At 43.9% G+C, this 144,179-nt stretch overlaps 1 protein-coding gene across 2 annotated transcripts; it reads right to left on the bottom strand.

Moving 5' to 3' along the window:
- Positions 1-15,667: 15,667 nt before the first annotated feature.
- Positions 15,668-119,639, bottom strand: LOC147443965 (uncharacterized). Of its 2 annotated transcripts, XM_086526750.1 has the most exons (23): positions 119,244-119,637; positions 77,667-77,774; positions 77,273-77,421; positions 77,115-77,196; positions 56,251-56,648; positions 55,714-56,149; positions 55,388-55,611; positions 30,705-30,900; positions 30,452-30,624; positions 30,202-30,376; positions 30,046-30,099; positions 29,741-29,920; positions 29,212-29,324; positions 28,684-28,866; positions 28,435-28,492; positions 28,128-28,187; positions 28,014-28,055; positions 27,776-27,918; positions 18,126-18,261; positions 17,948-18,025; positions 17,085-17,201; positions 16,183-16,245; positions 15,668-16,092 (listed from the first exon to the last, which is right to left on the bottom strand). In XM_086526750.1, exons 1-23 carry the CDS (start codon positions 119,373-119,375, stop codon positions 16,021-16,023), a joined length of 3,372 nt encoding a protein of 1,123 aa, XP_086382876.1. In that variant the 5' UTR covers positions 119,376-119,637; the 3' UTR covers positions 15,668-16,020. The 2 variants fall into 2 exon arrangements, with proteins under 2 accessions (XP_086382876.1, XP_086382877.1); XM_086526751.1 differs by lacking the exon at positions 29,212-29,324 and having other exon boundaries at positions 29,741-29,916; positions 119,244-119,639.
- Between the last annotated feature and the right edge of the window lie 24,540 nt (positions 119,640-144,179).

Consider the following 144,179-nt stretch of genomic DNA (forward strand, 5'->3'; position numbering starts at 1 on the left):
GCCCCCATTGTGTAATCATTAATTCATTGCCATGTTGGTTGGTTCAATACTCTCTCTCTCTCTCTCTCTCTCTCTCTCTCACACACACACACACACACACACACACACACACACACACATTCATTATCTCCCTTGGTTGTACGCTTTGGCATCATCAACTTTGACAATCTTCACTCCTAGCTTTTTTCAAGCATCAAAATTGAGTTTTGCTACACTATCGTAAGTGTGAATGCAAATGGTATGTTTGCTAGTTTAGCGGGTCTCTAAGCTAAAAATAGTCCACTCAACCAACTTAGAGTCCATCCTCCGCAACAACACCAAAGTTAGTAGGTTACTGCGAGGACGATGCAACATAACTATGTGCGCGCTATCATCCCAATGTCAATACAAAATAGGTTGACCCAATTAGGGCACAAAGATTACTTATATTTTCTAGGCATAATGGAATTTCCTATCCACACTAACTAATAAGTTAAAAAATAAGAACAACATATCAAGGCCAATAGACAGTCAATCTTAATTACACAACAACTAACCAGACTAGGTAGTTTGATGAGCAGGCAAGTTCAAAATTGAACAAACCAAAAGGGGAGTGATAGAGTACTCTAATACAATGTGATGGAGTTGAAAAGGATAATTTAAAGTGTGGAAAAAATCATGAACTATCTTTTTTTCAGGTGGTCAAAATTGATGCAATATGCTTGCATTAGTTTAGGAGTACCACTCTTAACCTTCTTCCAACCAAAAAATTACAAAAGTATGCACTTTATACTACTTTAATAACAGATTTGACCCATCGATAGTTGTCCCTAACCAACCCAAAGCATCCAATGAAATTGATTAAATTGAAGATCATGAATTGGAGATTAGCACTTCGTACTTGGATTTGCAAACCTTGCGAGAGTTGCTCATCAAAGAGATCCCTGTAACACGTACATTTAATAAATTGATTGTTATTAGGATCCCAATATTCTATATTTACATTGTATGCCTATTAAAGACAATCCCACCCTCCTTAATATATACACGAAAGTATACATTTTGGATTATTAATAATTATCTCAAGTTAACTTACCTGATATGATACACATTTTGAAAGGTGATGGCCCTGGGTTTGCAAATGGACACATTAAATGCAAAAACTTGTGAATTGAATCCTTGATGGAATCTCTTTTGTACAATGTGTTTTTCACACAATGATCTCTAAAGACACGTTGAATTCTTGATGGAAGCTCTTTTGTACAATGTGTTTCTCACACAACGACCTTTAAAAACGCATTAGAAGTGACTTTTATATTTAGGAATTTTAAAAATATTAAATTCTAGGGTTATGTAGGTTGAACAATGACTCACTCAAATCCAATCTACTCATTTAGGCTCATCATCTATAAATTCATTACAATCTCAAAGTCTTATTGAACCCTCATAGTTTTATACAATATTGCTTTGCAAAAATTTTAAAATTGAATGAGAATTTCAATGTTCAACTTGGCCAATAATTCCAATTATTCCAACCTTCTAGCCATCTTTGTATCCTTGCTCCAATCTGCTTCTATTCATGTAAAAAAGTGGTACTATGTTTACAGAGTTAACATCGTAACATGTAACATACTTTCCATTGGTCTTACAAACCTATGAAGATGTGCACAAAGGTATTAACACTACAAATTGGGATTTAAAATAATCTACCCTACCTAATGACTATCTATAAACCACACAAAATAAAAGTTCATGGATTAATTTGGATGTAAATGCTATTGCTTAGAAATTTTACTCCTCTTAGCATGCATTCCAATATAAATAGTCCTTAATAGAAAGATCAAGGAAAGTAAACAAAGGTGCTCTCCTTTTCCATAACATTAAACTTCAATCGTGGTGGATTGTGGAGTCTCTTTATGATACTACTTTGAACTTACCTTCCCAAGATACCTCATTGTTCTTCAATAACCTCCTCACATAAATCCAAAAAATATATTTGGCAAGGACACATACCCCTATATCCATCATTATCTTGGAGGTTATAGCTAAAAAATGAAGGGCCTGCCATGTAGTTATAAGCTTATAGCCATGGAGATGGAGAAATTGAGAGAATTTTATATCAAGGTGTTGTCCACCAAGACTATGAATGTGGACACATTATTTGAGCAACTCATTAGCATGCACCATACTTGGGACAACCAATCTACTACTGATTTTTTTAGTGATGGCCTATATGGTTGACATGGGTAACAATTATGCCTAGATAATGATACTTGTCTACCACTTATAACTAATTATGTGTTTTGTTGTGATGGTGGTGGCATGTATTGATACTTTCACCTATTTCCCATACATGCAACCTCTACCACTTGCATTAGCTTTCACAAATCAGTACTATCTTACATTCTCCACTTGCATTACCTTTCACAAATCAATACTAATATGGCTCAATACTATGCCTGATGAGAGCGAAATACTGCTAAAAGTTGACAAAAAAGAAAAAATGTAAGCATGAGCCTCTGCTTTACATACTCCACTTGTATTACCTTGTGCAAAATTGGAATTAGTGAATAAACTTGCATTGATTACTTGCTTTGAGTGAATCTTAGTATCATCAAATTCTATCTCATTTTCTCATTTCTTGCCACACACACATACATGGAGAATTTGTTAGCATTGTAGAGACAATCACAAGAGATCTCATCGATCTATATAACGAGTCTTAAATTCAAGACATGTTTTTCAAGAAGGAAATCACACACAACACAGACACACACAATAGAAGAGGATGGAGAAAGAGAGAAGTGTAACATCTACAAAAGCTTCAGAAGACCTATAAGATAGAGAGAATAATGAAAGGGAAAAAATAATTAAGACTCGGGTTAGACAAGTCAAACTAGAATACTTCTAAGTGAATAAGTAGAACGAATAAGGTAGCCTATCTCCCAAAGTATGGCCACTTCAGTGAAGTGTGTGAGTGGGAGCGTGTATGAGTGTGTGCAGCAATGGAGAAGAGAGGAGACCTTGTGTTTCCCAGGGCTAAAACTCACTCTCAATATGTGAACCCCCTTCTTCTATTATGTACATAATGAATAAGTATAGTGGGCGGGCGCCTGGCCTAACCAGCCACATAGGGCTTTACCCCAACAAACTCCCACGTAAAGGCCAATGTGGCCGTGAGAGAAAAGAAAACCATACAAAACCTGTACAAGGCCATCACAAGTATTACCTCAGCCAACGCCCACTGACTCACTGAATCTATGTGCATCCATCTCTAATCGTAGACAAAGCATAGAGCGATCAACCACGTACTCCTCACCAAAGCCGCACACATCCCGCAAGTATCTCACCATACGCTACAAAATATCCCTATGCTCAAGGCCAACGTCATTCACTGCACTACTAACTACTCCCACTGCAAATACACCTATCACAAATGCAATTTTGGGTCTTGAGATTAGTATCTCGTACATGAGACTCCAAATGTTGATGCAATCCTGGCAATCTCTATGAATCTAACCATCTCAGTCAAATATGGCTCAGAACTCCACTCATGGCAATCACCCTAACACCCAAACTCCGATCCTTGGAATCCATTCTCGTGTCCATCACATGTCACATGCGCACCAAGAGCATCTGTTTGTTCTAAACTATGTGTGGAAAGAGAAATGCCTAGCTCCAACTCACACACATCAGCCTCTGGCCCAAGTATATCCATGAATGACTGAATCACGGCTCAATCCCAGCACTCAAGCCATCCATATCCGTCATCGTATCCATGAATGGCATGCCCTGCTGCACAACTGGCTCAACATGCTCACAAATTGGAGCATCATGCAACCTATCTGCAAAGGAGATATGCCTTGTCTCTCTACATGGTTGCGTACTCACGAAGACTATGATGTCTCGCACGTGACGTACTAGCATCGCATGGATTGTGCCAATAGTAGCATCTCTTGCTATGACTAACTGTCTACGATGCAATCTGAAACTATGCTCGCCCAGCACTACCTGACATCCGTTGTCTTGTAACTGACTCGGAGAGATCAAGCTCTGCGTCAAACCTCGCATATGCCCTACATCTCGCAGCACGTATGATATACCACTCAACAACAATAGCCTGACATCTCCTGCATCAACTATGTCATGTATTGAACCATCAGCTAGACACACACGTCCAAGCATACCAGTAGCATATGTGCTAAACCACTCACAACTCGGCGTGAAATGAAATCTAGCACTCACATCTAATATCCAATGCCAAGGTAATGTGTTGTCAAAAACCAACATAATAAATTCAAGAGTCGCCATCTCCGTCATATGTAGCCACATACTCTACGTCTCCTCCCATATAATCCAAAGTGATAGCATCCCTCTTGTGTTGTCTCTTGTGTTGTCTCTTGCATTGTCTCATCCGTCGAAAACACCTATGTACATGCCTTGTATGACCACAATGCCAATACACAACAGTTATGTGTTTGCAAGATCACCCTTTAACTATAGGCATCTCTCTAGAATCATTTGTGCCAAAAGTATTGCACAATCTTTGCCATCAATCTCTAGTTGTATATGCATTCAAACCAATGTGATAGACAGACTCATCAAAGTGTAACATGATTGTTGAACGTGCAAGCTCGTCCAAGTCCTCTCACTCATCGTCAGTCATAGACTCTGGCCTAGTATCCATGCCCTATAGTGGCAACAACTGAGTCAATGCTTCATGCATACCTTCTTTCCAATGCTCAAAGTTTAAACCATCACACTTTGTATGGAAAACCATAAACCGTGACAATGATATACATGCTAAATCCATGGCGATAACCTGTGACAAGATCAAGCACAAATCGATCAACTGACAATAGCCAAAGCCCTGTTAACTCACACACCAAGTACTGTCAAAATACAACATAAGTTGGCATAAGCTGTCTAAGAGAACTGCCAGCAAATATGACGATCAATGTAACAAAACAAGTGAGCAAAACCACTCAAATGATGCCAAAAAACCCGCTCTAATCCAAGACCACTATGTGGTAACCGATGAAACTGTCATCAACGATCTCCCTCCTGAAGAGATTACCACATATATGTCAAATGACATAATCCGGTGAGCAAAAATTCTCACAATGCGATACCAAAACACTGTGACAAAGCAACCACTGAGATGCAATCAAAACACGACTGCAAACCATGCGTATAAACAAATAAATTCACAAGAAAAATTCAGTAGAGTTTCGGTAGTATTTGGCTATCTAGCCATAATGACCATGCATGCCATAAATATACTCAAAACCATGAGCAAATCATGCGCAAAATTGGCACTCAAACATACATGAGCTATCCCAAAGTCTCAATTTCCTAAACTTGGAAAACAATCTTGTAATCCGAAACACAAAGTGCATCAATCGCACTCTACAAGCGAGGCATATATTAGCATAAGCTTGGATGCAAACCAACCAAAATATGACACAAATTGATGCTCAAAACAACTCAAAATCAATCCACATATGCCATTGCAAGACGAAGAATATCATCCGCCGAAAAGCGCATATCATGTGCATCCACATGACAATATAAATGAGCATGAAGCATGCACTAAATGTGTATTAGATAAGTATCCGAATCAATTGAAAATTCAACTCACAATCATGCCAGAAATGTTTACACCCTTTGCAAATCCGTACACCATTCTCTCCAAAATTAGCTCAATCGCATAAGTCAGTGCACATAACCTTTGATAAATCCACTCTTGAATCCTGAGAGCCCACAAGAATGCATACATCCACAAAGTGTTCTCAACGTATGCGTATAAATTTGTTGAAAATCTCAACCGACACTCTTCACTGAGAGAAGAGAAAAACATCAATGTGCAAAACAAGAGAATGACAAAGCTCAATCTGTGCTCTCCGAATGTAGCAAATCACCACAATAGGCATAAATAATTGTCAACTTTCTGAACACCCTGCAGTTAATAAGTGAATATCTTCCAAACCGTTCAAAATTTGCAAAAACTTCTTTCTACAAAGTTCTAGATCTCAACAAAACGGTTGAGATTGAAGGGAATGGACCTGAAATGAGTTATTTTTATAGGTCAAAACAGATTTGTAAACATCTGCAATTGTGTACCCTAGACGTGTAGATAGTCTGCCAAACGTACAACAAAATCAATATTGAATTTGGAAAAACTTTCAACTAGAAAGTTGTAGAGCACAATGTTTCCAATAAGGATGATAGTAATCAAGCTGAAAATCGATCTTTTCCTCAGCCACAATTCTGTTGTAGAACATTGCTGAAAATTTCATAGCTTCACCGTAATCTCCTCCACAATGTCGTCGTGCTCTCCGCAATCGCCATGAGCTCTGATACCAGTTGAAGTGCGCGAGCAAGAGCATATGTGAGTATAGTGGGTGGGCGCTTGGCCTAACCGACCACATGGGACTTTACCCCCAACATTTGATAGGCCATGTATCACTATAATTTGCCTCTCATAAACAAGTCCATCATAAGTTGCTGCATCATCCTACGAACCTTCTCTTTTTGTGAAGAACCTACTCTTTGCCAAGTGAATGATGGTCTAGATGCAATAATCGATCATTAATGGTTGAAAGCATGTTAACCTGTCATGCTTTTTCATGCCCAGACAATGCTAACTAGCACAATTTTGACATATGCTAACTAGTACAATAACTTCAGCTACATCTCCAAAATCTATGACATATGATTTATCAATAGAAAGCACTTGAAACAAGCAATCCAAATGTACAACCTCCGACAAATTTTGATATTATTTGTGAACAATTTACCGAACGCCCAACTGTTTGAAGATGTGCTAACTTGAAACTGCTAACTAGCACAAAAAGCGTGACAAGTTAACATGCTTTCACCCTAATATGGCATGTAAAAGGGACAAGGAATCAAGATATACTAACTTTTGTAGCTCATAGAAGAGTCCCATGTACTTACAATTGAACTTTATATGATAATTCTCTTTAAGGGAATCTCTCTAAAAGAATAATCCCCACAACAACTAGAGAGAGAGAGAGAGAGAGAGAGAGAGAGAGAGAGAGAGAGAGAGAGAGCACCATGTACTTACAAAGAGAGATATACTAACCTTTGTAGCTCATAGGAGACATGTACTTACAATTGAAATTTTAGAGTAGTTCTCTTTAGAAGAATCGCCCTAAAAGAATAATCTCACTACACCGAGAGAGAGAGAGAGAGAGAGAGAGAGAGAGAGAGAGAGAGAGAGAGAGAGAGAGATCTACTAACCTTTGTAGCTCATAGATTTTGGGAATGGTGTTTTGGCAAAAACGTGAGTGAGTTGCTCATGATATGATTAATAAGTTAATTACAAGGAGAGGTTAGAGAGAGAAGTTGACACTAACACAAGTAGCAAATCATGATTATAATAACATGAAAATGGTGGATACAAATTAGGCTGGAGTGATGGGTAGAGCATGGATGTGAGTTGGATACAAAGTGTAGCTTAGGCTTCTTTTATAGACTTGGGAGAGGGCATCTAATGACCTAATCAGTGATGTTGAATGTGTAGGCTTCCAAAATAGAGAAGTTTCTCATTTGTGGTGGTGGAGATGTGTCACACACCCCAACAAGCCTCCCTGTGTGTGTCATAGTAGCACCCAAAAGTACAAAGGTGTCCCCATAGAGAATTGTCAACTCGATATAGGACCAAATATCAAACATCCTCCCAAGAGAATTGTCAATTGGGCATAGGATGAAAGATGAGTACCTCCCCTAGAGAATCATAAGCAAGTAGGTAGTAGGTCAAATCAAAATACAAATGGGGATTTTTATCAAAGGTGAAGTCCTAATACAAATTGTCAAAGCATTTGAATTGTGTTGTTGATGTTGGCTGAATTTTTTTTTGTCGTTGATGCTTTTTCTTTCCTCCAAAAGTTTCTTCATGATCATCGAAGTAGGCGATGGTGGTCTTACCTGATGTCTAGTAGTGTCTAATCCTTTTACAATTTTTTTCTCATCTTTTCGAAGACGAGTGTTGTCGCTCTAGTGCTCGGTCAATGAGACTGCCAATAGTGGTCGAATGAGTGTGAGCAAAGCTCTACAGTGATGGCTACTCCTCTGGCTGTCTCAAATCTAGTGAAAAGAAATCTATAATCTGTCACTGGGACTCTCTCTCTCTCTAGCTCTCCCACAAAAGTGTCTCTTTATCTGTGTAGCTCAAGTAGATATAGCCCAAGACATCTTTGATCCTCATAACTCATAACCCTGGAGAAAGGACCAAAACCCTCTCAGAATAAGCAGTGGAAACGGCCCCGTATCTCATAATACACTGTGCAATGACATGTTATGTAGCTCTGGCTCTAGCTGGCATAAGCGACATATCCTGTTGTCTGTTGGTATCCCTCTGAATCTACCAGTCTCAATCTCCAGCTGATGTGAGGATATGCGTATTTGACCAATGGCACACTGCAAACCATGAGACATATGTGTGTCCATGTAGCTGGGTCGAATCACAAACCCATCTCCTGTGAGGTGGAGAAGATGCTCTCTATAGAAAGCCATCTTCGTGTCCAACTCCTGTGGCAGCTCTATCCATGTCCTCCTGGTATCCAACTAGATCAGGTCCTGACGAATGAGTCTAGTAATCTCCACCCGTGTAAGAGACATTGAGGGTGCCTGGAGAGAGTATTGGAAAGGGGCAACCTATCCATGGTGAAGCCATCCATCTGAAACCATGATGTCATATGTGGATACCAACATGAAGTGTCCCCCTGAAGAGCTAACTGCCTGGAAGACTCAAGGGCCAGTCTAGCATATCTGTCTCTAGTCGTATCCCACAAGTTGTGCACAAAGGAGACCGATCTAGTAAGTGCCTCAATCTCCATAGGAGAGGTAGCTAGCTCTACTCGAATGATAGCGTGGGGTACGGAGGACTTGGCTCTGATCAGTCGAGAGATCATAGATACCAAGGGCCTCTCCATACGTCCCCATCCATCTTGGCGTACCGAAGGTCCCCATATCTACACCCCATACAACATTGTTGAGGCTATTGAAGTATCAAAGAGCCATAACTTTGTCTGAGGTTCCTGGTATTGAACCTGCTAACACATCCTCTCCAAACTTCCCAAGGCCGCATAAGCTCTAGTCAGTCTAGTCTCTGCTGCTCTCCCCAAAGAAAGAGAGAGAGAGAGAGAGAGAGAGAGAGAGAGAGAGAGAGAGAGAGAGAGAGAGAAATGAAATGTTATATTAACGTCTTCAAAAGGCCATAGTGACCTATGAGACCAGAAAGTTACAAAATGGTGGATCTGATACAAAGTCAGAGTAACACAATAACCTAACAACAGTACAAAACAAAGATATATACTATGGGATCCTAGATTGGTCGATGTGAGCCAAGCAAAAAACTAAGCAAAAATGGGCAGCTTGTTGGGATAGCTGAATCGCAAGAGATCTAGCATCGGTCGTTGGCGAATCTCATCAATTTCCTCCATGGTTAGTAGTCTGACCGGGCATCGTGCATGCCTGGCCAGCGTGCTCCGAATTTTCTGTCGTAGCCTCCGTCGATGCTCTGTAGTCCTTCGCAGTCATGGGCGCCTGGATTTCCCCAATTCAATCGCTCGGTCAATCAATGTGCCTCTGGTGTGGGACGAGGGGGAGCTCTGCTGTGGGAGTGGCTCTTGCGGCTGTCCCGTGTCTGCTCTGAAGAAGTCTGTGATCCGTCTTTGATACTGGCTAGCCTTGCCATTCATCAGGCTATCTCTGTGTCTATGCAGCTCGAGCAAGAACAAACCCAGGCATCTCTGATCTTCGTATCCCATGACTCTTGATAGTGGTCAAAAACCCTCTTTGAACAAGCAATGGAAGCGGCCTCATATCTCGTAGTAGACGGGGCAGCGGCACGTATAATGTAGCTCTGTCTCAGGTTCCATGTCACACAAGGGGCATGTCCTGTCCTCTGCTGGTACTCCGTTGTATCTCCCAGTCTCAATCCGCAGCTGGTGAGAAGATGTGCGTAATTGGCCAATAGCACATCGTATCCCATGAGACAAGTGGGTATCCATGTATCTGGGTCTCGTCACAAAACCATCTTCCGTAAGCTGGAGAAAGTGGTCTCTGTAGAAAGCCATCTTCGTGCCCAATTCCTGTGTTGGTTGTATCCATGTCCTCCTGATGTCTAGCTGGGTCAGGTCTTGGCGGATGAGCTTGGTGATCTCTGACTGTGTAAGAGTGAGAGATGGTGCATCCAATGAGTAATGGAATGGTGGCAGCCTGTCTATGCTGAACCCATGCGCCTGAAACCATGATGTCATCTCCCCATACCAGCATGTTGTATCTCCTTGTATGGCTAACTGTCGAGAGGACTCAAGTGCTATGAGAGCATATCTGTCTCTAGGAAGTTCCCATGTGCGGTTTATGAAGGAGACTGATCTGGTGAGCGCCTCCACCACTAGTGGGGGGGCCGCTAGCTCTGCTTGGATAATGGCCCGTGGTACTGATGCCTTGGCTCTAATGAGCCGCGAGATCATAGAGACGAGAAGTTTCTCCATGTTCCCCCATCCATCTGTGCGACCCGGCCTCCCGTGGTGATCCAATGAAGGTCCCCATATCTCAGCTCCATAGAGCAATGCTGAAGCCACCAAGGTGTCAAAGAGCTAGAGCTTCGTCCTAGGCTCCTGAAACTGAACCTACGAACACATCCTCTCCAATCTACCCAATGCTGCGTGGGCTCTAGTTAGTCCGGTCTCTGTTGCTCTTCTAAGTGAGAATGCAGGTCCGCTAAAAACCACTCCAAAGTAAGTGTAAGCGTCTGTGTACTCCACAGTCTCCTGGCCGTATGTGAATGTAGGTGCTGACCTCCTGATCCACTGTGGGGTGGTATTAAACACCATAACCTTGGTTTTACCAAGGTTGACAGACAAACCACTTTCGTGGGCAAACGTATGCAAAGCATCCAACTGACGTTGCATTCCCTCTAGGGATTCGGAGATCAACACTATGTCATCAGCATATAACAAAAGTGGAATCCATGTCCTTGCCAACTGTGCACCTTTATCCCCATCGCTGTCAATGTAGTCAGAAACCTCATCCACATACATACCAAAAAGAGTAGGAGAGAGCGGGCAGCCCTGCTTCACCCCAATAGTGGAGTGAACCGATGTAGAAAGTCCCTCCGTGGTGCGTAGATGCCCTACTACTGATCTGTACAATGCCATGATCCCCCAAATGAGCTCTGTGGGTACTCCCATTTCCTGTAGTCTACGCATCAATCCAGCTCTGAGTACTGTGTCAAAAGCTTTGCGGAAGTCCACAAAGCTACAATAGATCCGTCTCCCATGAGATCTGCCTTCCTCGATGATGGCCCCGAGTGTCAGGATATGGTCAAGAGTAGAGAAGCCTCTCCTAAACCCTGCCTGCCCAGTTGCACGTATTCCTTCCCTCTCTGCCCATCTACTTAGCTGTTGCTCAAGAATGGATGCATACAACCGTGCCAGTGTGTGCCCAATCATAATAGTGCGATAATTCCCAGGCTCCATGGGGTCTCCTGACTTGAAGATAGGCACGATCGTAGATAGGCTCCAAGTGTCCGGTAGGCCCTCACACATGGCACGGTTAAACATAACTGCTAGAAGCTCTGCTAGTAGGTCTTTGGCATGCATGAAATGCTTAGCGACTAAGCCATCATGATCATATGCTCTCCCAATCCTCATCCTGTCAATAGCTTTCTTCACCATCTCAATGGTGAAAAAAACACATGCGTGTGGGCATGGATCGGGGGGGTTGGGGAGGAGCGGCTGTCCAGGTACTGTGTACAAAGATGATGCGTACTGACCCCAGGTCTCTGTGGAGGAAATAGGGGGGGGGGGGGGGGGGGGGGGGGGGGGGGGGGGGGGGGGGGGGGGGGGGGGACTGCTCATGAAAGAGCCGCCACGCCTCACGCGAGTCCTAACTCAAGAATAGCTGATATAGATCCTGCTCAAGTCGAGCCAAAAAAGCCCTCTTCTTCCGCCGCACCAGGCGTCGGAAGTCAATCTGTGACTGTCTGTGAGTGACGTCCCCCAAAAGCACATCCCTCTGAAGTCTGGCTCTAGTCTAGCGGCACTCCTCATCGTACCAGCTATTCTGAGGCATGCTCCCTGATCGGTGGCTCTGCTCAGGCTGGGTGTGTGGGCATGCTTCTGCTGCTGCCTCATATAATGTCTGTGTTAGTATAGTAGTTAGCCCCTCCAGAGGTCGCCCCGGGCCCTCAGTGCATAGGCGTCTGTAGATCCCGTCCATGTATACAGAATCTGTCTCCCGTGTGAATGTGTAGCAAGTAGGGGCTGCTACCCGTGGCCTGTGTGCTACATTGAACTGGAAGGAGATGGTTATCGACACCAGAGCATGATCCACTGCCACCCCGACCGGTCTGGGCCCAACTGTGAGATCCTAGATACTAGAGATGAGATTCGGCTGTGCCATGACATAGTCCACTGTGCTGGCTCCATGACTGTGTGGGAAGCATGTAAAACCTCCCGCAGTAGGAAATCTTTGTAGGCCGTTCAAGATGGCCAATCCATGTGCAGTGCCCATGTCTATCAGGTGTCGCCCATACTCAGTATATTCCACATTGTGTGATAGTCTGGTAAGGCCCGTCTCTACAACATCTAGCTCTCTTAGCATCTCCTCTGAAGTATCATAAAACACTGCCTGGTGATGGGCAGTCCTAGCATTGAAGTCCCCTAGGATGATAATGTCATCATCCAAAATAGAGAAAGAGGACTGTTCTCTCGGTGATGCATAAACTGATGTACTCGGGGGAAAGTAGCAAATAGCTAGATAGAGGTATCTGCCTGTCTCTGCTTTCAATCTCACCCACATGTACCTAGCCTGCTCGTCCCTGCGGGCTATATGTATCAATGGCTGCAGATCCTCTCTAAATAACACTGCCACTCCCCCCGAGCCCCACCCTCTGTGCTCTGAGCGTGGCTCCTGTCTGTAGGCTGTCTCCCACCTGTATCCACAGATGTGAGGCATGGATTGCCCAGGGGCCTGATGTGTCTCAGAGTAAAAGATGATGTCTCTTCCAGTAAAGCTATCCTCAAAAGCACCCACATCAAGACACATAGATCCATTACAGTTCCAGGCAGCCACTTTGAGTGTGGTCCCATAAGTCTCGCACCGTCATGTGGAGCGTCGCTCTAGTATTACCACTTTTCCATCTCGGTAAAAAGAAATCTTGCCTTTTCCCCTTGCCGCTCTAATCTCCAACATTACTTCCTGCATATGAGCGATCTGCGAGAGGGTGAGATCATCCCCGAGAAAGATGACAGTCTCTTTAAGAGTTGGTCTTTTCTTCAAGAAGGACTTCTTCGCTTCCATGGAGGGAAAACGGAGGATGAGTGCTCTTTCTTTTGAGGTTTCTCCACTGCTTCCATTTTTCTTTATGTTGCCCACTCTCCGTGCCCTTGTGTGCGTCGGCTCATGAATCCCCATCAAGGCTGTGAGTTCTTTTACTTCTTCGTCCACATTGCCTTTGTCTTTAAGACCGCAAATTCTCACATGTAAAGCGCGCATCCGTCTCCTTTGCTCCTCCTCTAGTGTCTGATTAATGATGTTGGGTGTAGACGTGGGCGTTATCTCCTTGCCTTTTCCTTTCTTGGCCACCTTGATCCATTTCTCGGCTTCATCCGCCTTCTGTTGAGTTTTGGTGAGAACATCCACCCAAGAAGTCATCATTTCTTTGTGCTGCTCTTCTCCCACTTTGATGGCCCGTACTTGCTCCTTGATCGTGCTGATTTCTTCGATTACTGAGGGTTGCAGTTCGCCCTCTTCCAATGTGTTTCTTGATCGTGCTTCGACGAGATCTTTCTTGAGTGACGCAATCTCTTCCTCTTGAGTCGTCGCTCGGTCTTCCAGCGTACTTATCTTGCTCTCTTGGATCAGCACGCGTCCTTCGAGCATGTTTATTGTGCCCAAGAGATTGCGGTTCATCTTGGTAATGATCTCCGTCATTTCCTCTTTGCACTTTTGTATGGCATCCTCTAGGGGGTCGGCTTTATCGTTCAGCTTCCTCATGCTTGATCGCCGTCCGCAAGGGAGTCACTAAATGTATGTGTGCACCTACACTAGCAGCGGGCGCGGCAGTTGGGCGAGTGGGGGAGCGTGAGGCGGTATGGCCAGGGAGGGGGAGCGATAGAGTACAGGCGGGGAGAGGGAGAGAGAGGGGGGGGGGGGGGGCGGCCGGGGGGGGGGGGGGGGGGGGGGGGGGGGGGGACAGTATGGCAGAGAGAATGGTCCGGAAAAAAAAAAAAAAAAACTTCCTACGCGTAGAAGAAGGGGGGGGGGGGGGGGGGGGGGGGGTGCCGGCTGCTGGACATCCTACACGTAGAAGAGCAAAGGGCAACGCATCGGGGAGCGGCGCGTGGGTGCGGGGGGGGGGGAGAGAGCGGGAGCGGGAACAGAGCAGAGCAAGCGCGGGGGTGCAGCGCACGAGCAGGCGCGGGGGGGCAGGGCAAGAGAGAGAGAGAGAGAGAGAGAGAGAGAGATGAAATGAAATGTTATGTTAACGACTTCAAAAGGCCAAAATGACCTATGAGGTCAATTTGTTACAAAATAGTGAATCTTAAACCATGTCTGTATACAAAAGAACTAGAACATAGATACTACTACTAGAATCAATCCTCACATGCACTCTGGATGTCGAGAGAGTATGGCTCGAATCCTCTGCTATAGTCTCCGTCGATGCTCTGTAGCCCCTCTCCTCAATCGTGGTCGTCTGGATCTCCGTAGCTACAGTGCTCGGTCGATGAGAGTGCCGGTAGTGGTCGAATGAGTGTGGGCCGAGCTCTGCAATGATGGCTGCTCCTCTAGCTGTCCCATATCTAGTGAAAAGAAATCTGTAATATGTCTTTGGGACTGTCTCTCTCTATCTCTCCCCAATAAAGTGTCTCTATATCTGTGTAACTCAAGTAGATATAGCCCAAGACATCTCTGCGAGAGAGAGAGAGAGAGAGAGAGAGAGAGAGAGAGAGAGAGAGAGAAATGAAATGAAATGAAATGTTATATTAACGTCTTCAAAAGGCCAAAATGACCTATGAGACCAATCAGTTACAAAATAGTGAATCTAATACCATGTCTGGGTACAAAAGAACTAGAAAAGAACTAGAAGTGGAACAAAATACTACTACTACTACTACAATCTAAAACTACGTGGGTGTAGCAGCTGATACAATAGGTACCCGGTAAACTGGATGTAACAGTGTGTGAAACAAAGATGGAAGAAATGGTGAGGATCCATCCTCATCTGCACTCTGGATGTCGAGAGAGTACGGCTCGAATCTTCTGTTGTAGTCTCCGTCAAAGCTGTGTAGCTCCTCTCCTCAGTCGCGGTTGTCTGCATCTCTGTAGCTCCAATGCTCGGTCGATGAGAGTGCCAGTAGTGGTCGAATGAGTGTGGGACGAGCTCTGCAGTGGTGGCTGCTCCTCTGGCTGTCCCATATCTAGTGAAAAGAAATCTGTAATGTGTCTCTGGGACTGCCTCTCTCTAGCTCTCCCTAGTAAAGTTTATCACTGTAGAGAGAGAGAGAGAGAGAGAGGTTTTTATCACTGTAGGAACAATCCCAAGGGACCACAAAGATTGATCCAACAAGTTTTGAACTCAAGAAAGGGAAAAGAATTCATGAGACAAAAAAGGGAAAAGAAAGGGGGGGGGGGGGGGGGCACCGTTCCATACTATATCCTCTTTATATGACTTACCAATCGAGGATTACAATTGACTCATCACACCCAAATGTAAAAGAAAAGTGTAACTTCATGTTGCCCCCTTTTGCACTTAAGCAAACTGCAACAAACTCTTAACTGTTTGAGATATGCAAAAGAATTGTGTACCTTCATTACATCATAAGCCCTTCTCCTATAAACCCCCTCAAAGAGGGAAGTTGGAAGTTAGTGAAATTGTTTACTTGATGAGCAACAAGTCGCATCAAGTTGGTTTAGGGCAAGCGCACTCATGACCCGCCTTGGTAGATCAAATTTAAAGTTCCAGCATGGAAAACATCTGAAACTAATTTGATCTCTCTGATCTCACACGACAGCCTCAAGAGCTTCTTCAAGTGAGCACAGCAGATCCTCAAACTCAGAGAAATGGGACTGCAACTGTTTAAAGTGTAAAACAAACGATAAGAATGAGCTCATGTTAGTAGATACAAAAGAATCAGAACATGGAAAAATGCTATTAAACTTTACCCTAAGAGTTTGACTGTATGCATTCCATAAACGAGGGTCCCCTCTAAAAAGATCCAACAAGACCTGTGCACAACGAATTTCAGGGTGAAGAGTGATATGTATCCAAACAAACTAATAAATACACTGAAACGGGTGTTATCGATGGCCTACAAAGGCGAAATAAGTTCTGGCTTGCCAAAAGGCAAGTCATGGAGTAGAATAACTGGTTCGTGTGTGCAGATGTGAGCCGTGAGATGCAGAGATCAATACCCACCTCGATCCCAGTAGGCTTGCAGCACCTAATGTGAATCACAAAAGTTCTGCCATTTATAGACTCGAAGCCTCATAAGCCCTGGTCCTATGCGGTGGTCATTTTTCTAAATTTGGCTGCATAGGATGAGAGATGTGGCCCTCTGATGCCTCAACATTGTTAAGGTCCTCAGCTCGTAGCATCTGACTAACCAAAGCCCACTTCATGGTTCCCTAACCTCAAGTCTCCTACAGAACTGATAGTGCTAGCTAGTAATTACTCTAGGCCCTCTCAGAACAAAAACAATTACCCCTTCTATTCTTTTAGTACAGTCGTGTACATGATTTGCATGACACAGCTGGCATGAATGCTCCTTAGCTTTTTCGAATCCTGAGCCATAAGAAAATGTTTTGGAAAGGCACCTTACGCCATATAGATAAATTGCACTTATTCATGATCCGGACGGTAGGCAACCTTTGTCATCAAAGAACTCAACATGCCTATTTGTGAGCATGTCCCCTATACATGCTGCATAACAACATGTCAATCTAGGCTTCATGGCAGCTCACCAGCCAAAAAAAACTCCCAGATTGAGTAGATCTAATCACTCCACTTGCCTCGTTCATAAATTGTGAGTTTTTAATCATTTTATCTCATGAAGTCTAAGTCTCACCTCCATGCGCCTCAATAAGGTAGCAAGCACAACGATCCACTCTTTAAACCCAACTGTGCACATATGGGCTAAAAGAAACTCTGCATCCAAACGACTCTGAAGCACACTCATGTCAAGCTGCACAGGAAAAAAGTTGTGAGTTGCTTGGTTCACTTATCAGGAATTCAATATAGAGGATAGCAACAAATTGCTGTTTGTAACTCATGAACACAATAATGCCCATAAAATTAATCCACATAATGAAAGAGGCTGAGCAGCCTACTATGATCACATACATGTTTTGTTTGAGAGTTTTGAAATGGTTCAACAACTTGAGAAAGCCTCACATATCACTCCAAGTAGGACAGCAGTACTCAAATAAATTGTTAAAAATGTGTGTTAATTTTCTCCCAAAAGAAAAAAGCTTCAAACACATGCGCAAAAAATTCACATTTGAACAATATGTTGTATGCAGAACGCTGCTATCAGCAACCTGTAAAATCAACTCGTGATTCAATCATTTTCAACAAAAAACATCCATCTAAAATTTTGATATTACACTGAACATGAAGCTAAGTTTTAGCAAATGCCTTGCGTACCAAAAATGTTAAAGACATCTATAAACAAAGACGAGTATTTTGAGATTGCACTGCACATGCAGCAAAGTAATAGCAAATGCATTGTGCTATAGACCATAGGGATATTTAACCCAAGCCTTAGCATCAGATTTAAACCAGCTACTTGGCTGCAGTCTGAAGATTATTGCAATAAATGACAAATGGAAAATTGGGTAGTGCTGAGCTGTTTGTCCACAGTATGACATGTAGAACAGTATGCAAGCCACTTCTTCCTAAAATTGCTAGGGTTGATAAAGAAACACCTACCTTTTGCCCTATGATATGTAGAGCAGATGCAAAATCCTGCAAACGAGCAGAACTTCCACTTGAAGACTGGAGAAACTCCTGCCAATTCAAACCGTAGTGATGAGAAAAACAGGATTAAAGTCCACAGAAGGAGGAGGTATTCTAAAGTACTAGGCCAAGCAAAAACCTATTAGTTTACCGTGAGATCAAACTGAGTGCCCTTCACAAATGCCACAAGTTCCCTGAGCATTTTATGAGACATTAGATACCCAGCATGTGTCTCCAGTATTCGTTTTACAGTGGCTATGTGAGCGCTGGTCTCCTTTACTGTTGAGCTGCATCCATATACTGTGTTAGTCTGTCTATTCAGAAGTAGCAAGTGAATGAACAATAGCATTCATCCATAGAGAATGAATAATTCTTTTTGAAAAGCTATGAGTTCTTGTGCACCTTTCATAAATCAGATAATCCTAAAAGCTAAAACAGTTTATGCCATCCTCTAAAATAAACAGCTTGCTGAAAAACTTTGACTCTTGAGAAACACAGAAGGCTCCGTTTCTGATTGATCCAAATCAGGTTTGCAATTCGTATGATCTGGAGAGCACAGACCCATGATAAGGAGAGACTTTTAAGAAAGATTAGCCTTGTTTCAGTACATACATTCTCTTTAGAATGTGCAAGTCACCTTCAATTAAATCCTCTCCAGTAACACACACAATAATGCATGTTGGGGTGTGTGACACATCCGCACCACCAACGAGTGGTAACCTCCTCTACTTTGGTAGCCTACATCTCTGACATCATCACTTATGCCATTAGATGCTCTCTCCCTACTCTAAAAAAAAACTCTATAAAAGAAGCTCAAGCTACACGCTTTGTATCCATTCATTACCCCACCATTTGAACCCACTTTGTACCTCACGTTCTCCCCTCGCCCTGCCCCCGTCGTGCTCCCCCACTTTGCTGCCCCCCCTCCCCCCCCCCCCCCCTCTCTCGCGCGCTCTCACTCTCTACTTCTGCAGCCCCGCCCCCCCCCCCCCCCCCCCCCCCCCCCCCCCCCCCCCCCCCCCCCCCCCCCCCCCCCCCCCCCCCGCGCTCTCCCCTTGCTGCCCGTGCGTAGAGAGAGAAAGTGGAGGGAAAGAGGGTGTAGAGAGAGAGACGTAAAAAGCGTAGAGAGAGAGAAAGTGGAGAGAGAGAAAAAAAAGTGTAGGAAGAGGAAACGTAGAGAGAGAAAACCTGCATGCATAGAGAGAAAAAAAAAACTGCATATTTTTTGCTCAAATTGCAGGGGTACGCAAAATGCATACTTGATGCAGGAGAAAATGTATGCATAATGTGGAAACATATGTGCACATAGGCTCTCGTTTTGGCGGCGATTAAGCATGAGGAAGCAGAATAATACCCTTAGAGGATGCCATCCAAAAGTGCAAAGAAGAAATGACGGAAACCATCAGCAAAATGAACCACAACCTATTGGGCACATTAAAAATGCTCGAAGGACGCGTGTTGATCCAAGAAAGCAAGATAAATGCACTGGAAGATCGTGTGACGGCTTAGGATGAAGAGATTGCGTCACTCAAGAAGGATCTCGCTGAAGCACGATCAAGAAACACTTGAAGAGGGAGAATTGCAACCCTCAGTAGTAGAAGAACTCAACAAGATCAAGGAGCAAGTACCGGCCATCAAAGAAGGAGAAAGAGCAGCACAAAGAAATGACGACTTCTTGGGTGGATGTTATTACGAAGACTCAACAGAAGGCGGATGAAGCCGAGAAATGGATCGAGGCTGCCAAGAAAGGAAAAGGCAAGGAAATAACGTCCACGTCCACACCCACTATTATTAATCTGACACTAGAGGAAGAGCAAAGAAGACGTGTACGCGTTTTACATGTGAGAATTTGTGGCCTTAAAGACAAAGATAATGTGGACGAGGAGGTAAAAGAACTCATGGCTTTAATGGGGGTTCATGAGCCGATGCACACAAGAGCTTGGAGAGTGGGCAACAAGAAAAATGGAAGCAATAGGGAAACCTCGAAAGAAAGGACACTCATCCTTCGTTTTCCCTCCATGGAAGCGAAGGACGTTTTGAAGAAAAGGCCAACGCTTAAGAAGACGGGCATCTTTCTCGGAGATGATCTTACCCTCTCGCAAATCGCTCATATGGAGGAAGTAATGCCGGAGATTAGAGTAGAACAGCAAGGGAAAAAGGCAAGATTGCCTTTTACCGAGATGGCAGAGTGGTAATACTGGAGCGACGCTCCACATGACGGTGCGAGACCTATGGGACCACGCTCAAAGTTTCCACCTAGAACTGTAATCGATCTATGCACCTTGATGTGGGTGCTTTTGAGGATAGTTTTATTGGAAGGGACATCATCTTCTACTCTGAGACACATCAGGCCTCCGGGCAATCTATGCCTCACATCAATGGATACAGATGGGAGACAGCCTGCGGATAGGAGACACGATCAAAGCACAGAGGGCAGGGATCAAGGGGAGTGGCAGTGTTATTCAGAGAGGAGTTGCAGCCAATGATACATATAGTCCGCAGGGATGAGCAGGCTAGGCACATGTGGGTGAGATTGAGAGCAGAGACAGACAAATATCTTTACATCGCTATTTGCTACTTCCCCTCGAGTACATCGGTCTATGCATCACCCAGAGGCCAGTCCCCCTTTTCTATTTTGGATGATGATGTATGAGAGTTCTCTAGAGATGGTGACATTATCATTCTAGGGGACTTCAATGCTAGGACGGCACATCACTAGACAGTCTTCTATGATACTTCAGAGGAGATGCTGAGAGAGCTGGATGTTGTAGAGACGAGCTTGTCCAAACTATCAGAGGATGTGGAACATACTGAGTATGGACGACACTTGATAGACATGGGAATTGCACATGGACTGGCCATCTTGAATGGCCTACAGAGATTTCCCGCTGCGAGAGGTTTTACATGCTTTCCACACAGACATGGAGCCAGCATAGTGGATTATGTCATGGCACAGCCGAGCGTCATCTCTAGTATCCAGGATCTCACGGTTGGACCCAGACTGTTGGGGTGGCGGTGGATCATGCCCTTCTGTCGATGACCATCTCTATTCAATTTAATGTAGCACAGAGTCCACGGGCAACAGCACCTACTCGCTACACCTTCACGCGGGAGACAGACTCTGGATATATAGATGGGATCTACAAACGGATGTGCATTGAGGAGCCAGGGCGACCTCTGGAGGAGCTTACTACTATACTGACACATACATTACATGAGGCAGCAACAGAGGCATACCCACAGACTCAGCCTGAGCATAGACGCTGTTCAGGGAGCATGTTGTAGAACAGTTGGTATGATGTGGAATGCCGTGAGACTAGAGCCAGACTTCAGAGGGAGGTGCTTTGGGGGGACATCACTCACAAACAGTCACAGATTGACTTCCGACGCCTAGTGCGGCGGAAGAAGAGGGCATTTTTGGCTCGACTAGAGCAAGATCTATACCAACTATTCTCGAGTCAAGACTCACGAGAGGCATGGCGGCTCTTTCATGAGCACTCCCTCCCCCTGCCATTACCTCTACAGAGGCCTGGGGCAGTAAGCTTCATCTTTGTACACAGTTCCTGGACAGCTGCCCCTTCCCGACCCCCCTGATCCATGCTCACAAGCATGTGCTTTTTTCACCGCTAAGATGGTGAAGAAGGCCATTGACGGGATGAGGACTGGAAGAGCATATGATCATGATGGCTTAGTGGCTGAGCATTTCATGCATGCCAGAGATATACTAGCAGAGCTTCTAGCAGTTATGTTTAACCGTGCCATGTGTGAAGGCTTGCCTGATACTTGGAGCCTATCTACTATTGTACCTATCTTCAAGTCAGGAGACCCTATGGAGCCTGGGAATTATCGCACTATCATGATTGGACACACATTGGCACGGTTGTACACATCCATTCTTGAGTAGCAGCTCAGTAGATGGGCAGAGAGGGAGAGGATACATGCAGCCGGGCAGGGTTCAGGAGAGGCTTTTCTACTCTTGACCATATCTTGACACTCAAAGCCATCATTGAGGAGGGCAGATCACATGGGAGACGGATCTATTGTAGCTTTGTGAACTTCCGCAAAGCATTTGACACAGTACCCAGAGCTAGATTGATACACAGACTACAGGCGATGGGAGTACCCACAAAGCTCATTTGGGGGATTATGGCATTATGCAGGTCAATAGTGGGGCATGTACGCACCTCAGAGGGTCTATCTACACCGGTTCACTCCACTATTGGGGTGAAGCAGGGCTGCCCGCTCTCTCGTACTCTATTCGATATGTATGTGCCGACTACATTGAGAGCGGTGGTGATAGAGGTGCATAGCTGGCAGGGACATGGATTCCACTATTGTTATATGCTGATGATATTGTGTTAATCTCCGACTCCCCGGAGGGGATGCAACGTCACTTGGATGCTTTGCATAGGTTTGCCCACGAAAGTGGTTTGTCTGTCAACCTTGGTAAAACCAAGGTTATGGTGTTTAACACCACCCCACAGTGGATCAGGAGGTCAGCACCTACATTCACATACGGCCAGGAGAACAATGGAGTATACAGATGCTTACACTTACCTTGGAGTGGTTTTTAGCAGACCAGCATTTTCATTAAGGAGGGCAGCAGAGACCAGATTGACTAGAGCCCATGCAGCATTGGGTAGATTGGAGAGGATGTGTTCGCAGGTTCAGTTTCAGGAGCCTCGGATGAAGCTCTGGCTCTTTGACACTTCGGTGGCTTTTGCATTGCTCTATGGAGCTGAGTATGGGGACCTTCATTGGATCATCACGGGAGGTCGGGTCGCACTTATGGATGGGAAACCTCTGGTCTCTATGATCCCGCGGCTCATTAGAGCCAAGGCTCCATTATCCGAGCACAGCTAGCGGGCCCCCAACTAGTGGTTACCTGAATGTGATGCATTCATGTGTGCCAAGTCGATGAGTGTGGTACACTAACTATGCCACATGAATGTCGTGGTTGAAGCATTGGAGCCTTCCAAAATCAAGGACAACACACAAACTCCAAGAAAACATTCTGTGGCAACACTTTTTTTAGGACAGTAGCAATTCTATTCTTTAAAGGGATAGGCGCTCCAACACTTGAGGGGATAAAAGTGATGGGAGATGGGCACTTTCCCTATGGTATTATTAAAAATGGAGGATGGTGCCAACTCCATACCATACTTATGTATGGTCTTTTCTTTTTTTAATCGACACAAGCATCTCCGTGCACGAAACGCATTTTTCGGCATCTTTAAAGGTTACATTTTTTTCTCCTTTACACTTTGGCTAACGCCAAATTCCAATTGTGTGGTGACTTCAAAGAGCTTTGGGAAAAGGCTTCAAGGATAAATGTTACGAAGCATCGAGAAGTTCCGACATAGGTAAAAGGTTCACTACCACTACGCTTTTTCAATTTACACCATCTGCACAGTAAAGCAATCAAGGTGTAAAGATACACTAATACTCCATATTTCAATTTTCCCTATGTGATCTTAAAAGTACTCGGATCAGATTCCATCATGTACGCATTAAAGCAATGAATTTACATCATCTTTATTGAAAATATTGTAGATGAAGATGACAAGGATTGAAGAACTTTTGCAATGTTAAACAAAGGGACACATTGAGAGTACACCATGGAATGTCAATTTAGAATATCAAAAGCCTACATAAAATCAATGGTAATGAATTCTTCCTGCAATATTTTTATAATAAGAAAGTCCCTCTCCCACAAATTGTTGACGTGTCAAGCCACTAAACACCTAAACCGACTTGATGATCCTGGCCGAGGGGCCTAAATCCTAGAAGCAGTAGAAGAAGCAGAAGTTCTCACCAACTTACAGATCCTTGCCGAGTGGAGGGAAATTTATTAAAAGAGTTCCTACCAACTTATGGGACCCCGTTCGATGGGGCCCACATGACACAAAGGACTAGCCTAAAAGATGATGACGTGACAGCTGTACAAAGGCCTGCAAATCGCACTATAGGCTATTGACGTGGCAGGTGTATGAGCTATAAAGATTTTCGTGAAATACGCTGGCAGCTTTTGGGAGTCAGCTTTTTGAACCAGATGCTTTTAGAGCTTCAAGCTTTTCACGTAACTGCTTTTAGAGGCCAAGGGCCTTCAAATATGACTCATGGCCTCTCTCTCTGGCAGTCTACCCGTGGGAGATGCACAACAGAGCCATGGGAGTTGTACCTTGTTGAAGCAATATAAAGAAATACCGCAAGGGGCGCCAAGGTTTGGGGCCAGTGCTCTATTGGGGTGGAACTCCACCACTCCCCATCTCGTGTGCATGCATATACTCTCTGGGGTGGAATTTCGCCACTCCGTGTCGCGTGTCGTCTCTCTCTCTCAGTTCAGTTGTTATTGAAGTGCTAAAAGTCTGTTCAGACTGTTCTTTTCTATTGGCACGTGGTGCCTGTCTTGTGACGGTGGTATCAGAGCATCAGGCGTGTGCTTTTCTGAAAGCATACCGGTTCCACCAAAGAGCAGACAGAGCAAGATCGCACTTCCAAAGGTCACTGGAAATTTTAGCTTCGTGCTTTGACCCTGGACTTATTAGCGACTCACACCCTTACTTCATCACGCATCAGGCGCGCTCTTGTCTTCACCGCTCATGTCTTACAGGGCATAAGCCATAAAGATCACTTGCAAGATAAGGATCCAAGATTTGTTTCGAGTCACTATTTTTCTCAAAAGCATTGCCATGCAGATGTTGATGTCTATAGCTACCAAGCAGCATACTCCAAGGACTTGGCAAGCTTTCAAGAAAATTTTTGCCGGAAGTTATATGGTTTCTGACATCTTCCTTCGGAGTGCAACTGCTGGCAGAGTGGGGTATCCTGAAATGCTTGCCATGGAAACCCTAGCAGATTATAACTTGAAATTTCTCAACATCTCTCAGTAGGTGTCTCTTCACAAGCAGATGACCTTGGAGGTCCAGTGCGATTGCTATCTTGGGACTACCGTCGCCGCCAAAGAAACAATGTCTGTCCAAGAGCTGATGGACCATGTTGTGCTCAGCTACGATCTTATGGAATGAACCTAACCCTAATTTTTGGTGCAGGTTTCAGGATGAAAAGTCAGTCGAATTTTCGAGCTCGGCTAATGTCGAGATTGCTTTTTAAGTTTGAATTTTGTTTGAGTTCTGTTTGAACTTGTTTGGTGATCTTGTTTGACATTTGTTTGACATGGATGGTATCTGTTTTGAACCTGTCTTGGTGCCGATCTGAATTGTTTGACTCTGGTTTTTAATATTGGTTTCATTGATTGGCGATTTTACTCCCGGGTGGAGAAGTGAGAAATACTGTTTTGGTATTGTTTGAACCTCGGAACGACGCAGGCCGATGCCTGGGAGCGTTTCGTTGTATGTTTGAAAACCTCGGAACGACGCATGCTGATGCCTGGGGAGCGTTCCGTTGTATGCTAGAAAACCTTTGAACGACACAGAGCGTTTGGTTGTATGCTTGAACCTCCAAGCGACGTAGACTGCGGTCTGGGGAGCGTTTGGTTGTACAGTCTTCTGAGCTCATGGCCCGGGCCTTATTAGGTTATTTGCGAGGGAAGTGACGAGGTAGTCGTTGAGTAGCTTCATACCACAGACCGTTTGTCTCGGGGGAGTGCTCAGCGACGCTGTTTGTTGTGTCTTGTAACATGCATATGTGAGCATTTGTGTTGCATTGTGATGTGCCAACCATTGAATATTCCTAATTGGATGAGATTGCCTGGGTATGTAATTTTAGTGCATCAAGACACCCATGGAAGATCAGTGCGGTCTAGGTGTGATGGCTAATTTTACTACGCCGGAATATCAAGAGTTCAGATCTGGACGAAAGGAGAAGCCAACTCCTTGATCAAAAGAGCCCAAAGGAGAAGCCAACTCCTTAACAAAAAAAAGCAAACAGATTGTCCCTCGGAATGTCCCTCGAAAAAATTTTGAGCTAACTTGAGTTATTTTGTAGATATGCTGTAATCGCAGACGATTACTTTCTTTCAAGAAGGGGGGATGTCACAAATTGCCGACGTGTCAAAGCCTTGAAGAATGGAGCCAACTTGCAGATCCTGGCCGAGGGTCCTAAACCCTAAGAAAAACAAGTAACAGAAGAAGAAGTCCTACCAACTTATGGGGACCCCGTCCGATGGGGCCCCAGTGACATAAAGGAATTAAAATAAAGCAGGAAAACTGATGGCGTGGCAGTTGTACGGACGCTCCGGATTTCTGCTCGCTGATGACATGGCAAGCCGTACGGGATTCCGCGTTTTGCGCTGACATGATGACGTGGCAGGCTTTACGGATTTTTGTAAATTACGCTAGCAGCTTTTGGGCATTGCTTTTGGACCAGATGCTTTTGATTTTGAAGGCTTTTCAAAATTTCATGTAAATTGCTTTAGGGACCCAAGGCCTTTAAATATGAGGCTAGGGCTCATTCTCTTGCATGCTTCCTGGAGAAGGTGCAGAGCGTGGAGTACCGGCTTATACTGTGTTGATGCAATATTGGGGCCAATACTCTCTGGGGTGGGATTCTACCACTCCGTGTCGCGTGTCGTCTCTCTCTCTTAGTTCAGTTGTTATTGAAGTGCTAAAAGTCTGTTCAGTCTGTTCTTTTCTATTGGCACGTGGTGCCCGTCTTGTGACATATGATCTTTTCTTTTTTTGATGGGCACAAGCATCCCAATTCACGAAATACATCTCCCTCTATATTTAAACATAATGTGCAAATTTCCTCCTCCATGCATCCATTAATGTCAAATGTCCTCTGTGTTACCACGTCCTAGAGCTTTTGGTAAAGTATTTGAGGAGAGATATTACAAAGCCTTCAGCTCAAGCTATGACATGAGGTAAAAGCCACACTACTTTTTTGAATTCTTACCAGCAGCATAGTCAAGCAATCAAGGCAAACTAGTTTAATTTACAAGAGCCCTTTTCCCATCAAGTGCAACACTGCCATTATTGACAAAAGGCAATTCACCTAAGGCATTTTGCAAGCATCGCACCTAAAAGCCTTGGCTTCAAGAAATCAAATTTTTGTGAAGATGTTTAGAAAGGCTTGTGGAACTCGAAGTCAAAGACATCTTATTTCTTTCTCACACAAGTCTGAAAGAGGAGCTGAAGGCATTTTTGTGAAAAACCTTTTATGTACAACACCGTACATTATATTTTGTGCACACAAATTAAAACTAGGAATGCCTATTGTGACTTAAGTGTATGTATTGTAAGAGGACATCAAATTTAGTACCCTGTACAAATTTTGTGTTGAATTTGTTAAAGAGAATTGAGGTGGATAACAAAACATAAGAGTAAAAATTTAGCATTTCTAGGTTAGCCTAAGCTTGAGAATTGATTGTCTGTACTAGAGTGGAGTAGAGGTTGTGGTCACATACATGCCATTAGGTTGAAGTCTTCCTGCAAACTTGCAATGGGAGACGCTCATTATTATGATGATGCAACAGAGATGTGATCAGAGGTCACTATGAAAGTTCCCTTTATGATGTGTGTGTAATTGTATCTGCGTTTTCAATAATCTGTGTTTGTGTATGTAGTGGCCTTACTCAATCATGCACCGCGTGCCTTTGGTACAACTCCCCCTAGACCCTAGTGCTCAAACAATGCAAACAAAGAAAAGATAAGCATAAGGTATCCAAGAAATTTGCACATTTCCCTATAAAGAAAACAAGTGGTACAACACAAAACAAGTATTCCTTTAACTAAATGCTAGCAAAACATTGTGATCAGCAAGTAATACACAAAAAAGTTTTGAACACACTAAAGTTTTATAATGCTGAGCTCTCAACTGCTTTCATCGCACACGAGATACCTTTTTGCAGTCTGCAAATTTGCAGAAGGATCTCTTCCTTGGCTTGGTCTGAACCAAAAGGATCCCAAAAAGCTGTTCGTCTTTTGCTCTGGTTCACCATTCACAACATCAATTTCTCTCCCAGATCGTAACAAGAAACGAACCTTGTCAGCACCCAGTTAATCAACACGAGGTCAGTTCTAGCTCAACACACAAGCGCAATCTCTGTAAAAACTCTACAATGGTAGTTAGCACTTACAAGCTCTCCAGCAAGCTCGTACATGGATTCTTCCAGTGTTGCCTGCAAAAGAAACCTTGAATTCGTTAATATCATCCCTTAGCACATAACCTATGTCACCATCTAACAAGATACCTGAAGTAATCTCAAGGCATTGTACTGACTGACTGGTGTTCCTTCCAGTTTCTCTATTACCTGCCATTTGAAGCCATGAGATTTTAGCTGATTTCACACCCTCATTTCAATCCTCACAATAGCCAAACATGAGTTCAAACTGTAGTTATATTCTTCTTGCCTTTTTTTTTTTTTGGGTTTAAAAAGCAAACAAAGGAGGAAGAAGGGAAAAAAATGTTTGCGTGTGTCTGTGTGTGTGTGTGTGTGTGGGGGGGGGGGGGGGGGGGGGGTGGGTGGGTTGGGTGGGTTTGTTGTTATGTTCGCTTACCAGAATGTAACAAGCCGCAGTTCGATAGTAACGCCGCTTAAAGCATTCATCAAACAACCTAAATATCAGGAAAATTAGGCTTTACATGGGAACAATGTACAAGATCAAGTAAATGGTGATCATCATTACATGATTAATCCAGCATTTATGTTTACTCTATAAATTTTTCTGTGAATATAGAAATGCATCAGTTATGTTTGATGAAGCTGGAAATAGAGATCACGATGTGGACAGGATTAAGGATCATACTCTGTGGACTTCCCAGCAGCCGCAAAAAGATCATTCCAATGCCGTCCATCAGTCTTTCTTGCAACACTCACCACCACATCCAGATACTCAGAGAAGTTTCTAATCAGGTCACATGCTTGTTGCAACAACAAAGAAGGATTCCACCTGATAGGACTTAGCCAATCTGCTTTACCTGAGCTTTGGCTGAAAAAACACGGTCATTTAATTTGCTGAGGTAGCATGACTTAATGCTACTTATAACAAGGTATATACAAGGTACCCCAACAGGACACATGCACCTCTTGTACAGCCATAGAAATAAAATAAAAGAAGGGTTTTCACTTGAATTCAAAACCTACAAATCCTGCATGAGCAATGCAATCTTGAAACAGGCTCTCATGGTTATTGAAAGCATGCAAGTCCCGCATGAGCTAGCAAAGACAAAAGCCTATGTACATAATAATATCATTATTAGTAGATTGGTCGCAACACCAGCGCCTCAGAAGTGTTGAGTCAAAATTGAATATTGTGCTGCATAATTACTCTTACCTTGAGACTACAGCATCAAACACTGTAAATAGCAGCCATTCCAAGCAATGTGAAAAATGTGGCCTTCCTGCGGACAGCTTTGCAAGTTGCAAAGCATCATCCATTTTCCCTCTCTGATCATTGAAAAAAGAAGACATTAACTTTATAAGTTTTGTACTGTTTGATTAGACAGGAACGTCCACACTGACCATCCCTGATGTGAGATGATCTAAAATCTAAACAGGAACACGCCACCGTTCCTACTGTCCCCTGGTTAATGTCAATCTATTCTACTAGAGAGCTTCTCAACGTCGTAAAAATTTTCACACACACTCCCTGTATGAGTTATGCAGCCTGCATTGTCTCTAGATGAATATCCGTAATCCATTCCGCAGCTCATTGCATTGATAAAGAAAAGGGTCTCCATGCTATTTGCATCTAGTACTTATATACATATTAAAATCCTAGAGATATCTGTACGTGATCCATGGATCAAGTTTTCCTTCTCCTGACCCCAACTAAGATAATGCTTTTTTGGAAGTTTACAAACCTGAAGAAGATGGCGAAGCAGGCAATGTAGGATAGTCTGAGCTTGTGGCAATGGCTCAAAGCAAGGCATATCCACCCCTGGTGAGAAAGATAGGCGTTGGGACACCCCCACCACGACGCCAGAATAAGGTAAGAGCCCCAAAGGATAAACTTCCCTATCAAACTCCAGCTCCGGATCTAGCTGGAACAAAAAACACTTTTACAAACTTTTGAAGGCCATGTCGCGTCAGACATCAACTACGCATGAAAATGTGCGAGGTCGAGAACGGCTAAAAGGACCTGCAGTTAAAATTGTAAGTGTAGTACCTGTAAGAAATCTTGAAGTTGGTAGGGATCTTCTCCAGTTGAGGGATACCAAGCCTGTTAAAGGGTTAATCATTTCAAGGTAAAAAAGTGCAAAGACAACAATCACAAAGGCAAATAACATCGAGAACTTAAATGCAAAGTTATACAAGATCTTGCCTGCATTCCATGATGTCCATAAGCCAACCAGGATACCTCTTCGATCAAATTGGCTTCCCCATCCGGTTGTTTATAGGTCACCCAAAAATGTTCAACATCTCCAGTTAACTTCCGTTCACTGCCCTCATCCAGGTCCAGTAAGGACAGCTCCCCATTGATTCTCAAGATGAGACATCTGCAATTTCAAAGTCCTTACAAACATGTTCACAGCACTGTCTTTAACGACAAAAAACCGCCATACATCATTCACCTGGAGGGCTGCTTTGGAAGCAAGTCAACATAATGTTCAGGGACTTCATCCGGAAGAGAGATATCAATTTCAGATGAAAGCTTTCCATCTTGCACAATGCGATGGGGCAAAAACCTCATAGCTACAGGCTGCTTCTTTGCAGTCATTATTGAAAGCTCTCTTGCTGTCACAAACTGTTACTTGTCTCATCACTGGGCTATTTGCCACATAAAGTGAGAAGTTCTTGTGTACGAGATTTTTTGTACATATATACCTGTAGAATTGGAGTTTTTGTTGGACTGAGTTTGCCAGACAGCTTAGCTCGAAATACTTGGACATCAAAGGGAGGGTATGTGACCAGAATGTAGTCTTGCCAAATATCCATGACGATAGGTTTATCAAGTAGAATCTTTCGACACAGCAAAGAGCTTTCATCCAGGTGATATCGTGGATAGAAACAAAGTTCATATCTGCCAAGAGGAGGTATCCATCCAAGCATCTTAAATATTTGTATGAGTTAAATATAAACATTCAGTTTCAAATAACTTCAGCATCTATAACACTTTTGTCTCCTAAAGCAGTATTTACAGCAGTTCACTAAATCCTTTTAGCTTTTATTTATAAGGCGTTCACAAACAAAGTGGACTTGCAAGTCAATGAAGGGCTGTGCTCAACACTTTGTCAAACCACAAAACAAACCATATGGATTTTCAACTGTTGAACATCGCAGTAAGCTTTGTTTCTCCTCATGCCAAGTATTCTCAGCTTTTTGACCCGCACAACAAAACTGATAAGCACGACAAAAAGCAGAAGAAACGAACTGATTTCCTGGGTTATTTGGGTCGTCAATCTACTTTTGCCTCGGCAAGAAAGCAAAAGAAGCGTGTGCGGTTTGAAGGATTACCTAGTTCTTCTTCTTCTTCTTCTTCGAGTTCTTCTAGCTCTTCCGTTTCGAGCAAAGAAGATAGAAAAGGCAAAAAGCGAAGCAAAAAGAAACTCTTCGGAAAGGGCAAGAAAAAGGCAAAGAAATACAAATCTCGCCCAGTTTTGAACAGTTCTACAGAGGACTCGTCTTCGGATAGTTCAGACTCCCATGACCGCAGATTTTATGCAAGGAAGAAGAATTTCTACAGAGCCAACCAGTATGACTTTCTAGAAGATAAAAGCAAGAAAGTACGAGAGTTCAAAGAAGGTGAACAATCAATTAAATTTGACCCGTTTTCTGGATTTCGAGATGCTTCGAAAGCTTTGGCCTTCATACAACAGTTTGACATAGCTTTCTTTGGAGGGCGTTACTCAGAGCACTCCAAGATTCGAAGGGCTACTTCTTACTTCAGGGGAAATGCTGAAACTTGGTGGTCCACGCTTCTATTGAACAAGAAAGCGCCAGTTAAATGGCTGAAATTTAAAAGGCTTTTTATTTCTTCCTGGTTGACTCGAGAGTGGGGAGTACAAACGTGACATACGAGCTGAGACACATCTGGAAAAGAGGCACATAGCGACAAAGATCAACAGAAATCAGCCCCAATTCAGCGGTTTGATTTGCAGCAGATTTCAGTCTTAAGCGTTTTTGGACAGCAGATTAAGAGTAGCAGATTTCAGCCCTTAGATCGGTCTCGTCATCCCGTCGTCGTCATCGATCTAGCCTAGACTTTCATCAGTCACATGCATTCAGTTTCTACCAGTTTGTGCAATCAATAGTAAACCACTCTCGCCGACGAGAGTGGGGCCTTCGGAGGAGGGTTTTACAACGTCTCTAGTGTCGTATTCTCTTCTCTCTCTATCTCTCAATCTCACACACTTGCACGCACAGTGTCCATTCACTTTGTTTGTATCCATTGCACTCTCTCATTAAGAACGGAAGGCTCTACCTTCCATAAGAACAAAAGGAACCTTGAGCACAGTTCGGAGTACTCATCTTGAGCAAAGTTCAAACATTCATTCCGCTGCACCTAACATTGGTATCAAAGCTTTGGCAGTGTTCTATATCACTCAAAAAAAAGAACCACAAGAATCACAAGAATTTTTTTGCTTGTTGCGGTCGCACAAACCCAAGTTCGCTTGGGCGTATCGATTCCTAATCGTGTTTTTGAAGAGTGACGGAAGTCCCATGAAAGAAGGGCTTGTCCAGCCTCCCCTTGTGCCTCTTTTCACTCATTGAGAGCGGACCGTGCACTTAGCGGCCAGCCAATCAACGTGAGGTGGGAAAAAGCTACCTTGGTGTGAGCGCAAGGCCACCAAGGGGTGCGCCCGCGGAAAAGAGCAGAACTTGGGTGAAGAGAAGATCCTTCTCAAACACAGATTGCAAGCGAAAGAAAACCTCAAGAACCTCAAGACCCCAAGACCCTCAAGAACCTAAGTTCCTCGTGAACTTAAGAACCAAAGATCATAGTGCATGGTCATCACCCGAAGCAGAATGGATACTTCGCATACAAGTGATGAGCATGAGAGAGGCGACGAAGAATTTTCCCCACCAAAAGATTTTTCCGACCCTCCCCCTTCCCCATCGACGCCACGAGTTGTACCAAATTCTATGGAGTGTGATGATCAAGTCGATGATGGAGATGATGGAACAACTAGAAAGAAAATCAGAACGACAGGAAGCCAAGGACCGCGAGCGCGAAGAACGACACGAAAGAAATGCAATACAACAAGAAGCGACTCGCATTGCCTTGGAACGTGAGCGTGAAGAACGCAACGAAATAATTGCCATACAACAAGAAGCGACTCGCATTGCTTGGGAACGCGAGCGCGATGAACGAAAAGAAAGGAAAGCACAAAGACGAGGAATCTGAAGCAAGTCGAGCGGCCTTGGAAGCCGATCGAGAGGCACAAAGAGAACTCCCCCATTCAAGAATTGGTTTGACAAGTTCTTGCCTCGAAATCCGAACCTGCCAAAATCGTGGGAGTTCCTCAAGTGGCGCAAGCCACGATGCAAATTCCAACAACCCAGTCACAGAAAAGTTGACTTTCAGTAAGTATGATGGTAAGATGGATGCTACGGTTATTCATTCTTGGTTGCATCAATTTAATGCTTATTTTGCGACAACTAAGAAGACAAGAAATAGCAACGTTTTGACGGCAGTCATGTACCTTGCCGGTGATGCCATCAACTGGACCACGCATGGCAAGAGGCACAGTTAGCCGCGCACCTAGAGGAAGCCGACGAATTCACGCCCCTTTCTTTCAATTGGGCTACGGTTATTCATTCTTGGTTGCATCAATTTAATGCTTATTTTGCGACAACTAAGAAGACAGGAAATAGCAACGTTTTGACGGCAGCCATGTACCTTGCCGGTGATGCCATCAACTGGACCACGCATGGCAAGAGGCACAGTTAGCCGCGCACCTAGAGGAAGCCGACGAATTCACGCCCCTTTCTTTCAATTGGGCTACGGTTATTCATTCTTGGTTGCATCAATTTAATGCTTATTTTGCGACAACTAAGAAGACAGGAAATAGCAACGTTTTGACGGCAGCCATGTACCTTGCCGGTGATGCCATCAATTGGACCACGCATGGCAAGAGGCACAGTTAGCCGCGCACCTAGAGGAAGCCGACGAATTCACGCCCCTTTCTTTCAATTGGGCTGATTTCCAAGACAAGCTTAAGGCGCGGTTTATGCCACCTCAGTACCTCGCACGAATGAAGGACGATTGGCGCGCTCTCAAGCAAAATGGTATGCCGGTTATGTCTTTTTCTAATCGTGTTTTGCAGCTAGGTACCCAGTTACGCAAGTCAGATGATGAACGCAAAGAGGCATTCCTTTTTGGGTTAGACGACTATATCAAGTTTGATGTAGAAGTCTTGGATCCAATCGATCTCAACAAGGCGGTAGCGATTGCTCTCGCCCAGGAGATGAAGTACAACAAGGGAAAGCCTAAGGAGAACAAGACTTCCACAAGTACCTCACAGACTTCTCAGAACCCTCAGAACGCTAAGAACGGTAACTCTTCTAACCAATCTTCCAATAGTCTCTTAGAAAAGAATTCTTCCAATGAACCTAAGGGTAAGGCTAACACAATTGCTAAACCTAAGCTCACTCCAGATGAAAAGGTGGCTCACAAGGAATATTAGGAGGATACATCATGTCAAAAGAGCAAAGCACTTATTCTAAGGAAGGTTGTTGTTTTCATTGTCACATTAAGGGTCACATAAAAAGAACATGTCCTAAGCTTGAATCGAATGAATCTAAAGACTCCACAGAACCCACTTCCTTTGTCAATGCAATTACTGATAACACGAGTGTGCCCCAAGTTTCTCTTGACCCTCCCATTGATGATTCTCTCATCAAATGTTATGGTCATATGACGGGGTAGCGTTTTGTCATATTGTTTGACCTAGGTAGTATGCATGACGTGATCAGTCCCTCTCTTGTTGAGAAAGCCCGCCTAGAGGTTAGTCAAAAATCTCCTCTCGAGGTCTCTGGCTTTGTTCCCGGTATGGACTCTCTCATCACGCAAGAGTGTCTTGGTGTGTTGTTTACAGTTCAGCAAGCTGCTTTCCGTAGAAAATTTTTTCTCTCCTCTCTCAAGATGTGATATGAATTTGGGCATTCGATGGTTTCGTGAGCTTAACCCTCTCATTGATTGGGAGCCTAACACTTCCATTCTCCCTCTCTCATTGCTAATGTGCAGGCGAAGATTGAACGGATTCAGGAGAAGGAGACTCTCTTAGTCTCTTCTTCTCCAAAGCATGACACACAGGATTTGCATGATTATGAGAAGCATGATGAATTGCATGATAATGATGAGCATGATGATTTGAATGCCAATTGCATGAGGATTTGGTTGACAATGACAAGCATGATGATTTCCATGATGATCAAGAAGTGATTGCTCACAAGCATGAGGATTTTCATGAAGATGATGTGATTGTTCACAAGGATGATGTGTTAGTGGATGCTTTTTCTAGCAAAGCTAACCTCGTTGCAGATTCAATCAATCACGAAGGATCGATCTTGGCTCTCGAGCCTAGGTCCAAAGAACCCTCACAGGAAGTATTATGTGTTCGCATGATTAGTACGCACGCATTGTACGAGTGTTTCATTCATGATCGTTTCCTGTATTTTCGTCAGCGTCTTTATGTGATCCCTTTTCCTAGGCATGACATATTGTATGTTGAAACTTGAGCACGTTTCACTCATGGATGAGCACGAATGTATGCAGATTGTTCATGAAAAGCTGAAAGGTATGTATGTAAGGAAGTCACATTCTATGTCTCTTCCTTGGCATGACACAGTCGTAGACAGAGCACAAGAAAGTATGAGCACCAAGCATGGGCATTTCCGTTGTGAATTGCCACAGTTGATCGCTCTAGATCATAAGAGAAAGATTCAATCTATTGTTTGCGTGTGTGTGGTGAACGGTTTGGCACTCCGTCTAATGGTTCATCTACATTGCATGCACAGTCTTTTAGGAAGACAAGATTTTTTCCAGTCACTTTACATGGAATGGGTATGTTCATGTTTTTGTGTTGGAAATGGTTTTAGAAATTTTCAGCCACGGAGATTCTTGAAGAAGAAGGAAGCATGACTCTCGACGAAGTTGAAGCATGGAAGGAGCCTCAGAAGACTCTGTGTCGCTTTTGGCGCGGCCCAAAGAAGCAAGCGTTGCAGACCTTTATGAAGTTCAAGTACCGCACGACCCACACATCAGAGTGGGCCGGCGAAGAGTCCCTTCCAGGATTCCGGATGCTATTGGCGATCTCCCTCGACGCCATACAGTTTGGTACCAATACCTCACTTTGAAAAGGAGGGGATGTCATGTGACACATCCAAACCTATGAGTCCGTGGACAAGCTACAGCATGATCAGGTTTCAGTCAGTCCAGTCAGGCTAGATTTATTTATGGCACTTTTGTGAGTCTGTTCGCAAACCGTGCATGCCCAGTCACTTAGTGTAGATGCATATCCTGTGGTTGCACACAGCATGATCATAAGCATTCCCATCCGAATCCTTTAGGGAAATTTTCCAGTGCATTTAGCCTATTTTACCTATTTTTGACATTTTTCACTTATTATCTTTAAGTGACTTTTGTTGGAAAGTAGGTAGGGTAAATTGAGAAAGTTTGTATATAAGCAAACCTAGACTAGCTCTAATTGGCAGAAGAGGCAGCAAGAGCACCAGTGCTCAACAGGTAACTTCTCAAGCAAGAACCTCTTGGTGGCGAATCCCTCCAAGCAAGACTTCCCCTAGCCTAGCGTTTTCCATCAACCCCAACTTCTGGCGTTTTTGATCCAAACCAACATCGCCAAAAGATCCCAGAACTAGCGTTTTTGAAGCAAGCACTCATCGCCAAGAAGTCCTCAGCCCTGGCGTTTTTCAGGAGCCTAGCGTTTCCAGATTTGCAGCCTTTGTGCATGGCAATTTTCAGTATATGAAGACCTGCAGTTTTTAGCCCTAAGCCATCAATTTTCAGCCCTAAAGACCTGCAATTTTCAGCCCTCATAGCAGCAGATTTTCAGCGACAAAGATCGGCAGAAATCAGCCCCAATTCAGAGTTTTGATTTGCAGCAAATTTCAGCCTTGAGCATTTTTGGACAGCAGATAAAGAGTAGCAGATTTCAGCCCTTAGATCGGTCTCGTCATCCCCGTCGTCATCGTCGATCTAGCCTAGACTTGCATCATTCAGTTTCTACCAGTTTGTGCAATCAATAGTAGACCACTCTCGCCGACGAGAGTGGGGCCTTCGGAGGAGGGTTTTACAACGTCTCTGGTGTCGTATTCTTTTCTCTCTCTCTCTCTCTCTCTCTCTCTCTCTCTCTCTCTCTCTCTCTCTCTCTCTCTCTCTCTCTCTCATACACTTGCACGCACAGTGTCCATTCACTTTGTTTGTATCCATTGCACTCTCTCATTCAGAACGGAAGGCTCTACCTTCCATAAGAACAAAAGGAACCTTGAGCACAGTTCGGAGCACTCATCTTGAGCAAAGTTCAAACATTCATTCCGTTGCACCTAACAGCGGTTTACCTTGGGACTTCCTACAAAGATCCGAGATCACTGCTTAGAGCAAAAGTCAGATTCCATTCAGGAATTGATGAGTCATGCAAAACAGGGTTTTGCCATTCACTCAGGCAGTTTGACCTACCCCACAGATGAAATCATGACACAAAGGACCAAGCAGACTTCGAACAATGAAAGTAGAAAGAAGAAGAGCAACCCAGAAAAGAAAGAAAAGGATGCACAACCCAAGCTTACTCTTCGAGAGAGAGCTCTCTACATCAAAGAGAGGAAGTGCTTTGGATGCGGGGAAACTTGGCATATCTCCATGAAGTGCCCTAAAAAGGCACCGAAAGAATAGAACAACAAGGATGAAGACAGGCCTCGGGGTTCGAAAGCAACTGAGGAATGTGGACAAAAAGGCAAGATGAAAGCACGACTGGTTCCGGACTGCATGGGTACTGACCCAAGCACGATTGACGAAAGTACAAAACTTTGCCGAGCTTGGGGCAAAGTGAAAGACCAAGAAGCCCTGATTTTCTTCGATGGAGGAGCCAAGGCCAACTTCATTTCACCTGAATTGGTGGCGCGGCTCGAGATCACACCCGATTGGATAGGACCACTAGCAGAGGCAATTCTAGCAGCACCCGACAGGGACGTAGCCATTACACCCGTCATTGGCAAACTTCGATTGCATTGTCAGGGGGTATTTGGGGCATGAGGACTTCTACATAATGCCCTTGGAAGGTTGTGATGTCCTCGTGGGAATTCCCTGGTACAATAAGAACAACGCCGTGGTCGACTATCGGGCAAGAAAAACGACTTTGACTACAAAGAAGGGCCGAACCATTGTACTTGATGTGAAATTTAAGGGCGAGTCTGTCCCGATTGTATCGGCTTCAGCCATTTCAAAATTAATGAAATCTAGTCTGTTTGTTTACTCGATCTCTTTGAGAGAGTTGAGTAATGAGAATAGGACAAATATGTCACAACTTGATAAAGAACACGAGGATTTTCTCCACACTCATGCCGATTGCTTTTCAAGGGGCCTGCCAGGCGAGTTACCACCCGCTCATCCTGAGGATCATACCATTGATCTGATACCTGGAAGCACACCACCGAACCGGTCACCTTACTGTGGGAGTCAAGCCCAAAACGAAGAAATTATGAACCAAGTGAAAGACCTCTTGGAAAAGGGTCTTGTCCAGCCTAGTACTTCACCGTACTGCTCTCCAATGTTGTTGCTTTTGAAGAAAGACGGATCTTGGAGAATGTGCATTGATTATAGAGCTCTCAACAAAATCACCATCAAGAACAGATTTCCGATTCCTAGGGTCGATGATGTTCTTGACCGACTACAGGGATCCTCATGCTTTAGCAAGATCGATTTGAAGAGCGGATATCATCAGATCCGAATCGCGCCGGGAAATGTCTACAAAACAGTTTTTCGAACGACTTTTGGGTTATTTGAGTTTTTGGTGATGCCTTTTGGCCTAACCAATGCTCTTGCGACATTTAACCGGATGATAGACAGGATTTTTCAAGAGTACAGACTATTTGTTGGCACTTTCTTTGACGACATCATTGTTTTCTCCACTAATGAGGCAGAACATAAAGAACATCTGCTACAAGTCTTTCAGGCATTACAAGATCACAAGTTGGTGATTAATGCGAAGAAAAGTGAATTTTTCCTACCAGAGATACACTTTTTGGCACACATTGTGTCAGCAACAGAAGTGCAGATTGACCCGGCCAAGATAGAGACTATCCGTGATTGGCCCGATTTGAAGAATGTCCATGAAGTTAGAAGCTTCATCGCCTTGTGTTCGTACTATAGGCGGTTCATTAGAAAGTTTGCAAAGGTTGCTTCCCCTTTGCATATCTTGATTCTTGACGCATAAAGGAGTCCCTTTCTCGTGGAGACCCACAGAGGTGACTGCCTTTCAAACATTGAAAGAGAAATTGACTACAGAACCAGTTTTGACTTTGCCGGACTTACAGAAGTCATTTGAAGTATATTGTGATGCTTGTGGTCGTACTCTAGGTGCGGTCTTAATGCAAGAAGGCCATGTCATTGCCTATGAGAGCTGATTCTTCTCAAGGCCGGGATTGACAGCACAGATTTATGAGAAAGAGCTTTTGGCGGTTATCCATGCTCTTACTCAGTGGCGACATTACCTACTCGAAGCGGATTTTACTGTCTTCACAGACCATCAGAGTTTACGCTACTTCTTGTCACAGAAGCAGCTATCAGAAAAGCAGATGCGGTTGGCGAACATCTTGTCACAATTTCACTTCCAGATTGTCCATGTGCAGGGACAGAAGAATTTAGTGGCAGATGCTTTGTCCCGGAAGCCGTTGGTTCTGGGTATTTTCAGGATACATCATAGGAGCTTCGAGGATATGGTCGATCAGTATGCCACAAATACAGATTTTGCAGATATTTTCACTTGGATACGGAACGGGGAGATAGTAGCGGGATATTCCATTCGGGATGACTACTTGATGAGGAAAACCATGTTGTGCGTTACGCAGCCCTTGAGGGAAAAGGTTATGACTGAATGCCACTATCCACCTTTTACGGGTCACTGCGGCATTGCTACCACCTTGAAAGGTGTGGAGAGAGACTTCTTTTAGCCGAGACTCAAGAAGGACGTGGACAATTTTGTACGCAGTTGCTTGGTATGCCAGAAGGTCAAGTTTGACAGGCATAAAGCACAGGGATTAATACAGCCTTTACCCATACCCACTTTCCCCTGGGAAAGTATTGCAATGGATTTCATTTTTAATCTCCCGAGAACACAGAGTGGCCACGATGGTATCTGAACTGTTATTAACAGATTTAGCAAGCAAGCTCATTTCATTCCAGTGAAGAAGACAGTCAAGCTCGATCACTTAGCGAGACTGTTTGTGGCCCAGATCTCAAATTACATGGCATGCCCGAGACGATTGTCTCCGACAAGGACCCCAGATTTACGAGTTTGTTTTGGAAGGCTATTTGGGAGAACATTGGCACGCAGTTGCAGTTCTCGTCATCTTTCCACCCGCAGACTCACGGGCAATCTGAGATTGCCAATTAAGCGGTACTAGATTTATTGAAGTCTCACATCTCGGATCGGAAGACTCAATGGGAAAAGTATTTACCTTTGGTGGAATTTTCCTACAATAACACGATACACTCTTCGACGGGAAAGGCGCCATTGAAGGTGCTACGAAGGTTCCACCCTTCCTAAGCACGAAAGATAAGATTTTTACAGATTCCCCCTAACTTTGGGACTTTCATGCATAGGAAGCTTCTCAAGCACCTTCCTCATTAAGTTTGTAGGGTCTCTTTTTTACTCAAGCACCTTACCCCCCATGTATGGGAAGCTTCTCAAGCATCTTCCTCATTAAGTTTGAAGGGTCTCTTTTTGACTCAAGCACCTTACCTCCCATGTATGGCAAGCTTCTCAAGCACCTTCCTCAGTAAGTTTGTAGGGTCTCTTTTTGACTCAAGCACCTTACCCCCCATGCTTTGACTTAACTTTCCACTCACCCAAAGGGCACCCCTTTTTCAAAGGGTACATGGGACACATGTCAGAGTCTCCCTATGCTTAACCACATCGTGAAGGCGATTACACGCGTGACTTGGACACAGCTTTTGCCAAGGTCCGCGAGGCTTTGTAGAAATCTCAAGAAAAAGAGCGCCATCGTCGCAATTTGAAATTGAAGGAGAACGATTGGATGCTCTTACGTTTTGAGAAGGCACGCCTGAGAGAGAAAAAGGGAAAGGAGAGGCTTTTTTCAAAGCTTAGTATACGATACTACGGACTTTTCCAGATTTCCGAAAAGATAAATGGTGCCTCCTTTAAACTGAAGCTGCCCGATACTTGGAGGATTCACAATGCTTTTCATGTGAGTCTCCTGAAGCCTTTTAAAGGCGATGTGCCCGAAGATGGGGAGCCTGATGAGCAACCCGAAGTGGAAGAAAACGAGGAGATCCTTGTTCCAGAACAGATATTGACACATAAAGACAGAAAGATTAAGGGTAAAGCGATAAGGTGGTTCTTGGTTAAATTCAAGAACTATCCTGCATTGGATGCGAAGTGGATGGAGGAGGAGGACCTAGCAGATACTCATCAGATTGTGAATCTTTACCTTGAAGCATTTAGATTAGCATAGTCTAATCTAAATGGCCCGAATTCAGCTTGGGCGGAATCTGGTGCAGCAGGTATGCACAAGAGGGGGGTCGCTCCACTCCTTTGTCAACGGATTGCCTCGATTTTTGATACTAAAGTCACTGATGTCTCTTTGAGTTTCAGGGATATTGTGAGCTGACAGTATTCTGCTGTAATGACTTTATGAACTGGAATTCCCGATAATATGATACCTATTTGTTCTTGACTTGTTTAAGTGCAGGAATTGATAGATGAAATGACTGCACCATTTTGGTCTGAATGATCTTGATAGACATGGTTGCAATAAGGATTAGTCAATCGGGCATCTGTGAGGTCGTGAGTGGATCTAGATGCGATTGCTAATTGCGTTGCCGATAAATCATGGTCTAAGATCCGAATGAATTTTTGAATGTGATGTCAAGTGATGTCCTGTGATGTGATTGTCAATTGGTACATGTGCTAGATGTGTGTTCCTAGTGCGTGGATACTAACAGTCAGTGTCTGCTAAGACAGTTTATGGCTTTTGTCTGTCTTGCAGGCGTAATCGAGAGCGATTACAATGCTTTCAAGAGGGGGGTATGTCACAAACTGGTGACGTGGCTGCCCAGTATACACACACACCCTCCCTTTGTAGGGGACCCCTGGAAAATGCGGGCTGAATGCTGATGTGGCACTACCGTACGGCCCTCCAGCTTTTGCGGCGGAAAACGCGGTGCGTTTTGCGGGCAAATAGCCACGTGGCAGCAACATACAGACGGCAAATTTTTGACTTGCTTTATTTTACGCAAGTTGCAAGAGAGAGAGAGAGAGAGAGAGAGCTTTTGAAGCTTTGCTTTTATTTTTGAAAGCTTTTGATTTGGGGACAACTTTTGGGACTCTGCTTTTAGCATCCCTTGTAAACCTTTGTGATAGTGACCTGGGCTCCCACTTCTCAGAGCATCTGGACGCAGAGTCTGAGAGGGAGACCCAGCCACTCCGTGTACTTTGTGCAACAGATTAAAACAAAAAGAAATACCGAAAGGGGCGCCAGTCTTTGGGGCCAATATCTCTAGGCACGGAACTCCGTCGGGGCGTGTCGAATCAATCGTGAACTGTGAACTATTTTGAAGTGAATTTTTGTGGTGTCGCGGTAGAATCTCGACTTGGAGTGTCCAAGTCTGTTACAGCCTCACCCCCCTCCTCCTCCACCCCCACCTCCCGCGGGCCCTCTGCCTCATCACCTGATCCATCCCACACTCCTCCTACGACGCAAGGGACTGGACACTCATCCGCCGCTCGACGCTCTCTTGGTAGTGCTTTCGCTACGAGCCGAATGGCTCAGGAGGGACAGCCCTGCTTGAGAACGCCATTGCTGGTACAAGTCCCCCGGGGACTGACTAGTTTGGACATTGGCCAATGGTGGCATTTCTTTGACTACAGCTTCACCCGATTCCTCGAGGACCCATCTCCTTACCTTGAAGCAGCTTGCTTTCGAGTTCACGTCCTCTTTCTAGCAACCAGAGGCACAGAGGCTTTGGATACAGCGGTAAGCTTCTCCTTTCCGTTGTGTGGCAAGGATCACACTTGGGTGGACCAAACACAGAGTTCTTGACTGTCTCCAGGAACAAGCTCTAGAGTTCTCACATCATACAGGGGACCGGGGGGTGACAGATTTGATACAGACACTTTGGCCTCTCGCCAAGTTCAGTGTAACACCACCAGATGCAGCAGGATGTTGGCACATTGTGGTTCACTTTTTTACTGACACTCAGAGCCCTCCTTGGTATGTATTTGCACATGAGGATTCTTGGACAGAATATGTAGCACTACAGACTGCGCACTCTGCTTGGGCCTAGGTGGGACATTCACTTCAGAGCCGGCCTCAAAGATAGCGAGGTTGGTTGTTGTTGCAGCATCGGTCTTTTCTTATTGATCCCATGAGGATTGTCTCATGGAATGTGGAGGGTTTAGGTGGACCCCAGTTTCGACGTCAGAGGGGCCGCTTGCGTCAGGAGCTTCAGAGATGCCTTATGGGTGGTATGATTGATATTCTTATGCTTCAGGAGCACCATCTTTGTGAGAGCCACATTCGGCATTGTGGTCAGATTTTGCGTGGTCGCTATGAGACCTTCTGGTCAGCTACTTTTGGGGTTGGAGGCATCCAGGGAGGTGTATGTATGACTATTGCGGACTCATGGCAGCAGGCCAATGTGGGCAGAGGTATTATTGTGCCAAGCAAGGCCCAATGGATTACTGTTCATAGTTGCCTCATGAGCTTCTTGAACATCTATGCTTCCATTGTAGCAAGTGCACGAGCTGAGTTTTGGTCACATATTGTAGATTCTTTGCCGCATGCAGAGCAACATCAAGGGAGACTTCAACATGCTAGAGGACCCCTCATATAGGATTGGAGGTAGCCAGGCTACTGTACACGGGGCTGAGTTGGCAGCTTGGGAGCGCCTATGTATGACCTTGAGAATCTCACATGTTTGGCAGCATGCAAGCATTGTGCGGCCTCTCTCTCTTTCTCTCTGTGATTGCAAAGTAGGAGGATTGAATCTATCTCCAATAGATCGCTTCTACACGAGTGACCACAATCGTGACATGGGAGGATCTGTTTGTATTCTGGCAAGAACTACTTTTTCAGATCATGCACCAATGACACAGACAACAGAGAGGAGTGGGTGTGCAATGTTGCGTATCCATGAGAGGATTTTGCTAAATACAGAGCTCAGAGAGCAGGTACATGCACTTTGGACAGAGAGTTTGGGCACCCAGACACCCCTGCTAGTAGAGTGGCCACTAGACTTGCTGAGCTTAGTAGCTTCTTCCTCCACGTGTCTGCAGCATAGTTACCCGGAACGAGAAATCGAAACTGGGAACGGGGAACGGAGACTTGAAAATGGCCATTCCCTGTAACTATGGTCTGCAACTCACTTGACTGCAGCCAAGGAGGAGGAGGAGAGTCTCAGACAGGGCCTTGTTTCCTTACATCGGATGCAGGAGCGCCACCCTGACAGTCCTTGGTTGGAGGAGCAAATGCAGCAGACTCGATAGGAGCTGACTACCATTGACGAGCGGCGACATGACTTTGCCTTTCATCGGTAGGCACCTTAGTGGGACCAGATGGGCGACAAAGTTACTGGGAAGTTTTTTGGAACAGTGGGGCCTCGCCATGTGAGCACTAGTGTCAGCCAGTTAAGGAGACCTGATGGGTCAATTGCTTCAGAGCCTGAGGATATGCGTGCAGTTGCTATTGAATTTTACCATGAGTTGCTTTCAACTGAGCCACAGTCAGAGCGTCAGGGTGCATGCAGAGAGCAGGTTCGGGCATAGATGCCTTGCAAGGAGATGCGTCAGAGGCTAGAGATGCCTCTCCAGCTAAAGGAGCTCCATGAGGCCCTGAGGGCACTCCCTCGAGGTAGCTGCCCAGGGGAGGATGGTTTGACTCCCATCTTTTTCTTGGAAGACTGGGAGTTGCTTGGGTCGGATTTATGTAGTGCCTACTAGCGCATTTTGCACACTAGTGAGATGCCTGACAGTATGAGTGAGGCCCTGATTTACCTTATTCCCAAGGAGGGAGGCTCCTTGGATGAGATTTGGCAGTGGCTCTGAGTTTGAGGATCCACTTGAGAGTGATACATGAGAATCAAGCAGGCTTTGTCAAGGAGCACAGTATCCTTGACAACATCTTTACCTTTTGGGAGGCGTATGTCCTCACACGTCTCCGAGGAGAGGATCTTGTGATACTCCTCGATTTTGAGAAGGCCCACGACAAAGTTGACTAGGATTTCCTAAAGGGCACTCTGCGTAGGATGGGATTTTTAGATACGTGGATCAGAGGAGTGTCAGCTCTTTACAGATGTGCGCACTGCCAAGTGATCTTGGCAGGGGGGAGAGGGCAACGCTTCATGCTCACGTGTTCGGTTAGACAGGGTTGCCCTCTTGCCCCCTTCCTCTTTCTCTACTATGCTCAGGCGATGAGCAGATTTTTACTTCACAAGAGGTTGGTTTGCATGGTTTAGAGCTCCCTATTAGGGATACGAGCTCCTTGATGTTGAGTTTGCTGACGACTTAGACATGTACTTGGAGGGACATGAGGCCAATTGTAAGGTGCAGCGACTGAGAGATAGAGAGAGAAGAATACAACACCGGAAAAGTCCTCCAACCCTCCTCAAGGGCCCCTCTCTCAATGGCGAGAGAAGTCTATGCTATTGATTGCACAATCTGATACAAGGTGCTGATGCAAGTTCTTGACGCTATGATGCAATGAGGATCTAAGTCGGGGACGACGACGGCGGCAACGAGGGTGGCGACGACGAGGACGATGGCTGGCTGAAAACGCTGGTTTTAGGGCTGAAAAACGCTGTTCTTTATAGGCTGAAAACGCTGATTTCACCTGTTGAAAAACGCTGGTTTTGCTGAGGCTGAAAATGCTGCTGTCGCAGGCTGAGAAACGCTGTGATTGGCTGATGCAAAACGCTGGCTTTGCTGATGTAAACGCTGACTGGCTGATCAGAAAACGCTGGTTTTGTTGAGGGTTCTTGCTTGAGAAGGAATGCTAGAGGGCCTGCTGCAAGAGGTTGCGTTCTTGCTTGAGAAGGAATGCTAGAGGGCCTACTGCAAGAGGTTGCCTGTGCTCTCTTTGCTTCTTCTGCTCTACTAAGTGATTGCCAGTTTTCTTATATATTAACTTAGCAAATTTTCCCTACCCAGCTTTTGTCACGAGGACGTGGCAACTGCTAACTTTAGTTGTTGGTTTCTTTCTAATGATTTTTGTTTTATTTTTGAGACCCTCTTTTTGAAGTTGCAAACGGTCGGACATCGTATGGCCAATGTGAACGGTAGTTTCACCCGGAGACGGGAAGTTGGTCGGCATTGGAACTCATATAGTAAAGGGATGTCTAGGCTCAGTTCAAGATCATGTAGGTCCCCCCGTCGCACTTAGCAAGTTGGTGAATACTAGGAAGAGAACTCAATAAAGGCATAATGCCAAGGTGGGGTCACCAAAGGAAAGTACCCGACAATTGGGCCACATTGCATTTTTGGATGCGGTTTTAGTGGGGATAGATGGTCAGATGACCAGTGGGAGTCCAACGGAAGCATCCCCTAAAATTTAGGGAACTCCTATTTTGGACCATGAAATTTGTTCGCGTCATTACCTCCGGAATGACAAGAGGAACATTTTATTACTCTGCTGCAAAGTCAACTAATGCACTAGTTGAGAGATTTTTAAGCAGGAAGCCCAATGCGGGGAAACTGCATGCATGAGTGCCAAGTGACACTTTTTGGCCAATTTACCAAGTCTCGGAGAACAGAACTCGTGACTTTCTATTTGGAGCAGTTTTGGAGGCTGATAACTCTGATTTTCAGCCATTTCTTTGCATTTTTGAGCTTCCCATGACTTCACCTAGGACCAAGGAGCTCATTTTCAGCATTGGAAGGCATCATGTGTGTGTTTACAAGGCTGTTTGCGTTTTCAGCGATACGCAAGTTTTGGCAGCCATGGAACTCTTCCCCTTTTGCATCTATTTGTTCACAGATGCATTATAGGTCAAGGGCAGAAGAGGGGACGCTCGATTCATGCTAGGGGGATGCTTCATTGAGAACTTGTCACAGGTTAAGAGCTATTGACTGCAAGCTTTCCCTCTCATGTACAATGTGGTGCAACAAGTCATGTCCTGCACACCTCACACTGCTCTCTCTCTCTTCCCTACGTGCACTAATGTGATGCCCCACAAGAGGGCTCTTCATTTGACTCATGTACAGTTGTGTGGTCATATGCGTTTTTGTTGAGGCAAGAGCCTCTCTGAGCAGGAACAGGAGTAGCTAATTGCTACTCCAAAAGCAAGCATCGGTGAGGGTGATAACCTCACCGTACAGGTGTAATTTCAGCCATACGAACTGTTTTTCAGCCATACAGACACCAGAACCCTTGGGAATAGTGCCCCACCGCTCGAGGGTAGTTCAGGGACTGTTTAGGGCTGAAAACGGGGAAAAAAGCAGTAAATACAACGTGCTGAATTTACTGTTTTTGGGCAGGAATCAAAGGGTTTATGTCAGTGAAGCGAGTTCCAACAAGGGAATTGATTTCGGGCAAGTTTTGGGGCTGTTATGCTGCCGAAATCTTGCCAGAACGGGTGGTATCTACTTGGATACAATTAAAGGAGTCCAGGACTCTTCTCTGTAATTTACCCTCTTAAAGAATAAAGAAATACCGAAAGGGGCGCCAATTTTGGGACCTACAGGTTGTCGGCGGAGCATTCTAGCTTCCGAGCCGTGTGTGTGCTTTAAGTGATAATTCCTGTTACAGGTTCCTCCTGCAAAGGTTTCTCTATGTGTGAAAGTCTAAAGTAAAGTAAAGAATTCGGGTGAAAGCCATAGCCTACCGCCCTACGGACCGGTTTCAGTTTCCCAACAAAGTCACTTATTAATAATAAGTGAAAAATGGCTAAAATAGGGAAAATGGGTTCTGTACCCTGTAAAATGCTCATGATGGCTACTAACTGTAATGTTGATGATCATGTTGTGTGCAACCAAAGGATATGCAACTACTCTAAGTGCTTGGACATGCACGGCCTGCGCACAGGCTCACAAAGGTGCCAGAACACTTCCTAAGCTGACCTGAAACCTGGACTTGAAGTAGCTTGTCCACATGCACATAGGGTTAGATGTGCACGTGACACCAATCTACACAGGTGTGAGCCACTGAGCAGGCTCTTGAGGTATTTTGTTGTGCATCACGAGCATTGATCAATTGGAGGAAGACTGTGGCTTTCTGGATTGGCAGTGCTCCTTGTCGAAGGTGCAGCGGAAAAAGGGTGAATCAGATGAGAAACTCGTCTGCAACCGCCATCAAGACACCTCTCCGTGATGGGCAGCCAATAGATCTCGTATCTATCGCGATGGATCTCCTTGTCGTCGAGGTACTAGCACGTACCACCCACCGAACGGACACCGTATCTCACCGAGTGCAAAGCAATACCCTGAGGGTGTGTAGGCTTCGTCAGTAGTGGGAGACCCCCCGAGGTCGTGGGTGTCTGGATTTGCCAAGCTCAGTGGCTCGGTCAAGCAGCATACCTCTAGTATGAGTAGGCTCTGATATCTATTGTAATGGCTCCATTGGCTCTTCTCTAGCTGGTGTAAAGAAATCTGTGATTCGTCTCTGAGACTGTCTTTCCTCTGATGTCCTCAGCAAGCTCTCCCTAAGTTTGCGCAGCTCTAGCAAGAACAATCCGAGACATCTCTAATGCTTGTATCTCATGGCTCTAGAAAAAGGTCCGAAACCTTCTCTGAACAGGCAGTGGAAGCGGTGGAAGTAGTCCAAGTGAGCTGGCATGACAGGATAATGTCGCATGTGGAAGAGGTTTGGTGAAGATGTCAACAAGGTTATCCGAAGTCGGGATCTACTCTAGTCAGATAAAGCCATCCTTGATCTTCTCACAAACGAAATGGTATTGAATCTCTATATGCTTGGTCTTGGCATAAAACATCAGGTTCCTTGCAATGGCAATACAACTTTGATTGTCTGAGTAAATAATGGTCGTCTATTGTGGAAAGTCCATCTCCAAAAGTAGTCTCCAAATCCACACTGACTCACATGTAGCACTACAAACAGCACGGTACTCTGCCTCTGTGGAAGACAAGGCAACTATTGGTTGTTTCTTGCTGCTCCATGAAACTGATCCTGAGCCAAAAGAAAAGGTAAAACCGATGGTCGACCGTCGTCCATCTGGATCACCTCCCCAATTTGAATCACTCCATCCTCATAGAATGATCTGGGAGTTTGTACCTCCAGCCGCACAGTGTACGCCTAATGACTTGGTCCCCTTCAAATACCGCATGGTCCAAAGCGCCTACTCCAAATGTGACTTGGCGCGTTTCTGCATGAAGGAACTGAGAAGACCCATCGGGAAATTGACATCAAATTGGATGTTGAGTACCCAAATGAGAGAACCAACCAGTTTTCAGTACTGTGTAGCATCTGCTACAGTGGGGATATCAAACTGTGACAACTTCAGATTGGGATCCATGGGAGTTGAGATAGATTTGCATTCGGTCATACCAAATGCTTCCAACAATTCTTGGATATAGCACTCCTGAGAGAGGAAGATGCCCCCTCTGTCTGCCAAACCTCCAATCCAAGAAAATGATGAAGCAAGCCAAGATCTGTCATCTCAAACTCCTTTGCCAAGGTTTTCATAATACTGCTGATGTGCACAACATGGCTGCTTGTAATCACAAGATCATCTACATAGAAAATAACAAGTGTCACCAATCCTCCCTCACATTAAATGTATAAGTCTCGATCAACAGAAGATCGTCAAAATGAGTGTCGTAGGAAGGAATCAATCTTCTGGTACCACGCTGGAGGGGATTGCTTTAGGCCATAGAGGGCCTTGAGCAACCTACAAACCATGTCTACGAAGTATGGATCCTCGAACCCTGGAGGTTTTTCCACATAAACCTCCTCCTCTAGATCACCATTGAGAAATGCTGAAACAACATCCATCTGAAAAACCGGCCACCCGAAAAAGGTAACAAGGGCAAAAACAATCTGTACGGTGCTATTCATTCAATCGGTGCAAAGGTCTCCTTGTAGTCTACACCGGGTTTCTGGGAAAAGCCTTTGGCAACTAGTCTCGCCTTGTGCTTGTCCAGAGAACCATCAACTTTGTACTTCTTCATGTAGACCCATTTGACCCCAATCACTTTCCGCTTGGCAGGCCACAGAACCAACACCCTTGTGTTCTTCTTGATGGAATCAAGCTCTTTTTGCATGGCCAACTTCCACTTTGGTTGTGAAAGTACCTCCTCAACTGTAAGAGGAACTCTGTCCTTGATCACTGTAGACATCAATGCATAGTTCACCTATAGTAACCGTTTATCCACCTCGGCAAGTCGAAGTCGTTGAGAGCATCGTGTGGTACCGGCTTCACGCCAATCGCGCGAAAAAACTGAGATTGTTGAATCTCGCATAGTCTCCAATAGCCACTTCGGCAACTTGTCGAGCTTGCTCCCTGTGGGAGGAGCTACTGGCATATTTGTTTCTACCTCGGCACTGTGATGAGATCCACTGTCAACTCCCTCTGGATCATAGAGTCAATATCCCATTGAAAGAGAGTTATACATGACAAAAAATATTATGCAAGTCTTGCGGTCAAACTTCCCCCTCTGCTCTTTCGATACATGGACACAAGCATCGCTCCCAAAAATCCGGAAATGGGAGACGTCGGGCTTCTTACCAAAGTAGGTTTCAAATAGTGTCATCTTTGGAACTGAAGAGGTTGGAGATCGGTTTATGGTGTGGACAGTCGTCGCAACTGCCTCAACCCATAAGGACTTAGGTAGGTTGAGATAATTATCAGAGCTTTCCTTCAATGAGTTTAAGCTCTCATAGTAATGTCAAAATAAACTCCATAATTTTACTAATTATAAATAGCAAAAGAGGACCCTATTTTAAGTATTATAAAGAGGAAAACAGCTCAAAACTACCAAAATAATTTGCATCATCCAAAAGGGAATCCCGAAAGTAGAGAATCAAAAAAAGAAACAGTAGCTTTCCAGAAGTATTGCTCTTGTTAAGGACGATTGAGAAAATTATGGTCTAGTCTAAAGGGGCAGTGCAGCTTGTAGTAGCAGGTGCATGTTGTATGATATTACTGCACCGAATGGTGCATTTTTGGATTCCAATTGTAGCTATGCTAATGAAAATATGATTCTCTTTGATACGAAACCCTTGAACATGCTAATAATAATTCTATCTATAGATGGCATTTGTTGCGATGATTTCTAATGACTGCATTACTGCAATATGCCTAGCTCAATGATTATACAATTGATTTAGTGCGTTCAACAAACTTTTTTTTTTTTGGGAGAAAAAGATCCTTCCATCAGTTAATAAAACTGCCCAAAGGGCTACAAACCGCCTCTACTAAAGTGGGCTACATCAGAAACATGGGGAGACACTCTGAGTGATGAAACCAAGTATGTACAATAAGTGCTGCCAGCAGGACGAGCCTCGCTCCATGCTGCTGTATGTGACGCCCCAAGCGAGCTGTGTATTGGAAAAAGGGAGTCCCTAGGTGATCGGCTCAAGAGAAAGGATCCCGCCAGAACCACTTTTCATGGTTCCACTACACTCGTGCCAGAGGGCGGCTCTCCTAAGCCCAAAGCTGTCAGTGTCTTGTCTCAAGATCTGCAGAGTCAAGATCTATGACACAAGTCCTCCCACAGATGCCCACAACTCGGATCCTGTGGAAACAACACTCTGCAACCTGTGGTGCCTCTACTGAGACTCTGTGGAGACGACCCTCTCCCTGAACCTCGAAAAGCATGTGGGGTATTGACTCCGAGCAAGCCCTAAGTGCAATGAGGACCTCCACACACGTGAAGGCCCCCATCCATCTGGGAGTTGTTACCTCAAGAGGGGTATGCCACTTAGCTGGCAATCAAGATACCTACACTCCCTACCTTTCCCTCGGATCGGCAATTGGATGGGGACAACTATGCCAATTGGAGAGAAACCATGATGGCGGTCTTTGACTCTTACGAGCTTTGAGGATTTGTCTCGAGCAACTTTCAAAAGCCAAAGGACCCAAAGGGAGCGAAGTTGTGGGAGCATGTCAATGCACGGATCCGGTCCTTCATTATTCTCAACAGTACACCAGCGGTGATTGGCCATATACGTCTAATGAAAAATGCAAAGTTGATGTGGGATCGGCTTTCTTCTCTTTATGATCGAGTTTCTCCAATGAAGAGGATAGCCCTCGAGGTGCAATTGAGAACCTTGGATGCGAAGCACACTTCCATTCTGGATCACATCAACAAGATGCAGGAGCTTCAAGAGGAGATACTTCATATGGGAAAGCTTATCAGTTTAGAGGACATGGCCATTCAGCTTTTGGTCCAATTGCCTCCTCGGTACACCAACTTCTACTCTTCCTTAATTACCAGTGGTCGGTTGAATACTATCACTTGGGACAAGCTTGTTCCAATGGTTTTGGACTAGGAGGAGCGATTGAGAACGGGGAAGAAGTCAGACTCCGAAGCCTTGACGGGTCCTTTCAACAACAAGAAGAAGCAGAAGGATAAGAAGAAAAGCAATAACACCAAAGATAAGAAGAGTGATGCCAAGCGTGACGCCTTGAAGGAGGAGCGGCATTGCAACAACTGTGGTGAGAAAGGACATTATTGGAGGAAGTAACCAAAGCGAGTTGGAGAGGCTTTGACTTCCTTGGCGGCAGTAGTATAGTCACCGGCCTTTGTTCATTTGGAGATTCTCTCCTCGATGGACTCTCCGAGGACATCGGAGGCCATGGTGACACATGTGGGTCGAGACAGTCGTGATTGGATTCTTGACAGTGGTGCCTCACGGCACATGACACTCTTGAAGGATCTTTTGTCCAATATGCGACGACACTGTGGTACTATCTTTATCGGCGACAAATCTGAAATTCCCATTCACAATGAGGGTTTCATGGACCTCATACCCAACGGAAGAGGGGGTGTGCATACCTCCAAGGTACTATATGCTCCAAAGCTGAGATCTCATCTTATGACAATGCAGGAGGTGTGCAAGCTTGGCATGGAGGTGATCTTCACAGAGGACTCATTATCTATATGGGATCGGCAAACTGGTATAGAAGTCAGAGGGGGCTTGGTAGAGAACGGCCTCTATCGGCTTCATGCTCTTTCTTCATCGACTCGGATACCCACAAGTGATTTATAGCATTACAGGTTCAGCCATGTGAACAATGATACCCTTCGACTTGCTTTTCATTAACAGATGCTCCAAGGCTTACCAAATGATGGGAGTAAGCATGGGAAATACATTACTTGCATTCGTGGGAAACAACATCGTGAATCCATCCCGAGGCTTTCTACACGCCAAGTCACTGCCGTATTGGAGTTGGTTCACACCGACCTTTGTGGACCTATGCAGACCCCTTCCCTCAGAAAGGCTCTTTACTTCATGTTATTGGTGGATGATTTTAGCCACTTCATTTGGACATATTTTCTACAGCATAAGCACGATGCATTTGGCCTCTTCAAGAATGGGCGAACTCTTGTGGAGAAGGAAAGCAATCATGTGTTGAAGACCATTCGATCGGGCAAAGGTGGGGAGTTTACTTCCAATGCTTTTATTCAGTTTTGTGAGAATCATGGTATCAAGCAAGAGCTTGCAAATACCAATACACCTTCAGAGAATGGAGTTGTGGAGCGAAGAATAGGACAGTGGTAGAGATGGCACGGACCATGCTTGAGCATACTGAATTTATTCTCACAAAACTAAGAGAGCTTAAAAGCATGGCTAAAACAGGGCAGGCACGAGTGACTTATTTCAGCCAATTTACAGCATAGGCACCGGACAAGGTTTTCAGGGGAGATCAAGGTTTATTTTGAGTAGAATTTCCTCAAGCTGGTCTTGCTTATCATAGGCGAGAAAGCATTGCAGGCAGAGAAAATGGTTGTACATGGCATAATAGAGGGCAGATGTTATTGCATGGTGGAGGTTGACTACGGAGAATCTGCCAGAGGACATGTTGGAGCGGGCCCGCTGGAGCTATCGAGTTGTTGCGTTAAGAGGTGAGAGGGTACGCACGTCGCAAAGGGAGTCGCTGCCTGCATAGCAAGAGGCGAGGAGTTGATCATGCAGGCAACTTAAAATAGGAGAGACTGTAACATAAAGAACCAGTGCCTGAGGGTAAACAAGCTGACATGGGAGAATAAGTAGAGGTTGTCATAAACAGCAAAAGATGACCTTTGCCAAAACCATGTAAGAGGAGGAGGGGTCCTTGCAGGACACACTAGTCCTAGAAGAAGGCGCGCCCAGAGATGGACCCACTAGATTTTGTCTCTTCTACCCTTGACCATTTCTCAACATGTCCACTACGCCTAATCCTATTCCAACTGCAGGTCATGATCTCCTCCTGATGGGCACCATTGCTAAAGTCAATCTAAAGGCAGCTTTAAGTCAACAAAAGTGGCACTTCGGTATGTGTACACTCACACTACCAGAGAGGCGCATCAATAAAGCTTTCAGCTGATCAAACTGGGAAATCTGCTCTGGGAAGATAGCATCCTGAATCTCCGCTCAGCAAGGACACGCGAATGGCATCTGCATGTGTCTCCTCCTGATGAGCACCATTGCTAGAATCAATCTAAAGGCAGCTTTAAGTCAACGAAAGTGGCACTTCGGTATGTGTACACTCACACTACCAGAGGCATATCAACAAGCTTTCAGCTGATCAAACTGGGAAATCTACTCTGGGAAGATCGCATCCTGAATCTCCGCTCAGCAAGAACACGCGAATGGCATCTGCATGTGTCTCAGTCAGATACATGAACCATGTTTCTCCTAACGGCCAGGAATCCTCTTCCAATATATGACCACACGAATCCCTACCAGAGAAATTCCTTAGCAAGGTCTGCCTATCAACCTCCTCTGACAAAAATGGCCTCTAAATCAAACAGCCATTAAAAAAGGAATCCACACACACATCAAACATCTCAACAACTAAGAGTTTGAGGTATGAATCTCCCATTCAGATCTCTCTAAATAATTACTTTCTACTCTACACATCTCAGAAAAATTTGATATCACAAAGATCTGCATCTTAACTACTCTCTAAAAGCTCAAAGACTAGATACTTGGACCCAATATGCACAAAGCAAATGATGCAAAGGTACTCCATTGACTACGGCTGAGTACTATCACAAACTGCAAACAGCCCTCTTGGTTTTTTTCTGCATTTATTAAACCATTTAACGTTTAAAAATAAAATGACATATAACAAGCCTTCACTATGTTTTGCTAAGCACTACTGGGCCTCTTTTGCTTGCTTGTCTTTAGAAAGTAAAAGAGAGAAGGATTCATACGATTTAGTTGTGTTGTTATAATTGCAGATAACAACAATCTTTCCAAGCCAAAGCAAGCCTTTGCAGCTCATCCGCTGCTCTTGCATCACATCCCCAAAAACCCGCCATTTCTTTGACCGCAAATCATAAAGTATTAAGCCTCGTCGACCTGCCATAGCCAAATGTGTCCCATCTTTACTGGCAGATACATGCAAAAGTGGCCAATTTTGGCTAATGTATGATTGCTGTCAGTTTGAAAAAAAAAAAAGTTGATTAGAAAGGAAAACAGCTGTGTGTACAATGAACGATCAATTTGTACTACTCAAACCCCCTTGAGGCCCACTTACTGGAACAATGAGATGCTGAATTTTGAGCTCATCTTCATCTTCTGTTTGCAACAAAAGCACCCTGTCTTCTCCACATATGATCTGGCGAAGGTGAGACACACCTGAGACACCTCGGTTTAAACAGCATTTTCCAAAGGAAAATAAAAGCATTCTGGTTGCAGTTCGAGATTCTATGGCATACAACTGGTATGCATTCTCGTCCCAATCCAAACATGCAACACCCCCGCTGAGAGGTTCACACCTAAGAAAGTCCTGCCCTGGCTTCACAACAGGTGAGAACGCTGTATTTAACCCACTTTGTCGAATTGTACACATTAACCGGCACCCTGAAGATGACCAAACTGCCAATCCCCGCAGCTGCCACCCGACTGCAAATGCAGTATTATCAGGAGTCCATCTAATGCAGCTTACTGCACCAGTATCCTCCATTGAATATCTACAAAGTTAGAAACAAGATCTATCACAGGAAAGGTGAATCGTATAAACAATATATCTTGTTAATGTCAAGCCTAGACAAGAGTTAAAAAAATTTCTTACCCCCAGTCATACAAAGAGATTGTTCGTATAAGAGTTGCATTCTCTGCCAAATCAAAAAGACTGACAGCTCCACTTTTTGAGCCCACGGCAAGTAAGTTCTGTTCACTAGCTATTGACACACAGATTGCATCATTAACGCCTATCCATCTGTCTGGCATGATATCAGAACCCTTTTTCACACCATTCTTGCTGGTAGTGCAAATCAGAACACGCCCATCTTCAAGCAATGCTATAAGCAGATTCAACTGAACTGAGAGTTCCAGTTTTGAAAAATTAAAGCATGCCCTTCCCAAAAACTCCTTATGAGGCGACCTGCTCAAATCACCATTGCTGTCCTTTGTAGATAATCTGTCTGGTAAAACCTTTCCATCTTCAGACAAATCCACAGAATCTACAAACTGTACCAGGAGAGATCGACCAAATAAGACCAACATCAAATAAAATTGCAGTAAAAATATATGCACAGCTGTGGTTCTCCAACTGGTGAAATTGAGTGAAGGTATAGGAAATCAGTTAAAAAAATCCTGTAAGAGCCAGTAAATGTTTCGTCAAAGATATAGACTAAAAAAGCTATTCATGAAGTAAAAGAACAAATATCAAAGGGTTGGTGTTCATGACCCTGCTATGCTGAAAATTGCATACTGGGTAGCTACATTCCCCAGCCATATAAGGTTTAAAGCAATATGATGCACATAGCTTCGTTGTGCAATAGTTTTCTTCAATTGTGGTTTATGTACTTTTGTTAAATTTCATGAAAAAGATTATAGAAAGCATGTGAGTATGACAAGTTACAACAAAACACGTATGCATCTAGAATTGTGGTAGCTCAATGTCGGGCAAATGCTGTGCCAACTGGGAAACAGGAGGGAGGGAGCAGTCAATGAAGACGATGATCAACCCAGCTTCCAACATCCCAAAACAAACAAAACCAAAACAGAAAGAAAATCAAGAAATAGAAAAAGAGGACGAAAGAAAACAGCAAAAACAAAAACAAAACCAAGAGAGCAAAACGAAATAACGTACTCGAAAGCATGTGAGTATGACAAGTTACAACAAAACACGTATGCATCTAGAATTGTGGTAGCTCAATGTCGGGCAAATGCTGTGCCAACTGGGAAACAGGAGGGAGGGAAAGAGGACGAAAGAAAACAGCAAAAACAAAAACAAAACCAAGAGAGCAAAACGAAATAACGTACTCAAAAGACAAACTTCACCCACACACACACGCAGACACACTTTTTTTCCAGAGTAATGTCACACACACACACACAGAAGCAATCCTTAAGAGTACAGAGAAAACAAGAGATACAAAACCTGGCTCCACACACAAACACTACACTACAGAGACACACCCATCAAAGCAAGGAAATACATGCAAAAACAAAAACAAAAAACAAACAAGGCAACACAACAAAAAAACAAAAGGGACTGCAAAGATAAAAGTGGGGAAGGGAGCTCCAAGAAGACGGTGAACATAGTTTTGGTGACAACCATGTTATATCGTGCTGTAGAATCCTGGTAGAGAGCAGAGCAACAACCCTCTCAAAACAAACAAAACCAAAGCAGAAAGGAAACCGAGAAGTAGAAAGAGAAGGACGAAAGAAAACAGCAAAAAACAAAAACAAAATCAAGACAGCAAAATGTAGGGCTCCTTCCAAGGGTCTCTACAGCCTTGACAAAGGCTGGGAAGGCCTTCCAAGAGGTGGCATCTACAGGGAAGGAAGCTGATTGGGCCCTCTGTGGCAATAGTACCAGGGGTTGTGGCAAAAGAACCAAAACACCAACGGGTTTTCCTCCTCCTTTTTCTTATTCTTCTTCTTTTTCTTCTTCTTCAAAGAGTTATCTTAGTGTTGTCTCTTCTTGCCTTCGCCGCCACCGCCCTTAGCAAGAAGGGCACCATCCACTCCAACAGCCCCTTTAGCCCGATCTTGGAGTGGCCCTTGATCTGCTTGAGCTAGAGAACAAGCAAACTCTGAAAGTAAAAATCACACCACCAAGGAAGTTTGAAGGGTAGAAGTCTTGTTGAAGAGTGGCCCGATGTTGAACATCGTTGAGCAAAACCCCTAACTTGAGGAAGAATAAGATGGTTTTTGATGTGTTGTACTTGACCTCATCCAATTTCCCGGAAGTCGAAAAAGTAAGCAAACCCCTGCTGATGAGGACGTCATGTCAAAGTGCTAATGTCGTGGTGGCAAGTATCTTCAAAGCAATTCACAAGTCGTACCCATCTAGAGTCAACGATCATCACTGTTGGTACGGAATGAATGGGTCTAAGGATCACACACCTGTACGAGACACCAAGCCAAGGTTGAGGCTACCCCATGAGACATGAAGTGGGAGTTGAGGCTACCATATGCTGCAGCAGTCACCGATAGACCGCACAAACCACCACCGGATAGTATCCTCTCAATAGGTAGTCGAATCCACTGCACAAAGGGTAGCTTTCAGCCCGCTATGCGCTCTGAGCCCACCTACGACGGGCTGAAAACCCTGCTGTACAGCGAATTTCAGCGTATAGGCAAGATGTCGGTATAGGACTGCACAAGAAGGGAGTTACTCCGCTCCTCTGTCACAAGTTACCTCGATGGAATAAAGACATTGATTTTTTGTGAGATTTCAAAGATATTGATGGGCTGACAGTATTCTGCTAATCGACTTTATGTAAAGAAGTACTTTGAAATGGGAATTCCTAAAATAAAACAGTTATATGTGCTCTCTCATGTGTGTATTGTTTGAGTGCATGTTTGAAAAGCGAAATGACTGCAGGATTTTGTCTTGTTCACCAGAGTGGTGATGTGGATATGATAGTAACGAGATTCAGTAGAACAAGACATCCGTGAAAAGATCAGCGCGGTCTGGATGTGATTGCTAAATAAGTTACAATGATCATGATACTCATCTAAGATCTTGACAAGGATAGTGATGTGAATGTTCAATGGCTATCGTCTTCGTGCAAGTGCTGGATATATGTGGTCTAGTACGTCGGTAATAAAGAGTCAGGGTTTGTTGAACTAGTTTTTGTCCTATGTCTATTTTGTGGGCGTAATCGAGGGCGATTACAATTCTTTCGAGAGGGGGGTATGTCACAAAGTAATGACGAGACATGGCCTAAAGGGCACAAGGGGGCCTAAACCCTAACGAAAGAGGCGGTAGAAGTTTTACCAACTTACAAAACCCAACTGAATGATCCAGAAGGGGGTTAGACATAAAAATCTAACCCAGAAAGTTGTCCAACTTATGGATCCCGACCGAGGGTCCTAAAATTATTCAAAATAAAGCAAGAACCCAAAATTTGCGTAAAGGGCTAATGATGTGGTAAGCTATACGGATCTCCGTAAATTGCGCTGACAGTGCTTACATGGCATGCCGTACGGCTAGCCCATGGCACACTAGCTTTAGGGGTACCACATGCTTTTAGACTTATGCTTTTCTTGTTTGAGCAAGGCCAGGGGCCTTTAAAAGTGTGCAAGGGCCTCTTCTCCGTGTAGATTAGCTTGGGAGCTTGCTAGAGAGACTGCTGAGGGGGGTAACTACCGAGAAGTTGCCTGTTGAGCGGGAAGCTCCTGCTACCTCTTCTGCCAAAAAGTGCTAACTTGGGTTTGCTTATATATTAAAATTGCCCTACCTACTTTTGTTGGAAAGTCACTTAAAAATAATAAGTGAAAATAACCAAAAATAGGAAAATAGGCTAAATGCACTAGAAAATTCCCCTAACTGATGCTAATGGATTCTTATGGGAATTCCGATGATCATGCTGTGTGCAACCGGAGGATATACATCTATGCTAAGTGACTGGGCATGCACGGTCTACGAATAGACTCACAAAAGTGCCAAATCACTACTAATCTAAACTTGACTTGACTGACGGGAACCCTACTATGGTGTAGCTTGTCCACGGACACATAGAGTTGGGATGTGTCACGTGACATCCCCTCCTTTTCAAAGTGAGGTACTGGTACCGAACTGTATGGCATCGAGGGAGATCGCCAACAGCATCCGGAATCCTGGAAGGGACTCTTCGCCGGCCCACTCTGTCGTGTGGGTCGAGCGGTACTTGAACTTCATAAAGGTCTGCAACGCTTGCTTCTTTGGGCCGCGCCGAAAGCGACACAAAGTCTTCTGTGGCTCCTTCGATGCTTCAACTTCGTCTAGAGTCCTGCTTGTTTCGTCTTCAAGAATCTCCATTTCTGAAAATTCTTGAAACCATCTCCAACACAAAACCATGAACATACCCATTCCATGTAAAGTAAAGGAAAAAAATACAGTCTTCTCTAAAGACTGTGTATGCAATGTAGATGAACATAGAGACGGAGTGACAACCCGTTCATCAAACACATGCAAACAATGAGGTCGAATCTTTTCTGTTTGATCGAAATCAATGAACTATGGCAAATCACAATGGAAAAGCCCATGTGTGGTGCTCATACTTTTTTTTTCCGAGAAAAAGGTTCTTCTATTAGTTAATGAAAGCTGCCCGTAGGGCTACAACCACCTCTGCAAGAGAGGGCTACAACAAACATGATGGGGAGACTCTCCCAATGAAAGAACAACATATGTACAATGAGGCTAAATCAAGGGATGGGAGGAGGGAAGAGCCACACAGGTGGTCGGTAGTGCCATTTGAGCACACCCTGGACAATGGTATAGAAAGGCCTAGGGCGCCAGAGTCGAAGGAAAGCCTCGCGACGCTCCCGCATGCGGTCGGAGCTGCCCTGAAGTCCCTCAAGCTGTCCTCTGAGAGTATGGATCAGCTCTAGCCAAAAGTCACGAACAGTCTTTGCTGGTGGCACAGAGCGGGCCTCAAAAATGCGGAAACAGCGGGCCCGCCAGATGAACCACAGTGTCAGGCCACTGATGAGCTCCCAACACTCCTCTCTCTCACTACACCACTCCTGTGGAGTAAGCTCTGTAGCAGGCTGGAGTGTAGGACGCCCCCCTTGTATCACTATCATCCTGCTGGTGGAAGATAGCTCAAACTGAAGTGTCGGGCCCGTGAGAGTGGACCAAGCCGCTGCCCCCCAAGTGTACTGTCTAGCCGTGGAGAGAGTAGGCATCAACCGAAGAACTCGTAGCCACACCTGCTGGGCAGAGGGACAATCCCAAAGACAATGACGTTGACTCTCCACCAACTGGTCACAGGCTGCACATGCGGTCGAGAGACCACTATACACAAGCCAGCTCCCTATTGCTGTTGCTCTATGTGCAACCAGCCACTAAAACAAAGTGACGCGTCTCGGCTGTCTGGAGTCCCACAGCCTCTGCCAAAAGGCTGCCAAGAACTCGACTGTGAGGCCCTCCTCCTGCCAATGACGTGCTGCAGCGGGGCGGGCCTCTCTCTGTGCTGCAAGGATGATGTGTTAGTGGATGCTTTTCCTAGTGTGGTGCTCATACTATCATGTGCTCTTTCGGAAACTGTGTCATGCCACGGAAGAGACATGGAATGTGACTTTCTGACATACAAACTTTTCAACTTTTCATGAACAATCCACATACATTCGTGTCATCCATGAGAGAAACGTGCTCAACATGCAATATGTCATGCCTAGGAAAAGGGACCACATAACGATGCTGACTAAAATATAGGAAACCTTCACGAATGAAACACTCGAACAATGCGTGCGTATCAATCATGCGAACACATAATACTTCCTGTGATGGTTCTTTGGACCAAGGCTCGAGAGCCAAGATCGGTTCGTCCTGAATGATCAAATCGTCATGTGGGGGTTCTTTGGACCTCGACTCGAAAGCCAAGATCGGATCTTCGTGATTGATCGAATATACAACGAGGTTAGCTTCGCTAGGAAAAGCATCCACTAACACATCATCCTTGTGAACAATCACATCATCTTCATGCAATTCATCATGTTTGTCTTTTTCATCCAAATCATCATGCAAATCATTATCAGTCAAATCATCATGCTTCTCATAATCATGCAAGTTCTGTGTGTCACGCTGTGGAGAAAAAAAGACTGAGAGAGTCTCCTTATCTCGAATCCTTTCAACCTTGTCTTGCATATTAGCAATGAGAGATGGAGAAGGAGCAGTGTCCACTCCATGAAAGACAGTAGGAGAATCACTTTTGGCATTGAGAGTTAAAGTGCTAGCCTCCCAATCAACGAGAGGGTTTATTTCACGAAACCCTTTCATGCCTAAAATCATATCACATTCTGAGAGAGGAGAAACAACAAATCTTCTAGTGAAGGCAGTTTGTTGAATTGCAAACAACACATCAAGGCACTCCTTCGTGATGAGAGCGTCCATACCAGGACGAAAGCCACAGACCTCGATAGGAGATCTCGGACTAACTTCAAGGCGGGCTCTCTCAACAAGAGAGGGACTGATCACATCATGTATACTACCTGGGTCAAACAATATGACAAAACGGTGCCCCGACGTACGACCATAACATTTAATAAGAGAATCATCAATGGGAGGATCCTGAGAAACTTTGGGCACAATCGTGTTATCATTCATTGCATTGACAGATGTAGTGGGTGTTGTGGGTTCTTTAGATTCATTCAATTCAAGCTTTAGGACATGTTCGTTTTATGTGACCCTTAATGTGACAATGAAAACAACGACCTTCCTTAGAATAAGTGCTTTATTCTTCCGACGTGATGTATCCTCCTACAATTCCTTGTGCTACCTTTTCATCTGGAGTAAGCTTAGGTTTAGCAGTTGTGTTAGCCTTACCCTTGAATTCAGTGGAAGAATTCTTTGATGAGAGACTGTTGGAAGATTGGTTAGAAGAGTTATCATTGTTATCATTCTTACCGTTCTGCGGGTTCTGAGAAGTCTGCGAGGTACTTGTAGAAGTCTTGTTCTCCTTAGGCTTTTCCTTGTTGTGCTTCATCTCCTGTGCGAGAGCAATCGTTACCGCCTTGTTGAGATCGATTGGATCGAATACCTCGACATCGTACTTGGTATACTCGTCCAATCCAAAGAGAAAAGCCACTTTGCGCTCATCATCCGACATGCGTAATTGGGTACCCAGCTGCAAAACACGATTAGAAAAAGACATAACCGGCATACCGTTTTGCTTGAGAGCGGGCAAATCGTCCTTCAATCGTGCGAGGTACTGAGGTGGCATAAACCGCGCCTTGAGCTTGTCTTGGAAATCAGCCCAACTAAAAGAGAGGAACTCCCACGATCTTTGGGTGGTTCGGTCTTCAAGGCTAAGACTTGGACAAGCAATTCTTGACTACGTAGCTCTCGTCAAGCTTCACGCTCGGCCTCCAAAGTTGCGGCTCATACTGTCGCTTCCTCCTTCCTTATTTCTTTTCTTTCTTTTCTTGCGTCGCGGTCGCGTTCTAAAGCAATGCGATTTTCTTCTTGTTGTGCGGCATATCTTGCGTTTCTTTTGTCGCGCTCGCGGTCCTTGGCTTCTTGGTCTGCGGCCATTCTTGCAATTCTGTCGTCGCGTTCACGATCTCTTTTGTCACGCTCACGGGCCTGAGCAAGGCGACTTGCTTCTTGTCTATCCATAATGGCCATCATTTGCTTAACCATTTCCTCCATAGGGTTTGGTGGACTTGGTGGAGTAGATGGCGAAGGGAGAGGGTTGAAGAAATCATCTCCGGGTGGGGACGAGTCTTCGTCGCCTCTCTCATGCTCATCACCTGTATGCGAAGTATCCATTCCGCTTCGGGTGACGACCATGCACTATGATCTTGGGTTCTTAAGCTCGCGAGGAACTTGGGTTCTTGAGGGTCTTGGTTCTTGGGTTCTTGGGTTCTTGAGTTCTTGGGTTCTTGAGGATCTTGAGGTTCTTGAGGTTTTCTTTCGCTTGCAAATCGCGTTGGAGAAGGATCTTCTCTTCACCCGAGTTCTACCCTTTTCTGCGGGCGCACCCATTGGCGGCCTTGCGCTCACACCGAGGTTGCTTTTTCCCACCTCACGTCGATTGGCCAGCCACTAAGTGCACGGTCCGCTCTCAATGAGTGAAAAGAGACGAGGGGAGGCTGGACAAGCCCTTCTTTCTTGGGATTCCTGTAACTCTTCAACAAAACACGATTAGGAATCGCCACGCCCAAGTAAACTTGGGTTCGTGCGATTGCAACAAGCAAAAAAAATTCTTGTGGTTCTTGTGGTTCTTTCCTTGAGTAATGCAGAACACTTCCAAAGCTTTGATACCAATGTTAGGTGCAGCAGAATGAATGTTGTATTTTCTCAAGATTAGTGATCTTTATTGCTCAAGGTTCCTTTTAGTTCTTAGGGAAGCAGAGAGCCTTCCGTCTTTATGGAGAGTGATATGATCACGAACAAAGTGAGTGGATATTGTGCGTGCAAGTGAATGAGACTGAGAGGAGGAGAGAGAAGAGATACGACACCCGAGAGGTTGTAAAACCCTCCTCCGAAGGCCCCACTCTCGTCAACGAGAGTGGTCTACTTTGATTGCACAAAGGTGTACAATGCGAATGCAATGGACAGATGCAAGTTGGACTATGCCGATGACGACGACGGTGGTGACGACGGCGACATGATGGCTGAAATCTGAGATATTCTAATTGTTGAAATTCGGGACTGTTTCGGTGGCTGAAAATGACTGTTTTGGCTGCGTTTTTATGGCTGAAAATGGGGGAACATCTGCAACCAATCTGGGGGCTGATCTGCTACTGTGTCATAGGCTGAAAACTGCGAGAATCCAATTGCTGAATTCTGTGTTTTTGCTACTGCTGAGCTGGCGTTTTTGACAAGGCTGAAAAAACGATGAATCTGCAAGTGATGCTGGCGTTTTTGTCCAAGGCTGAAAAACGATGGCTGGGATGTGTCTGCTGAGGTTGGAAAACACCAGGCAAGGGGACTTGTAGGCGATGGCTTGCTAGGCGGAAACGCCAAAGGGAAGGAGTGGATAGCGAGGGTCTACTGCTGAGGGGGGGTACTGCTGAGAAGTTTCTTGTTGAGCGGGAAGCTCCTGCTGCCTCTTCTGCCAGAAAGTACCTACTTTTGTTGGAAAGTCACTTAAAAATAATAAGTGAAAATAACCAAAAATAGGAAAATAGGCTAAATGCACTGGAAAATTCCCCTAACTGATGCTAATGGATTCTTATGGGAATTCCGATGATCATGCTGTGTGCAACCGGAGGATATGCATCTATGCTAAGTGACTGGGCATGCTTGGTCTACGAATAGACTCACAAAAGTGCCAAATCACTGCTAATCTAAACTTGACTTGACTGACGGGAACCCTGCTATGGTGTAGCTTGTCCACGGACACATAGGGTTGGGATGTGTCACGTGACATGTAACTACCTAGATAGTGATCAAGCCAACATGAATCTACCCAAAGCTCTGTCCACCTAGAGCGATGTAGCAAAAAACCACCAAGTCTAGTGTTCTTTATCTGACTATTATAAAGCATCCACTATAAAAACCTCCTGTAGCAACTCACAAAAGCCAAGGGACTAAACCCCTCAACTACCTCCGAAATCATCCGCATCCATTCTAACATTTCTTGATGATAAACTCCAAAAAATGATACCGATCTTCTGCACAATTGTAAGGGACCCACTCATTGTCCACCTCAAAAGCCAAGGGAAGGTACCAAGATGCACCTCTCTCTGACAAAACCAACTTCCCTAAGGCTTCTCCAAACTGACTCTCAAACAAATGTGAAAACTGTCTGATATCCATAAAGTAACTGGCCTCAACCATTGTCTGCTCCTGTAAGATATCACAGACAGTCTCCCTCATGTGAAAGGAGTCTACGTGTAAAGCCTGTACTCTAAATCTGATCATGGGACTCTCTCTAGGCCGAGGAAAATGTGACATGTTCTTGATAACTACAGGAAAAGAATGTCTACACATAGTGGCCCACTCCTCAAAGACACATCTGGAGATCTCCATGGACCAACAGCAAAGAACTGAGATGGAAAGATCTTAGAGAGTGGGACATCTGTTGGAGATGCAAAGCTTGCTGAATAGTCAAAATCCTAGCAAAATGTGAAGACTTGCCCTCCTGCTCCCCTAGAACAAGGCCTATAGTGAGACACACCTATGACTACATCTCCAAGAGATCAAAAGCCTGTTGAACTAGTCTATCTTGGGGCAACTCAGGCTGCTCCTAAACTGTCGTCGATTGTTGATCTTCCTCTATCCCTTTGTCCAACTTCTCTAGAACCTCCTCTCAATTCTAGTCTCGGAGTCTCTCCTCCGAAGGTCTATCCCTCTGTCCAATTGCTGTAGAACCTCCTCTTGATTCTGGTCTAGGAGTCTCTCCTCCGGAGGTCTGTCTGTGGGTTGGTCTGCCTCCGCCAACCTGTATCTCACAACCCTTCTGTAAACAAGGATAGGTTGTGCTTGTCCCTGTCTACCTGCCTGTCTCTGTCTTGGTATCTGCTCGGCACTCTGCTGCTGCTAACTCTGCGCGAGGTCCTACTGCTGTACAGAACTTTGCTACGGTTGTGAGCGTTGTCTCCTCCTCCGACCAATCTGTCTTTCTTGTCACCGTCTACGACAAACTTTCACCAAGTGCCCCATGTCCTGACACTAAGGCACTTGTTCAATCTGTCTGTAACCACAATCCTTTGCGAGTGCAGCAACCCTTTCCGCTCGAAAGTGATGGTATCTGGAAAGACTGTGGAAAGGATAGTAGCCACCTTTATAGAAGGCACAGATGTCTATGTCTGCACTAAGCGCATGAATGGTGTGCCAAAGATAGAACCCATCTGCCTCAACATGTCTGGCAACCAAAATTGCACTCGCAGCTCTGAAAAAGCTATTTTAACTAGATACTTTGGAACCTGGCATCTGTCCTCAAAAGCATCTAATGAAACATCCTCGTACCACGGATACAAAAAAAACAATATGTCCCCGAAGTCGAGAGGAGTGCGGCTGATAACATCGAGGCAAGTTCCTTTGATGAAAAATAGCAATGAAAGTACCTCTGTTGAGCAGGATAATTTCCTCTACTTTGCCTTCATCCAAACCAGAGTGCACGAGAGCCACTCCCAAATGTTGACACGAGCATAGGAACATCCCACCAAGCAACCAACAGCTCCTCTTTGAGAGAGAACCTCAACAAAATCACCAATCTTGTGTTCAGATTTTTTGAGATAACCATTGAAGGTTCCATAGTACTTGAGAGAGAGCCTCAAAGAAGATAAACAAACCTTGAGCTACCCCTCCTCACCTCTCAAGCCCGAGAGCCTCTCAAAATGTGAGGCTAGACTAGACTATCAGGCGAGCTATAGGTGCACAAGAGCGGCAAGAATACAGGCAAGGCGGCAGGTGGGCAAACAAAGGTAAGCAAGGCAGTAGCATGGACTGCCCGACAGCACGGCAGCAGCGCGGGTAGGCTGGGAAGTGGGCACAAGAAGCAGCAACGAAGTGGAGGCAAAGCGTCAATTGCAGCAGGGCTTCGCGAAGCACGCAGCAGCACTCAACGAAGCGAGGACAGCAGTGTGACAGGTTCCAGTAGCAGCGTGAGGACAAACGACAAGGAGGGGTGAGCTTGCTAGGGTTTTGAATGATAGGGTTAGGGTTCGACAGGCCTAATGTTAGATTTTCGACAAGACGAGCTCTCTCTCTCTCTCTCTCTCTCTCTCTCTCTCTCTCTCTCTCTCTCTCTCTCTCTCTCTCTCTCTCTCTCTCTCGCGTGCTCTCTCTTGCGTGCTATTACACATATATAAAAGTAGCTTTGTGGAGTGGAACCACTGGACTTACATGTAGAAAACATAATGGGAATAGTGTGATTGACTATATGCTACTCTCCGAAGCCATCATGTATTGCATAAAGAGTTTTATGTTTGGCCAATGGACCCCGGAATCAGACCATCGGACCTTATGTATTGACCTTGCATGTGGAAAAGCAACTAACCTTGATAATCTCAGCCAAAGGGAAGAGAAGTTATCACTATGTACAGATTTCAAACGGGCATCAATGTACATTGAAATGGTTGAGCAAAAGTTATGGATGACAAAGCTTCAATATGACGCACCATTGGAAACTAAATGGGACGCTTTCAAGAAAGTTATTTGTTCTTGTGCCGAAGAATGCTTTGCCATAAAGCATCTCCATGTTATCAACAAAGACAGATCACGCAAAAGGTGGTTTGATAAAGAATGTCAAGATGCTTCAAAGTCCTTGATAAAGCTTGATACAACTATGGACAAAGATAACTATCCATGTCATTTGCATACATACAAGGCATTGATTCAAAAGAAGAGAAGAAGATGGGAAGTAAAGCAACAACTTTCTCAAGTTCAAGGAAAGGCACGTGCATGTGGAAGATTTTGGAGAAACTTAAGAAGCAAGCGGGTTGAGAATTTTGGTAACTTAAGTCTTGTTGATATGTACACACATTGTAGGCAATCATATCAGCAACCAAATACTGAAAAAATGCCATTTTATGGTTCACTCCCATGTATGTCCTCTTTTTTTACTATTGAGGATGTATACGATGGGCTTGAAAAATGTCACTCGCAAAGCGGGAGATCTTCAAGGTATCAAGTCGGAGATGATCAAATGGACGGGAGATTTTACTCATGCGTAGATGTGTGATATGTTCAATGTTGCACTTCAACATGGCATGCCTTATGATTGGAGTACTAATTGGGTTAAGCCTTTGCATAAAGGAGGGGATGTAAAGAATGTAAACAACTACCGGACTACTATGATTGGGTCTCTTATAGCAAATTTGTTTGGGTCCATAACGGAGATGAAATTGAGTGATTGGGCTGAAGAGAAAGACAAGCGTGCAAAAGGACAATCGGGTTTTCGTCTATGCCATAGCACGGTCATCTTGTCACTCTTCATGTTCTCATGGAGGAAAGCCGGTTGAAAGGCAAGCGATTGTGTTGTTGTTTTGTGGACTTTAAGAAAGCCATTGATATGATTCCATGTAACAATTTGTGAGAAGGATGCAAGAACTCAAAGTGCCAAGTGAGTTTATGCTTGCGGTTTTTCAAATCTATTAAAAGGTGATGTGTCAATTGCGCATGGGAGAGGAATTTCAAAAAAAATTGTACTATTGGGGTTAAACAAGGATGTTCGTTGTCACCAACTCTCTTTGGTTTATGCATTGATCAATTGGAACAAATGGTACTTGACTTTATGTAAGAAGAAGGCATTGAAGAGGTCACTATTTGCAATGCGTTAATCATGCTTTTGTTGTATGCGGATGCTGTAGTGCTTCTAGCACACACTTCAGAAAATGTACAAAAGCTTATGGTTGTCCTTGAGAACTTTTGCTTGCATGGTGGGCTGATTGTGAATGAATCCAAAACAAATGTTATGCTTGTGGAAACCAACCATAAGGAGAAGCCATGCATTGTGTACAACAATGAGACACTTGAAGTTGTTGAGAGCTTTAAGTACCTTGGCCTTGAAATTCCATCCAATCACAAGTGGCATGAATGTGCTATGCGTCGTTTGGAAGCGGGAAAGAGAGCATATTATGCATTTGAGAACATGTGTAATGCGGGAAACATCAAGTGTTGGGTTCTCAAGAAGTACCTTTTTGATGCATTGGTGACACCGGTTCTTCTTTATGGAGTTGAAGTGTGGGGCGGGAACTCTCAAAGTCTACTTGGAAAGAGTTTGAGAATGTCAAAAAGAGTTTTCTTACAAACTTTCTCCAAGTTAAGACACAAACACCATATATGCTCCTACTTCTTGAGTCGGGATCTCTTCCAACTGAGGTTAAGGGCATGGAAAGGGTTGTGGAGTACATGATAAAGATGCGTCAAAACCCCTCACATCGACTTCCTACAATTGCATGGGAAGCAAGTAAAAAAGTTCATACGACGCATAAAAGCAAGATCTTGAGCACGGGATGGATGCAAGACATAATGAAGTGGTTTGGGAGATGGGATGCATTACACTTGCTACATGATGCTTCAATTGACTCCCAAGTGAATGAAGCTTTTCTACAACGCCAATGTAATACGGATTGGGAGAAATCCGGTGGGTCACGCTTCATACATTAGACCACCCATATTGCCCCCAACTACAAAACCGTGTTCTGGCGGAATCTCCTCCTACCAAGAGAACTGATTTGGAGAGAAGAGGGAAACATGTCTCGTGTAGAGAGCATGGAACCTCCTCTCAGGTGCATGCACCTCTGCTGTGGTGCTCAACATCGTGGTGATCACATCGTCTCCGTATAGATCTCTAAGAGGAAAAACGCTAGGGGAATACCCTTGCTGCCCATGATCTCCCTGGCGGTGTTGCCTCTCACCTGAGGATGCAAAATGCTAGGGATGGGAGCAGCCAGCAAAAATGCTAGGCATGCCGCCCCTACCCCGTGCCCTTCATGTACCCTCCTAGGCTGCCGAATGGGGGCGCCCTACTATAGAGGACTCTGTGCACACTCCACCTCTTGTGCCCCTGCCCACACATATATACCCTCTAGTGTCCAAGTCGGCCAGCTATCCACCAGCCCCCACAACAAAGGAAGAGGGAAAATAGGGAAAAGAGAGCACCAGGGGCTAGCAAGGAAATGGAGAAAAATACTGGCAAGGCTAGGAAACATAACCCTAGCTTGCAGGAGCTTACTGGCCATGGAACTGAGCCAAAACCCAAGGCTAAACATGGCTAGACACAACCCCACATGAGAAACTTACCTCACACTGGCCGAGCACAGCCACAAAACAACCCTCACACCCTAACACTTGTCCCTAGGAGAAAATGGGACCGACTGGACCAGGAAGCTGAAGTGAGCAATCTGCAACTGTAAAGAGAAGGTTTCGTGGACAAGGATATCTGCTACTAAAATCTGAGATCAAACAATACACGGTCGTTGTATCATCCAACCACTATCCCTGAAAGACGTCCAAGCAATACTATGCTGTCTGCTGAAAATAAATCCAGCTCTATCAAGAATCTCCAATCGGCATCTACAGAAGGTACTATTGTTGACCGCTCCAAGAGAATGTATCAACACTAAGGGTAAAGACATAAAATACTGGTATCCACATCATTTCCCAACTCTAAAGTGCTCCACCCTCGAGGAAAGAGTTCAAAACATACACCTCCGTCATATACCACATGCCAGAATCTCCAAGCTGCTACAGGAAGTCCAAGGAATGGGACAACCGAGGCTACTGAGGAATTATATGTCCGATGACAAGGAACCAAAGAACTGCACCAACCATCATATACGATGATGAATTGTAAACTGTATCTAAAGGAACTTCATCGGAACTGAGAGTGAAACTGTAATTGATCTTCAACTATTTGGAACACATCCCGAGAGAGTATCACTCTACTCTCAAAGTGAATCAGGAACAAACATCCAGCAGAAGGGAACATACATCAATACTGAGACTGCAGCTAACATGGCAAGATCAAGAGAAGATCCTGCTCCCAAGCTCTGCAAGAGAAGAACAAGGTATTGTAAAAAGCCACCAAATCGATTGTCAATCCTGTCCGCTACACATGGAGCCACAAGAACTGTGAGGAAGTAGTCCGCGAAAACTGACTCCCAAGCTGGCACCACATCCCCCTCTAAAAGGAGAACACCAGAACCATGGAAAACTGTCATCACTCTCCAACAGTCTCTGCTTGTGTAACTGAATCACCCAAGATAGGGTGAATCCGGAAGGAAATATAAACTCTAACCTATCATTCGGACAAGCCAGTATCCACCACAATTGGACAAGATTCTTCATATGGAAACAAAAAGAAGACCAAGCACCAAAAGAAGAAACCCACAAGCCCAGAGTTATCAATAGTGTAGCGTGCAAAATACTATAAAGAGGGCAAGTGCACATTTTTGCAAAGTGCCCTAACAAAGCACCAAAGGAGAAGGATCAGGACGAGTCAGAGAGTTCCAAAACGGCAAATGAGCATGCAAAGAAGGGAAGACAAAGGCAAAACTCGTTCCAGATTTTGTGGGGGTGAGCCGAGAACACATAGATGAGAGTACGAAGCTCTACAAAGCGTGGGGTAAAGCACGAGGTCAAGAAGTCTGTACCTTCTTTGATGGCAGAGCCAAGGCCAATTTCATCTCCGCTGAATTGGCCGCTCCACTTGGACAAATGCTTCAAGGAATGGGGCCACCGATGGAGGCGGTTTTGGCGGTAGCAAGGAGGGATATCACCATTACACTTGTCATAGGTAAACTTCAGAAGGTAATGCTTCCAAACTAAGAGAGCATGAAGTCATAGGCAAAATTCAAAAGGTAATGCTTCCAAACTAAGAGAGCATGAATATCTGCCACGACTTCCTTCTCATAGATAGAAGCATCACGAAATCATCTACTTTCATAAGCTATTGTGTAGCCTTCTTGATTAAGAACTGAGCCAATGCAATAGCCTAAAGCATGAGACTATACTTCAAATGGTTTTCGGAGATCAGGTACAATGAGGATTGGTCCATGGGTGAGAAGGTACTTAAGCTTTTCAAAAGCTTCCTTCTGTTTAAAACCCCAAACAAAGGATATGTTTTTCTTTGTGATATCATGGAGAGGTGCAGTGACATGTGCGAAATGGCGAATAAATCGTTTGTAGTAGGAACAAAGTCCAAGAAAGCTTCGAACATCATGAACCGAAATAGGTTGTGGCAGTTTTGAAATAGCTTGAACCTTTGTGGAGTCTATGTGTACTTGATTATGGGAGACTATGTGTCCTAGATAGTGAATTTCCGTCAAGAAGAATTCACTCTTCTTAGCATTAGCTGGCAGTTTATGTTGCTGCAATTCTTCAAACACAGTCTACAAGTGTCATTTATTATGCTCTTTCTTTGTGTGAGAGAAGACCAAGATGTCGTCAAAGAAAATTCTTGTGACTTGTCAATGAGGACGAAATATTCGATCCATCATTCGATTGAAAGTTACTAGAGCATTAGTAAGACCAAAAGGCATTACTAAAAACCCGTACAATCCGAAGGTTGTACCGAGCGCAATCTTATGTATATCTTCTAAAGCAATACGAATTTGATGGTAGTCGCTCTTGAGATCTATACAACTAAAAATTCATGCCCCTTGTAGCCTATCTAAGATATCATCAATTCAAGGAATCAGAAATCTATTCTTGATCGTAATCTTGTTTAGAGAATGATAATCGATGCACATTCGAAAAGCAATCCTAATACTGATTAAGAAAAGTTAGGCGATCTTTATCCAAATTTGACGACATTTTCACCACTTGTCTCTCTCTCTTTGACAAAAAACAAGTAGAAAGACACTTCTTTATTTCTCTTTTAACAGTGATGTGATTGACCATGGGTATAGGTCAATCACTAGCACTTGTATCTACACCATACTGCTACCCTTTAAAAGAAAAGAACAGTTTCCTATCCCATATTATTTACATAATCTGGGATAGAATGAATTTTGTAATGCCAAGGCATTCCCAAAATAACATCATATCCTTGTATTGAAGCAATTAGGAAAGACACTTGATCAGAGTACTCACTTTCCAATCTTTAAATTCAAATGTCCCTACACTCGAGTAGAGTTCGTGGTCAATCCCTCAAAGGCTGAGCCGGAGCTCATTGGAGTTATCAACCTCTCGTTAGTGAGATCAAGAGATTCTGAGGTGTCCAGCGAAATGAAATTGTCTGTCGAGCCTAGATCAAACAAGATCAAAGACTCTCTGCCCATTCAAACTGCCCCACCCTTTGAGTAGCTTCCTTTTTCCTTTCTCCAACCTGGTGTTGGCTAGTACGTCAGGGACTGAATTTGATGCAAGAGACGGAGTATCTTTCTTTAGACGTGGGCAATCTGGTTTCCTGTGGCCTTTTTCACCACAAAAGAAACATTTGTCCTCTTTCATGTAGGTCTCCAACTGGCGTCAGGTACTTGCTTCGCTTAGCCCCCTCTAGCTTCTTTTCTTGGCCTTTGGACTGATCCGTGGGCCGCTTTCGAGACGGAGTATCTGTCTCACCAAAGAGCCTTTTGCTTTGCATGAAAGGTACTAAACTTTTGCTTACGAGGAGTTCCTTTCAAATGAAAATTTCCAGCAACCAGGGAAAATTGTATTATAATTTGGAGGATGTTTTGTGGATACAGCTTCATAATTTTCTGAAGTGTTGTCTGGAGTCCAGCTTCAAAATTCCGCATCTTGTCTTCATCAAAAACTTTCATAAAGGAAGTAACCTTGAGAAGGATCTCCCAAAACTTGTTGACGTATTCGAAAACTGCTTCATGCTCTTTTTCGGAGAGCCAATCCCATTCTTCCTTTACATCTATTTCGGAGTCAAGAGGAATGAACTGAGCATGGAAGTGCTTCTTGAACTCTTTCAAGTCTTTGGGTTTGCGCCCTTCCAGGATTTTCGTGAGCCACCAATTGCTAGCTGTATCCTTAAGATACACGCTAACATGGCATAGTTTGGATCGTTCTGAGAAGTTGCCTTCTGCAAAGGTCACTTCAAATGACGAATGAAAGCTAAAGCCTTATTGACAATCCTTCTTCCGTTGTAGTTTTGTCTCAAGTATTTATTGTCGCGGCCAAAGTTGTCAAAGAAAGAGATGAGATGGCTGAGTATCTTGTCTCAATTTCACTTTCGTATTGTGTACTCGAAGGGCAAGAAGAATGTGGTTGCAGATGCGCTATCTCGCAAGTCACAATATTTGCAGTCAAGAAGTACCTCATCATGACTTTGATGATATGAGGGAGCGATATATTTGCGATCCAAACTTTGATGAGATATTCGACAAAGTAAAACGTGAAGAGACAGTTATAGGGTATTCTCCCAAGGATGGTCATTTGATGCGTAAAGGTAAGTTGAGTGTGACAAGGGCTTTGAGGCTAAAAGTGTTGACGAAGTGTCACAATCCTCCATTTGTTGGGGATGGAGTGATAGATGCAACACTCAAATAAATTGAGGGTTACTTCTACTGGCCTCAGCTCAAGAAGAATGTGGATGAGTGTGCATACTTGTATGGTATGTCGGAAAGTAAAGTATGCAGGCACCTAGTTTCATTAGACTCGCCCTCCAAGTAAATCTCTATGTAGGTGTCTAAAAGTATATCTAGATGAATCCAAGATAAGCTCAGATTTATCCTTAAAGGAAAGTGCAAGTATAGACCCATGGTAGTCATCCACAAGACAATATAACCATCAACTCCATCTTACATAGTGCCTACTTTGGACCCTTATACACGTTCTCCTCTCACGAAGCTTAGAAGCAATTTCCTAAAACCTTTGGGCTTTTTAGCCCTCCCAACACATACATATCCTTAAAGCAAAAACAAACTCTTTTTAATAAAAATACAAAGGCAAGTGTTTTTTTATGAAAAGCGAAAAGCGCTGGCTTTTGGGAGAAAAATGAAAAACATGGGCTTTTCAGGAAACACAAAAAGCAATCCTTCTCAAGAAAAAGCAAAAGCAAGTGCTTTTCAAGGAAGGAAAGCAAGAGAGAAATAAAAGACGGTTTCTCAAGTCTAGAGAGAAAATCAGCTCTGTTTTAAAGAGAGAATCTACCGAAGTTCTAGAAAGAGAAAAACAATCAATTCTAAAGAGAAAATTCTGCCAGGAAAGAAAAACAGTCCCTGAATAAACTGCACTTTCCTAGAGAGAACAAACTGTTCTAGGAAAAGGAAACTATGAAATTAGAGAAAATAAGCACTCTCTAGAGGGGGTGTTGTTCCCTTTTGGAGTTTGGTTATGGTTACTTGGTGTCTTGTAAGTTGTTACAGCCTCTTCACACTCATCCTCGTCCTTTGTTACTCTTTCCTCCCTGGTCAGCCTTTGACCGTCCTGTGGCAGCTAATGCTGGTTGGAGGCTTTTTAGCCCAGATTGTGTAATGGTGTCTCTACAGGGCAGCAGCTACTACCTTCACCAACTGCCAGCTTCTTGTTGTCATTCATGCCTTCGGAGACCAGTGAGTGTGGTGTGTTGTTCACTTGAGGTGCCTATCTTTCGGATGCTACTGGGAGTCCTCTTCTCCTTGTAGGTGGCCAGGCCCAGGGCACTTTTCTTACTCTATTTTGGAGAGGTTTTTTCCCCTAGCCGTTTTCAATTTTCACAATTTTTGAGATTTTCCTTTGTGGCTAAATTGTATTAGCTTTTACGGTTTTGGCCTCCGGGCTTGCTTTGTACTTACAATTTTGTACTTGCCCTCTAGGATTTTGGGTACCCTGAGGGGAATTTCAGGTAATACATAATAGGCTCCTTCTTTAAAAGGAAATTTGAAATGGATGGAGAGAGAGAGAGAGAGAGAGAGAGAGAGAGAGAGAGAGAGAGAGAGAGAGAGAGAGAGAGAGAGATGAAATGAAATGTTATATTAAACGTCTTCAAAAGGCCAAAATGACCTATGAGACCAAACTGATACAATTTTGGTGGATCTAATACAATGTCTGGGTACAAAATAAAAATGAAGTAAAGTTGAGCAAAGTAAAAAACTAAAATCATCATCATCCTCATCAATGTTCAAGGATGCCCGGAATCGGGCGTTGTCCGAAAATGTATTGCATCGGTTGCTGAAGAGCATCGTCAATGTCCGCCTTTGTAGATAGTCGTATTGAATGTCTCCCATGTCGTGCTAGAATAGTCCTAATCGATGGAGCCTCCATCGATGTCGTGGTCGCCCTCGTAGACATGGGCATCTAGCTTTCCCGAGCTCAATGACTCTCTCAACTAATATACCTCGAGTATAGGTGGACTTTGAAGTTTGCTGTGAAGCTTGCTCATCTGACTGCCGAGTCTCTGCTCTAAAGAAGTCAGGGGACTCCCTCTGTGAATCTCTCCCACCGCCTGATCTCCTCAAGAGACTCTCCCTGTCTCTGTGCAGCTCTAGCAAAAACAGCCCGAGGCATCTCTGATCCTGATATCTCATGACTCTAGCCAGTGGTCCAAAGCCCTCTTTGAATAGATAATGAAAGCGGCCTCATATCTCATAGCAGACGGGACAATGACAGAGAGAGAGAGAGAGAGAGAGAGAGAAAGAGAGAGAGAGAGAGAGAGAGAGAGAGAGTACCTCACCAGACCATGTAATAAGGTGCAGAGCTCCTTTCGCTAGGCCAAGTAAAGCAACATCATTGTTGCCTACAAAATTACTCCTGAACATCAACAGCCATAACTCTAGTTAATAAAACACTACAAATGTAAATCACAAACACTGCATTGTAGCCTTACGTCAATGTGATGCCGCCAAGAAAGGGTGCTTTTAAGCTTGATGTCAAATCTATAATGCCAAGAAAAACACCACTGGACTCCTTTCCACCAAATCTGATTTCTTTACTAGAGAAGCTTAACTTGAAGCAAAGCAAAAAGTGAGCTGATGTCTGTTTACAGAAAAATTGAAAAGGCTTTGAGCATACTTTCAACAAAGACAAACTGCAGTGACTTGAAGACCAGAAAGAGTCTCAGAATCTAGACCGTTTACAAGATAATAGAATACATATGTTTCATTTGTATCAGAATCATAAGCATGTTGTGTTTGTTATCTCAAAGTCAGAATCATAAACGTGTTGTGTTTGTTGTCTCAAAAGCTACATGACAAGGAAACAGAATTACAAACAAAACTTACGAGAACCAGTATGGTCTTTGTGTCACCACTCCAAATAGCCTGTGTATAGTGCCCTTCAAGATCATTTGCACCATCACCTCTGAAGTATTGTGCCAAGCGGACTTTATGCTGAGGAAAGCAAACCAGCACAGCACCATAAAAAATTAGAGCACTATAGTTGATTCAATATGTAAATTGATAGCTTTAGAGACATCTAGATGGCTTCCATAACGCTACTATAGATCAAAAATGAGCATAGATCTAAAAGACGGTGTGGAATGTGAGATCCCTTGAGGTGATAGACAAACATGCTTATGACCAAGGGTGCCATAGCATAATAAAACAAAAAGACTACACAAGACTCCTGTTTGCCTCCCCTGTTATCATTTTAACTGTTGGGTGCCGAAAGACAAAAGACAAAAACGCACAAAGAACAATGAACTATAGAACTAAAGAAAAGAAAGAGAAGGTCAGAAAGAGGTGTGTCTGTGTAACAATTAAAAAGGTTGGAAATAAAAATTCGCCCTAGGAAATCCAGATACATTTGACATAAACAACGTAAGTCATTGAAGTTATTAATGAGCACATTAAGCTAGGTAGCCAAACATTCTAACTAACGAGACTTAAAAACTCCTATGTGTATGCTGAGTCTGAGACTGTCCTCTTCTACCTCCTCCTCGGCTTACTCCTCCTAGTTCTAATGGTTGGGATTTGGAGGTGGTGTTGCTTTCACGATGAATCTCTACAGTAGCTGGGTCGACTTATGCTCAAAATAACAATCAATTGGCACTCTGATACCACTGAAACTGGCTGGCCACTTGAACTGGTGGTGAAAACACTGCAGCAATACCAAAACTAAATAGGAACAGCAAAACAGAACTTGAAAGAACACCATATGAAACCGGCCCGTAGGGCGGTAGACTTTAGCTTTCACCCGATTTGTGATTGGAATTCAACACTTCAAAACAAAACACAGCTCGGTAGCTAGAGCTCTCCCAAGCAGACAACGACACCCTATTGGCCCCAAAGACTGGCGCCCCTTTCGGTATTTCTTTATTCTTATTACACTTGAGAAAAACCTGTAAACTTCTACAAGTTGTCCCACTTTTATCGGGCTGAAATTCCCCTACACCAACCCGATTTCGGGAGCATAATCACAGTAGAAGCCTCCACGGACAAAACCCCAAGTAAACAGTGACTTTCCACGCACTTTAGAGCACTTTAAAAAACCTGGCAAGAAATTACAGCATGCTGAGTTCTCTATTTTTGGCCTCCAATTTGCACCAAATCACCTGTTCAGTGATTCCTTAGCTTCCCCAAAGCTCCTGGGACCTATAGGCATCAAAACTGGCCAAAACCCTAAACCTGCAAAAAAATACAGCAAGCTGTAATTCTCTGTTTTGCGCTCCGATTCGCGTGCCGATCACTTTTATGGGCAGCCCTTGAGCTCCCGCACCTATAGGGTCATTTGCCCTTTGAATTAGACGAGATTCCTCGCGGGAAATCTCTCTAAATTGTCCTCTATAAGCACCCAAGACTTCCTTGAGGCTCCCTGGCATTACCTTGTAGTCTGGGTGCGAAACCCTGAATCTGCACAAAAACACAGCAGGCTGATATTTTCTGTTTCGCATCATTTTTGAGCGGAGCAAACATGTCCATGCATGTCTCAGAAGCTCCCGCATGCAATGGGACAGTTCCCTTGTAAATCGGACCAGTTTTCACGCCAGAAAACTCTTCGTTTTCGCAATCCTGTGCGATGGAACTATGCGTACCTGAAGAGGATTAGCAATTAGCTAATCCGATTCCTCTATAGAAGGCTCTTGCCTTGGCAAACTCGCATAAAACCCCAGAACTGTACATAGTCATTTGAGAAGCCCAACTAGAGGGGTATTATCATATGTGCAAAGGGGAGGCACGAGAGCTAATCATCGCGCTGCATGAGACAAGGGAGAAGGCAAGCTTTCCATTAAAGCTGTGATCACCTGCACCCACTACTCACACACACTGTGTAGCACAGTAACTCAAAAATCAGCCTCAGCCCCAATTTTGGGCGCCCCCTGTTGTGGGATAAGCTTCTGCAGAATGTGAGTTGACCTGCACATGTGTGTGGACTATCGAGCGCTACACCATATCACTATCAAAAACAGATTTTCCGTACCGCAGGTAGAAGATTTGTTTGATAAGCTACAAGGTTCGACCTACTTCATAGGATTGACCTTAAAAGTGGCTATCGTCAAATAAGGATAGTGAATGAAGATATCCTGAAGATCGTGTTCCGTACAACGTTTTCTCTTTATAAATATTTAGTCGTGCCTTTTGGCTTGACTAATGCACCGGCCACATTCAATCATTTGATGGAGAAAACATTTAGACCCTACCGCAAGTTCACTGGAGTGTTCTTTGATGATAACATTATCTACTCCAATCCTTGGAGGAGCACAAGCAACATCTCCAGGTGATTTTTCAAGCTTTAGGGAGAACAAGTTTTTTATCAATCAAAGAAGAGCGAATTTTTCCTTCAAGAGATTCAATACTTAGGTCATATTATCTCTCAAGATGGTATCCGTATGGATCCATCAAAGCTGGAGGTAATAAAAGCATGGCCTAATCCAAGGAATCTACAAGAGCTAAGAGGATTTATTGGTATGCGTGCATACTATAGACGCTTCATAGCCAAATTCTCTCAAATAGCAGGACCATTACATGACTTAACAAAGAAGCTCCTACTGCCAAGTGTCCAGTTTGCTCCTTTTGGTTTAATTCCTAGTGCCCACCAACTTATAAAGTCTTGCCAAGGGGCCTGAATGACTTAAACCGAGCCTAGCCACTTCTTTACTAGTCGAATTCCAGTGTCGATTGGCCCAACCATCTCGTGGCTGCCTAGCCTTGACTCCTGCGGGTGAAACTCTCAGCCATGGCCATTTCACACTAGCCATGCAATGTCTGAGCATTAGTGATTTCAACAAGAGGGTCCCAAAAATTAAATAATAATCAAGGGAAAGAAACCGACAAATATATATAGTGGTTGTCACACTCTCATGACACCATACTAAAGCCACCAGAACAGCAGAGTTCCCCACAAACGTTGGCCCCTAAACAGGTGCCCTGGCAGTTTTTCTTTATGATATTGATAAGTAACGGTGGGCACAATTCCTCTATAGCCCACTCACTGAATTTGGTCCAATTCACACAATGGCCGCATATTTCATACTTAGAGCTGTTGGTTACAAAAAGCCACTGCTACAAAGATTTAAAAAGTAACTTGTACACAAATAACTCACGTAGGGCTACCAATAAAGCAACAACGTGTGGCTATCACATTAGCACCCAAACACTTTGCCACATCAGCAGGTCCGCAATTTCTCTCTCTTTCATATGGCAGGGCTATCACATCATTCTCTCTATATCTCAATTTCGGAGTGAGAGAATTGCTTTCATGCAGAATAGGGTGATATTACACACTTTAGCCGACAATCCCATCTTCCTTGATGATGACCTTACTCGGATGGAGATAGAGCATAGAAAGTCATGCATGCCAAGAGTCCTACAAAGCCCGCAAAGATGGCAAAGGAGCTAGATACCGCGATGGTTGAGTCATCATTGATGGCAAGTTTGTCGAATAGGGACTCGCGATGGTGGAGTCATCATTGATGGCATGTGCTCAAATAGAGACTCACGGTCTCTAAGACACCTCACACAAAGCCATATGGCGGTATGAAACTACAACGGATCCCTATGGATGCACCAAGGGCAACTCTAGGAGGATCGAAAGTCGAGACGACATACTTCTCACTGAGACTATGACGAGTTTTAGGGTTAGGGTTTCTGCCAATCTCTTGGTCAAAGCCAAAATCCTCTATGCCATGACCAGTTCTCTCTACATGGTATTTTCCTAAAGGCTCACTCTCCCTTAGAGGGTGGTGTATGCCAATCTCTTGGTCAAAGCCCGAATCCTCTGTGCCATATCAATTCTCTCTATTTGGTATTTGCATATAAATGTCATCAACATGGTGCTAGGACATCTGAGTGACCTTCGGATCTTACACTAACTTGACTGAGAGTTTTGCAAGAATTGGCCAAGAGGCCTACAGACACAAAGAGCAAAAGAAACAGAAGAAAACCCCAACGTTCTACCGAGTGGCCCAAGCGGTTAGAAATTAATAATCCTAAACCTACCAACTGTCAAAGGTGCAGTGGAAAAGGGTGTATCGGGTGATGAACTTGTCTACAACAGCGAGCAACAACCTCTCTGTGTCGGGCGGCCAATAGATCTCGTATCTATCGTGATGCATCTTCTCGCCATCGAGGTCCTAGCGCATACCGCCCACCGAGCAGGCAAGAGAAGTCGCCGCACACAATGCAACACCAAGAGGGTGTGTACACCGCAAAAGAGAGGGAGCCCTAGGTAGAGAGAGAGAGAGAGAGAGAGAGAGAGAGAGAGAGAGAGAGAGAGAGAGAGAGAGAGAAGAAGAAGAAGAAGAAGAAGAAGAGAGTTTTAACGTCGTAGGAAACAATCCCAAGAGACCTTAAAAATCTAGCCGACGAGGAGAGTTGAACTCAAGACCTGTTATTCAAGAGGGAAATGGCATAACCAATCTACCACACTTGAGAGAGAGAGAGAGAGAGAGAGAGAGAGAGAGAGAGAGAGAGAGCCAAGGAAAAACGCCAAAGGAGGTGAGATCGATGTGTGGAGAGAAAACCCTAGAGAGAGATTGGTCGCAGGCACACAAAATGCTAGCAAGCACAAACGAGAGAGAGAGAGAGAGAGAGAGAGAGAGAGAGAGAGAGAGAGAGAGAGCCCCACACGCTAGATCTGTGCACTGAATAACATGCCAAAAGTGCAAGAGAGGGCGGGGGGGGGACAAACTCCCAATTTGCCCTACCGTAGCCAAAACCCCACAACCCTGGTAAAATGATCTAAAATGCTAATAGATATGTAAACTCACTAGAAGTGACCTGGACACATATTTAGTAGCAGAATTGCAAAAGACTCGAGACTCTGACCCCCAAAAACCCTAGGAACGGGGGTCCCACCTCATGCCAGCCTACCGGGTGAGCAACACAGTGCAGTGTACCACCGTGAACAGGAACATCTACCTCAAGTACAGCCGGGCACAGCCACAAAACAACCCTCACTCCCTAATCTGCTCCAGGGAGATATTGAAGCTACCATCGGATAGGAATCTGAACTCTAACACCCCCTCTCAGCTCCTGACCAGGAAACGATTCCAAGGGAGCTTGCATGAGAGGATAATGTCGCCTATGGAAGAGGTTTGGTGAAGATGTTAGCAGGGTTACCCGAAGTCCGGATGTACTCTAGTCAGATAGAGCCATCCTTGCTCTTCTCTCACGAACAAAATGGTATTGTATCTCTATATGCTTGGTCCCGGCATGGAACATGAACAAAATGGTATTGTATCTCTATATGCTTGGTCCTGGCATGGAACACCGGGTTCCACATAATGGTCGTTTGCTCTGGTAAACCCATCTCCAAAAGTAGCCTCCGAATCCACACTGACTCACATGTAGCAATACAAACAGCACGGTACTCTGCCTCTGTGGAAGACAAGGCAACTGTTGGTTGTTTCTTGCTGCTCCATGAAACTGCTCCTAACCAAAAGGAAAAGGTAAAACCTGTGGTCGACTGTCGTCCATCTGGATCACCTCCCCAATCTGAATCACTCCATCCTCGTAGAATGATATGGGAGTTTGTACCTCCAGCCGCTCAGTGTACGCCTAATGACTTGGCCGCCTTCAAATACCGCAGGGTCCAAAGAGCCTGCTCCAAATGTGACTCGGCGGGTTTCTACATGAAAGAATTGAGAAGACCCACCGGGAAACTGACATCAAATCGGGTGTTGAGTACCCAAATGAGAGAACCAACCAGTTTTCAGTATTGTGTAGCATTTGCTACAGTGGGAGATCGAACTGTGACAACTTCAGATTGGGATCCATGAAGGTTGAGATAGATTTTCACTCGATCATACCAAATTCTTCCAACAATTCTTGGATATAGCACTCCTGAGAGAGGAAGATGCCCCCCTTTGTCTGCCAAACCTCCAATCCAAGAAAATGATGAAGCAAGCCAGGATCTGTCATCTCAAACTTCTTTGCCAAGGTTGTCATAATACTGCTGATGTGCACAACATGGCTGCCTGTAATCACAAGATCATCTACATAGAAAATAACAAGTGTCACCAATCCTCCCTCACGTTAAATGTATAAGTCTGGGTCAACAGAAGATCGTTGAAATGAGTGTCGTAGGAAGGAATCAATCTTCTGGTACCACACTCGAGGGGATTGCTTTAGGCCATAGAGGGCCTTGAGCAACCTACAAACCATGTCTACGAAGTCTCGATCCTCGAACCCTGGAGGTTGTTCCACGTAAACCTCCTCCTCTAGGTCACCATTGAGAAATGCCGAAACAACGTCCATCTGAAAAACCGGCCACCCGAAAAAGGCAGCAAGGGAAAAAATAATCCGTACGGTGCTATTCGTGCAGTCGGTGCAAAGGTCTCCTTGTAGTCTATACCGGGTTTCGGGGAAAAGCCTTTGGCAACTAGTCTCGCCTTGGGCTTGTCCAGAGAATCATCAGCTTTGTACTTGGTCATGTAGATCCATTTGACCCCAATCACTTTCCGCTTGGCAGGCCACGGAACCAACACCCATGTGTTCTTCTTCTTGATGGAATCAAGCTCCTTTTGCATGGCAACTTCCACTTTGGTTGTGAAAGTGCCTCCTCAACTGTAAGAGGAACTCTGTCCTTGATCACTGTAGATATCAATGCATAGTTCACCTGTAGTAACGGTTTATCCACCTCGGCAAGACGAAGTCACTGAGAGCATCGTGTGATACCGGCTTCACGCCAATCGCGCGAAAAAACTGAGGTTGTTGAATCTCGCAAAGTCTCCAACAGCCACTTCGGCAACTGTGGGAAGAGCTATTGGCATATCTGTCTCTACCTCGACACTGTGATGAGATCCACTGTCAACTCCATCATCGGGAATGGGTGCATGCTCCTCCGTAGCATGATGGACAAGGGTAGGAGAAGAGGACTCGTCATAAGACAAATCAAAATCCTGGTCTCCAAGAATCGGCAAGTCGGGAGTCATCGTGGAAGGCTTGGGAGTGGAAACCCCCTCTGAAGGTAGAATCTCGTCGAAGACAAAATCACGGCTGAGTACAACATTCCTTTTCTCTGGATCGTAGAGTCGATATCCATTGGAAAGAGATTTGTAGACGGCAAAAATCATTCTCCCGATCTTGGGGTCAAACTTCCCCATTTTCTTCTTCAGTACAAGGACATAGGCAAAAATCCAAAAGTGGGAGACGTCGAGCTTCTTACCAAAATAGGCTTCAAATGGTGTCTTCTTAGGAACTGAAGAGATTGGAGATGAATTTATGGCATGGACAGCCGTCGCAACTTCCTCTGCCCATAAAGACTTCGGCAAGTCTCGATGCTCAAGCATGGTCCGTGCCATTTCTACCATTGTGCTATTCTTCTGCTCCACAACTCCATTCTCTGAAGGTGATCCAATATTCGCAAGCTCTAGCTTGATGCCATGTTCCTCACAAAGCTGAATAAAAGCATTGGAAGTAAACTCCCCACCTTTGTTCAATTGAATAGTCTTCAACACTTGATTGCTTTCCTTCTCCACAAGAGAACGCCAATTCTTGAAGAGGCCAAATGCCTCGTGCTTGTGCTGTAGAAAGTATACCCAAGTAAAGCAGTTGAAATCATCCACCAATAACATGAAATAAAGAGCCTTGCCGAGGGAAGGGGTCTACATAGGTCCACAAAGGTCGGTGTGAACCAACTCCAAAACGGCAATGGCTCAGCGTGTGGCAAGCCTCTTAATAAATTCTCAATGTTGCTTCCCACAAATGCAAGCAATGCATTTCCCATGCTTACTCCCAACATCCGGTAAGCCTGTAAGCATCTGCTTACGAAAAGCAAGCCGAAGAGCATCATTGTTCAAATGACCAACTCTATAATTCCAAAGATCACGAGTGGGTATCCGTGTTGCTGAAGAAGAGCATGGACTGTAGAGTCCGTTCTCCACTGAGCCCCCTCTGACCTCTTTGCCAGATTGTTGATCCTGAATAGATACCGAATCCTTTGTAAAAATCACCTCCATGCCCAGCTTACACATCTCGTGCACAGACATGAGATGAAATCCCAGCTTTGGAGCATCAAGTCACTGTAACAGGAAACAGGGGGAACACAGCCCAAACGTTCCGAAACGGCGTTGCGGACGAGTCCCGTTCCCAAAACGGAGATGGGAACGGAACGCCGTTCCAGAACGAGGTGTAACTAGAACGGTGTTCCGTGATGGGCGGAACATGAGGTGGAACGGCAAAACGCGGGGCAGAAGGGGCAAAAGTAGGCATTTGGGGGGGGGGAAAGTGGGCTTTTGGGGGCAGATTTAGGGCTATTCGAAGAACATATTTGGTGCAGTTTGAGGGCAGGTTAGGGGGTAGATTTGGGGGCAATTTTAAGGTTGTTTAGGAGTTTATTTGAGACTAAGCTGAATGGAGGTAATTCAATCCTTACTCTAGGTGGACCGTTCCGGCCCCATTCCCGTTCCGGCCCCCCCTTCTCCTCCCCGTTCCCGTCCCGTTCCGGACTCTCCCGTTCCCGTTCCCGTTCCCTGTTCCCGTTCCGGGTAACTATGCATCAAGTACCTTGGAGGTATGCATACCCCCTCTGCCGCCGAGAATGAGCTCCATGGAACCCTCGATGTGAATAGGAATTTCAAATTTGTCGCCAATGAAGATGGTACCACAGTGTCGTCGCATGTTGGACAAAAGATCCTTCAAAGGTGTCATGTGCCATGAGGCACCATTGTCAAGAATCCAATCACGATCATCTCGACGCGCAAGAGTCATCGTAGCCTCCGATGTCCTTGGAGAGTCTGTTGAGGAGAGAATCTCCGAATAAACAAAGGCCGGTGACTGCACAACTGCCGCCTTCAAGGCTTCACGCTCGGCATCACTCTTCTTGTCTTTGGTGTTGTTGCTTTTCTTCTTACCCTTCTGCTTCTTGTTGTTGTTAGAAGGACCGGTCAAGGCTTTGGAGCCTGACTTCTTCCCCGTATTGAACCACTCCTCCCGGTCCTATACCATTGGAACTATCTCGTCCCAAGAGATAGTATTCAACCGGTCACTCATAATCAAAGAAGAATAAAAGTTGGAGTAGCGAGAAGGCAATTGGGCCAAAAGCTGGATGGCCATGTCCTTTGAACTGATAAGATTTCCCATATGAAGTATCTCTTGTTGAAGCTCCTGCATCTTGTTAATGCGATCCCGCATGGAAGAGTGCTTCGCATCCAAGGTCCTCAACTGCACCTCGAGGGCTATCCGCTTGGAGAAACTTGATCATAAAGGGAAGAAAGCCGACCCTAAATCAACTTCGCATCTTTCATCAATCGTATGTGGCTAATAATTGGTGCATTGTTGAGGAGACCGGACCCGAGCATTGACACGCTCCCATAACTTCGCTCCCGCGGGGTTCTTTGGCTTTTGATAGTTGCTCGAGACAAAACCTCCAAGATCATAAGAGTCAAAGACTGCCACCATGGTAGCTTTCCAAATGGCATAGTTGTCTCCATTCAATTGCCGATCCAAGGGAAAGGTAGGAAGGGTAGGCATCTTGATTGGTTGATCACCTAGGCCGGAGTAGAACTGGGACCAATCTCCCCATTCCTCGTTGACTGTGTGTGCACCGGAGCAGGTCTCTTCCTCATGATGTGCTTCGCCATCACGGACTGAACTTGTTTCAGGATCATCACTCCTCTCCATGGTGTTGGAGAATTTAGGCATGTGAAAGGCTAGGTCGAGGTAGACGTTGAAATCTGGAAATCTGTCCACTTCTGCCGAAATCATCACCAAAAGAGTGAAAAATGCAGAAAAAACAGCAAACCGTCTCTTTTCATCGCGAAAAATCAGCACCACAAACTCGCACAAATCACCGATCCGATTCGAGAGCACGCCATGGCTCTGATACCATGTCAAAGGTGCAGCGGAAAAGGCTGAATCGGGTGTCTGCAACTGCGAGCAAGCCACCTCTCTGTCTGCCCTAACCAAGAAACCTAACAATCCAAACACCTGGCATGACTTTAAGCTCGCTTTCTACCCAAGCTTCCTTGATGAGACCTTTAAAGTAGACATGATTGCAACCTGATCTGGCCTCAAGATGTATCCCTCAAACACTATTCCAACTTACAACCAATGATTTTGGGACGTTTATCTACCAATTTCCACCTTTCGAGACATTTGTTTTGCAGGAAAAATTAAGAGGTACACTATGCTACCTTTTCCACTGCGAGATTTTTGTATAGGAAAGGTGGTCTCAAATATGCGACAACTTATGTCCCATGCAAGAGTAGGATATTATGTTACAACTTTGGGGGTTAGGGTTTTTGGGTCAAGGTCATAGACGAATTGGTCCAATGCGTCCGTTTAGCCCGCCTCAGACTCTCTCTCCCCAGGAAGGTGGTCTATGCCAATCTCTTGGTCAAAGAGCCGGAATCCTCTGTGCCATGATCACTTCTCTCTATATAGTATTTGCATCTGAATGTCATCTACATGGTGCTAGGACATGATCATTTCTCTCTATATAGTATTTGCATTTGAATGTCATCTGAGTGACCTTCGGGTCTTGAACTAACTTGACCGAGAGTTTTGCAAGAACTGGCCAAAAGTCCTAAAGATAAGAAGAGTAAAAGAAACAAAAGAAAATTGTCACAAACTGCTGACATGTCGAGCCACGGAAGACCTGAGCGGACTTGCAAATCCCAACCAAGGGGCCTAAACCCTAAGAAAAGAAGCTACAGAAGAAGTTTTACCAACTTTTGGGACTCCGTCCGATGGGACCCAAGTCCCTAGAGATTAAAGACATTAAAATTAACTCACTCACAAAACTACCTAGCGAATGAAGTTGATGACACGGCAGGATTGTACGGCCATCCTGCGAATTGCGTTGACATGCTGACGTGGCACTGTACGGGCATCCACAATGCGTTGACTGCTAACGAGGCAGATTGTACGGATTTTCAGATTTGCGACATCTCTCAAAAGGTGTCTCTTCCCAAGCTGATAACCTTGGAGGTCAAGTGTGATTGCTACGTCTTGGGACTACCATCACCGCTACAAGAACACTGTCTATCCAAGCGCTTATGGACCATGCTGCGGTCGGCTACAACCTCATGGAAGGAATCTAACCTTAATTTTTGGTGCAAGGTTCAGAACGGAAGGCCTATCGACTTTCAAGCTTGACTGACACCAAGAATGCTTTTTCAATTTGATTTAGCAGTTTTCTGAATTTTGTTTGAGAACTTGTTTGATGATCTTGTTTGAAATGGATGGTATCTGTTTTAAACGCCTCTTGGTGCCGATTTGAATTGTTTGACTCTCGTTTTACTACAAGTTTCAATGATTGGTGATTTACTCCCGGGAGGAGTACTCAACAAATTGATGTTTAAGAATGCTTGCACATACTCATGACCCGGACCCTTGTGGTTATTTACGAGGGAAGTATTGTTGTTATTACTCATGGCCGCACTTGGATGGTTATTTACGGGAACCTCTGCAAATTTTCTAATGAGCCGCCGGTAGTAAGAACATAAGCCCAAAAAGCTTCTTACTTCATGAACATTCTTCAAATCGGGCCAATCACGTATAGTCTCAATCTTGGCCGGGTCCATCTGCACTTCTGCTGCTGAGACGATGTGTCCCAAAAAGTGTATCTCCGGTAAGAAAAATTCACTCTTCTTGGCATTGATCACCAACTTGTGATCTCGCAATGCTTGAAAGACCCGTAGCCGATAATGTCTATGTTCTGCCTCATCCCTGGAGAAGACTATAATGTCATAAAAGAAAGTGCCAACAAAAGATCTGTACTCTCTGAAAATTTTGTCCATCATTCGGTTAAAAGTCACTGGAGCATTGATAAGGCTAAAAGGCATCACCAAAAATTCAAATAAACCGAAGGTCGTCCAAAAGTTGTCTTGTAAACATCTCCCGGCGCGATTCGGATCTGATGATATCCGCTCTTCAAATCGATCTTGTTGAAACAAGAGGATCCCTGTAGAGTCGGTCAAGAATATCATCGATCCTAGGAATCGAAAATCTGTTCTTGATGGTGATTTTATTGAGAGCTCTATAATCAATGCACATTCTCCAAGATCCGTCTTTCTTTAAAACCAACAACACTGGAGAGCAGTATGGTGAAGTACTCGGCTGGACAAGACTTTTTTCCAAGAGGTCTTTCACTTGGTTCATAATCTCTTCACTCTGGGCTCGGCTCACACGGTAAGGTGGTTGGTTCGGTGGTGTGCTTCCAAGTATCAAATCCATAGTATGATCCTCAGGACGAGATGGTGGCAACTCACCTGTCAGGCCCTTAGAAAAGCAATCGACATGAGTGGAGAAAATCATGGCGTTCTTTATCAAGGTCAAAACATATTCGACCTTCAATCATCATTCAGTTCTCTCCAGAAGATCGAGTAAAGAAACTGAATTTCATCAAGTACAATCTCTTTGCCCTTCATTTGTCAAAGTCGCTTTCTCAGCTCAATAGTCAACCACGGCATTGTTCTTGTGGTACCAAGGGATTTCGAGGAGGACGTCACAGCATTCCTAAGGGCATTACATAGAAGTCCTCGTGCCCTAAATACCCCTGACATTGCAAACGAAGTTTTCCAATGATCGGTGTAATGGCAACATCCCATCCGGGTGCCGCTAGAACTGCCTCCGCCTGTGGCCTCAATCTGTCGGGCGTAATTCCAAGTCGAGCCGCCGATTCAAGGAGTTGGCCTTGGCTCATCCATCAAAGAAAAATGAGGGCTTCTTGATCTTTCACTTTGCCCTAAGTGCGGCAAAGTTTTGTATTTTCGTTCATCTGATTCGGTTCGGGCCCCACGCAATGTGGTACCAGTTCTGCTTCCATCTGCCTTTTCTACCACATTCCTCTGCTACTCTAGAACTCTCTGGCATGTCCTCAGTCTGTTCTTGTTGTGCCTTTTTGGGGCACTTTGCAGAGATGTGTCCAAATTCCCCGCAACCAAAACACTTCCCCTCTTTGAGATAGATAGCCCTTTCTCTAAGAGTCAGTGGGGGGCATGTATCTTTCTTTTCTTTGTCCTGGGAACTCTTTCTCTTTCTACTTTCATTGTGAGAGGTCTGTTGGGTTCTCTGAGTCAAGATCTCATCAGTGGGGTAAGTCAAATTTCCCAAATGTATCACAAAACCCCGTTTCGCATGACCCATCAATTCTTGAATAGAATTAACATTTGTTCCAGGCAGTAGTCTTGGATCTCTGTAGGGAGTCCGCAGCAAAACCGCTCAATCTGTTCCTTAAAAGAGACCTTCATAAATGAAGAGGTTGGTAGAAAAGAGTTCCAAAATCTCTCGCAATAAGCGTCCAAAGAATCTCCCTTGGTCATCCAAAGATGATTCCAAGCGGTTGGCATATCTCGTTCGTACTCCCAAGTCAGCCAAGAAGAAAATAAAGAGCCTTTTGAATTTCAACTTTTTAACTGGAGCTTCCTTCCTCAGAAGAAGAGTGGACCACCATGTTCGAGCATCTCGGAACCCAGAAAAGGATTCAAATCGATTGTCCACCTTCTTTAAATTCTTTTGTTTTCTTGCTCTTGTCTTCGAGGAAATCATAATGGTTGGCTCTGTAGAAGTGCTTCTTCTCAAAAGTGCTTGTCCATGTCTTTCTACGAGTACAGGTTCCGCTTTTCTGCACTCGTCTGTCTTTTCGGCTTTCCTCCCTACCTAAGAGGAGAAGCAATGGCCACACGCCTTTTTGAGTAAATCCTATCAATCGGGTAATTCTTAAGGTGTTCCGCCAATCTTGGGTCCCTGGAGTACTTAATCAATCTGTTTACACATATGCCAATCTACAGTTGACATTTGTACTCCTTTCTGGCAAACTTGTCCGAAAAAAATTTAATTTGCCGAACTCTTCATTCTTTTTTCAGTTCCCACGCCGGATTTTCAACCTTTCTTTGCCTTCCTACTGAGAGGTGTCATCTCAATCAGATTCTTCACGAGAACCCATGTGTAATCTGGGATTCTTTATGGCTTTATGCCCTATAAGACAGAGCGATGAAGACGGGAGTGGCTAATAAGTCCAGGGTCGGGACACGAAGATTCTTTAACAAAAGCTGTGTGCGCTGCAAAAAGGATTGGATCCTCTGTAGAAGAAGAATCTTTCTGTGCTCTGATACCACTGTAACAAACTTGGACACCCCAAGTCAGATTCTACCATGACACAATAGAGATTCACTTCAAAACAGTTCACAAAATTGACACGACCCGAGCGTAGTTCCGTGCCAAGAGGTTTTGGCCCCAAGGACTGGCACCCCTTTCGGTATTTCTTTTTGTATTAATCTGTGTTCAAAGTACAAGAGAGCGGGTAGGTGCTCACTCTCAGACTCTACGTCCAGATGCTCTGAGAAGTGAGGCCTAGCCCACTTATTTATTGGTACAAGGGATGCCCAAAAGCAGAGCCCCAAAATCATTAAACTCAAAAGCTTTTAACTCAAAAGCAAGTTGCCCAAGAGCTGCCATAAAGATCAGCTTGCACAATTTACGAGAATTTGTATGAAATACCACGTCAGCACTTCAGCGCGTTTTGTGGAGAATGCCACGTCAGCAATCAGTGGAATCTGCGGCGATCCGTACAGCCTGCCTATCGGCGCATTTGACGGGATCTACTGCCACGTCAGCAATGTGTTTGTCCGAGGGCTTGCTGCCACATCACCAGTTTGAGACAGTAAGACTATGCTGAAGCAATATAAAGAGATACCGAAAGGGGCGCCAGGGTTTGGGGCCAGTAATCTCTTGGGGTGGAACTCCGCGTCTCGTGTGTTGTGCATCTCTTTCAATTCAGTCATTATTTGAAGTGCTAGAAGTTTGTTCACTCTGTTCCTTTCCGTTTGCACGGATGCCGTCCCGTTACAAAAACTCCAAATTTCTGCAGAGTGGCCAAAGGGGTTAGGAATTAATAATCCTAGCCCTACCTGCTCATAAGTTATGCCGAGGCACTTAAACCACAAAAAGGACACACACACAAAGGACAGGTTGCACAAAGATGACGCGTGGCCAGTTGTACGGAGTCCCGCTTTTTGCACTCACATGATGACGTGGTAGGTTGTACAGACTTTTCCACAAATTGTGTTGACTGATGACGTGCCACTACTGTATGGATTTTTGCTTTTTGCGTTGGAAACAATTGGCAACTTTCTACGTGAGCTTTTGGATGCCGATGCTTTTAGGATTAAGTGCTTATGAATCTGATGCTTTTAGGGCTCTGCTTTTGGGCATCCCTTGTAAGTTTATAAGTGCCCTAGGGGTCACTTCACGAGAGCATTTGGACGCAAAGTCTCGGAGAGAGTGGGATGTCGAGAGTTGTACCCTATCAAATCAATAACAAAGAAATACCGAAAAGGTAAAAAGCTCTAAGAACATGCTTTTTGGAAAAAAAAAAATTGTGTTGCACAAGCCTCTAAAAATCTGAGAATTTGGATATGCAACAAAAGTCAAAGTTGATACTCTTTAAGTCAAAGTTGATACTCTTGATGAGCTCTACGCACCGCTGACACGAACAGATTTTGATTTGGACAACTTTGGAAAATTGGGGTTTTCAGTAGCAAAGGTTTTTTGCAGAAAATCTTAGCATGTATAAAATTAACTTTTTTGGAAGCTCTTGTTATTTGTGTATAAATAACAGGTAATGGGAGCGAGGAACATGCATCTGAAAGCATTTGGGAGCGACAATGGCCTAGGAATGAATCCGATAATTTTTCAATTGACGATAAGAACCATGAATTTTGTTTTGTTTTATGAAATTTTAATGAATGTATGATGAAGAGGAATGATGAATATGATTCTAGTGCATCAAGATTTCTATCCGGTGAGATGATTGGATACTGTGGTGAGTGCATCAAGATTTCTATTTGGATGAGATGAGTGGATATTGTGGTAAGCGCATCAAAAGTTCCGGAAGGATGAGATGACTACACAGAAATCTAGGTGCATCAAGAGTTTCAAAAGGATGAGATGGCAACACAAGGATCTATGTGCATCGAGACTTCTGGATGGATGAGATGACTAGATTGAATGATTGAAACACAACGTTCAGTGTGAACTAAGTGTGTGATTTGTGAATTGCATGTTCTGTGAATGTATTGTCTTGTGGACTCTACTACATGGGTACATAGAGTCAGTCATGTAGAGCTTTTGAGTTTGGGCCAAGGACCTTCAAATATGTAACTAGGGGTCTTCTCGCTGGATTACTCTACTGCCCAAAGAAGCAGAGGAGAGCCCCAATAATTCTACCTTTGCAAATTAATAATAAAGAATACCGAAAGGGACGCCAGTGTCGTCTAGGGGTGGAACTCCGCCACTCCGTGTTTCATGTGGACTCTCTCTCTCTCTCTCTCTCTCTCTCTCTCTCTCTCTCTCTCTCTCTCTCTCTCTCTCTCTCTCTCTCTCTCTCTGTGTGTGTGTGTGTGTGTGTGTGTTATTTAAGTTGTTTTGAAGTACTAATAGTGTTGCCAAGTGTGTAGAGTGCAGCTATCTCTGTGTTTTCGCCCGACCCCATCGTCACAAGGATTACACCATGAGCGGCGATTCAACCATTGCATGCCATCAACTACACGAACCCCGCCCATCCAGCCCGATTGAGGACCCAAAGAGATGGCATGACTATCCACAAGGACTCTATCAAGTACCAAGATAGTCACCGATTCTAAAGCCTACAGACCCACGCATATCCACATCCACTTCTTTACAACCGAGATGGTGGCGAGGCCATCCCACATACAACATGGTCGTTCTTTAGATCACACAGACATGTAGAGTGAGTACTTTGTATACGCCGCAAGCAACCTTGCCCTATTCATTGCCTTGTTCTTCAATAGAGAACTAGTAGAGGGATAACCAATAGAGTGGAGTAGACACCAAGCCACATGAGCATGTGCGAAGACATTTTTAGCAATAACTCAACGACTCCGTTATGTGTAAAGAACAACACTGACAAGTAACGCACAGATTCAATTCTCCTTTGACCTTTGCTTCTCCTTCGACTTGAGACATGAGATTTTTGGACTTTGGTTTTGGCATAATGGATGAATTTCTCTCAATAATGCAACTCTTCTCTTTTCACAGATCCTCTATCTTTGGCTCTACTTTCAAACAAAAACAGAGCATCTGGGAAGACATTCTTAGCAATAACTCAACCACTCCTTTATGTGTAAAGAACAACACTAACAAGTAGTATTTTGGTCCTTCCTCACACACAGCTTCACTTCTCCTTTGACCTTTGCTTCTCCTTCGACTTAAGAGTCAAGACACGAGATTTTTGGATTTTGATGTTGGCATAACGGACGAATTTCCCTCAGCATTGCGACCCTTCTCGTCATGCAGATCCTCTACCTTTGGCTCTACTTTCAAACAAAAACGGAGCCATATATTTTGGCCAACCAAATATGATGATTTGGAGCCCAAAAACGGCAAAAAAGAATTCTGGCGATCAAAGTGTGAGATGTTTGATACTTTTTCCGGGTCCACGGATGCAAACAAAGCACCATCTTTCATAAAAGAGTTTGACATCGCTCTCGGGAGGCAATTTTATAAAGGCTTCCACCCTTTGAAAGCAGCATCCCACTTGAAAGGAAATGCACACACATGGTGGTCGATTCTACTACTGCATGGCAAAGCATTCCGCAATTGGGTGGTGTTTAAAAGATTGTTTTCGTCTCTTTGGTTGACACCACAGTACGGAAGTGAGATTTTGACTGCGTAGAATCATCTAAGGTGAAGGAAGACACTCTTTCCACATAAAATCACAGATTGAGTTACTTTTCTACCTGAAGCTTCCTTCCGTAAGGTTTCTCTAAGAGAACAATTGGAGCAATATTGTTGCAATCTACCAGAAGATTTGTCTGAAGAAAAAGTCTTCTAGCATTCAACAACTCATAGACATGCTTTAGATGGTTATTCAATATTGACAGACTCCTTGATATTTGTGACAGATACAACTGTCTGCAAATCTTCACACAAAGAGACTTCCAAGAGAAAGAAAGGTAAGAAGCTAATAAATAAGAAATCCACAGTCCCCTCAAATGTCTGTAAGCAAAAAGGAAAAATATTATAAGCAAGGAAAGTGCTATGGATGTTGCAAAGTAGGGCACATTTTGGCAACGTGTCTTGACAAGGAGAAGCATCAAAAGTGGCACAGAAGCGAGCAGCTAAGAAGGTAAAAACTAAAGCTGGACTTGTACCAGATTTTATGGGGGCGCCCACGAAACACAACAATGAGAGCACCAGCTCTGCAAAGCATCAAGTGTAACAAACTTGGACACCCCATTCTAGAATTTGTCGCGATACGAGAGAGATTCACTTAAAACACTTTACAAAATCAAATCACAGTTGAATTGAGTCAAAACGGCCCGGCGTAGTTCTATGGCAAGAGAGACTGGCCCCAAAGACTGGCACCCCTTTCGATATTTCTTTTTGTATTAATCTTTGAGCAAAGTACAACTCCCGAGGGTCCTCTGCTCTCAGACTCTGCGTCCAGATCTTCTGCAGAGTGAGGCCCTTGGGTTCTTTTATTCTTACAAGGGATGCCAAAAGCAGAGCCCCAAAAGCAGTTACACAAAAACGCTTCTAACTCAAAAACAGTAGGCCCAAAAGCAGCCAGCACTATTCACGGAACTCCATACAGTTGTGCAACGTCAGAAGTGTCAGCGCAACTCACGAAAATCCGTAAGTTCTGCCACGTCAGCAGCCAGCGCAACTTGCAACGTTCGTACAGCTAAGCAATCCGTTGGTTTTAATTCCTTTGTGTCCCTTGACCCCGCCTCGGCTAATGCACATAAGTTGGAACAACTTATAAGGTGAAAAAGTCTTTACTATTAATGTCCTAGGTCATGCCACGTCATCAGCTTGTGACATCAAGCAAAGTGCAAGGTCAAGAGGTCCTAATCTTTTTCGACATGGAAGCGAAGGCTAATTTCATTTCTACAAAGATGGCAGCTCGTCTTGAAGAAGCCCGAAAACATGGAGCCGTCAGTGGATGTAGTGTTAGTAGCACAAGGGCATGAAGTCGCCATAACGCCTCTTATTGGCAAGCTTTGCTTGCACTGTCACTGTAACATAGGGCACGAGGACTTCTATATCATGCCCCTTGAGGGGTCTAATGCACTTTTGCAGCACCCTTTGCAGCGTTTTTAGGGCGGACAACACGCTGAATTTTTTCTGATTGTGCGGTTGATCACTCCCTTGCTCGTCGGGACACCATCCGGTGGTTGTCTGAGCAATTATTTTGGACTGCTACAGAATTGGAGACGGTACATTCGTCGGCGACTTGCGATCTTATCGATCTACCTTTGGGACTACTCTTTGAGCACGCGCCATGTCGACTCCAAAGCAGAAGGGACAACAACAACAGTCCCATAAGGGGGCCACCACGTCTTCGGCGACTACAGCCACTTCCACTTCTCCGACTACATCGGCATCTGCCAACGCAACATCCAACAATTACGCCCTGAAGAAGTTGGATTTACACAATTGTGTGGAGGACACGAGTCCACAAAATCATTGCCTACCATCAACTCTGGAATGGTTGAATGATTTCACCCATTCGGACATCACAGTCAGGTACTTGGGTAGTTGACAGTGGAGCCACCACTCACATGACTCCCCCACAGTCTTGGTTTAGCTCTCTCAGGGAGACTCACGTGCAGACCGTCACTATGGGTGACAACCATGAGATTCCAGTGTCTAGCACAGGCCAAATTACCCTCTTTCGTTCTACCTCAGACCCGAAGTTCAGTTCAGTGGAGGCACTTTACGTTCCAGACATGGCCTTCAACCTCCTCTCTGTGTCGAGTTTGGACTCTCAGGGAGCTGACATACACTTTAGGAGTGGCACAGTGACCATTTCTAATTCTATGGCAAGTACTATCCTTGCACACGATGAGCGCAATGGTTCCCTATACCGCCTCACTATCTTGTGCTCGGACCACGGACGGAGTCTTCTTCGATATGGCATGCACGATTTGGACATCTATGCTATCAGCACCTTCAACAGGCTGCTAGGACCTCTATGGTGGAGGGTTTACCAGCAATACACTCCTCTCAGGCGTATGCAAGGCTTGCCAAATGGGCAAGCAACACAGGGTTGCCTTTCCGAAGCAAGCATCCAACAGAGCTTCGGCACCACTTGCACTGGTTCACATTGATCTATGTGGCCCAATGAGCACTCCTTCATTTTCTAGCTCACAGTTTTTGCTTGTGCTTGTGGATGATTTCAGCAGATACACTTGGGCTTCGTTCTTACAGCTCAAGTCGGAGGCTTTTAGTTTCATTCGGAATTGGAAGATGATGGTTGAAAAGGAGAAGGACTTGCACGTCAAATGTATTCGCTCAGACAGAGGGGGTGAGTTCACCTCGAAGGACTTTGCACAGTGGTGCAAGTCAGAGGGGATCCAGCGCCAGCTGACTACTCCTTACACTCCTTCCCAGAACGGAGTTGTTGATCGGACGCGCGTGGCTCACACCCTCTGCGCTGCTCACTCTCACAGGAGTGCTCTGAATAGCGGCCTCCAAGAAAAGCCATGGAATAAAAGCCAGGGCCTTGTGCGCATCTTGAAAACCTAAAAAGGTATCAAGTTTTATTGCTTGTCCACCCTCCTTGAATTCTTTGGTCTTCTTGCTCTTATCTTCGAGAAAGTCGTATTGATTGGTTCTATAAAAGTGCTTCCTCTTAAAATAAAACATATGGTCATCAAAGTCAGAACTCTCAGAAGAGGATGAGTCGTCCTCAAAATTATCAAAAAAATTCTGAGATCTACAGTGGGATCTGCTTTTCTTGGACTTCTTCTTGTTCTTTCCATGCCTTTGGTTCTTCTGTCGTTTTTTGCCCTTTCTGTCCTCATCATCGGAATCAGAAGAGAAAGAACTATTGGAACTGTCGGAAGAGGATGAGGATGAACTAGACACACCCTCGAAGCGTACACGCTTCTTTGCTTTTCGTGCATTTGCAATGGAAGATTGTCGACCCAAATAACCGCAAGTAATTTGTTCCCTTGCTGCGTCCCTTTGAATGCTTCGTGGTCTTCAATGTTTGGTTGACTCGTCGTTCAATGACATCATCAAGTTCATCTTCATTGTACATCCGCGGGGTAGGTGGTTTCTTCAATAAGGACTTTAATGGTGAATCGATAGCCGTACGCCATCGGGAATGCATCTCATCAATCGGGTGCTGGGTCAAAAATTTTGCGTACAGGGGATCCGAATACTGGAGCATCTACTTAGCACAAGCATCAAGCTATTGTTGACGCTGCATCTCCATTCGTTCATACTCCATAGGCCATGGAGGCCCATACTCTTCTTTCGATTGCCCATTTGAATTTCCCGTACTTTCACCCAATCAAGAATTGTCAGGTGGGTTCGTCTGATTCTTGCAGGACTCATCACTTGAATCCATGTGTGTCGCGGTAAAAGGATCAGATTTCCTGATGGAAGGAAAATTGACTCAGCTCTCATACCACTGTTACAGGCTTGGACACCCCAAGTCGGAAATCTGGCACGACACACGAGAGAATCACTTAAAATACTTCACAACTTTCACACTTTAAAAATAGAGTTGACACGGCCGATATAGTTCCGTGCCCAGAGGTATTGGCCCCGAAATTTGGCGCCCCTTTTGATATTTATTTTTATATTAATGCTTGAGCAGAGTTACAACTCCCGTGGGCCCTCTCTACTCAGAAGCTCGTCAGCTAACTGAGAGGAAGAGTGGCCTTGGGTTCATATTTGAAGGCCCTTGGCCATTCAAACTCAAAAGCAGTTTACATGAAAAGCTACAAACTCAAAAGCTACTGGCCCAAAAAGCTACCAACGTGAATTGCGGAAATTCGTACACCCAGCCACCGCAAAACGCAGAGATTCCGTATTGCTGCCATGTCAGCATGTCAACGCAATTTGCCGGATTCTGTATTGTTGTCTGTACTGCCACATCATAGGTGTCGGATTGCCACATCATTAATTTGTGAAAGAGCCTCGAGAAGGCCTTCGGTGCTTATACAAGCAATTTAGAGAGATTCCCACAAGGAATCCTGTCTAATTCAAAGAGCAAGTAACCCTTCAGGTGCGGGAGCTCGAGGGCTACCCACAGAAGTGATCGGCACCCGAATCGGAGCGCAAAACAAAGAATTACAGCTTGCTGTAATTTTTCTTGCAGGTTAAGGCTTTTGGCCAATAGTGATGCCTACAGATCCGAGGAGCTTCGGGGAAGCTAGGGAATCACCGAGCACGTGTTTGATGCAAATTATGGGCAAAAAACACAGAATTCAGTGTGATGTAATTTCTTATAAAGTACGTGGAAAGTCACTGTTTACTTGGGATTTTGTCCGTGGAGACTTCTATAGTGGTTATGCTACCAAAATTGGGTTAGAGTCGGGGAATTTCAGCCCGATAAAAGTGGAACAGCTTGTAGAAGTTTACAAGTTTTTCTCAAGTGCAATAAGAATAAAGAAATGCTCAAAGGGGCGCCAACCTTTGGGGCCAATAGGGTGTCGTTGTCTCCTTGTGAGCGCTCTAGGTGAATTGTTTGAAGTGGTGAATTTAAGTTATAGGTTTATCTGCGAGGTTTCTTTGTGTCGTGAAGTTCAAGTAAAGTTAAGACGTATAGATCGGGTGAAAGCTAAAGTCTACCGCACTACGGGCCGGTTTCATGGTACCGCCGCCAGGACAGAATCACTTTTTCCTCAAGAAGTAAGCCTTGGTCTGTTTTGGGCGAAGACACAAAGCACAAGTATTTGGAATTCCACCATGGCTGACAAGACAAATGACACCAGAGAAGAGGGTTCCTCTTCACAGGATAGTTTACGGCCATCACTGTCTGTACCTTTTGTTGATGTGAATAATCCACAAGTTCAAGGGTTTATGATTGGGCAACTAGACAAGGATTCGTTCAGGACACAATTGGTTGTTGTTGTGAATGTGTTTTCTCGATTGGTGCAGAATCCTAGATTTATGGAATTTATGCAAGCACCACCACTGTCACAGCAGACAAGGCAACTTTCCCATGCAGGAGAGCCCGTTGAGGCTCAAGCCCAAGTCCCTTATGTGTTTCAACAGAGCAGGGAGCATTCGCATGTTGTGGAGTTAGCTGGAGCTCCAAGGAAACCTTTTACTCTCCACGAATAGGTGGCTAGAAGGCCAATTCCACAGGCTATACCAGTTCAGCCAGCCACCTTTCAAAGTTCAAATGTTGGTTTAAAAGGACAGGGAACCAATTTCCAGCCTATGCATCAGGTATTTCCACCACCCATGGTACATCCACGGTATTTTGGAGGTGAATGTGTGTTTCAAAGCATGGCTGGTTATGCGCCTGGAAACCAAAAGTACATGCCACAAACAGTCTTTCGGGGTATGCAAGGCATGATGCCAAACCCTATGTATGGCAACACTGGCTTACAGTCGGGGTTTCAGTGCAATCAAGGCCACTTTGAGGTGCCACATGCCACTTTTGGTATGGCTGGTTTTTCTTACCAGCAAGCAAATATGGCACCAGGGAACCAAAATGTCAATGGCCAAGGGGCACAGATGATCCCCACCACTGTACCCATGTTGCAGACACTTCTTCATGATAATTTGGGCTCTTGGAAAAGCCAAAACCATACAAAGAAGGTGGTGCAGCTATCAAATTTGATACTTTCAGCGGATTTGAGGACAAAACGAAGGCTCTTACTTTCCTCCAACAGTTTGATACGGCTTATGCAAGGGGGGAATTTTACAGAGGCCTTGTCACAAAGTGATGACAGAAATTAAGGTTTGCAGGAATTAGGGTTGCTGGCAGAAATTAGGGTTTCCGTTGTCAGTAGCCATGTCATCACTTTGTGACATACCCCCTTCTTGAAAGCATTGTAATCGACTGCGATTACGCCTGCAAAACCGACAGAAGCCATAAACCATCTTAGCAGACACTGACTGTTAGTACCTACGTACTAGGAACACACATCCAACACATGTACCAAATCGACAGTCACATCACACGACATCACAGGACATCACATGTCTAAGATCCGAAAGAATGTTGAATGTCATGAGATGTCCTGTGATGTCTAGTGATGTCCTATGATGTCGTGTGATGTGATTGTCGATTTGGTACATGTGCTAGATGTGTGTTCCTAGTACGTAGGTGCTAACAGTCAGTGTCTGCTAAGATGGTTTATGGCTTCTATCGGTTTTGCAGGCCTAGTCGCGGTCGATTACAATGCTTTCAAGAGGGGGGTATGTCACAAAGTGATGACGTGGCTACCGACAGCAGAAACCCTAATTTCTACCAGAAACTCTAATTCCTGCAAACCCTAATTTCTGCCAGAAACCCTAATTTCTGAAAACCCTAACCCTAACTGCTGGCTGAAACCCTAATGTGGCTGGAAACCCTAAACAGGCGGCTGAAAATGCCACGTGGCCAGCGTACGGATTTCCAGAACGCGGAGCTGAAAAGCAGCCCTATGGGCGACGCAATTTGACCGAGAGAGAGAGAAGAATTGACTGCTTTATTTTTTTACTCTCTTGAGAGAGAGAGAGAGGGAAATTTTGAATTTTTTTTGGAAAGGTTTTGGGGCTTTGCTTTTGGGCATCCCTTGTAACCTTTAAGTAAACGGTTTAGGGCTCACTCTGCATGGGCATCTGGACGCAGAGTCTGAGAGTGAAACCCTAACCGCTCTTTGTACTTTGACATTGATTTAATACATAATGAAATACCGAAAGGGGCGCTAGTCTTTGGGGCCAATATCTCTAGGCACGGAACTCCGCCGGGCCAGTGCAAATCTATTGTGATCTGTGAATTGTTTTAAAGTGGTTATTTGGTGCTGTGGTGATTGATTCTTGACTTGGAGTGTCCAAGTCTGTTACAGTGGTATCAGAGCACGGCCGATTTCTCTTCTACGGGAAATCCGATCCCCAATTTTTTTTCCGCGGCACCTATGGCTTCACGCAAGGATCAGTCGACTCCCTCTGCATCTGGAGATGCGGGCAAGGATCACAACGAAGATTCCGGCAAAGAGTATGGCCCGCCTCGGCCTACTCAGGCGGAGCGACGAGAGATGGAGCGTCGTCAATTGATCGACGATGCAACGAAGATGATGCTCAATTTTGCGAAGGACCCAAATTTGCTAAGTATATGAGACTTCTTTTTAGGAAGTGCACGAGCAGTGGGAGAAAACCACTACACCACCCCCGAAACCTGCTCTCAAGAAACCTTCTGCTCACAAGAAATATTTAGAGAAGGAATTAGAAGAGGTGGTTGATGCACGGATTACTCAGCTATTTGACGCGCAAAGGAAAGCCAAAAAGCACGGCGAAAAGCAGAAGAAAGGCACTGACTTCCCGGGTTATTTGGGTCGTCAGTTGACATTTGACAAAGCAAAGAAACAAAAGAAGCGTGTTCACTTTAAAGGAGTACCCAGTTCTTCTAGCTCTTCAGATTCGAGCGAAGAAGACAGAAAAGGTAAAAAGCGAAGCAAGAAACAACGCTTCGGAAAGGGCAAGAAAAAGGCAAGGAGGTCTAAATCTCGCCCAGTGACTGACAGTTCTACTGAGGACTCGTCTACAGACAGTTCAGACTCCAATGACGGAAACTTTTATGCGAACAAGACGAATTTTTATAAAGCCAACCAGTATGACTTTCTGGAAGATAAAAGCAAGAAAGTCCGAGAGTTTAAGGAAGGTGGACACTCGATCAAATTTGATACTTTTTCAGGATACTCAAATGCTTCGAAGGCTGTCTTTTATACATAAGTTTGACATCGCTTTCGTGGGAGGACGCTACTCAAAGCACTCCAAGATTCGGAGAGCTGCCTCTTACTTCAAGGGGAATGCTCGAACTTCGTGGTCCACGCTTCTTTTGAACAAGACTGCGCCAGTTAAATGGCTGAAATTTAAGAAGCTTTTTATTTCTTCTTGGTTGACGCAAGAGTATGAACACGATATACGAGCTGCTTGGAACCATCTTCGGATGACCAAGAGAGATACAATAAATGCTTACTGCGAAAGATTCTGGAGCTCTTTTCTACCCGTCTTTTCATTCAAGAAGATCTCGTTCAAAGAACAGATTGAGCGGTTTACCTTGGGTCTACCTACAGAGATCCGAGATCACTACTTGGAGCAGAAGTCAGCTTCTATTCAGGAGTTGATGAGTCATGCGAAACGGGGCTTTGCCATCCACTCTAGCAGTCTGACCTACCCCACAGATGAGGCCATGACACAACGAGCCAAACAGACTTCTGGGAATGAAAGTAGAAAGAAAAAGAGCAACCTAGAGAAAAAGGATGCACAACCCAAGCTTACTCCTGAGGAGAGAGCTCGCTTCATCAGAGAGGGGAAGTGCTTTGGATGCAGGGAACATGACATATCTCCGCGAAGTGCCCTAAAAAGGCACCGAAAGAACAGAATGATAAGGCAACGACAGGCCTGAGAGTTCGAGAGCAGCTGAGGAACGTGGCAGAAAAGGCAAATAGAAAAGCAGAACTGGTACCACATGGCGTGGGACCTGCACCGAATCAAATGAATGAAAGTACAAACTTTGCCGCTTTTTGGGGCAAAGTAAAGGATCAGGAAGCTCTTTTAAAGGAGCCAAGGCCAACTTCTTTTCACTTGGAATTGGCGGCTCAATTTTGAATTACGCCCGACAGACTGACGCCACAGGCGGAGGTAGTTCGACTGGCATCCGAACGGGATGTTGCCATTACACCGAGCATTGGCAAACTTCGTTTGCAATGACAGGGGTGTTCAGGGCACGCAACTGACGTTCTACTAGGAATCCCTTGGTACCACAAGAACTACGCCGTGGTTGACTATCAGGCCAAGAAAGCGACTTTGACAAATGAAGGGCTCAGAGATTGTACTTGATGAACTTCAGTTTCTTTACTCATTCTTTTGGGAGAGAACTGAACGATGGATAAAGGTTGAATATGTTTTGACCTGAACGAAAGAACGCCAAGATTTTTTTTTCTCCACACTCATGCCGATTGCTTTTTAGAGGGCCTGAAGATTAAACCATTGATCTGATACCTGGAAGCACGCCACCGAACCGGCCACCTTACCGTGTGAGCCGAGTACGGAATGAAAAGATTATGAACCAAGTGAAAGACCTCTTGGAAAAAGGGTCTTGTCCAGCCTAGTACTTCATCGTATTGCTCTCCACTGTTGTTGGATTTGAAGAAAGACGGATCTTGGAGAATGTGCATCGATTATAGAGCTCTCAACAAAATCACCATCAAGAACAGATTTCCGATTCCTAGGATTGATGATATACTCAACAGGTTACAGGGATCCTCGTGCTTTACCAGGATTGACCTGAAGAGTGGATATCATCAGATCAGAATCGCTGCGGGAGACGTCTACAAGACAGCTTTATGGACGACTTTTGGGTTAATTGAGCTTCTGGTGATGCCTTTTGGTTTAACCAATGCTCCTGCGACATTTAACCGGATGATGGACAGGATTTTTCGAGAGTACAGGCTATTTGTTGGCACTTTCTTTGACGATATCATTGTTTTCTCCAAGAATGAGGCAGAACACAGAGATCAGCAGATTCAGAGATACACTTTTGGGACACATTGTCTCAGCAGCAGTAGTGCAAATGGACCCGGCCAAGATAGACACTATACGTGATTGGCCCGATTTGAAGAATGTCCATGAAGTTACAAGCTTCTTGGGACTGTGTTCATACTACAGGCGGTTCATTCGAAAGTTTGCAGAGGTTGCTTCCCCTTTGCATATCTTGACACAGAAAGGAGTCCCTTTCTCGTGGGGATCCACAGAGGTGACTACCTTTCAGACATTGAAAGAGAAATTGACTACATGATCGTTTTGACTTTGCCGGACTTGCAGAAGTCATTTGAAGTATATTGTGATGCTTGTGGTCGTAGTCTGGGTGCGGTCTTAATGCCAGAAGGCCATGTCATTGCTTACGAGAGCCGATTGTTCTCAAGGCCGGAGATGACAGCACAGATTTATGAGAAAGAGCTTTTGGCAGTTATCCATGCTCTTACTCAGTGGCGGCATTACCTACTGGGAGCGGATTTTACTGTCTTTACAGACCATCAGAGTTTGCGCTACTTCTTGTCACAGAAGCAGGTTTCGGAAAAGCAAATGCGGTGGACAAACATCTTGTCACAGTTTCACTTCCAGATTGTCCATGTGCAGGGACAGAAGAATGTGGTGGCAGATGCTTTGTCTCGGAAGCCGTTGGCTATGGCTATTTTCGCGATACATCATAGGAGCTTCGAGGATATGGTCGACCAGTATGCCACAGATACAGATTTTGCGGACACAGATACGGGATGGGGAGACAGTACCAGGATACTCCATTCGGGAAGGCTACTTGATGAGAAAAACCATGTTGTGCGTTACACAGCCGTTGAGGGAAAAGGTTATGATTGAATGCCACTATCCACCTTTTACGGGTCACCGCGGCATTGCTACCACCATGAAGGGGGTAGAGAGATACTTCTTTTGGCCAAGACTCAAAAAGGATGTGGAAGAGTTTGTGCACAGTTGCTTAGTATGCCAGAAGGTCAAGTTTGATAGGCATAAGGCATAGGGATTGTTGTAGCCTTTACCCATACCCACCGGCCCCTGGGAAAGTATTGCAATGGATTTCATTTTTGATCTCCCTAGAACACAGAATGATCACAATGATTTTCCGATTACATGGCATGCCTGAGACGATTGTCTCCGGCAGACACCCCAAATTTACGAGTTTGTTTTGGAAGCAATTTGGGAGAACATTGGCACGCGGTTGCAGTTCTCGTCATCGTTCCACCTGCAGACTGACGGGCAATCTGAGATTGCCAATTCAGTGGATTTAGATTTTTTGAAGTCTTGTATCTCGGATTAGAGGACTCAATGGGAAAAGTACCTACCTTTGGTGGAATTTTCCTACAATAACACGATACGCTCTTCGACGGGGAAGGTGCCATTTGAGATTGTTGAAGGTACTGCGAAGGTTCCACCCTTCCTAAGCACGAAAGATAAGATTTTCGAAGCGGATGAATATACGCAATACTTAGATACGGCTTTGGCCAAGGTTCACGAGGCTTTGCAGAAGTCTCAAGAACGACAGAAAAAGGCAACGGATCGCCATCGTCGCGACTTGAAATTGAAGGAGGATGATTGGGTGCTCTTACGTTTTGAGAAGGCACGCCTAAGAAAGAAAAATAGAAAGAGAGACTTTTTTTAAAGCTTAGTATGCGATACTACGGCCCTTTCCAGATCACTGAAAAGATAACTGATGTCTCCTTTCGATTGAAACTGCCAGATACTTGGAGGATTCACAATGCATTCCATGTGAGTCTCTTGAAACCTTATAAGGGTGATGTGCCTGATGATGGGGAGCCTGATGAGCAACCCGAAGTGGAAGAAAACGAGGAGATCCTTGCTCCTGAACAGATTTTGGCACATAAGGATACGAAGAAAGGTAAAGTCCCAAGGCGGTTCTTGGTTAAGTTCAAGAACTATCCTGCATTGGATGCGAAGTGGATGGAGGAGGAGGACCTAGCAGATACTCCTCAGATTGTGAAACTTTGCCTCGATGCTTTTGGTTTAGCATAGTCTACTCCAAATGGAACCCAGAATTCAGCTTGGCCGGAGATCTGGTGTAGTGGGATGCACAAGAGGGGAGTCACTCCGCTCCTTTGTCAGCAGATGCCTCGATATTGATACTAAAGTCACTGATGTCTCTTTGAGCTTCAGGGATACTGAAAGCTGACAGTATTCTGCTGGATGACTTTATAAAATGGAATTCCTAATTATGATGTTGATTTGTTCTTGACTTCTTTTAAGTGCAGGAACCGATGGACGAAATGACTGCAGCATTTTGGTCTGATTGATCTCGAATAGACATGGTTGCAATAGGAGTTAGTCAATCGGACACCGATGAGGTCCCGATTGGACCTAGATGCAATTGCTAGCTACATTGCCGATAAATCATGGTCTAAGATCCGAATGAATGTTGAATGTCATGAGATGCCCTGGAATGTCTAGTGATGTCTTGTGATGTCGTTTGATGTGACTGTCGATTTGGTACATGTGCTAGATGTGTGTTCCTAGTATGTAGATACTAACAGTCAGTGTCTCCTAAGATGTTTTATGGCTTCTGTCGGTTTGGCAGGCGTAATCGCGGTCGATTACAATGCTTTCAAGAGGGGGGTATGTCACAAAGTGATGACGTGGCTACCGACAGCAGAAACTCTAATTTCTGCCAGAAACCCTAATTTGCAGAAACCCTAATTTCTGAAAACCCTAACCCGAACTGCTGGCTGAAACCCTAATGTGGCTGGAAACCCTAAACAAGCGACTGAAAATGCCACGTGGCCAGCATACGGATTTCCGAAAAACGCAGAGCTGAAAAGCAGCCCTATGGGCGACGCAATTTGGCCGAGAGAGAGAGAAGAATTGACTGCTTTATTTTTATACTCTCTTGAGAGAGAGAGAGAGAAGGAAATTTTGATTTTCTTTTTGAAAGCTTTTGGGGCTCTGCTTTTGGGCATCACTTGTAACCTTTAAGTAAACGGTTTAGGGCTCACTCTGCAAGGCATCTGGACGCAGAGTCTGAGAGTGAAACCCTAACCGCTCTTTGTACTTTGACATTGATTTAATACATAAAGAAATACCGAAAGGGGCGCCAGTCTTTGGGACCAATATCTCTAGGCACGGAACTCCGCCGGGCCAGTGCAAATCTATTGTGATCTGTGAATTGTTTTGAAGTGGTTATTTGGTGCTGTGGTGATTGATTCTTGACTTGGAGTGTCCAAGTCTGTTACAGGCCTCCAAGGTCACGAAAGCTGCCACTTTCTTAAAAGGAAATGCGCGTTCATGGTGGACGACATTGTTGATGCAAGGACATGAACCCGCCACATGGGTTTACTTCAAGCAAATGTTTGCATCTGCATGGTTGTCAAACAAATTTGAAGCTGATGTTATGACAGATTGGCACCAGCTCAATGCGGCTTCTTCCAAAAGCTTGTAGGAATACAATCGGAAGTTCTGTAAAGCGCTGCTTTCAATAACTTCCTACAGATTCGTTCCATTGACAGGGTAGATTGAGAAGTGACCACCCTTACTAAGCTTATGGAAGTTGCCAACACTGGTCATGCCTTGTTGAAGGGAGAAGACAGTGGATTGTAAAGCAACGTGAAAAAGGGCCAGTCAAAGAAAATTTCAGTAAAGAGGTCCTTTGCAAAAGCGACTCCTGAAGTTTCCCAGGGGTCAGGAAATGCAGAGAAGGCTAAAGACTCAACCGCGTCTTCTAAAGAACAAGCCAAGAGAGGAAAAAGTTAAAGGGAAAAGTTGCAAGGCGCTATTTGGTGAAGTTCAAAAACTATCCACCTATGGATGCAAAGTGGTCCTGGTTTAAGTGGATGGAAGAAATGAATTAACAGAGGCACCAAATGTATTGCAGCTTTACCTTGAACCTTTGGTTTACAGCTCATGTATTCTCCAACTCAGATAACTTCAGTAGAGCAGAGGTCAAAGGATTGACATGTGCTCAAAAGAGGGGTGATGTTGGAGCTAGCGCTTCACATGTACTTAAAAATTCAGTGCAATAGAAGTGTACATTGCTTGACAAAAGTACGAGGCAATCGAGGATGTTTGCAATCTCAAGAGGGAGGTATGCCACGAGACTGTGACAACCGTTATATATATTTGCTGGTTTTTTTCCCTTAGTTTTTGTTTAATCACAAATGCCCGGGCATTGCGTGGCCAATGTGAAACAGCCATTGGCCGAGAGTTTCACCCGCAAGAGTCAAGGTCAGGCAGCAACGAGATGGTTGGGCCGATCTGCACTGGAATCCAACTAGCAAACTGGACACATGGCAGTAGGAGAGCAACCTGCAGGTCAACTCACACTTCCTCAACTTGGGGTTCAATGCTAGTGAGTACCCAAATGCAATATTAACCTTTTGATTCTTAACATCACTCACCAGATCGTATTCAGATGACCTCATCCAAGCTAGAAGTTTGTCTTTGTCACAAACTGGTGACGTGGCATGGTCTGGACAAGGGGCAGCAGAGCACCCACACACACACACCCCCGGCTGGCACGCCCGTGAAAGGTTGCAACTGATACATGGCAGAAAACCCGAAATTCCCGCAATCTGCTGACGTGGCACGTCTGTACAACAGCCTCCACGATTCGCGGCACAAATTACGGCAGTCTGTATGGAAGGTGCTTTAGCGTGGGCTGCTTTTCTCTACGCAAATAACCTACACAATATTATGTGCTGAAAAGCTTTTGAGAATTTGCTTTATTTCTAAGTGGATTTTTAAAGAGAAAAGCTTTTAATTTTGAAGCTTTTGGGGCTCTACTTTTAGCATCCCTTGTAACCTTTATAAAGATCCCAAGGGGGGGCTCCCTCTACAGAGCATCTGGACGCAGAGTCTAAGAGCGAGCACCCGCGGGAGCTGTACTTTGCTCGAAGTAATATAAAAAGAAATACCGAAAGGGGCGCTAGTCTTTGGGGCCAATACCTCTTGGCACGGAACTCTGTCGAGCCGTGTCGAATCAATTCTAAACTGTTTTGAAGTGAATTTGTGATTTGTCGCGGTAGAATCTTGATTTGAAGTGTCCAAGTCTGTTACAATCTTCTTAATATCACTCACCAGATTGTATTCAAATGACCTCGTCCAAGCTAGAAGTTCGTATGCTTTATTCTGCAATATCTTGTCCTCTTGTTAGTCTTTGCCTTCTTTTTACCTTCATCTGTCACGTGCACATCTAACCCTATGTGTACGTGGACAAGCTACTTCATGGCATGGGTTCAATTCAATTCAGTCAGCCTAGTTTAGAAAGTGTACTGGCACTTTTGTGAGTCTGCTTGCAGACCGTGCATGTCCAGACACTTAAGAGTAGATGCATATCCTCTGGTTGCACACAGCATGATCATCAACATTACCATCAAATTCCATCAGGAGCTTTACAGTGCATAGACCTATTTACCTTATTTTTGTCATTTTTCATTTATTATTTTTAAGTGACTTTTGTTGGGAAACTGGGTAGGGCAATTTAGCCAAGCAAGTATATAAGAAACCCTAGCGCTAGCACTTTCTGGCAAAAGAGGCAGCAAGAACCGAGTGTTCAACAAGCACCTTCTCAGCAAGACTTCCTTAGCGTTTTCATCAAGAACCAGCCCAGCGTTTTTAGATTTGCCAATCAGTCTAGCGTTTTGCATTTGCAGCAGCCTGGCGACAGCAGATCATAGATCAGCCCTAGAGTTAGCAGAACAACAAAATCAGCCCTAGCGTTTTTGCATCAGATTTTCAGCCTAGAGTTTTTGGAGATTTCCGACGTGAAGACATTCTCTGCATCAGCGTTTTCAGTTTTCAGCGTCTAGACTCCGCACCCAAGTCCCAAACCTCACAAATCTCACCTTCCCACAGCAGATCCTCGCCGCACGGTTTGGTCAGCCCAAGTTTGCAGATTCAGCCTGAAAAAAGCAAATTTCAGCATCTGCATTTTCAGTGCATCGTCGGCATCGCCGTCGTCACTGACATAGAGTCAGAATTCAGCAAATAAAGATTTGCAGATTTCAACATTAGCGTTTTCAAATTTCAACCCGTCTCGTCGTCGACATCGTCGGCAAGTCCATAGCATTGTAGAGATTTGTGCAATCGATAGTAGACCATTCTCGCCATAGAGAGTGGGACCTTCCGAGGAGCGTTTGACAACATTTCTGGTGTCGTATTCTTCTCTCTCTATCTCTCGGTCTCAGCACCTTCATTCACAGTGTTTATCCACTTTGTTGTGATCATTTGCACTCTCTCACTAAAGAACGAAAGGCTCTCCCTTCCGTAAGTAAAAGGAACCTTGAGCATAGTTTGGAGCACTCATCTTGAGCAAAGTTCAACATTCACATCCGTTGCACCTTACATTGATTCGAGCTTTGGCATTGTTTTGTATCACTAAAGGAAAGAACCACAAGAGTTTTTTTTGCTTGTTGCGGTCGCACGTAACCCAAATCCTCTTGGGCGGGTCAATTCCTAATCATGTTTTGAAGAGTGACAGAAAGAAGGGCTTGTCAAGCCTCCCCTTGTTTCTCCTTTCACTCGTTGAGAGCGGACCGTGCACTTAGCGGCCGGCCAATTGACGTGAGGTGGGAAAAAGCAACCTTGGTGTGAGCGCAAGGCTACCAAGGGGTGCGCCCACGGGAAAGAGAAGAGCTTGGGTAAGAGAAGATCCTTCTCTAACACAGATTGCAAGCTAAAGAACCTCAAGACCCTCAAGAACCTCAAGACTCAAGACCCTCCAGAACCTCAAGACCCTCAAGAACCCAAGAACCACAAGAACCCAAGTTCCTCGTGAACTTAAGAACCGAAGACTTCAATGTATGGTCATCACCCGAAGCGGAATGGATACTTTGCATGAAGGTGATGAGCATGAAAGTGGCGACGAAGAATTTTCCCCACCAGGACATTTTTCTGACCCTCCCCCTTCCCAATCTACGCCAAGGATTGCACCAAATCCTATGGAGGCTTTGGTCAAGTCGATGATGGACATGATGTCACAACAAGAAGCAAATCGCTTTGCCTTGGAACGCGAAGCGCGCTTGGCGGCCGAGAAACGAGAAGAAAGAAAAGCAGAAAGAAAGGCAGCTATTGAGCGTGAGCGTGAGCAAGCGACTCTCCCATTGTCATTCGTGGGGAGTAAGTTGTTCATTCTTCATCTCTCATTTCTAATGTGCAGGCGAAGATTGAAAAGAATCAGGAGAAGGAGACTTTCTCAGTCTTGTCTTCTCCAAAGCACGACACACATGTTTTGCATGATAATGATAAGAATGATGATTTGCGTGATCAAGATGTGATAATTCACGAGCATGATGATTTGCAGGATAAAGATGTGATTGTTCACAAGGATGATGGTTTAGTGGATACTTTGTCTAGTGAAGCTAACCTCATTGCAGATTTGATAGATCGCGAAGAACCGATCTTGGCTCTCAAGTCGAGGTCCAAAGAACCCCCACAGGAAGTCTTCTGTGTTCGAATGATTAGTCAGCACGCATTGTCCGAGTGTTTCATTCGTGATGCTTTCCTGTATTTTAGTCACCGTCCTTATGTGATCCCTTTTCATAGGCATGACATATTGCACAATGGATACGATTCGCTCATGAATGAGCACGAATGTATGCGGATTACTCATGAAACGATGAAATGTTTGCACCCAAGGAAGTCACATTCCATGTCTCTTCCTTGGCATGACACAGTATCTGAAAGAGCACAAGAAGGATTGAGCATCAAGCATCGACATTTCCATTGTGATTTGCCACAGTTGATAGATTTAGATCAGAAAGACAAGTTTCGATTCCATTGTTTGCTTGTGTTTGATGAACAGTTTGGCACTCCGTCTCTTTGTTCATCTACATTGCATGCACAGTCTTTAAAGAAGACTATAATTTTTCCAGTCACTTTACATTGAATGGGTATGTTCATGTTTTTGTGTTGGAAGTGGTTTCAGGAATTTTCATCCTCAGAGACTCTTGAAGAAGGTAGACGCATGACTATAGACGAAGTTGAAGCATTGAAGGAGGAACAGATGACTTTGTATCGCTTTCGGCGCGGCCCAAAGAAGCAAGCGTTGCAGACCTTTATGAAGTTCAAGTATCGCATGACCCACGCATCAAAGTGGGCCGACGAAGAGTCCTTCCAAGGATTCCAGACGTTGTTGGCGATCTCCTTCGACGCCATACAATTCGGTACCAGTACCTCACTTTGAAAAGGAGAGGATGTCACGTGCACATCTAACCCTATGTGTACGTGGACAAGCTACTTCATGGCATGGGTTCAGTTCAGTTTACTTCAGTCAGCCTAGTTTAGAAAGTGTACTGGCACTTTTGTGAGTCTATTCGCAGACCGTGCATGTCCAGACACTTAGAGTAGATGCATATCCTCTGGTTGCACACAGCATAATCATCAGCATTACCATCATATTCCATCAGGAGCTTTTTACAATGCATAGACCTATTTTCCCTATTTTTGCCATTTTTCACTTATTATTTTTAAGTGACTTTTGTTGGGAAACTGGGTGGGGCAATTTAGACAAGCAAGTATATAAGAAATCCTAGCGCTAGCACTTTCTGGTAGAAGAGGCAGCAGGAACCAACAGGCACCTTCTCAGTAAGACTCCCCAACAAGGCTTCCCTAGCGTTTTCATCAAGAACCAGCCTAGCGTTTTCATCTTTGCAAATCAGCCTAGTGTTTTGCATTTGCAGCAGCCTAGTGACAGCAGATCATAGATCAGCCCTAGCGTTAGCAGAACAACAGAATCAGCCCAAGCGTTTTTGCATCAGATTTTCAGCCTAGCGTTTTTGCAGATTTCCGGCGTGAAGACAATCTTTGCATCAGCGTTTTCAGTTTTCAGCGTCTAGACTCCGCACCGCAAGTCCCAAACCTCGCAGATCTCACCTTCCCGCAGCAGATCCTCGTCGCACGGTTAGGTCAACCCAAGTTTGCAGAGTCAGCCTGGAAAACGCAGATTTCAGCGTCTGCGTTTTCAGCGCATCGTCGTCGCATCATCGTCATCGCCGTCGTCACCGACATAGAGTCAAAATTCAGTCTCTCTCTATCTCTCAGTCTCAGCACCTTCATTCACAGTGTTTATCCACTTTGTTTGTGATCATTTGCACTCTCTCACTAACGAACGGAAGGCTCTCCCTTCCGTAAGTAAAAGGAACCTTCAGCACAGTTCAGAGCACTCATCTTGAGCAAAGTTCAATATTCACATTCCCTGCACCTTACGTCATCTAACTTCTCCTTACCTATGTAGCCTCTAGTTTCCCATTCCATCTCTATCTCCTTTCTCCACGTGCCCTCTTCTTGGCCAAAACATCAACATCCTCCTTATCCACTCCAATAATGTTGAATCTAAGCACTTTCTCATTACCTAGTGGGATAGGCGATGCAGAATTGTCAACCAGTTGCTCCCTTGAACCATTGAGAAGGCTCTGTCTCAAGAGGCGGCGCCCAAAATTGGGGTTGAAGGCTGATGTTTATCATAATTGAGCAATGTGTGTGAGTAGTGGGTGCAGGTGATCACAACTTTAATGGAAAGCTTGCCTTCTCCCTTGTCTCATGCAGCGCAATGATTTTCTCTCATGTTCTCAAGTTTTATGCGAGTTTGCCAAGGCAAGAGCTTTCTGTATAGGAACCGGATTAGTTAATTGCTAATCCCCCACAAGTACGCACAGTTCCATCGCGAAGGGTTGCAAAAACGAAGAGTTTTCTCGTGTGAAAACTCGCCCGATTTGAAAGGGAACTGTCCGATTGCGTGCGGAGTTTTCGACACACGCATAGACGTGTTTGCTTCACTCAAAATGATGTGAAGCAGAAGATTACAGCCTACTGTGTTCCTCTGCACGTTTAGGGTTTCGCACCTAAAATGCAAGGTAACACCAGGGGAACCTCAAGAAGGCCTTGGGTGCTTATTTTTGGACAATTTCCCGCGAGGAATCTCATCTAATTCAAAGGGCAAGTGACCCTACAGGTGCGGAAGCTCGAGGGCTACCCACAGAAGGAGAGAAAAAGAGAGAATTACAGCTTGCTATAATTTTTTTTGCAGGTTCAGGGTTTTGGCCAGTTTTGATGCCTATAGGTCCCAGGAGCTTCGAGGAAGCTAGGGAATCACCGAGCACGTGTTTTGGTGCAAATAATGGGCCAACTCGACCCGCCTTCCCTAAGAGTGAAAGTTGGACGATGAGATTGCGTGAATATTGAAGAAGCTGCTAGACTCCTTGTCAAAAAGTTTACAGCGAGCGTGCTGTAGTTTCTCACGAGGTTTTGTAAAGTGCTCTAAAGTGTGTGGAAAGTCACTGTTTACTTGGGATTCTGTCCGTGGAGACTGCTACTGTGGTTATGCTGCCAAAATTGGGTTAGAGTAGGGGAATTTCAGTGATAAAAGTGGGACAGCTTGTAGAAGTTTACAGGTTTTTCTCAAGTGCAATAAAAATAAAGAAATACCGAAAGGGGAGCCAACCTTCAAGGCCAACACAGTGTCGTTGTCTACTTGGGAGCGCTCTAGCTACCAAGTTGTGAATTGTTTGAAGTGGTGAATTCCAGTTGCAGGTTTATCTGTGAGGTTTCTTTGTGTCGTAAAGTTCAAGTAAACTTAAGATGTATAGATCAGGTGAAAGCTAAAGTCTACCGCCCTACGGGCCGGTTTTAGGTACCTTCTTCAACATCATTGTTTTCTCCAAGGGCAAAGAAGAGCATAGAGAACGTCTCACACGAGTGTTCAAAGCACTACGCGAACACAGATTGGTGATCAGCGAAAAGAAGAGTGAGTACTTTTTGCTAGAGATACACTCCTTGGGATATCTTGTTACAGCCAAGGGTGTTAGTATGGAGCCAGTGAAAGTTGAGGCTATTCGCAATTGGCCTACATGGGGGAATGTGCATAATGTGAAGAGCTTCTTGAGCTTGTGCTCTTATTATAGGAGGTTCATCAAGAACAAGTTTCCAATACCCAAGTTTGATGATATACTTGATAGATTACAAGGTTCTTTCTTGTTAGCTGTTAGGCTGCCCTTGCTTGCATGGTGGGAACCCTCTCTAGTTAAAGAAGGAACGAAGGGGTACATATATAATAGGTTCACATGTTGTGTTAGCTGTTAGACTGCCCTTGCTTGCATGGTGGGAACCCTCTTTAGTTATAGGGAGGAATGAAGGGGTGAGATGGTCGGAGGTGCCAAAGGGTGTGAACCTTTATATATGTACCTTCTTACATGTTCAAACATCAAGTAATTAACTCAATTCGGTTATATGGCGTAAAATGTCTTCCTTCCTTCTCTCTCTCTCTCTCTCTCTCTCTCTCTCTCTCTCTCTCTCTCTCTCTCTCTCTCTCTCTCTCTCTCTCTCTCTCTCTCTCTCTCTCTCTATCTATCTATCTATCTATCTATCTATCTATCTATCTATATATATATATATATATATATATATATATATATATATATATATATATATATATATGTACAAGCATAATCTCATAGAGGATGGCACCCCCTATCCTCTACATTGCTTCAATCGAATCAATCTTAAAAGTGGCTATGATCAGATTAAGATCGCTTCACAAAATGTATACAAGACCACGTTCAGAACGTCCTTTGGATTGTATGGGTTTTTGGTGATACCTTTCGGTCTCACAAATGTTCAACAGGATGATGGTAGGATCTTTAGAGAGCATAGACACATGTGAGTACCTTCTTTAATGACCTCATTGTTTTCTCTAAGGGCAAAGAAGAGCATCTACCAAACTTTTAGAAAAATTTTGAGGTTTACAGTGATGCTCGTGGAAGCAGTTTGAGTGCGGTCTTAATGCAAGAAAGCCATGTAGTAGCTTATGGGAGTCAATTGCTCTCGAAGACTGAGAGGGTTGCACAGATATATGAAAAGAAACTCTAAGCAGTGATACATGCTTTGACTCAGTGGAACCATTACTTGTTTGGTGCAAATTTTCCAATGTGCACAAATCATCAAAATATGAAGTACTTCTTGTCCCAGACGAAGTTAGAAAAACAGATGAAATGGGCGAACATCCTATCTCAATTCCACTTCCAAATAATGTACATGAAGGGAAAGAACAACGCGGTTGCAGACCCTTGTCTCACAAGCCACAGATTTCCACTATTAAATGCATCATCAGGATTTCAAGATTTTGACACAGTGAGGGAGCAGTATGCTACAAACCCAAATTTTGGTGAGATCTTCGACAGGGTACAGAGTGGGGAGATAGTTTTAAGATATACTTTGGAGGAATGATATTTGATATGAAAGACCATATTCTATGTGACACATGGTTTCAGACAAAAGGTGTTGACGGAGTGTCACGGGCATCAAGCCATAAATGCGACAATCAGGGGTATTGAGCGTTTATTCTATTGGCCTCAGCTCAAGAAGGACATGCATGAGTTTGTGGCCACTTGTATAGTGTGTCACAAAATGAAGTATGACAGGCACAAAATAACATGACTTCTACTAAAGAACCCTCACTCCCCATGGGGAGTGTAATCAAGCTCCATATCTCCTCCTTGATGGCTATACCAAGCCCACATTGAAACAGATCACATTGCCCCATCAGATCATCCCCAGAGTAGCGAGTTGTCGCAGCAATAATATCCCATTAAGTCAAGTCAATCACTATAACGGAGTGGGGGCCCTTGAGAGGGTTAAATGAAAGTTGAAACCCTTTCAAGAAACCATCTCTCCTTCTCTCTTCCTCAGATCCAATATCTCTATATATAAAGCATCATTCTCTGTAGCATAACTACACCTCTCCACCAAGATCTGCCTCCTACACTCAGAGATCCCTCTTTCCATTAACACATATTGCTCACTCCGTTTGTTTTGAGAAACATTTCATTATAGAACAATTAATAACACAAACTCACCTACAACTTACAAAACGATTCATGATTGTGTGATTGCTCTATTTGACAATTCTCTCTTTTTGTTGAATCTGACATTGGTTCTCCTATGTTGTAGTGTGTGTTTGAGATTTTTCCCAAGGATGTTACTCTCACTCATGGAGATCTATCGATTGGGATAGGACCATGCACCTTGAGCATATGAGATACAAACACAAAATACTAGAGGTTGCAGTTGTGGTGTTGACTGTGTGAGCATAGCTACCTTGGTGTCAAGGCTGGACCACCTCAACATGATGTGGCCTTGCATTATTATTTGCAGCCACTATATCTCCGACATTGCTCATTACATTGTTGCAGACATGCATCGGAAACATGCAGATTTTGATCATGAATATTGAAAACGTACTTTGATTGTTATTCATTTGATCACTATTTTCCTTTTTCTCTAAGGTAGTTCAATGTTGCTTTACTCTACTAAGCCCCTATATGTGACAAAAGAAGCATTTATAGTACACAATATTTAAAAGAATTTTCTACAAGAGAGCTAGTCTTACATTTCACATTCCATTAACAACCCCCCTCGATTACTTGTTTCTTCCTCATAAAATGGTAAGCACCAAAGTTGTCAGGACCTTCTCCACTTACTTCCACCCCTTTGTCTTCATCCATGACAAAAGAATTCCGTATATTTAAATTTTAGACGTCTATGGAATGGGCTTTGAACAAGCACAACGCATGAGGCAAAAGGATACAGTTTTTGTGCACATCTTCCCATAAGAGCTTTGCTTCTAGCACCGCAAGCATGCATTAATTCTTCCTTTTAAAGTCAAAGCAAGGAAGGGCGTCTTTCAAAGGCATGCAAACAAGGTTGAGCTCAGCTAGCATGCCCAATAGCCCGTGAATTGAGAGCAAACCAGGCGCTCAAAAACAAATCAAAAAGCGTGCAAATCACGTAAGAACAAGAAAATCACAACCCATGTTTCCTATGACAAATAATGTGGTAATGAGATCTGGATTAGGTGGTAGGTGGAATGCTCCAGCAGATCGTAATGCAAAGAAGAAGTAGGGAAGGCACACGTGGACGTGCACGGAGAACAACAAGGAAACGAAATTTGAGTAATCCTCAGAAATATTACGGGGAGTATGTAACCTGGGCGATGCTCCAAACTTCGAGATGTGATGAGGAGACGAGAAGCAGGAGACCAGAGGAAGCTTTGATGTGTACAATTGGGTCCGGTGATGCTGTGGAGAGCACCTTGGGCCAGCCATAGGCCACATACATCTCCCCTGCCTGCGTAAATCCTCCGAAGTCCTCAATGCCAAAGGGTTTAAGCGAGTATGTTGCTAACGCTCTTGCTGGAAATTAAGGCGCGACAGGAAGTCATGTTTGCCAATGGCAGGGCTAGCTTGCGCGCTGCTGTAGCAGTACCAACTCCCGAGCAAAGGTGAACGATCCCAAATATATATTTAACCTTAGTCAAACTGGGTTGGCTGTGTCTTACATGGCCTTCACATAGGCCTGCCAAAATGGAAGGCCGTGCGTTCCAGATTGCAAAGGGTGGAGAAAGCTTTCTGGATCCACTTTTTCACATGGAAATGAGTAATAAGTAGTGCACCATTCAAGGCAGCTTAGTTACGGTCTTGCTGCACTTTTTGCTGCAAATTTAAACTCTAGGTCTCATTGGCTACTTGTGGAGAGCTCCACCCATGGACATCTTGAGCACTATAGAACACTTGTGTGCGACCTTGGGCATGACTCAACACACCAACTCAGCATGACAACTGGTGGAAGTTCTTGAGTATGAATAGTGCAATTTTAGGCACACGCGTTCATTGGTCCACATTGAAAACAATAGGGTGTATATATATGTGCAGTTTGAATTCTGCCTAAATTGGAAGGCCCTCTATTCAAAAGTATAGCAGCCCCATAGGCCAACTCCTAGCGAGTGGCTGGGGCCACCTTTTGAAATTCTAGATAAGGACAAAAAGTAAACTTGTGATCGTAGGTGTTTGAATTGCACTAGTAGGTCACTCCTCATTTGGAGGGCTTTCTATATTGGAGGCTCTTCTAAGATGTGCATCATGTTTAAGGTGATGTGGAAGGTCTATGAGAATGCATTTTCTTATTTGGAAGGCCCTATAAAATTGTCGCTATCTGGTGTATGTGGATGTCGTTTAAATCTCTTATATTTTTTCATTGCACCTCTCTAGGTGTAGGAGAGTGTCAAATTATAATTGAATTCCTTGATAGAATTGTGGTAATTTTTTGCTAAATACAACATACAACAGGTTCACATCAAAGTTGAAGACCTTTACATGGTGCATCTTCCATATTAGAGTTCATTAATTTTATTTCTCAGAACGGGTTTATCACAAAAGCTACTCAATTTGCATCGGGGTTCTTAAATACTTGTGATACAATGTTAAAATTGATACAATAATATTGTTCAGTTCATTTACAAATTTTGTCTAAAATTTTCAGATATGTAGTCAATGTTCATGTCATGCATCAAACATGATTTCTAACCGGTATAATAAAGTCAATGATTCATTTGTTAGGAAATGTCAATGCAATTTAAGATTCCAAAGAGGACAAATCGTGATGAGTGAGGTGTTTGGTTAAATATGTTTGTAACTCAAAAAAAATTGCTTTTGTGGAGCTACAAACAAAGCACACAATGTCTAATTTATTAACATTGGAAAGATGCTATAGAATTATTCATATATTGTACATTGCATGCATTAATGAAGTGTCATATAAAGGTATGGTGTAGACTTAGCACAATGTCTCTCCAAAGTTCATAAGAAGGAAGCCATACCCTGCTCACTAGTCAAGTGTACATTCCATCCTTCTACATAGGCATGGAAATAAGAATGCGATACCAAACGTGAAATTCTTGTTGGTTCGATGACATGCATTCCGTGGTTAAATTGGTGTGGTACAAATAGCACAAGCTTCACATACAGTCTAGTTGTTAAAGCCAAAATTAACTAGTTTCTTATTTTCAGTCAGTATTTAGTAATGTAATGTAAAAAGAGTCAAAAAATCTCTTCAAATAAAAAAACGGGTTTAATCTCGAATGGATGTAACGTTTTGGACGTGGAATGAAGGAGAAGACAAGGATTGAGACCTTGTGCTAGGATTATTCTCTGCTTTCTTTGTGTTTACTATTTTCAATCTGCCTGTAGTGGCCTGTTCTTTTCCTGGTTCATGTACCTGTACTAAAAATGGACTATTTATGTTTCATGCATGAGATGGCTGTGAAAGAAGTATGCACACCTTTTGGCAATTTCTAGAAGCCCCATAAACATTTGGCGATCACGTTGATTGTGGAGCACATTCAGAAGGGCCAATTGAGCAATGGGACTAATTGAGGCTAATGATGTGAACCTGATGAGTTCCTGAGGGATTCTCTAATTGGGTTACAAAAGAGGAAGAAATAGAAGACTACTATAGAGTCTTTTTGGAGACATATTTTGACTCATTACCAAATGACTTGAGACTTAATATGATTTGAGGATTCATCAGTACAGGGTCAGTTGGGTAACCTTTGGGGTTTGCAATGCTCATGAGTACCTATCTTTCTACTGTAGAAGGCAAGTTATTGAATATTTGAGATCCCAAAGAAGAAGAAGAAATGCATGAGTGGTTCACGGGACCAGCCACCAATTTCCACTTATGGCACAAGATTTCAAAAGAGAAAGATGCGATGCTTGGCTTGAAGCTCAAATTCAGAGATCAGGTGAGTATTCAAGGGATATTATCCCTGAAGTAGCAGTGATTACAGGTGTGCCACAGACTGTTGAAGGGACAGAGTCACATGAATCTAACTAGACAAGGAGAAACCCAAAACAAGAATAAGGGGAGAATTCTTCACCCAAGCCAAAGACGAGCAAGGAAGAACCCTAGAGGCTCCTGAAAGGGTTATCCACCAATTCGCTGAGTTCAGACAATCCACCAATTTTTTAGGACAAGGAGGCAATTGAAGTTTCAATTACCCCCATCACCAACATTGACATTCAACCCATATGGAGGTCAAGCATCCCCTCAACCACCAATAATGGCTCAACCACCACCCAACTCTAAAGTAGGGGCAGCAATGTGGGGCAGTTTGAGACTAGGAGGTTTGCAAGTGGGTATGATGTGTTGTATAATGATGCAATTAAGAAAGCGCATTTTGCAGCCACACTGCAAGGAAAGGCCATGACATGGTTCATGCAGTATGGTATTAACACTTTTCCACATTATGAAAATTTTAAAACCAGATTTTTGGCAAGTTTCAGGGTAGAGAAAAACCCTAAAGATGACTTGAAAAAGATAAAGAAAATCAAGCAGAAGGATTTACTAGTAGAAGGCTATGCACAACAGTTCACGAACTTGATAAATAGATTGCAAGTTAAACTCTCATTGGACCCCTTAGTCTTCTAGCCAATAGGAATCAAGCAAGCCATTGGGCTGTTGAATGCTCATCGGACCCCTTGGGAGATTGTCCAATAGTCTTCTAGAGAGGTTAATTTCTATTGGGTCTTTTATCAAGTGTTTTTAAATGAATTAAACTAAAAGTGCTCTAGCCTAATTCTCATTGGTCCACCTCTATGGCCATCCAATACGTCATGCCAAGGGTAGGACTATAGGAGGGCACGGCCCTCCTCTGGCCAAGGGGCCCGAGGGATACACATGCGGTATAGGGGCTATATATAGGAGGGCCAAGGGCCTATATATAGGTACGGTTGGGTGGTTAGTGGCATGCCTATCTTCCTATGGCCTTTCATTAGTATCAGAGCAAGGTGGAGAGGAGGGAAAAGTAGGGAGCTATGGAGGAGGGATGCATGGCTCTCTCTCTCTCTCTCTCTCTCTCTCTCTCTCTCTCTCTCTCTCTCTCTCTCTCTCTCTCTCTCTCTCTCTGTGTGTGTGTGTGTGTGTGTGTGTGTGTGTGTGTGTGTGTGTGTGTGTGTGTGTGTGTGTGTGTGTGTTACCATATACATGTGGTAGTGATGTGTGTGAACACACTAGGACCGCCGGGGCATTTTTTCCCTCTTTAGGAGGTTTTTCCCCCCGTGCATTGTATATACGCCCATCACTCTAGGGCTATCTATCTTTCCATTTCACACTAAGTAACACACTCTCTATTGTGTGTCATGAGCTTCCTTCATCTTCTCCAAGCTGTGTGTTTCTCTGCAACCCTAATTCCAACAATTGGTATCAGCGCAGGTCACGTCCTCCCAGGCTTAGTCGCCAGCTGCTCCAGCACACGCCTGCTCACTTTCTCCGATTTCAGTGAGCTTTGGCGAGCGTTCGCAGGTCGACAAATATTTTGGGATTTGGGCGACGGATTTTGATTTGGGCTCATTTCGGCCTCCGTTTCCACTACAGGCAGTACTGCACAGGCTATTTCGTCATTTTGTGCAGAATTTCTGTTAGTGCCGTTTTCTGCATAACATGTGCCTTATAGTCTTCTACGGTTTGTGCTATATAGCACAGGTTGTTCCCACTCCATTTCTCCTATTTTCGGGCAGTTTTCACATCAGGTGCAACATTTACCATGGCTGACAACAACAACACATATGTGTTCAAGATGTTTGCTGTTGAGGACAGGTTGGATGGGGACAACTACCCTATGTGGGCTTATATGATGCAACATGTTCTTGTGTCAAAAGGTGTCTGGAACATTGTGCAGGGCATTGATGTACGTCCTGGTTCTGAGGATGTAGGCGATGTTGAGGATCTTGCAGGTCTTGTTGCAAGGATTGCAGTTGTTAGAGTTGTTTTGCCTACGGCAGAACAAGCTCTTTGGGATGTTAAGGATGCGCAGGCTCATGCATTGATTGCGTTGTCTGTGAAGCGCACCATTGTTCCTCACATCCGTTCAGCAAAATCAGCAAAACAAGCTTGGGATATTTTAGCAGGTCTTTATGCAAGCCGCAATGAGGCTAAAATTGCTTTGCTGCGTAAAGAGCTGGAGTCGAAGATTATGCATGAGGAAGATGATATGGACACTTTCCTTGCTAGTGTCAAGGATATCAATGAGCAGCTTATTTCTGTAGGTGAAGTCATTTCAGACAGTTCCCTTGTGCAGACTGTTCTTGATGCCTTACCAGATTCCTACCAGACTTTTGCTAGTACTTGGAGACTGATGACCCAAGGAAATCCTGAAGTTGTCAAGTTTGATGCATTATGCACATTGCTGTTGCAAGAGTCACTTTCCAGAAAAAATAGGACTAGGCAGCGTGCAGTTGAACAGGCTTTTATTGCTTCTCAAAGAAAGGGTGGTAACAGTAATGCAGCCAATTCTTATGGTTCTACTGTGAGTGGCAAAAATTCTGTTCCTAATGCTTCTGGTGGCAGCACTTCGTCTGGCAATTCTGGTGATAAGGGCAAAAAGAAGATGCGTTGCCATTATTGTAAAGCCAATGATCACTTGATCAAGTCTTGTCCTAAGTTGAAGGCCAAAGAGGCTAAGAAGAAAGAGGGTGGTTCCACTGCAAATGCTGGTTCCACTACAAATGCAGCCATTGTTGAGTCTTCTGTGAAAGGAGATTGTCATGCTGATGTTGATGCAGAATGGGCTTTTAGCACAAAGTGCACTTACAATCCTGCTGTCCATGATGCATGCTTGTCAGTTGCTGCAGATTCACATGTGTGGTATTTCGACAGTGGTGCTACAAAGCACATTACCTCACATCGTGAATTGTTTACCTCTCTCGAGTCTGTCCCTCATGGGAATTCAGTCACTTGTGCCAACAACGCCTCTTATCCAGTTCAGGGAGTTGGAAAGATTGTGCTCACTGCTGCTAATGGCAGTTCCTTCACACTTGTTGATGCACTTTATGTACCTGGGATCAAGAAGAATCTCTTGTCTGTATCCGCACTTGCTAGACTTGGACTTGTAGTCAAATTTGTGGATGACAGATGTACAGTTCATGATCTCAGTTTTGGTGATGAAATTGTTGCATCTGGGCTTTTGTGCCGTGGGCTGTATAAGCTCACTTTGTATGACAAGTGTGGACAAAATTTTGCAAATGCTGTTGCAGATTCAAGGGCTATTTCAGATGCAAAACTTTGGCATGCACGTTTTGGTCATTTGAATTTTGCCAGTTTGCTGCGTTTTCAGAAATCTGATATGGTTGCTTCTTTGCCGCCTCTTGAAGCACCTGTCAAACATGTTTGTGAAGGCTGTATTCTGGGTAAAATGCAGCGTTCTAAGTTTCCAAAGGATGGTTCAGTTAGGGCCACATGCAGGTTGCAGCTTCTGCATAGTGATGTTTGTGGGCCCATGCAAACTCCGTCCTTGGGCAATTACCTGTACTTCGTGACTTTCATTGATGATTACTCCAGGCATGCATGGGTATTTCCGCTTAAAGCGAAGTCCGAAGTTTTTATGTGCTTCAAACAATTTTTGGCTATGGCTGAAAATGTCTCAAAATGTACTATGGGCACCCTCCGTTCCGATCGAGGGGGGGAGTATATGTCTCATGAATTTAATGCATTTCTGGCTAGTCGTGGGATAAAACACCAATGTACAGTGCCTTATACACCTCAGCAAAATGGTGTTGCTGAGAGGAAAAACAGGTCACTAACGGAAATGGCACGATGTATGGTCAAAAGTCAAGCTTTGCCGCATTCTTTTTGGCTTCAGGCCATCATGTGTGCCACTTATGTACTTAACAGGTGTCCTACGAAATCTTTTCAGTCTATTACTCCATATGAAGCATGGCATGATAGAAAGCCTTCTATTGAGCACATGCATGTTTTTGGCTGTTTGGCATATGCTTTGGTGCCACAAGTGCAGCGCAGAAAATTGGATGATAGGGCTGTCAAATGTATTTTTGTTGGTTATAGTGCTGAAAGCAAAGGTTACAGGTTGTATCATCCGCAAACAAAATGTATTCTGGTTTCTCGGGATGTAGTGTTTGTGGAAGATTCTGTTCAGCCCTTGCTGTCATGTACTAGAGACAGTAATATAAGCTCACAGGACATTTATGACACTTTGTTGCCTCTTTTCAGTGGTGGAAATACGAATGTAAGTTCCAATGAGGCAAATGTACAGCCTATGGGGGTTTTTGAAAATGTTTTAGATCAGCCTATTACTGATGCAGATGTACATGATGTACTTGATGAGGAAAGGGCTGAAAATGAGCAGGCTAGAGGTATGCCAAAATGGCTGGTGCACACTTTGCGTGACAGTAAATTGGATGCACCTTTGTCTAGTCGTACTCGTTCAGGCTCTCGCCATGCATCTTATGCATCAGATTGTTATGCTTTGGGTGTGTCTAGTTTACATGATGTTGAGGAGCCTCTGTCTTTTGATGAAGCACATAATTCAGAATATTGGATTGCTGCCATGCAATCAGAATATGATGCACTTATGGAAAATGACACATGGACTTTATGTGATTTGCCTTCTGGCAAAAAGGCCATTGGTACGAAGTGGGTTTACAAGTTGAAACGCAAGCCGGATGGTGAGATTGATCGCCATAAGGCTCGACTTGTTGCAAAGGGTTATGCACAGCAAAAAGGCATAGATTATGAAGAGACTTTTGCTCCCACTTATTGTATAACTACTGTGCATTTTCTATGTGCATTGGCATCTCATTTTGGTTGGGATGTACATCAATCAGACATTGTTATTGCTTTCTTGAATGGTGACATATTTGAGGAAGTTTATGTAACGCAGCCTCGCGGTTTTGTCATAAAAGGACAAGAGGACAAAGTGTGCAAATGTAACAAGGCTTTGTATGGGTTGAAGTAATCTCCTCGTGCTTGGTATGAGAAAGCTGACACTCATTTGGTCAAACAAGGCTTTCGTAACAGTCCAACAGAAAGCACATTGTATGTAAAGCGTGAGGGTGATGTATTTCTCATCGTGGTTCTTTATGTTGATGATTGCTGATCACTGGACCAAATGAGAGACATATTGCTGAATTTAAGGCTGATTTGAATGCTACTTTCAAGATGAAAGATTTGGGGCTGTTGCATCATTACTTGGGTATACAGTTTAAGCAGTGTGATGGTGGTATTGCCTTGTGTCAGAAAAGTTACATAGAGACATTGCTATGTAAGTTTGGACTTGAGGATTGCAAACCTATTGCCACTCCCATGGAAACAGGTTTGATGTTGAGTCTACATGATGCTGGCGATCCTGCTGATGTCACTCTTTACCAAACTGTTGTTGGCTGCCTCATTTATGTATGCAACACGAGGCCGGATATTCAGTTTGCAGTCTCACAAGTCAGCAGATTTATGCATAGCCCAGGGTCTAAGCATTGGCAGGCTGTCAAGAGGATTTTCCGCTACCTTAGTGGCACTTTACATCTTGGCTTGTTTTATCCTAAGGGGGGATCATTGCCGCCAGACTTCCATGCTTTTTCGGACTCAGATTGGGCTGGTTGTTTTGACACGCGAGTGTCCACAAGTGGTTTTTGTTTCATGCTTGGCGGTTCATGTATATCATGGTTGAGCAAGAAGCAACCTACTGTGGCCACTTCGAGTTGTGAGGCTGAGTACAGGGCAGTCTTCACAGCTACGGTTGAGTGTGTATGGCTCAGACGCCTTATGGATGATTTGGGTGTTGGACAGACACTGCCAACACTATCTACACTGACAGTCAGAGCACATTGGCAGTTGCGAGGAACCCAGTTTTTCATGCTCGCACAAAGCACATTGAGGTGCATTACCACTATGTCAGGGAGAGGCTCTCAGCAGGAGAGATCAGCTTGGCTTATGTGCCAACACAAGACAACCTTGCAGTTCTTTTCACAAAGGCATTGTCTCATGAGAAGCTTGAAGCTTTCCGCAAAGCTTTGGGCTTACTCCCCTTTGTGGACTGATCCTGTCCTTAGGGCATGGCACTTCCCTTTACTCATGTGCCAGCTCTCGTTCACCGCATCACTCCAGGGGGGATTTGTTACCATATACATGTGGTAGTGATGTGTGTGAACACACTAGGACCGCCGGGGCATTTTTTCCCTCTTTAGGAGGTTTTTTTCCCCGTGCATTGTATATACGCCCATCACTCTAGGGCTATCTATCTTTCCATTGCACACTAAGTAACACACTCTCTATTGTGTGCCTTGAGCTTCCTTCGTCTTCTCCAAGTTGTGTGTGTTTCTCTGCAACCTTAATTCCAACACTCTCTCCGGTTTGAAAACCTTCGCATGGTGAATCATGATTCTCTTTTGAGGAAGGAGCTTGATGGAGGCGTGGAGATGAAGCCATGCATGTTCGGGCTTGCATGTTCATACAACCTAAGAAAAAGCTGAAGAAGCTGGGACGAGGGAAGCATCTCCTATGCAGAGCCGAAGTTGAAGCCGAAGCCAAAGTAGCGTGGGCAAGAGCCCTTGCGTCGGGATGAGGCCGTGGTCGACCTACGGCAATTGGTGCATGCTCAGGCTCAATGGATGCGCAACGGCAAGGGCAGTGATTTGCGTCTCTTGAGCGCATCGTGTAGGGGCTTGTGGCGGCCGTGGTGATCAAAATTTAGAAGAGCGCAGGTTGTTGCGCTGTGGATGCCATGCTCAACCTTGGCTTCACATTGAAGGCCCCTATTTGCAACCTTTGCAGCTCCCAAAAAAACCCCTCAAGGGGTAGTTTCCACAGGAACAAACCACCATGAGTCGGCATGGCCGCGGGAAGCATCTCTTGCATAGACATGCATCGCAAGGCGATCTACACCAAAAACAGCGCGGCTAGGGCCGTTCAGAACGCCCAACATGAGGAACACAACGCATTTCTGGAGCAAGCACCGTTACGGCCTTCATTGCGTAGCGCGAGCAAATTGGCCATGAGTCTCGATGATGAACTCGTGCTTGTCGGTCTGATAGTCACACAAGGAGCTCAAGGCTAAGTACGAAGTCTACAAAATTCCACAGCAGGGAGAATTACAAAGTAGACAAAGCATACGATCTTCGACGGCAAGTAGTTAGCACCACCAGTAAGGGAGACATGCAGAGCATGCAAGGTGCAAAAATGACAAGACTCTTGCTTGGAAAGCATCCGGGTTACATCATGTGTAGAACTCAGGACATGAACCTTCAACAATTTGTGAATGCCATAGTGAACTGCAAATCAAAGTGTGTTTTGGGCGGTTGTTGAAAGCCGTAACTGGCCTAGTAATACATGTACTCGGCAACACAAAGTGTTAGCCTAATTCTCCAAGCAAAAATCGACAAATAGCATGTTCTCAAGATGCTCTAAGGAAGCTTTAATCCAAGGGATGTACTCGTGGCTTGACTTGACCAAGGTCCAGATGGAGCACAAGGATCAAGATTGATCAACAAGCAGCGGTGGCAATGAAGGTCAATGCACTGCGGGACATGGCTCCTAGGCGAGTTGTCTATCATTCATAAAATCATACAACGATGGGACCCACACATTGTCGACAAGCGTGCTTCGACAAGTTTTCTACGCCATCCTAGGAGCAGAGATCCGTCTACAAATCCTCAAGATTACGATAATCCAACCAATCAGGTACAAGGTACATACTTTGCACAAATTTTTTCTTTTGGTTTTTCGATTAGCTGTGCATGCTCGACAAGGTCGACTTTCTTTTGCAATGCCCTAGTCAACTGGCAAGAGTAAATTGAAAAGAGTATCTGTAAGCATAAGAACTACATGAGTACTTATGTGAAGCAAGGCTTCCCATTTGGTATTTGGCATCGCACTTTCCACAGTTTGGAATATGCTTTTAGCATACGAACTGGGGAAAAAATTGCCATGATTTTAAATTCCATGCAGATGTATATGATACATATGCTAACTCCCGTGCACAGTTCATCTAGCTAGGCGCTGGAATCAAGCACACTACCAGAAACCGGAACTCCATAAGTTGAGGTAAGGGAAGCAAGGCTTCCAATTCAGCATCTTGAATTGAAATTTTCTTATCTGGTTTATGCTATGACCATAAAACCTTGGAGGAAATTGTCACTTTGTCAGCGTGTTCTTTCATTACATACAAAGAGGGTGTATATGATACATGACAACTCTCTCTTGCGCAGCAGCTATGGCTATGAGCCATCTTCTAGCGAGTTTTTCCTTCAGAATTTCCACACAACTGGTTACAACGGGATGACCAGGTTAGACAATTTTAAGTTTTGCTTGAATATTGTATGTGGTACAAAGCAAAGTACTTCGACAGTTTTATGTGAAGCCAGCAAGGCACTTTTGTTTTGGCTCTCACGTTTGCGGCCATCACTCTCGGCGAGGGCTTACAATTCTACATGCAAGGTATGCTAGTTAGGTAGATTCAATTCTACCGCCTCATGAATTACGCTTCCGCTATCACACTCGCAAATCTGTCAAGGACCTGATAAGTGATGGATTGTTTAACATGATTTTTGGTTGTTGTAAACGCACAACAACACTAAAAGGAACCTGAATCTAAGACTTAAGACTTAATTCACAGGCAAAGTGCCATATTTAAGTCATTTTCGTACATGCACGATCCACTATACGATAAGTGGAGCAAGATGTGACTTGTGTTTTCTGTTACCTATCTCGATGAGAGCATTATACAACCAGATTATTTCATGCTTATAGGATAAGCTGCACGCTACACATAAGATGCACACAAGCATGGGCGCGGTATATACAAGGTAGTAACTTAAGGAAAGTTCCTCAGCCCAGCATTCTCTCTCACTCTTTCCCATTTCTCTTGAAGAATAATCAAAACTTTTTAATAATCTTTTGATACATGTTTTTTTCGGGAGTCAGCATGAGCCAAGGTGCTCTAACTCTCAGCTAGAAATTGCGCAGCACGCCCTCTACATTAGTCTTCATCGTTTCGTCGATTGAGCACTAATTGCCATAAGGGCTACGAGCCACACACGCTGACTAAGAGTCATTGTCAGATCTCGGGTACGACCCAACTTTTGGCATTCCTTGGGTGATTTTTCTTAAGATGGAACAGATCTACCCAATGGAGTAAACAACGACGTTAATGGACAAGCAAGAGTCTTGTCATTACGGATGTTTAGGGTGTCATGTTTGCACGACATGTTTTCAGTGTGACACTTGAGTTGAGATTTTGATAACCATAAACTCAACTCAACTGATCTTTACCATGAATTTTAGATGCAACAAACCATTGCGACAGCATGGCTGTCCATAAGAGCTACGCTTTACACTTGTGTGTATCTCTTGCTCTATCTATAGCACTACGAGTGGCTATGGACACATTGTTTTGGGGTAAGCCCCTGCGGGTGCTTACTAAATCACCCTATAGGCATTGAGGATCACAGTTTGATCTATTCCTGTTATATTTTCAAGGAAAGAATTTCGCAATCTACCACGCGGTAGAGGAAAAATTCAACTTTTCAACTTGATTCTCACCATTCTCTACACGGTTAACTATGTTGGTTACTGTTACCTACTAGTTGAGCAGTTTCTACAAAGGGTCTTACCAAGGGGTTTGACTACGTAGATTCTACCCAACGGGTTTGGATTGCGAAGGCAACACCCAGGATTTCCAGTGCAATGTTGCTTGGTTTTTTCACAAGTGGGAGACGTGCTCTCGTGCATTTGAATATGGGGAACTGAACTTTCAGTTCAATCCCTAGAGCCAGGCCAAGGGCATGTCGGACAAGTATTTTGGACCGTGGTGTCCAATGTACATTATGCTGAATCCACTTGTCGGATTCGATTTGGCACAAGTTGTCACATGGGATACAACACGGTCTAGGGACTCAAGGAGTTCGGTTAAGCTAGTGTGGAGCAATGAATGAGGGTCCCTCTCACTCTTGTCACAGAGTGTTTAGAGTTACCTCCACACACAAGTACATCTTGTACTTGTAGGATGTTCTTTTTTCAGATATCCTTAATTGAGACATATTCCACATGAGGCGAATATGAGTCTCTCGGACTGACACTGGCGCCCACTATTTCAAATATGTGTCACGACAAAGTCCCTAGGTGCTGGTCACATCTGTTTTCTAGACCATTTTCAGCACGACGTATCAATAGCAATTTCGTGGCCAAAAATTATCGAATACTTAGAATGACTTGTTCAGGTACAAGCCATTTTCAACTCGACGTATCAGAAGCAATTTCGTGGCCAAAAATTGTCGGATACTTAGAATGACTTGTTTAGCAGTACTTGTTCAGGTACAAGTATTGCTAAATAACATTACAAATGGTTGTTTATACATATAGCAAGGCTCTAAATTGTTAATGAAAAAGTTTCATTGTTTGTCCCTAGAAGTGATGTAATGGAGATTGCCTATGGACTTTGAGAGTAGCGGAATTAGGAAATTAGGTGAAGCACTTTTGAGAGATTCTTTGTGAGCATAGCGGGTGAACGTATTTGATGGTAGCAACATAAACATGGTACTTAGTTAACTTGGCATGAACAATACTTTTTCAAGAGAGAGAGTTTAGAGAACATGACAATAGTTGAGGACCGGATTCATATGGAGCCGGTCCCCCCTCCAATAGGTATTTGTATTATAGTTTCTCCCATCAAGAGAGACTTGGTACAATACAATCTTTGTGTTCCTTGTGACCTACGTGATGCAATGAAGATGGAAAGCTTCATGTATCACAATCATAACATAAACTTGTAGGCATTTGTATTATAGTTTCTCCTATTAAGAGAGACTTGGTACAATACAATCTTGGTGTTCCTTGTGACCTACGTGATGCAATGAAGATGGAAAGCTTCATGCATCACAAGCATAACATAAACTTGTAGAAAGCATTAACTATCCCAAGCCCCAGTCCCAAGGCCTCAAACACCTTCGAAGGTGGAGAGAGCTAGCGGGGAATGAGGATAGGGAAGAGGAAGAAGAAACATTCCATAAGAGAAAGAAATAGTTCCTCACTTATCATTACTCTTCTTTCTAGCATACATAATAGCATAGTAATGGAGATGGAGAAGATGGCAAGCTTAAGCATTGAAGCATGGCTCTTGGTTGGATTTGCATTCCATAGCCAAGAGAGTTGGTGTAGGCTTTCACTCTCACAAGCTTGGAGAAGGAGGTGGTGTTCCTCAACTTTCACCAAGAGATAATTCCTTGCAAATGAGTGTGTGTGTGTGGAGTACATCCCCCTAGCACCCCCCTTCCTTACTTTGGGCGAAATTTCTTCATGCTACAAGCTCATTGGATCCCTCTCCCCTTAGCCAATCACATGCAACATGCAGTCAAGCACATCGGTAGTCTTTTGACAAGTGTCCTCCTTACCCCTTAGAGATATTTAGAATTCCCCTAACTTTGAGATTTTTATGCATAGGAAGTTTCTCAAGCAACTTCCTCATTAAGCCTGTAGGTTCTCTTTTTGACTCAAGCATCTTACCCCCATGCATAGAAGCTTCTCAAGCAACTTCCTCATTAAATGTGACAAGTACCTCAAGTACCTTAGTCATCAAGCATGACAAGCACTTTAGGTGGAGTTCCCACCTCAAGCACAGCGCTAGCTTGCCTAAGCTTAGGTCGGGTTCCCACCTCAAGCACAGCCCTAGCTTGCTTAAGGTTCCCACCTCAAGCACAACCCTAGCTTGCTTAAGTTTAGGTTGGGTTCCCACCTCAAGCACAGCCCTAGCTTGCTTAAGGTCAAAAGGACTTTTAACACTAACCATTAGAGGTCTTCAGTGAAGCTAACCCTAAGATCTTTTGAGCTTCATTAGTTAATCTTGCTCTTTGACAGACCATATCTCATTTGGGCCCCTTTACCATTGGCCCCGTGTTGAGATAGATCCATAAGCACACGTCTATATTCTAACCCTTGTTCTTGTTTATTATCCCATATTAAATTATCAGTTTAATATGAGAAAATCATTTGGGTTGGTTAGATATTAGATATTTGATGACATTACCTCTCTCTTGAAATAATAGTTGTCCTCGACTATAGGTAAAAGAGATAAAGTCGTAGTCATTAGTCAATTTGTCTTAGCGGGTAGAGGATCCCTTTTTACCCTACGACATCATTCCAAGATGGATGACTAATCAATTTGGTGCTTGGGAGACATAGCTGCCGCAAGCATGTTTTCTCTTTAGTCCATTTCATCCTCCCAAGTAGAGTGAAAAATTCTACATGGTGTTTGAGAGACGTCGTCATCCCAAACATGATTTTAAACATGCATACTTCTTAAATTTGTGCACAATAAAAAGAGAACTAGTCTTATAAGACAAAAACATTTTTCATCTAAAATGCATTTTCATATGCTTACTCTAGTGCAGCATTGTAAGCATTCACGAGGTTCATATTATCCTTAAGCTAGGTCCCTTGCATCCATTCAGCATTTTAAAAAGGATAATTCTTTAACTTAATAAGATATCGTCAAATAATCTTACCGTTTCTTAATAGCTTGTCTTCATGTCATAGGATGGACTTAGATTGAAGAACTTCTTCTTGATCTTCGATTTTTGGAGGGTCTGCAACAACTTTTGCTTCTTTTGATGGCGCTCCTTTGTAAGGCTTACGTAGGTTCTCATGGAAAACATGGTGCATGAGCCAATGGTTGGGCAACTTTAATTGATAAGCTATCTCATTGATTAGCTTAAGAATTTAAAAAGCGCCATAATATCTTTTTTCTAGTTTCGCATCATATTCTTGGTGGTACGATGTATGGTCAAAAGTCAAGCTTTGCCGCATTCTTTTTGGCTTGAGGCCATCATGTGTGCCACTTATGTACTTAACAGGTGTCCTACGAAATCTTTGCAGTCTATTACTCCATATGAAGCATGGCATGATAGAAAGCCTTCTATTGAGCACATGCATGTTTTTGGCTGTTTGGCATATGCTTTGGTGCCACAAGTGCAGCGCAGAAAATTGGATGATAGGGCTGTCAAATGTATTTTTGTTGGTTATAGTGCTGAAAGCAAAGGTTACAGGTTGTATCATCCGCAAACAAAATGTATTCTGGTTTCTCGGGATGTAGTGTTTGTGGAAGATTCTGTTCAGCCCTTGCTGTCATGTACTAGAGACAGTAATGTAAGCTCACAGGACATTTATGACACTTTGTTGCCTCTTTTCAGTGGTGGAAATACGAATGTAAGTTCCAATGAGGCAAATGTACAGCCTATGGGGGTTTTTGAAAATGTTTTAGATCAGCCTATTACTGATGCAGATGTACATGATGTACTTGATGAGGAAAGGGCTGAAAATGAGCAGGCTAGAGGTATGCCAAAATGGCTGGTGCACACTTTGCGTGACAGTAAATTGGATGCACCTTTGTCTAGTCGTACTCGTTCAGGCTCTCGCCATGCATCTTATGCATCAGATTGTTATGCTTTGGGTGTGTCTAGTTTACATGATGTTGAGGAGCCTCTGTCTTTTGATGAAGCACATAATTCAGAATATTGGATTGCTGCCATGCAATCAGAATATGATGCACTTATGGAAAATGACACATGGACTTTATGTGATTTGCCTTCTGGCAAAAAGGCCATTGGTACGAAGTGGGTTTACAAGTTGAAACGCAAGCCGGATGGTGAGATTGATCGCCATAAGGCTCGACTTGTTGCAAAGGGTTATGCACAGCAAAAAGGCATAGATTATGAAGAGACTTTTGCTCCCACTTATTGTATAACTACTGTGCATTTTCTATGTGCATTGGCATCTCATTTTGGTTGGGATGTACATCAATCAGACATTGTTATTGCTTTCTTGAATGGTGACATATTTGAGGAAGTTTATGTAACGCAGCCTCGCGGTTTTGTCATAAAAGGACAAGAGGACAAAGTGTGCAAATGTAACAAGGCTTTGTATGGGTTGAAGCAATCTCCTCGTGCTTGGTATGAGAAAGCTGACACTCATTTGGTCAAACAAGGCTTTCGTAACAGTCCAACAGAAAGCACATTGTATGTAAAGCGTGAGGGTGATGTATTTCTCATCGTGGTTCTTTCTGTTGATGATTGCTGATCACTGGACCAAATGAGAGACATATTGCTGAATTTAAGGCTGATTTGAATGCTACTTTCAAGATGAAAGATTTGGGGTTGTTGCATCATTACTTGGGTATACAGTTTAAGCAGTGTGATGGTGGTATTGCCTTGTGTCAGAAAAGTTACATAGAGACATTGCTATGTAAGTTTGGACTTGAGGATTGCAAACCTATTGCCACTCCCATGGAAACAGGTTTGATGTTGAGTCTACATGATGCTGGCGATCCTGCTGATGTCACTCTTTTCCAAACTGTTGTTGGCTGCCTCATTTATGTATGCAACACGAGGCCGGATATTCAGTTTGCAGTCTCACAGGTCAGCATATTTATGCATAGCCCAGGGTCTAAGCATTGGCAGGCTGTCAAGAGGATTTTCCGCTACCTTAGTGGCACTTTACATCTTGGCTTGTTTTATCCTAAGGGGGGATCATTGCCGCCAGACTTCCATGCTTTTTCGGACTTAGATTGGGCTGGTTGTTTTGACACGCGAGTGTCCACAAGTGGTTTTTGTTTCATGCTTGGCGGTTCATGTATATCATGGTTGAGCAACCTACTGTGGCCACTTCGAGTTGTGAGGCTGAGTACAGGGTAGTCTTCACAGCTACGATTGAGTGTGTATGGCTCAGACGCCTTATGGCTGATTTGGGTGTTGGACAGGACACTGCCAACACTATCTACACTGACAGTCAGAGCGCATTGGCAGTTGCAAGGAACCCAATTTTTCATGCTCGCACAAAGCACATTGAGGTGCATTACCACTATGTCAGGGAGAGGCTCTTAGGAGGAGAGATCAGCTTGGCTTATGTGGCAACACAGGACAACCTTGTAGATGTTTTCACAAAGGCATTGTCTCGTGAGAAGATTGAAGCTTTCCGCAAAGCTTTGGGCTTACTCCCCTGTATGGATTGATCATGTCCTTAGGGCATGGCACTTCCCTTTACTCATGTGCCAGCTCTCGTTCACCGCATCACTCCAGGGGGGTTTGTTACCATATACATGTGCTAGTGATGTGTGTGAACACACTAGGACCGCCGGGGCATTTTTTCCCTCTTTAGGAGGTTTTTTCCCCCGTGCATTGTATATACGCCCATCACTCTAGGGCTATCTATTTTTCCATTGCACACTAAGTTATACACTCTCTATTGTGTGCCTTGAGCTTCCTTCATCTTCTCCAAGCTGTGTGTGTTTCTCTGCAACCCTAATTCCAACAGAGTAGCTGGCGACTAAGCGCAGGAGGATGTAACTGCTTTGATACCAATTGTTGGAATTAGGGTTGCAGAGAAACGCACAGCTTGGAGCAAATGAAGGAAGCTCAAGGCACACAATAGAGAGTGTGTTACTTAGTGTGCAATGGAAAGATAGATAGCCCTAGAGTGAGGGGCGTATATATAATGCTCGGGGGAAAAAACCTCCTAAAGTGAAAAAAAATGCCCCGGCGGTCCTAGTGTGTTCATGCACATCACTACCACATGTATATGGTAACAGTAACCGGCTCTAATACCAATCATTGTAAAACGGTTGTAGGAAACTCACACAGCTTGGACAAGATGAAGAAGTTCAAGGTACACAACAGAGAGTATATTGCTTAGGGCACAATGGAAAGATAAATTAGCCCTAGAATGATGGGAGTATATACAATGCAGGGGGGGGGGGGGGAACTTTCTAGTCAGGGAAAAAATGCCCCGACAGTCCTAAGTGTGTTCACACACATCACTATCTCATACATGGTGACCACAAACACCATACATCATTCTTTCCACTAAATCTTCTCTGAAGCTGAAGAGGAAAAAATTAGATGATCAGGAAATTGAACAAAGGAGAGACAATACACGTGCATTCGACAATCAGCAAGTTTGAAAGCCAAATTAGTATTGAAAATTCTTATAAAGCTTTGGAATTAGTGAAAAAAATTGTTGTTTAGGGGCAGCTCAATAACAGTGTCCTGCAAAGGGAGAAGTTCCAATTATAGGGTCATTTCAGAGTTACAAAAGGTTTCAAGGAGATCAGATGAGGATGCCAAGCTGATCAAGGACTTGGAGGACTCTATTGAAGACTTGAAGCAAGACTTATAGAAAGCTAAATAGTCTGCTCTATTTTACAAGTCCCAATTGTATAGGAGAGAGTACTACAAATAGATTGCAGGAGTGGAAAGACAAATGGTTTGCAGCTATGAATGAGCAATTGGGGTTGTTGAAATTTGATTATTCCTTGATTCAATGAATAGTATTCTATTGAGTAGAGTGCACGCTTGGAAGGAGTTGGAAGGGAAGCTGAGAGAAATGTATGAAGATGACTTAGATCTTGATGGTTGGTACATGTCAGCTCAAGATGTGGAAGTGCTCAATTCTAAAGTTAGAAAATAGGGTGAAGGGGTTTGGATGGAGCTAAGAAAAAGATTTTTTTTGCTTTGGTGAACATTCCTTATCAGGTATTTGCTAAAGAAGAGGCAAATGTTGAGTACTTAATGCTTAAAACAAAGTTTGATTGTTTTCTTTGTTGAGCATTCCTTATTAGTACTTTCTAAAGAAGAGGCAAATGCTGAGTACTTACTGCTTAAAAGAAAGTTTGATGAATTGGAGTTGGAGATAGCAAAACTCAAAGTAAGAAGTAGTACAGGAAATACTCAGGTATTTGCTCAAGGGCAAGAGATAGTGGTAGGTGAACTACAGGCATCTGTAGTGGACCAAGATATTTTTACTCTAGTAAAAACTGCAGAAACACAAGGTTTCATTGAGAAAGGTACTAAGGTACAAGAAGTTGAGGGGCATGCTGAGGAAAGTATTGAATAATAGGAAACAGAGGAAGGGAGCATAATTGTGAGGTGGTTAAGGAAGTAACGGAAGAAAATGCAGGGAAAGAGCAGTTTGAAGACTTACTTGGCAAGGCAAAGGATGCTTTAGAGAAGAATCAACCTAAAGTGATAGGAAATGTGTAGGAGCTTGATGTGGAAATGCCAGAATGAGGTGATACTGCCCTTAGGGGAGTAACCAAAGTCAACAATTGAGATTATTGATTAGGGAAATGTTTCTAAACACTAAGTGTGGCTTGTTTTGTCAAGGGTGGAGGGAGTGATTTCACATGTGACTGCATCTTGGATTTGGTTCTAGGCATTGTAATCCATGAGGAATTACTTACTAATACCTTACCTTTAGGGGTCAAGGAATGTATGGGTTCAAATATAAAAAAAATCGCTTGAAAAAACTTTTTTCCATCGGATTGTGCCAAGTGTTAAGGCAAAATTAGCTAGTTTCTTATTTTCAGTCAATAGCTAGTAATGTAAAGTAAAAAGAGTCAAAAACCTCTTCAAATAAGGAAGCATGCTTAATCCCAAATGTATGTAAATTTTTGGACCTGGAATGAAGGAGAATATGAGGACTGAGACCCTATGCTATGATTATTCTTTGTTTTCTCTGTGTTTATTGTTTTCAGTCTGCCTGCAGTGGCCTGCTCTTTTCTTGATTCTTGTACCCGTACTAAAAATGGAATGTTAGTATGTTTCATGCATGAGATGGCTATGAAAGATGTCTGCACACCTTTTGGCAATTGCTAGAATCCCATAAACACTAGTGATAATGGAACAACAACCCATATCAATTTCTTTTGCATCACCCAATCTACAACACTTGCCACCATACAACTCACTGGCCCACATGCTCTGTAATATCCAATTTACAGTCCATTGTGATATGCCTAATATTCCTCACAACCATGTTTAGCACTAGATGCCTACGTAAGAAATACGTAGGGCAACAAATTAGCTAGTCACACCTACATCATACTTGTCTTTGCCCAATGCCAAGACTCCTCAACAAACGAAGCCCATGAATGAATAGCCATAACCTCAAGAAGTAAAACTTATGCAAGAAAGTCATCACAGATAGATAAAACTTTGCACCTAGCTCACCCTGGTATTGTCGAGAGTTTTGTACAATAGTTGACAATATCCTCTAGATTTTTTTACCAACAATTGGTCATATAAGGACAAAAACTACAAAGTGGTAGGTCTCAAAGTAGCAAGCACTAATGCTTCTTGCTTGGTGACTAGAACTTTGATGTGAATCTCAAAAATATGGTAACTATATTCAATTCTTCCATGATGTCGATGGATTGGATTTCGTTGTAAAAGCTCACGAGGTTCATTTGATTTGGCTATGGGATGCCTTCATGATGCAAGAATTGAGAGGATCTCCTTGCCGAGACTAGATTTGACCTCATGACAGGTCGATGATAGTGTCGACCTTAACCAAGGCTAGGATACTAATCTCAACTTTTTCTTGAGACTTCAATGCCATGCATAACTCTCATCTACATAAGTAAAGGAAGGTAGCCAATACAAAGTTGCAAACAAAGTTATGAACAAAGTGAGCCGTGGGCTTGGAGCCCTATAAATAATGAATGTGACAAAAGATAATGAGCATTTTTGCCAACGTGTTTTGACAAAACTTTGTTCGTGGATGAAGCTTTACTTTGAAAATGAAGAAAGCAAGTCTCACTTATGCTACTTTACATGCATGAGTTTTGACTAGTTGATCACATGCCATGAGCAACTTCTATCTTGCCACTCCCTATATCGGCTTCCTGTGCATCTTCCCTATAGATCTCACAATTATCGCTTAGCTCAATAGCGTCATGTATATAAGACTCCAATGTGGCATGCCTCATTCTATATAAGCTTGCATGTAATTCTATTTGAAAAAACTTTTAAGGAGAGCAAAACAAGTCATGGAAAAACAAGTCTCTCTTGTTTAGGAAGTTCTCTCCTTTGGACATCTCGCTACTTAATGTTGCAACCTCTCACACAGTCTTTGATGGTTTCTCAAATCTCTTGTTATAAGCTATAGATTTGTGCCATGTATTTGTTTCATTCACATTCTAGCAAGTGAAGCAACGAATTTTTGCGCTAGATTCTGAAAAAGTTCTCACTATTGTGCATCAAAGTAGTTGTGTGTAGTGGTTTGGATGATTCCACAAGAGCCAAATAACCACTCATTAATGATCCAAAATCCAAATTTTGAGGTGTGGCTTGATGTGTAAGATGCATGTCTTGGTTTTCTCTCCACACCGCTCTCATGAACGGTTGCAAGTTTCCTTTTTTTCATTTGTAGCATATCTTTGAGCTCAACTAGAAACCTAGGTGGTGTGTAATTTAGCATGGTTGATTCCCACTCAAATCCTCTCAAGATAGCCCTTGACTATTTGGACCCTAGCCTAGTGTAGAGAGTCCCTTTTTGTCCTTGGTCAAGTCTCTAGAAAGTTAGGTATTTGTGGCCCTTAGTCTTAGGACACCTATTTTGAAGACCCTAAAAGTTTGATATTGGGAGCCTTGTTTAAAAGAGCCTTTAAAACCAAAACCTCATTCAATTTGTAGTTGTGTAAGATAGAGAATTGCACTTGCAACAACACTCAAAACAATTTCAAGCTCTAAAGTCACAGTCATGGTGTTTAGACATGATTTTGTGATCCAAATCTTTTAGTATTTGACAAGTAGGCTTTCATTTTCAAGTATAAATTATTGGTACAAAAAACAATTAAATTGCTAATTTTGGGAGAGGATCTATAAATGGCACGCCTATTTTGATTTGGCTCAAAATTTGACCAAATTTTGTAAGCACTTGTAGACAACGTATGTCCAAAATTTTCAATTTTTGGCGCTTCCCAAAATGGGCGTGCTTATTTTATTTTGGCCCAAAATTTGACAAGACTCATGTCACCTCTAGCCCTTGTCTTTATGAATGCATGTATTCTTTTAGAATTGAATTTGGATATCATTTCTGTTAGTTTTTCCACCAGAGAGATGCTGATGTACTTTCAGACGTAATTCCGAGATTATCTTGCAGTGTATAATTCCAACACGTATGCTCACTTATACCCAAAACTTGAGAAAATTTATAATTTTTGGCCCCTCCCCAAACAGGTGTGCCTATGTTAGAAGTCAAAAATTTGAGGATTTTTGCAAGTTTTTTGACTCCTATGGGTTGTACTAATGAAAGTATATCCTCCTATTGAGTTTCGCTAAGTTTGGACCTCAAGTTTGAGTTTTATCACAAAGTTAGATTTGAGAAGGTTCCAAATTGTTTTGGTGATTTTCCTTTACGTGTAGCTCCGAATTCTTCCAAACTTGGTCATTAACTTTCAAATGTCATGCACAAGGCTATGTACACTCAAAAATTAAAATGTCATTCCCAAGTGGAAATGCAAAATAAGTGCACCTATTTTGGATTTTCCCAAATTTGACTTTTTTGGCCTTTTTTATTTTATCCAAGGTTGGTACACACTAGGGTTTCACTAGTAAAAGGGTTACTTTTGATCAGCAAAATGTTAGTTGTGCCCCAATTTTACAGATTTCAGTAGGTGTTTTTTGCTTGCTCTATCTAAAGATCTTGTGATCCTAATGACACCAAAATTGATATTCTGCATCATACAATCATGCTATACGTGTAGAAGTGGAAGTGGGTCCCAAATGGGTGAATGCAAAATAGATGCATCTATTTTCCATGTGGCCTCTGGATGTCCAAATTCCAATTTTAGCATACAGGTTCCTAATGCTATTTGGAGTGCATGGGTGAACTTAGTTGTGAAATTGAGTGTCAAATTTGTCAGCCCAAAATAGGCATGCCTATTTTGAAATTGGCTAGATTTTGATAAACTTCAAATTTTCAATCACAAATGCAATCCTGACAATTTTTTACTTACCCTACTCCTATTGAAAAGTAAAGGGGAAAAGAATGTGGCGAATAACAAAAATAGAAGTGAATCAAATTTTAACTCAGTGTAGATCTCTCAAAATTTCCCACAAGCATCAAACATCTAACACTAGTCCAAATCTAACCTAACTACTCTAACACAGCTTGCAAAAAAGACTCCCCAACCATGTGCTAAAAGAATTCAAAGGTCAACTACTCTAGAGTGATCTAGAGGAGGCATTGGAAAATAAATAATGTAAGTGATTTTATCCCTAGAAATGACACCAAAATGTGGGCGATCTTCCATGCCTCACCATATCTATGATAGAAAATTGAGAATCACAAACACATAAAATGTCAATCTGTGGGACATAGCTGACTGGGATAGTGCATGGAGGCTACAAGAGGTCTTCAATCCCTCTAAAACCCCAATCACAACTTACTACTCTCAAGTGTCAGTCACCAAAAGCTAGTCTTCTAGCTGCAAACACACGTGCATGTTTTACCCCAATCACAAATTACTACTCTCAAGTGTCAGTCACCAAAAGCTAGTCTTCTAGCGGCAAACACACGTGCATGTTTCACTCATCTAAAATATTTCAAATGGAATAAAATTGCTTGGATGGTAGACAAGACCAAATAGAATCTCACTATGGTCTCAAATCTTTGATCCGACACTCAAACAAAATCATGCCTATTTTCAAGGGCCTATTTTTGGCAAGTCAATTTTGATGTCTAATACACTTGATAGCTTTGTTAAAGGGAGCTATATCCTCTCCTATGCTCAAAATTCCAAAAGGATGTATAAATCAAGCAAAACAAGAAAAAAAATAGAAATAAGATCGCCACGCCAAAAACATAGAAACTTTGTGAGGGACTTAAATTTAATCGAAGACCTTTCACATGTGATTGCAATTATGACACTCTTGGATTCACAATAGCATTTCACACGATGGAGATACGAGCACAATAAGCGAGAAAGTAGACAGAGTACTCACAAAGACTGAGTGCTCAATTTTATTTATCTAAAAACTTAGGTTCAAGTTACAAAAATTTTCCTTAACACTTTGCCAATGGTCAAAATCTGGTCCTTTGGCCAATATGGCTCATAAAACTATCAAACTAAGTGCCCTAGGTAGTCTAGTTACAAGCTAGAAGTCATCGGCCCCAATATACTCAATGAAGACTCACATATGGAACCGTAAAATTAATAATTATAATTTTGAATCTTACTTTGGTCATATGTGGTCCATCTTTCAGTGCAACTATGTGATAGATTAGTGTTAGGAAATAGGATGTATCTAACTAGATATTAGAGTAGTTTACTCAATGGAGCGAGATAATTTTCACATACAAGAGAGAGAGAGAGAGAGAGAGAGAGAGAGAGAGAGAGAGAGAGAGAGAGAGAGAGAGAGAGAGAGCACAATATACGTGGTTCACCCAATGTGGGCTACGTCCATGGGAAAGCAGCCACTCAATGGCTTTAGTACTTCAAACTAAAAGTAGGTTACAAAGGGATTCTCCCCT

Source organism: Adiantum capillus-veneris, chromosome 13 (assembly GCF_014529385.1).
Source record: "Adiantum capillus-veneris isolate H3 chromosome 13, ASM1452938v2, whole genome shotgun sequence".
Lineage (NCBI taxonomy): Eukaryota > Viridiplantae > Streptophyta > Polypodiopsida > Polypodiales > Pteridaceae > Adiantum > Adiantum capillus-veneris.

What these genes read in the sequence shown, in the direction of transcription:
- LOC147443965 (XM_086526750.1), bottom strand. Translation starts at nt 119,375, where the DNA reads ATGTATGTGGCCTATGGCTGGCCCAAGGTGCTCTCCACAGCATCACCG. An exon ending in CAAAGACCATACTGGTTCTC is followed by an intron (nt 77,422 to 77,666) that starts GTAAGTTTTGTT and finishes TTCTGTAAACAG; the next exon opens with ACATCAGCTCACTTTTTGCT. An exon ending in TTCAGCATCTCATTGTTCCA is followed by an intron (nt 55,612 to 55,713) that starts GTAAGTGGGCCT and finishes TCAAACTGACAG; the next exon opens with CAATCATACATTAGCCAAAA.